This window comes from Caretta caretta, chromosome 2, assembly GCF_965140235.1.
Source record: "Caretta caretta isolate rCarCar2 chromosome 2, rCarCar1.hap1, whole genome shotgun sequence".
Lineage (NCBI taxonomy): Eukaryota > Metazoa > Chordata > Testudines > Cheloniidae > Caretta > Caretta caretta.
This window is the reverse complement of record NC_134207.1, coordinates 56336840-56481018: the sequence shown is the minus strand read 5'-3', so window position 1 is coordinate 56481018 and position 144179 is coordinate 56336840. Positions and strand designations below refer to the sequence as shown.

At 41.8% G+C, this 144179-nt stretch overlaps 1 protein-coding gene across 1 annotated transcript; it reads left to right on the top strand.

The window, feature by feature from the left end:
- Positions 1 to 49958: 49958 nt before the first annotated feature.
- Positions 49959 to 116101, top strand: CRISPLD1 (cysteine rich secretory protein LCCL domain containing 1). The gene is made up of 15 exons (XM_048840991.2): positions 49959 to 50301; positions 51666 to 51988; positions 85934 to 86052; positions 86202 to 86334; positions 88549 to 88664; positions 89369 to 89469; positions 90916 to 91095; positions 91195 to 91255; positions 91385 to 91451; positions 92449 to 92579; positions 97714 to 97757; positions 97846 to 97918; positions 100163 to 100238; positions 112291 to 112421; positions 114626 to 116101. Exons 2-15 carry the CDS (start codon positions 51731 to 51733, stop codon positions 114675 to 114677), a joined length of 1542 nt encoding a protein of 513 aa, XP_048696948.1. The 5' UTR covers positions 49959 to 50301; positions 51666 to 51730; the 3' UTR covers positions 114678 to 116101.
- The last annotated feature ends 28078 nt before the right edge of the window (positions 116102 to 144179 follow it).

Genomic DNA, 144179 nt, shown 5'->3' with positions numbered 1-144179 from the left:
TCTTAATATCTGTACAAGATACTATACAGACATTAACTAGTTATAAGGAAACAAGGATTTTAATAACAGAAAAGTGTGGCATAGAAGACCTGATTTGTGCAGGACTGAGCTTAATGGATTTCTCTCTTTTAAAAACAGGAGGAGAGAGCGGCATACCAATCCATTGAAGATATATTGGAAGCAGCAGCTTTACTGGCCATCACCTCGAAGACCCTGCAGAGGGCACACTCATCTAATGTGTGAACTGGAAAGGGCAGCTGGCCAGAGGGCTTTATTCCCAAAATACCAGCCTCCAAACAAGAAGATGCCATGGTCTTTGTGTGAAGGAAAACTGCACAAAGTGAAGAAGGGGAGGGGTAGGAGAGGGAAAGCAGCCTCAAAATTTCACAAAATTTAGATAGGCTTCTAATATGTATCAAAACATCTGGATGTGTATGGAATGCTAGCCCAAACTCTGGAGAGTTTGAAGTTTGCCTATCACTAAATATATGAAGTAATGGGCCATTTTTGCTGCAAAATGCAATAAAATAAAAACAAAAAGAGTCAGTGAATTGTCAGTGTTTCACTGCCATCTATTGGATTTAAAGTGAATGTAATGTATTATCATCTTTAAGTCCAAAAAACAATTAGAGTACTTATTCAACAACATAAAGTAAAGGACATGCTTGCACTAGGAAGAAATACTTTAACGCTATCCATGAAAGTAATTGACCTCTCCAAAGTAAGGGCAGAAGCCATACACCTATCTTGTAGGAAACACAACTTTTCATATCCCCTGATGTGAAATAAACATGTTAGGATGTCAAGGAAAGATGTCAGCTGCTGATAGAATTGAGAATGCTATGCTTGTGGGGCCCTAGGACAGTTGAAAAATGGGATATCCGTTTGGGAAAGAATGACTAACACAGGCTTTCCTTTACTTTCCAAGAAATTAGTGTTTAAAGAGAAGCCTAGAAAAGTTTGGCAGCAATGGCACTTGGATTGTTTTTGATGTCACCCTTGAACTGTAAGTAGTAAAGAAAGTGCTTGAAGAGAAACTTGTGTACCTAAATGACTTTAATGAAAACTTTAGCTTTTCACATGATATGAACAAAACTCCAAATGGAGTTTCCCAAACACTTCAATCCAAACACACTGGTTTAGATAAAACAATACAAGTTTATTAACTACAGAAAGATAGATTTTAAGTGACTACTACTAATGAGGCATAAAACTCAGAATTGGTTACAAGAAAATAAAACTAAAACATAACTAATGCTAACAAACTATCACAAGTTTATATAATATAGCATAATATAAATAATATTTGTAGTATTATATAATATATAAGATGGATTATATAGTGGTAGTCATGCTATAGTTGCAGAAAGATTTCAGCCCATTGCTGGGACACAGGATTCAAAATGACAGAATTACATGCCCTTAAAGCCCGAGGGGAAACAACATATGTGTTAAGTCCCATGCATCGAGCAAGAGACTCATACAAAAACTTCATGCACCAAGAAGCAAACAAATGTTTTCTCATGGAGTACTTATTCGAACCTGATGCCCCATCCCTACATGCTCCACTGAAGTCAACAGACTCATTCCAACAGAAATACAAGCCTTCAAATGTATCACATACATAGATGTATCTACACTGCTAAATAGAACTTAATTTAAGAATAAATATTTACTTTGGATAATATATTTTGAACATACCCAAAGAACACTGAAAAATAATGTTTTGCACAGACAACATTCAGATCTGGAAAAGAAAGTTCTTTAAACATTTTAGCCTTTAGATCCAGAACAAAAACAAGCAGTATGTGATAATAGAGAGATGAAAGGTTTCCCCTGGCCTTCCCCATATTACTGGTTCTTCTATTGAAGGAACAAACAGCTTTTAATTTTTTTTAAACTATACTTTGGCCCTCTCTAAATGGTTTATTCAAAAAAGATTAAACATTACAGCCTGTATTACTTATGTCCTCCTTAGCAGCAACACTATGTCTGTTTACATCTCCGGGAGCCTGGAATACATCCAGCACAGGTTTTTCAAATGTAATCCATTTGATTCCTATAATTTTCTGCTGGAGTCTGTTCATTGGTCAGACCAGCATTCTTGTAGTCCATGCTCTCAGCATCCTCAGAGATCATTCACGACCCACATGTGTGCCTAGTTCTCACCATTGTCAAAGTCACTGTAAGACTTAATACCTTTCTATCCAGATTCTGTCATGCTTGCAATAAGTCTTGCACTCACTGAGTAAGAGACTGCTCACTGCGAGTCAGGATAGCAGAATCTGTCCCTTAAGGAGTAATAGCTAGTGCTCAGGAGAAGCAATGCGTAGAAATATGTGCATAAATATTTGTTTCAATAAATCCAGCAGTGGCCTTTTCCTCAGTTATATAAGCATTGTGCTGTCTATGAGCTTTGAAATGGTGCTTTTTTCTAATGATGTCAAGATTGTAAAAACACATTCTTGATTTTATGCATGTATGCAAGTTTGAGAAAAAAAATCTACATTTTACAAATAGTGAGTTTAACCATTATTTCTGAGCAAATAATGAAATCTGACATATCCCTCTGTCATAAATATAAAGGGAAGGGTAACCACCTTTCTGTGTACAGTGCTATAAAATCCCTCCTGGTCAGAGGCAAAGTCCTTTTGCCTGTAAGGGTTAAGAAACTCAGGTAACCTGGCTGGCACCTGACCCAAAACGACCGATGAGGGGACAAGATACTTTCAAATCTGGAGTGGGGGAAAAAGGCTTTTGTCTGTCTGTGTGATACCTTTGCTGGGAACAGATCAAGGATGCAAGCCCTCCAACTCCTGTAAAGCTAGAAAATGCATTAGGTTTTCTTTGTTTTGGCTTGTGAAATTTGCTGTGCTGGAGGAAATGTGTATTCCTGTTTTTGTGTCTTTTTGTAACTTAAGGTTTTGCCTAGAGAGATTCTCTAGGTTTTGAAACTGACTGCCTGTAAGATTATCTTCCATCCTAATCTTACAGAGTTATTCTCTTATCTTTTTTTTTTTTTGTTGTTCTTCTAATAAAGTTCTGTTTTTTAAGAATCTGATTGGATTTTTAACACCCAAAAAACCCAAGGCTGGTCTGTGCTCATCTTGTTTATTCTCAAGCCTCCCCAGGAAAGGAGGGGTAAGGGCTTAGTGGGATATTTTGGGGAAACAGGAACTCCAAGTGGTCCCTTCCCTGTTCTTTGTCTAAATCACTAGGTGGTGGCGGCGGCATACTGTTCAAAGACAAGGCAAAGTTTGTGCCTTCGGAAAGTTTTTAACCTAAGCTGGTGAAAATAAGCTTGGGGGTCTTTCATACAGGTCCCCACATCTGTACGCTAGAGTTCAGAGTGGGGAAGGAACCCTGACACCCTCTCTCTAGATATATTGTACAGACCAGATTCTCTTTGTCCATGAGGTCCTCTTTGCACTGTTGAGGTGAGGTGTAGGGGTTATAAAGCTGTATTTACTGGACAGATGAGGATACTTCTGACTTGGGAGAATTCTTAGGTGGCATGGAGCAGGCTACTAAGGCACTGCAACATGCCCCATACAGCCTCCAAGAGGAAGGAGTGGGTAGGGGGCAGGAAAAGTGCTGCTGCACTGTGCCTTTAGGAGTGGCTGAGCTGCTGGGCAGGGAGCTACTCCTTTCACTGAAGCAGCCACTGCTTTATATTCTGATATTAGTCCACAAAACTTCACCGAATAAGGAAGCTAGGTGCTGCTGTTGCTCCCCCAGTCCAAGAAGCGAACACTGTCCCTGCTCCCTGTCCCTGTCCCTTCCATGCAGCTGTCTGCATCTCCTGTCTGGGGGCATGCACGCTGCTTGAACACAGGAGCCAGACCAGGGGCAGCTGCCAGTGAGCCTGGTGCTCACCCCCGTGGGCAAGGCTGGGGGTGATACAGCAGCACAGGAGGAGCTGCCAGCATGGAGTGCTGGCTCCTGGGAGCCATGGCCCCCCATTCTGCTCCTTTTGCCACGGCGGTTCCCAGGAGAGCCTGTGGTTCCACGGATACTGATTTATATTTGCAGATATCTGCATCTGTGGATATTAATTTGTATCCGTGCAGGGCTCTACCAGTCAGCTTAACTTCAGTACCTGGAAAGATAATGGAGCAAATAATTAAGCAATTTGCAGACACCTAGAAGACAATAAGGTAATAAGTAATAGTCAGCATGGATTTGACAAGAACAAATCATGTCAAACCAACCAGTAGCTTTCTTTGACAGGGTATCAAGCCTTGTGGATAGGGGGAAGTGCTAGACAGGGTATCTCATGACTTATAGTAAAGATTTTGGTACTGACCTTCTCATAAACAAACTAGGGAAATACAATCTAGATAGATGTACTATAAGGTTGGTGCAAAACTGTTTGGAAAACAGTTCCCAGAGAGTAATTATCAGTGGTTCACAGTCAAGCTGGAAGGACATACCAAGGGATGTCCCATAGTGATCTGTTGTGGGTCCATTTCTGTTAAATATCTTCATCAGTGATTTAGATATGGCATACAGAGTACACTTATAAAGTTTGTGGATGATACCAAGTTGGGAAGATTGCAAGTGCTTTGGAGGATAGGATTAAAATTCAAAGTGATCTGAACAAACTAGAGAAATGGACTGAAGTAAATAGGAAGAAATTCAATAAGGACAAATGCAAAGTAATCCACCTAGGAAGGAACAATCAGTTGCACACATACAAAATGGGAAATGACTGCTTAGGAAGGAGTACTGCAGAAATGGATCTGGGAGTCATAGTGGATCACAAGCTAAATATGAGTCTCTGTAACACTGTTGAAAGAAAAAGCAAACATCATTCTGAAATCTATTAGCAGAAGTGTTGTAAGCAAGACATGAGAAGTAATTCTTCTGTTCTACACCATGATGATTAGGCCTCAGCTGGAATACTGTGTCCAGTTCTGGGTGCCACATTTCAGGAAAGATGTGAACAAGTTGGAGAAAGTTCAGAGAAGAGCAACAAAAATGATTAAAGATCTAGAAAACATGATCTACGAGGGAAGATTGATAAAATTGGGTTTGTTTAATCTGAAGAGAAGATGGAAGGGGGAATAGGATAGCAGTTTGCAAGGTCATAAAAGGTTGTTATAAGGAGGAAGAAGAAAAATTGTTCTCTTTAACCTCTGAGGATAGGACAAGAAGCAATGTGCTTAAATTGCAGCAAGTGATGTTTAGGTTGGCCATTAGGAAAAACTGCTTAAGAGTGGTTAAGGTTTAAATTGCCCAGGGAGATAGTGGAATCTCTGTCACTGGAGATTTTGTAAGAGCAGATTAGACAAACATCTGTTAGGGATGGTCTAGAATAATACTTATTTCTCCCTTGAGTGCAGGGGACTAGACTAGACGACCTTGTGAGGTCCCTTCAAGTCCTATGATTCTACCCTCTGCTAACAAAAGCCAAAGTGCTGAAATGCCACAAAAAGTTCTGAGCGTATTTTTCAGCCTGATCTGATCAAAAGTAAAAAATACTTCTTCTTGCAAGAATTTCAGCACAGCTTTTCAGACTTAAGAGATTCAGATAATTTTTATAAGGCTCAGATAAATATCCAAACTTTTGTTCATCTGAAAAAAATGGAACCTCAGGACCCTCTGAGATCCAGCTCTTAACAGTGAAGAGCTATTGGAGTTTAATGGATAGTTGCAAAATCAGATGGTATATTGAAAAATTGAGAGCCACTGGAAAAGTACTTCATTTCTTTTCCAGAACTCAGCCCTATGTTAGTAACATTATTGTTGCTGGGGAAAAAAAATAGACCACAGTAATATCAACATGAGTGGAAAAATTTGTCTCATATTCTCATGAGGTCAAATGAGGTTTTCAAGTGACCTAAATATCAGGGTCATAAGACATAAAAAAATATTCACATACCCTAGAAAAAAGTTAAACATTGAATGTCACTTGATCCCCAAATTTCAGTGTGAGTCAATTTTTGCCCGGAGGAGGAAGAGAATCCATTTTGTCTGTGTTCTTTCCAGATGTTATCTGTCGGGTGGCTTCAGCATGATGCAGGGGGCCTCAAAGGGCCTGGGAGCATGAAAAGTGAAAATAAAATATTCAGAAAATTAGAGCGAGATTCTTGCAAGTTCTCCTGTGCTTGTAGAAATGGCAGTTTTCTCTGCCTCAATTTGACCAAATCTGAGAGTCTTTTCAGTCTGATGCCCAGACTATTCTCTGCCAAGTTTCAAGTTTCTAAGTGCTAGATTAAAAAAAAAAATTAAGGAAGATTGCTAGAATTATACTTCTAGCCTCATTTTCAAAAACAGCTGAATTGTTGGGTTTTTGGGAAACTTTCCCAAAAACATTTACCCTGAGGCAGCAAAAAGGGATCTCAAACAATTACAGTTGGACATTGTTATAAACAATTGAAACTATGGGGTTATACAGGGAAGTATTAGGCAAAGTTAATAGCCGAGGCTGCTACCACTGACCCCTTTTAATGATTAGGATCACCTCCATGTTAAAAGATAATCACTTCTTCCAAAGATCTAGAATCTTTATCCATGGAGATTCTTGTAACCAAGCCAGTTCATATATCTGACCTTCAAGTACCACAAAGTTTTCCATACAGTGGGTATACTAGGGCCCCTCCAGCAATGTAAAATAATGTGTTTAGTACAGGAAATGTCTATTGTCCATTTTCAGTAGCTGATGATCACCTTCTTGAAAGGCAGGTGTCATGTAACAGAACCATTTCAGCAAAGTGCATGGTGGTAGTGTCTAGGATGGGGAGGATGAAGCCTTGACCCTATTGAAATTAAAGGCAGTCTTGCCATTGACTTCAATGGGGCCGAGACTTCATGATAAACATATATTAAAATTCTAGCACATAGGCTGTATTGTGTAAGATACACTTCACAAGTACTAGTAAAGTGGACTAGTTAAGGAGGAAAACACTTGAGGAAGCAACAAAGCTATCTGGAGAACAACTTGTGCTTCATTCAGATTTTGTTGCCTGGTTAAGCATGGCTCATGGGGATGTAGGTCTAACTCAGAGCATCCACAACTGGTCCCGGTGAGTGCTGCAGGAACCAAGTAAATATTGGGAAAGCTAGGGAGGTGCATTGTCATGTTCATCAAGCAACTAAATATATTTCACTAACCTTTAAGAAGAGCCTTCCAAATATAGCATCAATGTGGGCTACAATGTTCAAAGTACTGTGATACTCCCATGTATGTTGTGCTTCCTCCTCAGCTTTGTCTGTTTCTCTGCCTCCCCTTATCTGTGTTCCCTTTTGAAGGAGGCCAAGATATGAAGAAACCCAAAACTCTCCTCTTCACCTAGGTTTCCCTCTGGGAATTGAGATTAAAAGTATCTTATTTTGGAATCTGGGAGTGGTGGGTTCACCTTTGATGAAAAAGATGGAGCCCTAACATGGTCTCCCTACAATGCTGCTTTGCAACTGAACTGTCTCCAACAGAGCACAATCCTTTGGGGGTGTTGAGTGACCTTAACTTTCAGTTGTAGTCAATGGAAGTTGAAGGTGTGAAGCACATGTCAGGTGGCACTCAGCACCTTGCAGGATCAGGATCAGATGAATGAACCTTCTTCTGAAGCAGTGAAGCCTCCTTGTAGGTGATGGGAGTGCAAGCTCTCAGGGTACTCCTCTGTTCTTGCAACACCCATTAGTCTGCTCCTCAATGGATCAAATATATAGCTAAGAAAACTGAACAGCTGAGTGGGACACCACAATTAACTCCTGCTCAGGTCATCTAAAGGGTCTTCTCCTAAACATGCCTTTTAAGAGACTGCCACTATTTGATCCAGTCATGGGTTGGAGTGCCTCTTGTAGGTCATCTGACATGTGCTGCAAAATGCAGATCATTTGGGAAATGAAGGTCATCTGGGAGTTGTTCAGGGCCTCAGCTACCTGTTTCTCCCCTAAATACCTCCTTCCTTGATGCTAGCTGCAACTGAAGGGCATTCTCTTGTATCCTTTTATTTTATTTAAAGTGAATTTTGTAACGTGGTATTACACCATGGCTTTGGCTCTGGTGGCTACAGTTTCAAGCTTAACAGAGTGAAAGTCACCTCTGCTACTTCCTTCAGAGTTAGAGTCTCTAGGAATGAAAAGTAGTGACCACGCATACATTCACAAGTACAAAGTCTAGTTTATTTTACATGTTTTATTAAAGTTACAATTAAAGTTATAACTCAAGCATATAGAAATTCTATACAGACCTATGCACAAGTTACATATATAGTCATACTCACTTCCTTAAGAATAGGGTTAGGGTCTGATGGGTGTCTCATGGCTTGATCATCAGTAGAGGTATGGTCCTGCTGGAGTATCCCATAGGGAGCATCCCCCTCTTACAATGTGGATTCTGTCTATAGCTACATTCTGCACATGTCCATAAAAGTGTCAACCCTCTTTTCTCTTATTGGTCTGTGTCCCCGGGAAACTTAAGGGACCCCAATTTTCTCTAGGCTATGTAAGTTCCCTTTATTTTCATTAGCATTGACTCACAACCTGTACCCTGTGGTTCAGGCAAGTCAGACAGATGCACTTTACAGTATTTTTATGATCTAATATTAATCTGAGTAATTTTTTGCAATCTTACCAGCTGATACCGCTTTTCCTATAATCAGGTTATTTTCTGGTCACTTATGTATTCATTTCTTGTCTCCAAGGCCTAAAATAGCTAAGCTAAAAAGTGTTGCAGACCTCAAACCTACAGGTTCCTGCATTTCAACTTGTCTTACTCATGTCTAATATGTGGTTCCTCTAAATACTGATCAATGGTATGCTTTTATAATCCTACAATTAACTCTAATTAACATACAATGAATATATGTTATATAACATATTGATTAAACATATCACACAATAACACAATAAATGGATAATAAACTAAAATCATTGGCTACACTCTGGAGTGAAGAAAAATGAAGTCTCCAGGGCTTCTCTTTTGAACTCCATAAGAAAAAGCAATCTAAACTCACAGGCACATCAAAAATGCTGGTGGCATTGATTTCACTGTGTCCTCCAGAATACAACACATTACTAGCTGTTTTGATTTTAATATTTGTTGCTCCTCTTCTTGTGTTCAGGGGACAAAGGATTCAGCTATTGCCAGTCTGGAAAGAAACACCACCACCCACAGAGGTGTGAAATTCCATCCTTTCATCTTAATTGGTGTTAACTTCAAAGTCCATTTTGATGCTAACTAATTTTAAACAACCTGTACAGCATAAACACCCAGCTAAAGTTATTTAACTTTAAATATAAAAGAGGACAAGGTCTGTGTTTCGTTTTGATTCAGAAGACCCCCTGGAGAACAAGTAAGAGGAAAAAAACAAACAAAAACCACAAAACCAAAATAAACTTGGACCCAGCTGTCTCATGGCAACTTAGACTCAGGCAGAAGAAAAAAAGATTGGTTATCTGAACTACTGGTGCTTTTAACATTTCATTTAGTCTTAAAAGATAATACTTTGATATGCTCTTTAGCCAATGTGCATCACATGAAAACTTCTCCCTTTGGGGATTTCTTTCCCTGCACAATAGAAAGTATATGGGCCTGATGCTGCACACTACTGAATCTCTTCAGTTGGGAAGGGGAAGGGAGGACTGTGGGGAGGGGGGTATAAAACACTAAAGGACAAAGAAATGCCTGTCCCTGACCGTCGCACAACCTCACTCCTTACCCCTCCTATGAGATACAAAAAAGAGGTAGGATGAAGACCCCAGACTCATGACCCCCCAGAACAGAACATGACCATAAATTGTATGGGGTGCGGCAGAGGATGTGCATTTCAGATATAATTATGCCTGCTAAGGGTGGAGAAGGGGGGAGGGGGAGAAACAAGACTGTGCAGCGTCAGGGTTATGGACATGCTTGCTTGAAACTGACCCCAACAAACATTGCATTGCTTGCACTTGGACGTCTGGTCTTTTGCTTTCTGTCTGTGTGACAAGAACCAGGAGAGGGGGTGAAGGGAAAACCCCCTAATAGAAGCCAATGGGAGATGAGGATTCGTAGCCTTTTGCAGAAAGTACTCCGTTATTTTGCAGGCATAATCTCTAACTTCGAAACATTTTTCGTGTTATTTTTGAAACAAAGGAAGGAGCTGTGTCAAATAGTATTGCTCTACTGTGGCAGCAGCACCTGTAAACTAGTAAACAGAGCTAGTATCACAGTGACAGTTGGAAGTGTTCCCTCCCCTCCACTACCACTTTCCTCCTTGATGCCAGCTGATACCCTGCTAACTGCCTGCCTCCTCTTGGAGAAAGGCCAAAACACTGTGGGATGGAGTAGGATTAAAGTGGCATGACTTAGCTTCACTAAGATGGGCCTAGGCTCTAGCCAGGAGAAGGGAGATGACCTTTTACTGCTGTGACATTATCTAATTAAAATAGACTCATGCAAATTATTTCTACCACTGTTATGTAATTGCAACAAATCTTATACAAAAGTATAACTCATGGCCAGAAAGGGTTTCACAGCTTGCAGGCTGAATGACCCAAAGCCAACCTTTAAAGTCATGTTAGAAAGGTATGCGAATAGTGATTAGGGCCATTCATGGTAGGTAGGCTAGAACTTTAAAATGCAAACCTGTATTGTTAGAAGTTAGGTGTCACTATAGCTAATTCAGAGATCAAAAGGGAATATTAACATTTAGATGAATCTTGGGTGAAATGAGGTCATTGTCCACACAGACTTTGTCTCCTGAACCTCAACTGAACTATAAGAAGGAAGAGTAGATGCCCCAAAGTATCTCTCCCTTTCTCTCTATTCAGCCAGTAAGACTGCTGGAACATGTGGCGAGACAGACTTTGCTTTGAATTCACTTAGCTTGCTAAGTTAGGCATTAGTTGCATTTTAGTTTTATTTTCTTGTAACTAATTCTGAGTCTTATGCCCCACTATTGATAGTCACTTAATCTATTTTTCTGTAGTTAATAAACTTGTTGTACTGTTTTTATCTAAACCATTGTATTTGTTTGGGGAAACTCCCCATTTGGGATAACAGGATTTGTGCATATGATTTTCTATTAAGAAATGATGGACTTTATATGAGCTTGAATTGTCCAGGAGAGCGCTGGGCAGTACAAGACATTTCTGGGGGAAAGTTTGGACTGGGAATTTGTTGGTGTTATCCTGCAGTGTAATTCAAGGATGGCTGGCTATAGCACTCATACAGCGTAACTGGGAGTAACTTGCATGTTTTGAGGCTGTGTGAGAGCAGACTAGGAGTGGCTGCTCTCACAGTGAAGCAGTGTAAAAGGCACTCCAGTTTGGAGAAATGAGGGGACACTGCTATTCATCCATCCAGATTGTACCCTGGGTACAGTACTTAATTTGTTATGAAAGAGGTACTGGGGCTTAAGCAATTTTAAAACTTTCAGACATGGCAAGCCCAGAGGCATGGGGACTATGAACTGCCAAGCCTAGCGATACTGGGGCACAGCCCTAGCAAGTCCTGGCACAAATTAAGCCCTGCCGGGGTAATGTCAGTGTCTGGTGGAGCAAAACAATGTTTATAAAATTGTTTGTCTTAACAGGTAAATAGAACCCTGAAGAAACAGTTCCCCCTTGTAACTCAGCCCTATGGACCTCATATTTCTAGGAGTTCATTTTGGTAGGCAGTTGTGACTGGGGTCCCAGTGGGGGCCAGCTGAGGTTACCCAGTTATGGTGAACTGCAAAGAATGGAGCAGACAAACCCCAAAGCTGGTGGATAATTCAATACTCAAGAGACTTAACAAGCCAGCATTAAACAGCTTCTGTTATACCTTACTGGTTACTCAGAAGTCCAAACACAATTCCCTTGAAGTAACCCAGCCTCAGGCCTCCATCCAGGTGACCAAGTCAAATATGATGATTTCTGAAAAATCCTATTTCATCATATAAAGAAAAGGTTCTACCAATCCCAAAGGATCAGACACATTACCTCCCAGGTTATTGAATATTCCAGATATTACCCAAATACACACATACTGCCAAGTCTTATTAACTAAACTAAAATTCTTTAAAGAAAGAATATAGGTTAAAAGATCAATATACATACAGACATGAGTTCAATTCTTGAGGTTCAGATTCATAGCAGAGATGGTGAGCTTTGTAGTTGCAAAGAGTTCCTTTAGAATTTAGTTCATAGGTTATAGTCCAATGTCCAATATTATTTCAGGGTGGTCCAGTCAGCAGTGGGTTCTCAGTCCTTGTGGCTTAGGCTTCCCCTGCATGAAACCGCAAGCAGATCTGAGATAAATAGGATCAGGACCCAAGCGTCTTTTTATACAGTGTTCTAGCATCCACTTGACCATACAGTCCTGGGTAAACAATAGGCTTTTGATGTAACCTTCTGTTTTCTAAACACCACCAGTAATTAGTTACACAAATTAACATAGGGCAATTTATCCATTAGGCAGTCTATCACAAACTTCAAAGAGACATATAGACAGGAACCTGCAGCTGTTTCTTTGGCAGGAAGTAGATTTTTGCCCACATCCTCTTTTTTCCTGCTGAAGAATGGCCACTTACCCAGATGGTCCATTTGATTTTGTTGACACCTGGCTGAGGCATTGGCTAGCCTTTTGTCTCTGGGGAAACTGGTTTGTGGCTGCTCCCCCAGACTTGAAACATATCTTGGTAATACCATGCAGAGGAAACTTACAACTTTACATACAATATTGTCTCACATATTTTACCAGGACAATAATGATCAGCAAATTATGAGTTATCAAATGATAACTGACAAAGCATACTTTGTACAAAAATCATAGTCCTGTAAAAGGGGAGAACATAGGGGTGCAGAATTCAGATGCCATTTTCCATTTAAATTAACAGAAAACATTTTGTTTTCCTATCCTTAGGAATCTGACCCTTCTTCCTGATTTATTTTAGAACACTGTTTTAGATATTGCAAAAGTCTTAAGAATGGCAAGATATACTTAAACCTATTTTTGCTAGTTGTTACAATGTAATATTGCCAAAACCCAAAATGTTCAAAAATCAGGAGTCACACCCCAAATGTATGGAATTGGGTTGCAAACAGGATTCTTTAAAATACTACTTTTTGGGGTCTGTTTTTTTGCCTTCTGGTTGTTGAGTCTTTAGAGTTCACATTTTAATTTCCCCACTCTGAAACATAAGGACTAGAAACATACTTCTCTTTTTTCCCCTCTCTCATGAAAGCTGAGATTTTCATGTGATCACAACACTCCAGGGATTGGGCTCTTTAGTAAACACACCCAGTATAATGAGATTTGGGATTACAAGTTCAGCATGCACATAAAGGAACCAGGCATAGAGGAAAAAAATAGTTTAACCATTGATATTTGTTCTTTGAATTTATATCCTTTCCACTGAGCTTTCTTAAAAGAGATCCAGATCATGTCAACATCCCACCATCCTGATTATGGAAATTGGATAATTCCACAAAATGTATTAAATTGAGCCTCCTTTAGTAATTTGAGAATTTGTGCATAGAGAATTATCTGGTCAAAGCTCCACAATTGTGTCACACAGATCTTAAATCTCATCTGTGGTTAAAAAGAAAGTTGCCATTAATACTCCAAGAAATCTCAGCAGGGGGTTAGACTAGATGACCCTGGCAAGTCCCTTCTAACCCTATGATTCTATAGGTGACAATTTGTTGGTAGATATTAAACAGTCTTGCGATACATTGATTTACCAGAAGAGGGAGCAATTTACCTACAGACTCACCTGCCATTACTTCAGCAAGAGTTCATTGCTTCAAATTTTTAAAATTATATTTTTAAAGAAATGAGGGGAAAAAGAGTTCTGCTCTTTCACAGTGATGCTTTTAAGTGTCTGACAGTTATGACAATATCTTTTGCTGTATGTTCCAGCGCATTTAAGTGTAACACTAGCAGGGAAGAGAAAGGAAAGAAGCATTTACGCAGGTGAAGAAAGCACTTTATGAGAACCTGTGAGTTTTAACTGCATTTTTGGAGAAAGTAAACATTTTTGATGTCCTTAAAGGATACAGGGCCTAATTTTGTGAGCTGAAGTTAGTGGGAGCTGAGGGTACATGGCACTTTATAGAAAAGTCAGGACCTTGCAGGATCCAGGCTATGAGAATGTTCTAAAAGTGACAGAAGGGAAGAGAATGTTAAAACCTGATCCCTGTAATCCTCATTCATGTGAGTAATCCCTAGTCATATTGGTAGTTCTTACTGACAAGAGTAGTCCAATTGGCTTCATGTGGGTAGGGCATGAAAATATTTATGCAGGATTTTTATTTAGCATTTTAATCACACTAACTATAAAAAAGGCTATTTAAAAGGGAAAGATTCTTAAATATCTTCACTGCAACAGACAGTCTGACTGCATATCACTCATTCAGATGGAAGAACGTGTAAAAAAAGTGAAGTATTAAAATGCCTTGGTGAAATGCTTTCAACAATGTTAGTTTTTTCTTTGTAATTTTGTATTATGATAAACTATTTTCTCTCTCTTCGGTGAAAATCCTACTGTATATAAAAAGACTTTAAAAGGACAAAGTACATTGCCTTGAGTGACCCCTGTATTGAGGTAATATTCACAATTTTTCCACTTGTTTTAGGCAAAAATTCTTCCAGCACTAGTCTGAAGGGTTTCATGAAACACATTTGCTGGCAGGGCTCAAATATTAGTAAGCTTTTAAAAAATATAACTACTTCACAGCATTAAGTATATGCCTATGTACTTCTGTGCAGTGTTGTAGCTGTGTTCATCCCAGGATATTAGCGAGACAAGGTGGGTGATGTAATCGCTCAGGTGTGGCCAAACTGTGGCTCACGAGCCACATGCAGCTCTTTTGTAGTTAAAGTGCTGTTTGTAGAGCCCCCACACTACCCCCCTCCCATTCTCTGCCTAACAGACTGGGGGGAGGGGAGCTTGAGGCTTCTGCCCTATGGCAGGGTGGTGGAGCTAGAGGCATCTGCCAGAGATGACTGGTGCCTGCTGACAGTGGGAGAACACAATTTAAAGGTTCACCCCTGTCATAAATATAAAGGGAAGGGTAAACCCCTTTGAAATCCCTCCTGGCCAGGGGAAAGCTCCTCTCACCTGTAAAGGGTTAAGAAGCTAAAGGTAACCTCGCTGGCACCTGACCAAAATGACCAATGAGGAGACAAGATACTTTCAAAAGCTGGGAGGAGGGAGAGAAACAGAGGGTCTGTGTCTGTCTGTATGCTGCTCTTGCCAGGGACAGAACAGGAATGGAGTCTTAGAACTTTTAGTAAGTAATCTAGCTAGGGATGTGTTAGATTATGATTTCTTTAAATGGCTGAGAAAAGCATTGTGCTGAATAGAATAACTATTTCTGTCTGTGTATCTTTTTTGTAACTTAAGGTTTTGCCTAGAGGGGTTCTCTATGTTTTTGAATCTAATTACCCTGTAAGATATCTACCATCCTGATTTTACAGGGGGGATTTCTTTATTTCTATTTACTTCTATTTTTTTATTAAAAGTCTTCTTGTAAAAAACTGAATGCTTTTTCATTGTTCTCAGATCCAAGGGTTTGGGTCTGTGGTCACCTATGCAAATTGGTGAGGCTTTTTATCCAACATTTCCCAGGAAAGGGGGGGTGCAAGTGTTGGGAGGATTGTTCATTGTTCTTAAGATCCAAGGGTCTGGGTCTGTAGTCACCTAGGCAAATTGGTGAGGCTTTTTACCAAAGCTTGTCCAGGAAGTGGGGTGCAGGGTTTTGGGAAGTATTTTGGGGGGAAAGACGCGTCCAAACAGCTCTTCCCCAGTAACCAGTATTAGTTTGGTGGTGGTAGCGGCCAGTCCAAGGACAACGGGGGGAATATTTTGTACCTTGGGGAAGTTTTGACCTAAGCTGGTAAAGATAAGCTTAGGAGGTTTTTTTCATGCAGGTCCCCACATCTGTACCCTAGAGTTCAGAGTGGGGGAGGAACCTTGACAACCCATCCCAACAGCTTGAGGCAAGCCCCCCTGGCACACACACAACCCTCTTACCCTCAGTAGTCCCTCCCTGCAGCTCCCAAGTGTTAGCATGGAGAGGCAGCGGCAAACAACTGGGAGCTGCCACTTTAGCTCCACAGGGAGAGGCAACAGCAAAAGCAGTGGCTCACCTGGTGGCTACCAGCTGTTTGCCACAGCATCTCCCCAGGGCTGCAGCTTCCAGCTTGCTGGCTCCAGCAGCTGCTGTGCAGGGAGGGGGCCTTGTGGCACTGTGTGACCAAGTGGGGCCAGCAAACCCTAGAACAAATTGGGGTGGTATGGGGGGAAAAGAACGTGACCTTATGCGACTCCCCACATGTTGCCCTTGGCTTCTGACTACTGTGGGGGGGGGGGGGTCCTCAGGGCTCAGCCCCATAGGGCGCACCTGCCAGGGCTTCAGCAGGAGTGGGACTTCAGCCCCAAAACTCCCCTGTGCACAGGGCTGAAGCCCCGAGCCCTGGCAGGTGTGCCCCATGGTGCTGAAGCTCTGACAGGTATGCCCCAGCTCTCGAACTTCTGAAGATTTTTATAGGTGGTTCAGAGGGTCTGTAAGTTTGGCCACCCCTGTAATATATGTTAGGCCAATTTCTGTTGGTGAGAGACAAACTTTCAAGCTAGAAGAGCTCTGTATAAATTTGAAAGCTTGTCTCTCACCAACAGAAGTCGGTCCAATACAAAATTGTGCCTCACCCACCTTTATTTATTTATTGATGTTTTTTTCCTAGCTAATGGCCTGTCATCCTTACTCATGGCAGTAGTGCTCAGTAAATATGTTCACATAAGAAAGAATTATTCACTTGAGTAAATGTTGCATTTAAATACTAACAGCCCAATTTTACCAACCCTTACTCGTGTGAGTAATCTCCACCTGAATCAGGTATTCATTGAATGCAATGGTAGCTAAGTGTTGGCAGGATGTGGCCCTCCTTTGATTTTTTTAAAGCAAGTTAAATAGCTGGTGCTATTATGAGGAGGTGCTGAGAACTCCAACTTCTGTGGGAAGAGAGGGCTCTCAGCACCTTGCAGGATTGGGCTTTTAACCTTAAATTTATTGAAAGTGATCAAATGTTGCCCCTTCTAAAAGAAGAGCTAATATCCGTTACCTCGCAGCCATAAAGGACTATCATCAAATGTGGAGGGCATCCTAAGAACTAGTTCATGAGCTCTGGTCCAAGTCTGAACCAGGAACACTTCTACTCCCTCAAGAGACTTCAAAAGCTCAGAAGTTAGTTCCGCAGCATTAACGGAGGTAGTCAGTCATTAAGGGCCAACAGGTCTAAGCCTCAGCCAAAATGTCAAAACTGGAGTACTGCAGGGTGCAGTGCCATCTACTTCCACTGGGGGACTTCCAGCCCAGAAGCACATAGACTGCAAGCAGCCAGGAATACTAATTTCTGTGTGGGATTTTTGGTCAGCCTCACCGCGTGTAGAGATGTGAGCACATGGTCCCTGAAGCCTCAGACCTAGCAATAAGTGTGTGTCAGGAGGGGATTTGAAGGGCATAAAAAGGGGTCTGAAATGGAAGAAGGGGTGTGGCTCCCCTTTAGCTTGGTAGTGGTGCATGTCAGGTAAAAGGAGAAAGGGTCCTTGTGATATGGTGTTCAGGTGGCACACTGCTGAGCAAAAGGTTAAGGAGCAGCTGTAGGCCCAGAAAGCCATACCCAGCCAACCCTGCCAGGTATGCTCACAATGGAGGCTGAGCTCAAACGGGAGCAGTTCAGCTCAGTGGTTCCCAAACTGGGGTTCACCAAATGTTACAGGGGGTTTGCCAGAAAAATTTCACTAATGGTGGCCAGAGGACCTTGGGTATTGGAAGCAGCAGGTGGGACCTGGTTGCAGGGCAGACAGCGTGAGCCCCAGGGAGAGTGGGCAGGGCAGTTGGGGCTGGCTGCCTGAGCCCTCCCTCCATCAGCAGGGGAGCTGGCCCCCTGAACTCCAGCGCTCCGCTTGGGGCTGGCAGCCTGAGCCCCAGTGGTCAGCGGGACCTGTACCCCAAGCTCAGTGCAGCTCAGTTGACCAGGGTGGTCAATGGGGTCCAGCAGCAGGAGCCCTACGGAGTGCAGAGGAAATTTAAACTTAAATCCCTGGAAATATTCATTTTTTTAGGAGGGGGTTCACGAGATTTCACAATTTAGTGAAAGGGGTTTGTGGACTGCTAAAGTTTGGGAATGACTGGTTTAGGCGGACTGAGTAGGAGAGCAGCTGTGTGATGCAGGCTGCTGCCAAGAAGCAGCCAGGAACCCAGGTGGCCAGGACCAGGTCCCACTCCCAAGTCACTGGGACTTCAGCCTCAGAGGGATCAGACAACAATGACAAGTCCTGACTGCCTGAGGGAGGAAGACCCTCCAGACCATGACCAGAATGGACTCCGGGGGAACTGAGAAGTGAACCAGTGGCACCTGCAGAGGAGCCAAAGCAGGGATAGGAGGCGGGCCAGGGAGCAGGTGTTGGGGTGCTTGCCTCCTAGGCTGCATATTTTAAATTATTGTCCCATGGAGCCCTGGGTTGGAACCTGAGCCCTGGTTTCTCCTACCCCTGGCTACCAACCCTTGCCACTGGGTGATGTGGCCACTGACCCTCACTGCTGGGCAGCACTGCCAGGCATGGCCACCAACCCCTCTTCCCCCGGACTGTCCTGAGCCCAGAGAGAAAGGGTCACTTGGTGAATGATATTGGGATTGTGTTGTCAGTGGGAGATTAGCCACTGGGCTAACTGGGCCCATGCCCAGTGGCCCGAGCCAATGGGGGGCCCTGGAACAATATGTGTCTCTGCACCCTGACTTGTTCTGTCCACCTGGCGCTCCTGTTGGGGAGTGGGGTTGAGGCACAGGGGCTTGCCCCACTCTACCTGGCACTCTTTAGGGAGTGGGGTCAAAGTGCTGGACAGGTGGGTGGAGCAGGGCAACCCCTGTGCCCTGACCCTGCTCCCCAGCAGGAATGGGGGGAGCTGAAGGCAGAAGGGGTGGGGAGGGGCCCCCCCACTTGCCCTGGCCCAGGGCCTCACAAAACCATAATCCACCTCTGTGTTGGAAGGGGAAAGCTAGAGATGGGAAAGAACAGTGTCAGGGTTCCCTCCCCATTATGAACTCTAGGGTACAGATGTAGGGACCTGCATGAAAGACCCCCTAAGTTTATTTCTACCAGCTTAGGTTAAAAACTTCCCCAAGGCACAAATTCTTCCTTGTCCTTGGAACGGTATTGCTGCCACCACCAAGTGACAGGTTTCAGAGTAACAGCTGTGTTAGTCTGTATTTGCAAAAAGAAAAGGAGGAGTATTTGTAGCACCTTAGAGACTAACCAATTTATTTGAGCATGAGCTTTCGTGAGCTACAGCTCACTTCATTGGATGCATACTGTGGAAACTACAGAAGACATTATATACACAGACCATGAAACAATACCTCCTCCCACCCCACTCTCCTGCTGGTAATAGCTTATCTAAAGTGATCATCAAGTTGGGCCATTTCCAGCACAAATCCAGGTTCTCACCCTCCGCCTCCCCCCCCACAAACTCACTCTCCTGCTGGTAATAGCCCATCCAAAGTGACCACACAGCCAAGCTCTGCGATACAACCACATTTGCTCCAACACCTCAGACAGAGACAAACACCTACAAGACCTCTATCAAGCATTCTTACAACTACAATACCCACCTGCGGAAGTGAAGAAACAGATGGATAGAGCCAGAAGAGTTCCCAGAAGTCACCTACTACAGGACAGGTCTAACAAAGAAAATAACAGAACGCCACTAGCCATCACCTTCAGCCCCCAACTAAAACCCCTCCAATGCATTAAGGATCTACAACCTATCCTGAAGGATAACCCAACACTCTCACAAATCTTGGGAGACAGGCCAGTCCTTGCCTACAGGCAGCCCCCCAACCTGAAGCAAATACTCACCAACAACCACATACCACACAACAGAACCACTAACCCAAGAACCTATCCTTGCAACAAAGCCCGTTGCCAACTGTGCCCACATATCTATTCAGGGGACACCATCAAAGGGCCTAATAACATCAGCCACACTATCAGAGGCTCGTTCACCTGCACATCCACCAATGTGATATATGCCATCATGTGCCAGCAATGCCCCTCTGCCATGTACATTGGTCAAACTGGACAGTCTCTACGTAAAAGACTAAATGGACACAAATCAGATGTCAAGAATTATAACATTCATAAACCAGTTGGAGAACACTTCAATCTCTCTGGTCACACAATCACAGACATGAAGGTCGCTATCTTACAACAAAAAAACTTCAAATCCAGACTCCAGCGAGAAATTGCTGAATTGGAGTTCATTTGCAAATTGGATACTATTAATTTAGGCTTAAATAGAGACTGGGAGTGGCTAAGTCATTATGCAAGGTAGCCTATTTCCCCTTGTTTTTTTCTACCCCCCTCCCCGAGTGCCTTTCCCCCCCATAATGTACTTTACAGAAAGGGGAAGAGCATTGGAGGAGGGAAGAGGGCACACTTTCTTCCCAGTTTCCCACAAATCACTCTTATTCCCTTTGGAAAATGCTTCCCTATGACACCCCGGACTACAGTGTCCCAGCTTTTCCCACTGAAAATATGATCAACACGTGGGGTAGGATGCCAGGATTGCAGACTGCTACATGTAGCCTTATCATTTATTTTGGGCACCAGCTGCTACTGATTGTCTATTATTGCAGAAACTTGCATCAGTAAAACTTCAAAGTACTTAAAATTATAATTGGCAAAGGTAAATATTTTATCTGTCCAATTCAAAAAAGGTAGCCATAAAATACAACATATTCCTGAAAAGAGCTTTCTATTCTTATGAACCTCTGTGCTATCTGAAACGTTTCAGAAAGGAGTCACCTTTTGAGCCTGAGAAGATTTGGATTAACTAGGTCTGCTTATGTAGTACTTTATATAGTCAACATGTGGTTGGAAAATTGATCAAAAGAAGCTATTCTTTGGGTGGAGGAAGCATGAGGGCTAGGAAGAGTGTCGTAATTGGCATTTTTGTTTGCAGTCTCAGAGATACTAAGTAGTAAATGAACAAGGAGAGTTGAACTAAAAATAAGTTACTCTTGGAGGAATGTACTCAGCTATGGCAGATGCCCCCTTTCAGAGAGTATGACCATGCCAACAGCAGACCTTAAAAAAAGAATCTGTCAGAACTGGGAATATGGTGACCCAAAGACACCAAAGCCAAAAAATGAGGAAAAGGAACCCAGCATAGTGCCCTATGCTCTTTGTTCTTGTTTCTGACAAGTTTGGTTATGCATGGGTGGGGGCAAAAGGCCCTTTTTGGGGGGCATGACCTCAAGAATGGAACCTTTAGCTGATTCAAGGTGTTTATGTAACACTGAGAGACCCTGGTCATTGGTGGGTGGGGTTAAATGTGGGACCTCTGGAGTTTAGTGCATGAACCTCTACTGCATGAGCTAAAAGTCCTATGGCCTTTAGCTAAGGCTCTAGAGCAGACTCATTAATCTCTGTTCTCTGTGCCACTAGATGGGACAGAACACCACACCCAGGAGGTGTGTGGGTTCCACTTAAACACATGCTTCACTTAATCAGAACCTTACTGCATATTCATACAAACCCAGATGTTCCCACACTGGCTGGGGTAATTAGATCAGTTACAGTAGCCTCAAGCTCCTGAGTGCACGATGAATTAAAAATAAACCCCAGGTGTATAAGACTTTGGATGGAGCACCTGATCTGGCATGCATCACCACAACCTGACTTGATGACTCCCATTGTCCCCTTCTGTCACAGCTCATGTCAGCAGGATACACAGCATGCTGTGAGTCCAGAGTTAGCAAGGAAGCTGGATTGGCTACCATATATCTTTCCAACCTCAAAAACAGAAGAGGCCCTTTCTGCCAAAAAAAGCCAAGATCTTCAAATGCATCTGTCATCATGCAACTTTATGGAGTACAATCCCTCTGAAGATATAATCCCACTAGGATGTTGCAGATTTATTGTTGCATAGATAACCATGGTAACCAGCACACTAAAATATGCATATCAGAAGGCAGAGGGAACTACCCTCAGTGCAAATTAGGGTAGAGAAAACTGTTAGAGGTAGGGAAGTTTGAACCATGGCTACCTTGGCTTTACTATTCTGTAGCTAAAGGGCTTTACTCTCCAGGCCCTCTAGTCCAGCAGCTTCCAGGAGCACTACACATTTTAAAAGCAGGGAAAAAAGCTTCCTTGAAAGAAAGACATTGAGGTGCTGTAAATAGCTATCTTTGAGCAGTTGTCATATAATTATTTTGGGTTGATGCTGTTGCCTGCAACTCAGCTATGGTAGATCAAGAATTAACCAGTTATCAGCAATCCTGCAGCATTTTATGCAGCTGGATTTGCTACTCCAACAACTAATGATAGAGTTTAATTCTGTCTGACAATGGGAGGTAGTGAAGTGTCCTCGACTTTCATAGAAGGCAATGAGTTGATGGCACTCACAGCTTCCCAGGAGATGCTCAGTCTCTCACATGATGGTCTCTAAAAAGTCAATGGTTCCTTTTATCAATTGTTTGTTACATGGTGTCATGGTTCTCAGGGTACTCAGGACTGAGAGTCACCTTGCTACCCCCTGCCCTCCAGAGAGAGGGAGACTTGTTTGTACTTAACTGGATATCAGCTCCCTGATACCACCAGCCTGTGATCCACCCACACAATCTTCTCTGGGCTATACCAGCCCTTATTTTGCCTGGCAGGTTAACAATAGGTGCACTCCAGTCCCCAAATCCCTTTGAAGCATTCCTCTGTGGTGTCCTGCTCCTTAGCCACTAACATGCACAGTAATACCAGGTCTGCTGTCCCAAAGGAACAGTGGACTCACCTGCTTGGACAGGTCAACTCAGGACCAGCTCCATGTGTACTTTCACAGCATGGAGATATATTTATAGTGAAAACAACAAGTTTATTACCACAGGTTCTAGATCTGAGAAATAGGGTGAGACACAATAATGGAAACAAAGTCATAACATGATCCCCAGAGACTAACCTTTTCTAAAGCAGTTTATCTTTGTAACACTTCAACCAGCGTAGATTGGGATCCTGTTTTCATGAATGTAATTACACTGCCTGGTTACTTCCAAGGTGCAGGATAAAAAAAGATGTCTCCTTGCCTTCTCCTTATATTCCCCACCACCCCAAAGTTCATAGTCTGTCCCCCAAAAAAATCACGATACCCCCCCCATTGCTTATTCTCCAGTGTGCTGCCTCCTTGTTGATTTCACATCCCCCTGTTGACTTAGTATGTTAATCTCTCCATTTTGTGTTCATTTATAATGCTTAATTTACATGCCAGAGAGACAGGTGAACAAACAAGGATTTTCTGTCAGACAAAAGATTGTCATATTTTCAGTATACAAACATAACTCCCATACATTGGATCTGTACATACATTGCACAATGATATTATGACCAGCATGACCCTGGTTTTCATTTAAGTCCTTACATGATATTCTTTGGTGAACCTGAATACACCAGAACTGGGATATTCTTGTAACCCCCTTCTCAGTTGGCACCAAGGGATTCTTAGGGTCACACATTACTGCATTTGAAAAACTCATTCTTATTTGAATGTTTTCAGCATTTTACTTACTTGCCTTTGATCCTCTAATTTTTTGATTTTTTTATAACTTTCAGTCATTACATTTGTAGTTTAAATGCCCTCTTATGTTATTCTTTATAATCCCTCTTAACTATGTTAATTTCTATTGTCCCTTTTGCTTTCTTGGATTTTACTGCAGAGAAATTTGATTTTTATCTCCTTTACTGTACACTCTTTCCATTGTGGATTTCCCCATGCATTTTTGAAAGCCAGCTAATTTTATTTAAATTTTAAATTCTGTCAAGGCTTCCTTTTTAAAGTTCAATAGTATTAAATTACTCCCCCTTCCACAGACTTCAAATCAGTATATTAAATTCACAATTACTAGATTTTAGTTTTAGATTTAGATTCCAACATTGTTAGGTCAAAACTGACCTGTAAATTTGGCTGTTTAACATAGCACTGATTAAGAAAGCAATTCTACACTTGCTCTGTGTACATACTTCCTTCCTTAGTTTTTCCTGCTATTGTTTTACAAGTCAATATTTAGGAAATTTTAATCCTATATTAACCATGCTCTGGCATTTTCACAAATCTCATTGATCTGCAGAATTATTTCCTGGTCTACCTTCTTATGCTGTCCATGTGATCTATAGTAATATCCAAAGATCACCTTTTGTCCCTTTTACCTCAATCACAGTAGATACAGATGCAACAGCCAAAACTAATAGTTATTTCATATGAAATAACACTAACAAATAAACTGCCATACTAGATCAGACCAATGGTCCATCTATTCCAGTACCTTTTGTTGAATAAATATCAGCCCCAGATTCTTCAGAGGAAGGTGTAAAATCCACATAATGGAATGCAACATGCCATTGGGTAGTTTAACATAGAAAGTTAATGGCTGGTTAATGTTCTGAAACATGATGGATTATGTCCCTGAGAAATATGTATTTTCTTGAATGAATTGCAGATATTATTCATATAAATGTCTAATCTTTCTTGGAGTCCTAGTAGGCTCTGCCTCAAAAAAATTAATCGTGACCATGAGTTCCACAGGTTAAGAATTCAGCGTGTAAACACTTTCCTTTCCTTTTAAATGTGCTATTCTTAAAAATCTAATCGCTGTTCCTTTGTCTTTGTATTACGAGAAAAGATAATTAAGAGTGTAACTAATCTTCTCTAACACATTCACTTTTTAATATATACCTCTGTCCTATTGCCTCCTCATAGAAATATTTCCATGCCTCAAATCATTTTAATGGGCCTCCTGTAAACTGGTTTTATTTCTATATTCTTTGAGATGAAGGGACAAGAAACACCACAATATTCAAGGCAAGTATATAGCTGTAATTTATATAATGGCATTATGGTTGCATAACTATTCTTGAAACCTTTTGTTAGTGAGCTGTGACATCTTGTCTACTTGGAGACCACCACTACAAAATGAGCAGGTACTCTTATTGAGTTGCTCAGAATGACACAGAATTTTATCCGAGTTGTTAAATTTAATTTAGAATCCATCAGTGTGTAAGTACTTCAGTCATCTGTCCCAATGCATATGACCCCATACTTGTCTATATTGTATTTTACCTGTATTGTGTCACCTTGCTACTTAGATTTGTTAGGTTCTCTGGAGTTCCTCACACTTCCCTACAGAATCTGTACAAATTTTGCCACCTCACTTAATATTCTCTCTTCACTGAATTTTAGACATTCTGGGGGCAGATCCAATTAGTTCAGCAGGAAAGCATGCTTCTTGTGAGTTCCACTACAAATAAGCAAAACCGCCTCATAGCTTCTCTAGTCTGGAAGCTCTGTAGGAACTGCAACTCAGGGGCATTACGTCAATGCAATGGCATGTCTTCAAAGTTTGGCAGTGAAACGGCCATTTTGATCTTCTCTGTGCCAGGCAGGATCTGTATAAGCGCTCTTCAAATCACTTCATACCAAATGGCCTTCTTCAAATGAAGAATCTGAAACATTTACAAAACTGAAACCTCTCTTCTAGGAAAGACTGAAAACAGCACAAGTGCTGAATCTGTAGGTCACGTGACTGATCAAAATTCCACTGCAAGCCATTCCAGAGTGCTAATAGGCTGGCATGGCATTTAGCTAGTACTCTGAACAATATGGAAAGAGGTGTGAATATTTTTGAAATTAAAAAAGTGGAGTGTCTGTTTCATTCTTATTTGAGATCACAGTGTGATGGATCTGTTAAGCAGGGGACTACAACTCCCATCAGCCTCCTCCCCATTGCATATCCCCTTCTTCCTTGCCAGTTAAGGGGGAAGTCCTGAAACAGGAAGTGGCTGGGCTCTGTTTGCCACATGGCAAGCAGGGTGCTAGAGAGAAGCTGAATTCAGAGATGAACCACCAGGAACTAAACACAGGGCCACATATGGAACAGGATGTGAGTGATGGACATTACAAATGGGTGCTGGTCTGGGTGGGACATATGGGGGAGCAGCAGTGGCTGGGCACTGAGCAAGTGAAGAGGGGTCTGAATGAGAGACACTAATTGAGGTTGTGTTGGAAACCTGCAAGTGCTAACTTGCTCAGAATAGAGTGAGAACTAGAGAGGGTACCCCAGGCACTAAGCCTGAAGAGCCTCACTTTTGATTAGACTGCCCCAGGGGCCCAGACAAGAACCACTGTTGCTCACTTTAAACTAATTGTTTATGCCACTTTAAGTAGATGTCTGCCACCTTTCCCTGTCCTGCTGGTCCTAATAAAATACCTTTTTACTTAATCACATGTCCAAATAGGTATTGGGATCTACCAGGCCTAGCTGCTGAAGCCCTTACAGTGCTTATCTTTGAGTCATGGTATACCCGGCATGCTACTGGCACCTTAGCTGGATGTACTGAGTAGTCTTAATTACAATATTATCCCTTGTTTGTGCGTGTTTGGAAGGCTAGCTAGTAAGGTTAAAGAATAGTTAAGTAAGTTAAATGTATTCAAGTCAGCAAGGCCCGATGAAATGCACCTGAGGACATTTAAGGAACTAGCTGAAAACAATCTTGGAGTCATTAGCAAATAGCTTTGAGAACTCATGGAGGACAGGTGAGGTCCCAGAGGACTGGAGAAGGGTGAACATAGTGCCTATCTTTACAGGGGGTGGTGGGGGTGGAAAGAATTATAGAGCAGTAATTATAGACCACTGGCCTAGTGGTTAAGGGAGGAAGCAGTTGATGTGATCTATCTTGATTTTAATAAAGCTTTTAACACTGTCCCTGTGATGGGGTGTTCAACCCACACTAGGCTTGGGAGGGTTAAAATGGTTAAGTGGGCCTATTAATTGCCCAGACTGCACATGGAGAAGGAGACAGGGAGCAGGCATTTAAGTAGAAGAGGTTCAGCTGGGCAGGAGCAGGTGGGGCCTAGATAAGCCAGGAAGCTGGCAACAGAGTTGAGGGAAGGTGTCTTCAGTCACACCCTGGGACAAGCTGGGAGAAGGGCGAGAGCCAGAGAGGTAGGCAAGGCTTGGCTCAGGGGAAAGGCAGTGAGGTATGGGATAGGTCAAACCTTGGCTGCTGTTGAGGGGGCTCCTGAGCTGGACGCAGAGTAGAGGGTGGGCTCAGGTCCTTCTACCAGCCACTGATGAAGTGGCACCGGAGGGCAGTGAGCAGGAAAATTGTCTGAGCCAAGAGTGACTGATACCCCAAAGCGGGGGAACATGTATGGTGACCCAGCCAGAGAGCTGAGTGAGAGGGGCCACAGGATAAGGCAGGATGGGTGAAGACAACCACAAAAGGAGGGTGCAATGCCTGGTAGAGCTAATTCCCAGGATGGCCACAAAGAGGTGCCACCAGCGGTGAGTGGACCCCATGACAGTCCCACAAGCTGTTTTCATAAGCAAGCTACAGAAATGTGGGCTAGAGGAAACTACTATAAAGTGGATACATAACTGATTTAAAAAAAAGTCCCTCAAAGAGTAGTTATCAATGGTTCACTGTCAAAATGGGAGGATATATTGAGTGGGGTCTTGCAGTGGTCAGTCTTTTATATGGCACTATAATAATGCAGCCTAATCTATAATTTGGAAGTTCACTTTAAGATTCAGTGGCCTCAGAGGGTTTGTCCCCCAGATCAACTACAGCAATGAGGTTGGCATTAAAGTGAAGACCCAAGAAGCACATGAGAAACAATCCAAAACCTTTACTACTTCTACCAATTTTATTTAACAAGGCAAACAGGATCACAGACCCTGCAATATACCAAATGAGAGACAAATACAAAATGCCCAGCCCTTGCATCACTCACATTATCTCTTGCAGGGAAACCCAGAATGTGAGTCATTATCCTAAACCTCCTCATTTCCACTATCATAGTCACCAGTGGTTGTCATCCTAGTATCTCCCACAGCACACAGACTGGGTAATAATCTTTTATAATGTGTTAGGCTGAAGTGCTGTGTATTCTGCATATTTGATAGTTTGTCCTTTTCCCTTTTAAACTTCTGCACTCCACATCTTTGGGGGTATACTCTATTAATTGGTTACTTACCCATTTACCTCATCATTTAGGTCAATTAGTTGACCACAAATACCATGGCAACATGTGTTAAGTTTCATTTATACTTATTTCTTAAATGTATCCTAAACTATCAATAACCTTCATATTGCCAGTCTCACTTCCCAGTGTGCTCAATCTCCTGTTCATTCCTTATATCAAGCTAGACTTTAGTTATATTAAACAACCTATCATACAGGCTCTGGCCCTGCTATTTGTCACTTCCATCACTGCATCAATCAATACTTCTCACTGCATATATATATATATATATATATATATATATATATATATATATATGCTACATTTGTGACATTGCACTCCATGCTTTTCCATTTAGAAGGAGGAGTGGGACCTAGGAAGACAAGATTCTCACCTGGGCCAAAGCTATAAAAGGGTGGAACAGAACAAAGTGGGCTGCCAGTCATGAGACAACTCAGTTACCATCTGAACTGGAACGAACAAGAACTGTACCAGGGGAAAGGACTGGACCCAGACTACAAAGGAGTCTAGTCTGGGAAAGCAGCTTATTGAAACATCTGAGGGTGAGATTTATCTGTATCTAGTTTCTTAAATGTATTAGGCTCAGACTTGTATTTTGTTTTATTTTGCTTGGTAACTTTGTTCTGTCTATTACTTGAAACCACTTGAATCCTACTTTATACTTAATAAAATCACTTGTTTATTAAGAAACCCAGAGTAAGTGATTAATACCTGGGGGAGCAAACAGCTGTGCATATCTCTATCAGTGTTAGAGGGCAGACCATTCAGGAGTTTACCCTGTATATGCTTTATAGAGAGTAAAATGGATTTGAGGTTTGGATCCCATTGGGAACTGTGGGTTGAGACAGGAGTACTTGCTGAGCTGTTTTCAGTTAAGTCTGCAGCTTTGGGGGCATGGTTCAGACCCTGGGTCTGTGTTGCAGACCCTGGGTCTTGTCTGGCTGGATAAGACAGGGTTCTAGAGTCCCAAGCCATCAGAGAAAACAGGCTCAGAGGTAGTTTCACATCAGATGACAGTCCCAAGGGGTCTGACTGAACCTGTCACAACAATATTTTCATTAGTGACGTGTTAAAAAAGCATGTGGATGACACCAAGCCAGGAGGGGTAGCACTTTGGAGGACAGGATTAAAATTTAAAAACAACCTTGACAAATTGGTCTGAAGTCAACAAGAGGAAAATCAATAAGTGTAAAGTACTTCATTTAGGAAGGAAAAAAATAAATTGAATGCACAGCTTCAAAATGGGGAATAACTGGCTAGGTAGTACTTCTGAAAAGGATCTGGGGGTTAGTGGTTCACAAATTTAATATAAAACAATGTGATGCAGTTACAAAAGGCTAATGTCACTCTGGGGTGTTTTTACAGGAGTTTTGTACGTAAGACATTCAAAGTAATTGTTCCTATCACTCAGCATTGATGGAGGCCTCACCAGGAGTAGTGTATGCAGTTTTGGGTGCCACACTAAGAAAGATGTGGCCAAATCGGAGAGAGTCCAAATAAGAGCAACAATAAAATTTTTGGAAAACCTGACTTGAGGAAAGGTTAAATAAACACCACATGTTTAGTTGTGAGAAAAGAAAGAGAGGGGACCTGATAACAGTCTTCAAATGTTAAGGGCTGATTTAAAGAGGACAATGATCAACTGTTCTCCATGTCCACTGAAGATAGGACAAGATGTAATGGGCTTAATTTGCAGCAGGGGAGATTTAGGCAAGATATTAGGGAAAGTTCTCACTATAGGGATATTTAAGCTCTGGAATAGGCTTCCAAGGTAGGTTGTTGAATCCCTGTCATAGGTGTTTGTTCTTTAAAATATTCAATCAGGGATGGTATAAGTATACCAGGGTGGTGGGCTGGACTAGATGACCTTCCAGTCCTACATTTCTATTATTTAATTAGAAAATTGTTCACAAATTACAAGAGTTTCATGAACTTCTCCATGACTGATTATTCCTACCAGAAGGGCATTATTGCTTATTTGACATTCATTGTTCACCATTCGTTTAAAATGTTTTCTATCTAATGATATACCACTTTGGATACAGAATGTAGATTCCCAATGTTGCTAGAAGCCAAGGAGACCATTAGCTGTTTGAGGACTGTAGTTGCTGCTGGCTGTAAGGATCTTGTCTGTTTGCTGAGGAGGTTCTGGGGTGTTTGGAGAGGAGAATGTAGGAGACTCAGGAGAATCCAGGTGACATACTCATATGCATTCTGAGGCCATTCTATAGATACTGAGAAGTCATCTCTGAGAACAGAGGGTGGTATGTCTGTTTGTACCATAATACAACAGTTTAAATGTTTTCTCCAAACTCACACTGAAATATATATAACAGCAGTGTGACAGGTGGCTTGTCCTTAAAGGGCTAGAGTCCTGGGAGCAGCCAACCTTGATTGAACAAGAAGGATGTGAAAAAATTGGAGAGAGTCCAGTGAAGGGTAACAAAAATGATTAGGGGTCTGGAACACATGACTTAGGAGAGGCGGAGGGAACTGGGATTGTTTAGTCTACGGAAGAGAAGAATGAGGGGGGATTTGATAGCTGCTTTTAACTACCTGAAAGGTGGATCCAAAGGATGGATCTAGACTATTCTCAGTGATAGCAGATGATAGGACAAGGAGTAATAGTCTCAAGTTGCAGTGGGGGAGATTTAGGTTGGATATTAGGAAAAACTTTCACTAGGAGAGTGGTGAAACACGGGAATGCGTTACCTAGGGAGGTGGTGGAATCCCCTTCCTTAGAAGTTTAAGGACAGGCTTGACAAAGCCCTGGCTGGGATGATTTAGTTGGGGATTGGTCCTGCTCTGGGTAGGGGTTGGACTAGATGACCTCTAGAGGTCCCTTCCAACTCTGATATTCTATGATTATTAAGGAGGCACACCTGAACAGGGATCACCTGATTCCCCTGTAAAGTGCAGCAGGAAGGGGAATGCAGAACTTGCACAGGCAGATCAAGGCTGCTAGGACTAGGATCCAGCAGAGAGCCTGGGGACTTGGGGGTGAGACTATAAGCAGAAGAGCCTGGGAGGAGCCATGATAAGAGGATAAATGCATGATTTAAGGAGACTTAAAAACTGTTGTGGATAAAATCAGACCACAAAGAGGGGTGATTTTGGATGAAAAGAAAGCATGCTCCACAGGAATAAGACTCCGGCCAGGTCTGCCTGAGACTGGTCTGCCAAGGCAGGGAAGAGTGACAGAGCAGATAGGCAGAGGGGGAGAGACAAAAGAAATCCTGACACTGAGCTGTGTGTCAAGTTAGATCCTGGGAGAAAGGATATTAATGGACCAAAAAGCCTGGGTAGAGTTGATTTGAGGAACATTAAGGGGAAACTGAGATAAGGGGCTGCTGCCTTGAAGGACATGAAGGGGTGCTTGGGAGGAGGCCACTTGTTGACAAGCAGCAAAGTGGGAAAAATCTGTATAAAGAACACCTGTAGGTATAGTGCCTAAAAAAAGTTTTGATTTGGAAAGTTATTCAAAAGTATGCCTAATACTGCTTGCAAATGTTGTTTGCAGCCAATATTTTATGAAATTGTGGGGTGTTTTTTCTGAGGCTGACTGGCAACTGTCATGACTTCTTACATTCAGGGTTTTGTATATCATAGCTCAGATTTAACTCTAAATTAGTTTCTCTAAAAAGTACTGAGAGGATAGAACTCTGGCCTGCACTTCAGAGTGGTAAGTTGCGGTGCAGGAAAAAGAGTATAATAGTTATGTTATTAGCTCAGCACTCTCCCCAATTCATTACAGGTGTTCAGCATCTCTGCAAAATCAGGCCCAACGTCTCCAAAGTTGAGCACTGTAAGCTGGTGGGCTGACTGAGCAAAATCAAAACACTGCAGCAAGCAGTAAGGCCTACTTGGTACAAGAGACTCTTTATAAACACAAATCAAAATGAAAAGTAGTAATGAACAAAACCTTTTGCAGGCTGTCAGAATACTTTTATAGTCATTTTCTGTGTTTTGCTCTGTCCAGAAGTTCTTCTCTTGAACACCTGTGCAAGAGAAGTAGAAAGGTGGCTTTACAAAACCCAGTGACATTTATAATGTGCCAGCCAAGTAAAGTTCAATCAATCAATATAAATACTTGGTGCTTTAACAGGGCCAATTTCACAAGTTGGAAAACAATTATGAGCCAAATCAGCCGAGAGGAAAAATTTAATCAGACAAATGTGAATGATAATTGGGAATCACTGAAGAACACCTTACCAGATACCCCAAAAGTCACAAGTCACAATCCCACAATTGAGGAAGAAGGTTGTGCTAGTTAAAACTAATCTGGTTTGGAGGGGAAGTGAAAGAAGCTGTAAAAAACAAAAATATAACAAATGAGGAAAAGGGAAGTTGTTAGTAATTAATATAAACCAGAAGTTAGGAATTGTAGAAAATTGATAAGGGAAGCCAAGGGACACAAGGTGAACTCTATAGCCAGCAGAGTTCAGGACAATAAGGATTTTTAATATATTAGGAAAAAAATCCTGACAATTGTATTGGTCCATTACTAGATGGAAATGGAAGAAACACAGAAAAGTCAGAAGTGTTCAATAAATATTTCTGTCCTGTATTGGGGGAAACAGATGATAAAGTTTTATCAAATGCTGATAACACTTTGCATTCCACTATTATCTCTGGATGATGTTAAACATAAGCTACTAAAGTTAGACATTTTTAAATCAGCAGATCCAAATAACTTGCATAAAAGAATTTAAGAGAATTGATGGAGCTCACTTGACCATTAATGCTAATTTTCAATATGTCTTGGAGCCCTGGAGAAGTTCCAGAAGAAAGCTAATGTTGTGCGACTTTTAAAAAGGATAAACGGGATGACCCTGAAAATTATAGGCCTGTCAAGCCTAACATCAATCCCAGGAAAGATGGATTTATTGATAAAGAACTACAGGAGGGTAATGTAATTAATGCAAATAACATGGGTTTGTGGAAAACAGATCCTATCAAACTAAATTTGTTTTTATTACATTTATAAACCAAAATTGTAATAATGTTGATGTAATATACTTAGACTTCTGTAAGGCATTTGACTTGGTACCATCCAACGTTTTGATTAAAAACTAGAATTTTAAGTGAACATGGACACATAAAATGGATGAAAAACTGGTTAAATGATAGGTCTCAAAATATAACTAAACAGGAGATCATCATCAAGTGGGTTGGTTTCCAATGGGGTTCCACAGAGATCAGTTTTTGGCCCTACACTATGTAACATTTTTATTAATGACCTGGTAGAAAAAAATAAAGTTTGTTGGGGGAGTAGTAAACAATAAAGAGGACAGGTCACTGATTTAGAGTGATCTGGATCACTTGCTAAATTGGGTGCAAGCAAACAATATGTTTTAGTATTGCTAAATGTAAACTTACACATCTAGAAACCAAGAATGTAGGCCATACTTACAGGATGGAGGACTCTATCCTGGGAAGCAAAGACTGAAAAAAATTGGGGATGGAAGCAGATAATCAGCTAAACATGAATTTCTAGCACTGTGGCCAAAAGAGCTAATGTGATCCTGGGACGCACAAACAGGGGAATCTTGAGTAGAGTATAAAGGTCATTTTTCCTCTGTATTTGGCAACGGTGTGACCACTGGTGGAATACTGTGTCCAGTTTGTGGTGCCTACAATTCAAGAAGGATGTTGATAAATTGGAAAGGGTTCAGAAAAGAGGCACAAGAATGATTTAAAGGATTAGAAAACATGTCTTGTAGTAACAAACTTGACAAACTCAATCTTTTTAGCTTAAAGTGAAGGTGAAGGGATGACTTGATTACTTTCTATAAATAGAACAAATATTTAATAGTGGGCTCTTCAATCTAGCAGAGAAAGGTATAACATGATTTAATTATGGAAGTTGACACTAAACAAATTCAGACTGGAAGTAAGGCATGTGTTTTTAACAGTGATAGTAATTAACCATTGGAACAATTTTCAAAGAGGAGGTGGTGGATTCTCCATCACAGATAATTTTTAAATAGAGATTGCATGTTATTCTAAAAAAGCTGCTCTAGGAATTATATTGGGGAAGTTCTATGGCCTGTGTTATACAGGAGGTCAGACTAGATAATCACAATAGTCCCTTCTGCCTTTAGAATCTATGAACCAGTGTTTACTAAAACAATTACTTTGAAAATTAGTGGCGGCTCTGGAAAATAGGCCCCCTGTGGTGTCTTTCCTGTAAAGTGTATCCCAAGACAATTTGGAGAGTTAGATAGTGCAGCATTAAGTAGGAATAACTGCAGGTGAGAAAAAGACAAAAGATGTCATGTTTTCAATTATTCCAGTAGTACCTAAAGGCCTTTTCACAACTGGGCCCCATTGTGCTGGGCATTGTACCCATTTGAAATTAGATGGAGTAATGGATAAAGAAACGAAACAAGGCGGCTGTACTAGATAGAAGCTGATGCAGAGGAGAAGGGTCTCATCAGTAGTGAGATTCTATGGAGGACAATGCAGTTTCTGCTCTCTCATGCTTCAAGTTACTGAAAAGCATTTTTTAGTATGCACTTTTCTTCGTCAGTTCTTGAGATCAACTAAAACTAATGAAAGCCAAGTGTTCTCTTACAGTGTAAGATCAGTTGCTTCATGGCACTTTGTTTATTTAGGTTTCTGGCAAAGCATGCTCGCTTCTGCTTATATTTAATGCATTTTAAAGGTTATGCTTTTTCCATGTGGAAGTTTCTTGTTGAACAGTGAATGTTTTATGAATAGGAGTTGTGGTTGTGCCATTGTGGTTGCAGTGGCAATTACTGTCTCTCTTCACTGCCCAGTGTGCCTCTTTTACCACTTAGACAAGCAGCCTGATGCTGTGGTGGGGCTAGCAGCCAAAAGGGAGTAAGCTAAATCCAAGATACAGAAAGCAATTCTGTGCAACTGCTATTTACCATATTAAGCTATTATTAGGCAAGAGTCAGTAAGCTAGAGATGAAGAGACGCTTGAAACAGAGTTGTGAGTGAAATGAAAAGAACAGTATGAAACTTCAGTAACCTCTCTAAATAGTTCACAGAAAGAAAAGGGGGTACTTGTGGCACCTTAGAGACTAACCAATTTGAGCATAAGCTTTCGTGAGCTGTAGCTCACAAAAGCTTATGCTCAAATTGGTTAGTTTAAGGTGCCACAAGTACCCCTTTTCTTTTTGCAAATACAGACTAACATGGCTGTTACTCTAAATAGTTCACGTTACACTTAACAGGGATTGAAATATTTTATAAATCAATTTGTTCCTTTTGTGCCCATCTATTCATATATTTCAATCATATGCAGCAACTTTTAACAGCTGAGATGCAAATCTATATATTTCACTCCACTGCCTGTTTTGTCCTGCTTTAGAATTTCAAGCCCGCTGATATTACTTGCATTCAGTGCACAACTTGGCCACCCATATACTTCATGGTCTGCATACAGCCTGCAGAGACTTATAATATGGCCTGCCTGGAAGCAGGGTTCTCTTACTTGCAGACTGTCCTGTGCAATTTTTTTCCCCCTTCTGACTAATGTGCTGGTGAGCCAGACTGAGATTAGTTTAACAATAGCCAACGGAATCAATTAATATTAGCCATGTGATAGTGGTATAATCTTTTGTCATGTGATTGAAGCCATGAAAAGATACCAGCACTCCTGTGTGTTACATCCTTATTACATGGTGTCAGAAGTAAGTACTGAGTTTGTCAAAAACGGACCAAATGAAGCCATTCAAATCCCTGTCTGGAAAGAAACCTGCATGTTCATAACCAAGAGGATGTTGCTTATATTTGCATGACAATATGGCTATGTCAATACTTAAATCGCTATAGCAGCGTAGACATTCACTACAGCAACAGGAAGGGTTCTTCTGTTGCTGTAGTTAATCCATTTCCCCAAGAGTTGGTAAACTCTTGGAAGAATTCTTCCGTTAACCTAGCACTGTCTACACTGGGGGTTAGGTCAGCTTTATAACATTGCTCAGAATGCAGGTTATCCACTCAAGACTGCAACTTGGGAAAGGCACTTTTTCTTTACAAGAAACCAGTTGCCAGGTGAGACCATTTACCATGATGTTACATATGTGTCCTAAACCTAAAACATTAATTTGAACTGTTAATACATGGATTATTTTTTATAGAACTGACAGCTAGATCCAAGTACAGTTATTGTAAGCAAAGGGCTTAACTTTCTAAAGAACAGTAGATTTTCAGGGCTCGTGAAAACTGTGCTTCCCAAATGAAAGCAATGATCAAGAGAATAACTAAAGTGTGGAAGAGATGATACTTACAATATTTTGCAATGATGTAGAACCAGTGCACCACCAAAAATACATCCCCCATATTAGAACCAAGAAATAAAGAAAGACTAATTTGATCAGATTATAAAATTAGATGCTATTGAACAAATACAAACACTAAATGATACTGTTAACAGTATGTTTGCTAAAGTAACACCAAATACATTTTGTAAAGATCCAAGAGATTTGAATAAGGCCATCCAATGTAAATGCTACCACATGAAGACAGCTGTTGAGGACAGTCATGTTGTCCCAGGGCAAGTATACCCTATCACCCTGGGGGTGGGGCAAGGGCATGATATCCCTGTAGTTAAGTCAGTATGGCTGCCCTCAGCCTCAGGGCTGCATGGTCTAATAGCCAGAGTCAGTAGGACACCCCTTGGCTGTAGGGAAGCACAGCCTAATGGCCAGAGTCAATAGGTGGAGGTTTGGAGGGCCAGCACCCAAAAGGGGCAGCTGGGGTAGGGGGACCCAGGCCTTCCTTGCTCCACTGGGTCCCAGCCTAGGGCTTTGGTAGTGACAAATGGGTTTGCCACTAAATCAGCAGTGAATCCACCCACAACACATCAACTGCTGCAGGACACTGGTTAATCACTCCCTGGGCTACTTTCTACCATGACTTCTGCAGTTGAAGTCAGGGTATCTTCAGGGCTCCTTGGGCAGCTGCTGCAATCTTCCTGGGGTGTCCACAAGTACCTGGGCCTCAGTGTCTCCTGCAGTCCAGGATCCTGTCTGTTCCTCCACTAGAATCAGTGAGGTGCATCCTTCCTTTTATACTGCAGCCACAGTGGGAGCATGCCCAGCAGGGTCAAGGGGGTGTGGCTTCCACTACTAAGAGTGCTGCTTTAACCCCTTCCGCTCATGTGTGGGAAAATACACCCCGTCACACATGTATACAATTCAAAATGAAAAGATGCTTTTCATCCTTGGATGCCAGAGAAGGGTTTTGTCAGGTCCTACATGATATTGCAAGTACAAAATTCTGCACCCTCAACTCACTGAATGAAGTCTTGAAGGAAATTAGTCACATAGAGCACATACACAGTAACAAGGGATTCAGCTAGGTCCCAGGAAGATGGAATTCTTTGTACAAATGGTCAGGCTTCAAAACAAGGAATTATTATAGAGATTCTTTCAATAGTGCCTATAAATAGTGAAAATAAGGAGACACAAGACAAGGAACTGGTTGAGTCATATTTACTTCTGTTTCAAAATCTGACAAGCTATAATAAGAAACACAAAATGATCCAACATCACAATAGCTTGAGAGCATTTCTAGATGGATGATTTACAGAAAAAGCCCAGGCACCTCAAACCACTGGAAAAATCATTGGAAATACAGCAATGATAGTACTGTACATAATGTAACTCTGTACAAAGGACATTATATCATAACCCACAGTGCTCATCTGGGTATGGAGAAGTACAAGAACAGAGTTTGAGGTGTGCTCTGAGGCATGAATGCTGCCATCCAAGAAAAAGGATCAAGTGTGAAATCTGTAATAAATACACAAAGCAAGATGTAAATGAACTGCTGGAACCTCATGGGATTCCTGTTCACTGTTGGTCTAAGGTTTTTACATAGCTATGAAATGGGGAGGATTTCCTCTTATTAGTGGAATACTAATCAGATTTTTTTTTTTACATTGAGACGTTGCAAAAAAGGAAGTAATAATGCACTAACACAGTTTAACTCAGTTTGCTCACATGGGATTCCAGAAGAGTTAACAACTAGTGTTCCACTAATTCACTAGTGGCTTTTTTAAACAATTCTTTTTGATACAGTATTTTATGCATATCACATCAAGCCCTTCATAGGCACAGTCAGATGGGTTTAAAAGATCACCAGAGATTTGGAAGTGGGACAAAAGAACCTATGTTCCTTAGTGAAAAATCTAAGAGCCTTTGAAACCAAAGACAATTAGCTCTGAAGCAGTTATAAAAGAACCACGCACCAGGAAACTAGAACAGATTAAATGTAACAAGAATGCCACACAGTTACCCCCCATTGCAAGTGGGAGAGATGTTAGTATTCACCCAAAAAGTGGGTGGCCACCTGCCAAGGTAACATCTATAAAATTTCAACCAAAATCATTAGGTATAATGCTACTGACAGTCTTCCTGCACTCACAGAAGTAACACAAGCACATCCAGCCACTGAAAATAAAAACTCAGAGCAGCAAACAGAGGATCTAGGATGGACCCACCTCAGCTGCCAAACAGGCCACTGAAGAAGGAACAAGAGCAAGAAGAGAACAAAAACTGGCATGTGATCAGAAAGCCACTGAGGTTCAGCAAAATGGTAATTATTGTCAGATACTCAATACTCTGCTTCCCATCTTAGACAACTTTATTTCTGTTTTATTAATTAGTTTATTTTGATTGATATTATTGTTTTTGTATTTGACTTTTTTGAAAGGGGAAGACATAACATTAACCACCAAACTCAGCGGATACTGACCCCAGTCCTTTGACAAGGGTCTTAACTTTTTTGTAAACCCTGATCCAGGTCATGTAACTGGGAACAGAAATTACCAGCACTTTTGTGTGTCACACCCTTATTACATTTGCTACGATTCCGAAGAGGAACTCCTCTTAGCTAAGTACAGCTCACTAGCATGTCAGGCAGATGGAGCAAGAAGGAGAATTGTGAGGATATAAAGGCAGAAAAAGGAGAGACATACAGTGAATGGAGATGAGGAAAGAGAACAGCAAATAACTAGGGTTAAGTTATGCAGCGCACCCTGAAAAAAAGACCCAAGGAAAGGAACAACATAGATGAGAAGGAAAATAGAGGAGAGGAATTCAGGAGGAAAAGAGGAAGGGAGAACTAGAGATTTAAAGAGAGAATGAGAAAATTAATTCTGGCAGACAAAGAATCATGGGAACAATTTTGGGGTGGACACATTGTGTAAACTATTTTTTACTAACTGGAGAAAAATCCCTGAATTTGGTACAGTATGTGTCTAATAGCACAAAGTATAGGGTTGAACATTTTATTCTTAAACACAAAGTGCACTACACACCAGTGAAACAGTAGATTCATTATATTCAATAGATGATATGTAATGGTTCATGGGACATTTGAACAAGCATTCTGAAAGTGCTTTAAACTACGTCAACCTTGGTCAGACATTTCTGAGGGCCTACAAAGAGCGTTTGGATGTTCACCAGATCTGCAATATCAGCTTGCTCTCTAGAGAATTCTACTGGAAAACAACCCTTTCTATTTAGACAAAAAACTAAAAATAAACTTCTGCAACATCATAATACCTGCACGACAAAATGTACTAGTAGATTATGGAAATGCTGAATCACCAGTGCTTAAGGCCCAGTTTGAAGAATTTTTTTGGTGCATGGAAAGGTGGAGACTTGGCAAATAGATTCTGGAAGGCCATTCTAGCTACAAGAGGCAGAATGGAAGTAGGCAAAGTAGAGAGGGAAGGGGGAAATAGGAAAAAAAAAAAAAAAAGACTAGGAGGAAAAATGCCAGATCTGAAGGTAGTACACAGACAAGAACAGAATAATATTCATAAGGGACTGGCGACATGTGCAGTTCTTCCCAGAACATAAAAATGGGCCTCAACAATTAACAGTTCCAGACTCAAAGTTGCCAGCAGAAATGGAGAAATAGTCTGCTACTCAGAAAACATTCAGAAACAATAAAGCAACAATTTTGCCAAATTGTCTAGATCATCAGAAAGAGTCAACGATTGATTCTTTTTCAAGCCCAGTGTTCAAAATTCCCACAGGTTGAGTAATTATGCAACCTGAGCATTACAGGGGCTAATTGGGCAGAATAATCTCCAGATAACTCTGGGGTAACGGATAGTCTATTCCTCAAGTCAGATAATTTATTGTGATTTTGTAAATACTGCATTAAGTGAGTTGTACATTGAAAAGTATAGCTTAGAGGAAATAAAGTCAAGTCATTCATAAGACAAACAACGGGAAAAATAACAAGTGGTAATGTTACAGGAAATGTTGGGGAAACTAAAATTCCTACGTGAGTTGTAGTGGGAAATGTTTTCAATCAACACACATAAGAGTGTGGGAGGATCGGGCTCTCTTGTAATGGGGCTAAATATGGGGTTAAGTATAGCAGAAAGAATTTCATTCAGATGTCCTACAGTACAGTACATAGAAATATTAGTTATAGCTTGAAATTCTTATTTTAAAAAAGTAACTTTAAAAAAACAGAGATTCTGACCTTTGCTCCCATTTAACATAACCACTGCAGCTCTCTGCCAAACTATCCTCTCTTCTTTAATGGTGTTTCCTTCATGTACCATTGTTATGTAAACTGGCTTACATGTTGGAAGAAATGGCTTTTCTAGTATTTTTAAAAGAAACATACCATTTATTGTCCATCTGGAAATAATGCATTATATAGCTTTCTTGCAGCATTTGTTTTCTAATGACTATTTTGGGAACCTAACACATTTCAAAAACTTTTATCATGATTAGTTAGGTATATATGCAAGTCTTGCTGACAAGTCATTTTTCAAAACCTTATCCTATGTCACTGGGTGGGTGGTCCCCCAGTCAGAAAGAGAATTTGGAGAGGCCTGGGGTTGAGGGGAAGAAGTACATAGAGTTGATAGATTTGTCCAATATCAGGTAGGTTACTACACAAATCCTATGGGGCTTTTTACTGTGTTGTTGTCATTGTGTGTGTGTGTGAGTGAGAGAGAGAGAGAAGTAATAATTCAGTTACAATTCAGACGATAGGAAATATTTAGCAGAAACCCTCCCCCCCACCCCACATGAATAACATCCAATAATTTTCACAAAAACTATAAGGGTCACTTTACACTGTATATGTTCAACAACTTCTAACCTCAGTGAAATACCCTCTTGGGCTACCATTTCCACCAAGTATATACACACACAATACAGCAAAACCTCACTAATATGCATACTTTGCCATTTTTTGTGAAAATTTGAATCTCTCCCACTTCTCACTACCTATTCCCCAGAGTGCTGCAGTGAGTTTTATTTAAGACTCGATTATTTTTACACGTTATATTACATCCCGTTTACTAATACATCATTAAATGTTCTCATAAATCATTAAAACCAAGCTATAGGCTCTGATTCTGCAGACGTAAGCATGTGTGTAGCTATATGCACATGTGTAGTTCCAATGACTTCAGTGGCGCTAATCAAGAACCTGGTTCGGTGCCTACTGAAGGCAATCATATTCTTTCCATTGACTTCCATGGGTGCAGGATCAAGCCTCATCTGAGCAAAGTATGCACAGGCTTAAATATTTAGAGGATCAGGGCTCATTACAGAATAAAATGAATAAAGTAACTTTTCTGATGCAGCATCCTTGCTTTTTTGTTGTTCCTTTAAGTGAGTCACAAAATTCAGTAATTCACAGTGGAGCTCTGGTTTATTAGTGAGTGCGTGAGGTTCTAGTGTAGGACATGTAGACAGCCGCATGCCTCTGATTTCTATTAAAGGCTCAGCCTGCAATACATGATGTGGGCAAACAGCACACACACTCTCCCTCTGCTCCAGGAGACACTGTTGCCAGTTGCCTAAACCACACTGAGGGCCTGACTAGCATAGCTGAAACCTGAAATGTTCCTCAACTGGAAATAATGCAGTAAGGACTCCATGCTATGGTGAGAGATGTGGTATAAGAACCTGAATCGAATCAAAATAACACCTTTGAAATACATTATTAAACATGAAAAAACATCACATTGTATGAAGAAAATGAACAACCCAGCATTAAAACATGAATGTCTCAAACGATCAGACTAGGTAATATTTTAACCGACCAAAAACTACATGCAGCTTCATTTACAGCAGCAGAGAAATAAATAACAGCATTACTTTCAATTCTCAGTGTTTAGAAAACATGAGTAACACTTGTGGGAGAGATTCTTGGATCCTGCAGAAAGCAGTTTTTGAAAATCTGAGTATTCTAAATAGATTTTGAGCTCGGGAACAAAGATGATTGTAGGGGAATAAAATTCTCCCCCTTCCAACCAGGAGCCAGGATATAGGGTAACAGTGCAGCTAGTCCACAAGTACCACTATAAGCTGCTGTAGAAGAAACAGGCAGCTGCGCCTCTCCATCCCTATGTAGAATTAATGGCTGGTAAGTCTGTCTAGGCTGCTGACTCCACTGGCCATGTCCCCACCATTCTCCTCTGGGGTCCACAAGTTCCCCTCCATCCTCCTGCAGAGTGTGCTGCCATGGAGCCTGGATTCAAGATGCACAAGAAGCTGAGCAGTCCTTCTTAACTGGACTCTCCAAAGTCTGGGCTCCAGTGCAGCTACCGTAGTTCTGCTGCATTCGGACCTTTCACACCTCCTGTCTAGCAAGGCGGATTTCTCCCATGGTTCATAATGATTAAAATAAATCTGCTTCAATCTCTTTCTCAAAGGCGGCTTAAGTAAACTTCGTAGCCTCCACTTTCTTGGCTTCAGTAAGTTTCATAACATCCTCAGGAGAACTGATCACAAAACTATGTATGTCCCACAAAATTTACTTTCAACTTGGCCAGGTACCATACTGCTGTAGCGATGCCAAGGTACCAAAGCTCTTTTTGACATCATCAAAGGCGTCTTTGTCTGTATGGTGTCTGCAGATTTGAAAACCTTTAGGAAAAGAGAGACATTGGGCCCAATGGGTTTGTGAATGTATATAGTCTAACAGTTCTGCAAATACAGGTGTTAGTCTGTTTAAAGTATGAGTGTTCAAGAGCGTGTACCAAAGATTCCCCCAAAAGGGAAACTGACTTTGAATATTTACCCATAAGGTTTTTTTACCCTCCTAGCTGATATTGGTGACACATTTTCAGAAAATCTTTATAGGCTTTGTAACTCTTACAACTATTTTGCAAAATATTTAATATATAACTTGCTTGATTCCACTTCTTCTGGGGCCTCAACAATCTACCAATTTATTAATTCTCACTTTTAGTTTTCATAAGATGGTGTTCAGAGAACAGTATTTTAATCTAATTGTCCTGTACAGAAATTAGTATACATCTATTCTGTTATTAAAGGATCAAAACTATTCCTTACCCTCATTTTAGGCTGCTTTCTGAGTTGCAGCAGACTCAGTAATTTATTGTTATTACCTTTATAATTTTATATATTTGTAACAGGGTCATCACCATCCTCTTGTGAGCGCCCCCTCTGGTTGGGTGTGTCAGCATTCTTTCAGTAAGTAGTCCCGGCCCTGGTATTGGGCCATATCCCCAGGGCTTCCTCCCTGGAGATACTATCTTCCTGCGGCTCTCCCCAGGCTCAGTCCCCACAGCCAGCCATGAGCTTCCTCAATGCTCTCCCAGTCCCTGCTAGCAAACTGTCTTAGGCACAGTCCTAGCAGCAGCCTCTTACTCCCCCAGTCCCTGCCAGCAGACTGTCTTTGGTCCTGCTGCTCTTCCAGCCAAGCACACAGTCCTTTCTTCTCCAGCTCCAAGCAGCAACTAATTGCTGCTCTGTTCTGCAGTTCCTTTTATATGGCCTTCCTGGCCCCTAATTGGTCGTTCCTCGCAACCACTCTAGGCCACTTGGGGGACCTCTCCACTGCTCCTTTCCTGGGATGGGTGTGGCAGAACCCTGAAGCCTCCTGCCTATGGGCCTAGTCCACCCCATCACAATATTTTTTATTTATATAGAACTAATGATGTCCTAAAATATCTTCAGGAGGAATGTGGCTGAACTGTTTCATGCCTTGAGCTGTATAAAGCTTTATAATGGAATTGTGCTCTGAAGATAGCTGAATTCTTGTGCTATTGTAATTATTCTTTTTTTTTTTCACAGAAAGTAGGGATTGGGGCTCCATTGTGGTACACACTGTACACACACTTCTTTAAAAGACAGTTTCTGCCCCAAAGAGTTTGCAATCTAAATTATACCAGGACACAACAAGTGAACAAAGCAATGAGTGGGTAGGATGGAGGAGGGATAGAAGTGGAGAATGAGATAACAGTTAAACAAGTGTATGTGAGCACAATGAGCATTAGTTCAGCACCTGCCTTGCCATTGTTGTCTCTCAATGTCTCGAAAACGTATGATGGATAAGGTAATGCCTAAGTGGATTTTGTTGGAGAGTTTTTCCTATAGTTATGAAGGGACATTGCTGAAAGAATGGAAGCATTTGTGGAAAAGCTGAAAAACATCAGTGGAAGCTGAGATTGTTGGTGGAGTTTGGATAGTGATTGATGTCACAATGAGTTAATGAACAAGCTGGACAGCTTGGGGCAAGTTATAAGATCACTTCATGTTGAATCACCAGCTGAAGTTTTGGTATGGTCTTCCTAGCCTGGAGGTAATCAAGCCTTACAGTACTGTGACTAGGTCAGCATTTAAGATGAAAGAGTCATGGAGTTCAGTGCCAGAAAGGACCACCAGATCATCTTGTCTGACTTCCTGTATCTCACAGGCCACCAACACAACCCGGACCTGAACACTAACCCCAACAACTGAAAAGGCACAATCTCTTAGCTATCCAAAAAGTGAGAAAAGACCTCTTACTGGCCTGTATCTTCAGACACAGCCTCGGACAAATAAGACTTAACAAATGGAATTTTTTTTTTAAAAAAAAACCCTATTAACAACAACAACAGCAAAAACATCTGTGTGAGGTTACAGTGTGTATTAATGCTACAAACTATTTTCAGTCTCATCTTTCTATAACCATATTCTTGTCCACTTGATTCAACAAGAAAAGTCACAAGGCAAGATACACAGAGCCTGTAACACATCAAGAATGGGTCCTCACCTGACACTGCTAAGACAATTTGCCCAGTACAAGGAAGCAGTTAAGTAGTGTTAACAGTCCAGACTATATGCTGAATTGTAAATGACTAGCAAATAAGCTATTAATTAAAATAGAAATTGAATCCATCTTATGGGATTTAAGGAGAAATAGGATTCTCAAAACGTATTGTTGGAGTGCTCCTGTAATATAGCTAGAGGCAGTATTTTAATTTTCAAATAATCTAACTCTATAATTAAAGTTACATTTTGCTGTAAATTTTAAAATATTAATAAAACTTGAATAAATCTGGCCAAAGTGCTGATAGGCAAAAACAGAAATATGCTAATGGCCACCTTTTTCAAAGAGGTATGTATGAAAGAGCCACATTCCAACTGACAAAGTTCACTGGTCTAGTTTAGTTGTGCTTTGTAATTCTAATTAAGTTTTCTTTATCAATCAGTTTTTTAAACAGGTTTTTCCTTTCATGAGTCTGAATCAGACATTTAATTAAATTTATCTAGCAAATGTAGTAACAAATCTTAGGCCATCTTTGTTTTACATGCTTTGTTGTTTTTTGCCACCCAGGATGCCATTTTGAGAAAAATTCATAGGCGACGTATAAAGCGGTGTACATTAATTGTTAATATGTGTGTGCTTGGAGAATTTCCAGGAGTCTAGCTAAAAACTGTCTCCAGGCCGGAACACGGCATTTCACAAAGTTTCTACTTTTTAACATATTTTGTGCTCTATGGCTGATATCAAGTGATATCTACAGGCAATCACAGACCTTGAGAAAGCTGATGGCCATGCCAGCTATTTTGTAACATATGGAATAAAATAGCTGGAGACAGTGGAAGCCTTAGGCAAAGACACTAGGCCACATGCAAAGCCCAGCAGCTGTGAAGCCATGTGGGCTGAGGGGTTTCCTTGGGGACTGAATGCAGATGCAGGAGCTGGGGCATTGATTGGCCGGAACTGAGCGTGAAGAGCTCTGTGTGACTTGAAAGCTTCTCTTTTTCACCAACAGAAGTTGGTCCAATAAAAGGTATTACCTCACCCACCTTGTATGTGTCAGATGCAGAAAACAACCAGCATGCCAACAAGAATGCCAGGAGAAAGTGAGCAGAAAGCCAGAGAAACAGTCGACAGCGTGGACCAGCCACAGGGTTTTAACTGCAATGTAGACATACTCTAAGAGGCTATTTTGAGAGATAGTGAGATGTCATGTGCTCCACTGGGAGCAGCAGGCTGAGAAACACCCAGCTGTATATCTCATTATCACAATGCCCAGAGAAAATCAGTTCCAGGAGCAGCTAGCATAAACTCCACCTGGGTAAGGTCTAAGTGATACTTGTCGGTAGGATGGCCATATTTTCCTATGCTGAATACAGGACACCTGGTAAAATTACTCGTAGTCAAGCGAGTTCAACGGCAATCAATCGTACAAACATTCAAATGAACATCAAGTTGACTGAGCTGCTGTTAAAAAGAAATACTGCGTAGTTGGATTATTTTTATTTACCTTGTTATTGTTAAGGCTTTAGGGTTCACACGAGGAGAGGTGACACACACACACACACTCCCATACACCTCTCTCACACAGAGAGGGGTGACTGATTGACTTGATCCTCCCTGCCAGTGCTCTCCACCCTCCATGCCTGGCTGGGCCCCTGGGATGGACCCGTCTGTTCTTGTACCTGGTGCTGCATCTTCGTGAGGCAACACATGGGGGAGCACGCAGGGTCACATGCCTCCCTGCCCCCCGCAGATTTCTGCCTGGGTTCACACCAGAATGTGGCCAGCAGTAGCCTTTCGTCATGGTGCGGGAGGGAAGGGATGGGAATTGCTTCCAGCCGCAGGAGAGGAGTGGGGAAGGGATGACCTGGGTCTATGCAGAGCTCATCTCTCCCCCCCTCGCTCCCCACTCCTGTGTGGCTGGAAGCAGCTTGTCCCTTCCTGCCTGCACAGTGTCGAAAGGCAACTAACACCTCCAGACTGCTGCTGGCCACGGACATAACCCAGCCGACTCCTGTCCCCTGACTAAAGCGCAGGCAGGAAGGGGTTAAGCCCTAAGGATGCATTGTGTACCAGGACCCAGGGAACCTGACTGCAGGGGCTTCAGCGAACCTGGCCAGAGAGGTGGCTCAGCAGCAGAGGGTGTCTAGGGGACGGAGCAGCCCCATGCTTCGTGGGGGCAGGACCCAGGATAGGGGCGGAGGGTGAAGAGGGTGCTAAGCCCCTGCCTGGGGGGCTGCTGTGGAGCCTGCGGGCTTGGGGTGTGAACAGATTGGAAATTGTTCCCCTTTCCCCGCCCTGCCCTTCCTCTCCCCACTCTAGAGCTTAGCTGAGGGGCAGAGAGGCTTCCCTGTGCCAGGGCTGTGTAGGGCTTTGGCACACATGGGGATTGGCTTCTCCAGGCCAGCACCCCAGGCCAGAGGGTGTTGGGCTTTCCCAGGGCACCAGCCGAGCCTGAGGCAGTGGGAGAAAGAAGGAGCCTGCTGGCCAGGCTGCTGGCCAGCTGAGTGCTCCGACCAGGAACTGATTCTCTGCCCCACTGGGGGCGGGATGTGGAGGAGCAGCGGGGATGAAGGGACAAAGCAGGGAGAGAACAGAGAGAAGGGGAGCACGTAAAGGGCCACTGGGCGGGTAGAAGAGATGACATGTAACTGGCCGCTGCCTAGCGCTTGCATGCACTTACCAGCGGCTGTGGAATACAGCCAGCACCAGCCGGAAACAGGACAGGGGGCAAGGCCCTGCTGACCGCGAGCCGGCATGCAGTGGGGACTGCACTGACAGACCAACAGGGGAAGCAGCCGGCCCCACATGCTGCAGCTTTGCCCCGCCACCAGCTTTGCACACCCACCCCCATCATCAGCCACTGTCTTATAGTGAGAGTCTCAAGGAGCTCCATCTATTTAGCTTAACAAAGAGAAGGCTAAGGGATGACTTGAAAGTACCTACATGGGAAACAAATATGTGATAAGGGGCTCTTCAGTGTAGCAGAGAAAGTATAACAAGATCAAATGGCTGGAATCTGAAGCTAGTCAAATTTAGACTGGAAATAAAGCATATATTTTTAAAGTGATTAACCCTTGGAACAATTTACCGGGGTTTACTGGATGTTTTTTTCTAAAAGATCTGCTCTAGGAATTATTTTGGAGAAGGTCTATGGCCTGTGTTATACAGGAGTTCAGATGAAATGATCACCTTGGTCCCTTCTGGACTTGAAATCTATGAGTGGACACCTAAATACCTTTGACCCCTCTCCAATTTACCAACATCCTTCCTGATTTGTGGACACCAGAGCTGGAGACCAGTATTCCAGCAGCAGTTGCACCAGTGACTCTCTATTTTTCCTACTTGGGATTCGCCTGTTTATGCAAAAAGATTGCATTAGCCCTTTTGCCACAACATTGCACTGGGAGCTCATGTTCAACTGATCTGCCCCGCAACCAAATCTTTTTTAGAGTCACTGCTTCCCAGGATACAGTCCCCCATCCTTTAAGTATGGCATACATTCTCTGTTCCTAGGTGTACACATTCCTGATGCTATTATATGATGGAAACACATATTTAGGTGTGTACACAAGAAAAACACCTATGTACAGAGAGACAAACAGAAGCACACACAGCATGCAAACTGAGATGCGAGCATCACAAAAACCCAGATCTGGCATATGGATCAGGCCAGATCCAACTAATTTTTGGCCTCCACTCAAATTCCATAGCATCAACAGAGAATAAGTATAGCCACTCCTACGACACCCCAAAATTCCAGACTGTGATGCAGCCTGGTGCATAACCCTTGCAATGACCTGACTCTAGCACCTGGATCCAGATGGATCTTGGCAATTTTTTGCCTCAAACCCCAAACTGTACAGTCTAAACAGATAACAAGTTTAGCTGCTCCTATTTCAGTAGAGAAATCTGTATGTACTCTGATGGATTCCAGATCAACAGCACTGAAAAAACTCACATAGCTGGTGGATCCTTCTGGATTCTGCCAATTTTTAACCTCAGTCCTTTAATTTGTGTTGTCTATGGTGTGTGTGAGTGTCCAAAAACCCCAGACTGCTGCAAACTGGGGCAGCAGTACCCCTGGATGAATGTATCCAGCATGCAGAGTCAGCCTCATCCTACCATTTTTTAGACCCAAGCACCTAATTCATCAAAATAGTCAACATATGTTACCTTTCCCGATTTGGCTAGAAAAATCCAGGCTCTGACAAAGATCCGTGTAAGAACAATTCAAAACCATCTATTTAACAGCTAAATCTTGCTGCATTCAACACCTTTTTTGGGATAAACTTCTAAATTCTACTGCAGGGAGATCAAGTGCAGCTGCTCCTACTCCAGCTGGGGCCCCGGTAATTGGATGGATCCAGCGGGTTGCATGTGTTGGGCCTGAGTTTTTGCAGTGCTGCTGGGCCCTGGGCCAGTTTTGCAGTTGGACCCCTCACCCGTTTAGCTGTTAGGTTAGACTGTAGGGACAGATGGGGCAAACTCTGGCTGGATGCAGGGGTCTGGCCTGGGTTTTCCCAGTACGCATGTGCTAGGATCCAGAATGTTTTGCTGCAGTTGGAGCCGCGTTTGTCTTGCCCTGATTTTGGATTTTTAAGATTTGGAGCTTCGGGGCCAAAACTTGGCTGGATGCAGCTGCAGGATGCGGGCTTTTAACGCGCCCTGGCTCCGGCTCTGGATTTGCTTGGTTCAGTGAGGACCCTTGTTCTCTTGGTAGAATTTGGGGCTGAAAAATCTGCAGGACGGAGGCAGGTAGCTGAAGCTCAGAGGGAGCCAGCTTTTCCCACTCCAGGCAGGGGCTGAGTGGCGCTAAACAGAGCCCCTTCCCGAGTCTCCTGGCGGTGCCGGCCGGGCGGGCGGGATGCTGGTGGGGCGGGGTGGCCAGGGCACGTCACTGGGGGCGCGCTCTAGGCCCGGGATAAATGGCTGGGAGCAAAGCGCTGAGCTTCTGGTACCGGCAGCTGCAGGGAGCAGGAGGGGGCCCCCGAGAGGCCGGAACGAGCGGGGGAAGGGGACTCCCACGTCCAGAGCCGGGGGCCAGGGAAAGTGTCTGCGCGGAGGGGCTGGGACTGGTGCACAAACTTCTCGCCGAGTTTGCAGGCGCAGCCTCCAGCGCGCCCCGGCTCCTGCTCTGCTCTGCTCTGCTGCCCGGGCAAACCCGGCGCGTCTCCCGGCTCTGCGAGGCGGGGAGGAGACGCGGGCGGGCGGCGGACCGAACTCGGCCGCGGCTGGGTGGCTGCAGCCTGGACCGTGGTGTCCGAAAGGCCGGGAGAGGTAAGGGCTTGGCTCGGCATCGTTTGGGAACGGCTCCGCGCCTTGCAGCCCTAACTCCCGCAACGAGCAGCAGCGCCCGGAGCTGCGCTTCTTCCCACGCACCAGTTGAGGACTTCCCGGGGAGACCCGGCTCCTCGCCTGGTTTTCTGTCCAGTTCTCCTCGCCTTCCCAGCCGGGGCCGTGTAACAAAGGGCCTGAGGAGGGAGGGAAGAGGGGAGAGCTCCCAGGTCTGACTTGCTGGAAGACTTAACTCTCCGCGGGGTTGTTGCTCCATCGCGCGCTCTCTGGATGCGTGCTGCTGAGATGAGGAGCAGCCTTGGGGCAGCAGCAGCAGTTGATTTGTCCTTAGAAGCCGGGCGGGTGTGTGATTGAAATGCAGTGGAGGCAGATTGGGGTTTTTTTTTTTCCCCCATAGGAACAGGAGCCAAAAAGCCAGACTTTCTCATTTCAGCATCTTTATTTAATGCCTAATGTGGAGAGTGCAAATTGGCCCAGTAGTATAAGATATCTTCCCTTTTGGAACACTGAGTATACTGGGCACCAGTTCCGCCTCTCTGTGCATTTTCTTCAAGATGCCAGATGTTCCTTTCCCCGCCACTGCTAGGTCCATAACTGGAGCGCTAGGGCATCGGTGTTACAGTGTTAATATACTTAGGACTGGGATGAGGGAGCTACTGTAGATAGCGCACTGCTGCTTTCCAAATTGTAAACCTTCCAAAGTGCAGTAGCGGGCATCAGAAGAACATTCTTGAGGGTAGAACTCCATCTTAAAAACTTCTTTTAAAAGAAGTCATCATTTTTGGTTCTGCAAGCATAATAAATAAACCCTGCTTGACTAACAGGTTTTAATAATCTAAGTTCTGTTGTTAAGTTTGGAGACTCAAAATGTTTTTAAATCTTAAAACAAAAGCTTCTGATCAAGATCAGATTTGAGAGTTCTGATTTTTTTAAAGCTTACTTCATATTCTTTTGGGGGGTTGTTTTCATTTTGGGGTTGGCTGCAAGCCCCTTTAGCTTGAAAACAGCTATATTTATACACTGGGATATTATGAGGACCTAATTAATTTATTCATCTAATTTAGATTGCTTAGTACCTCCCTTTATCAGGTGAAGGCAGTTTATGAAAAAATTGCTTTTATTTATGCAGACGCTTAAGTGTGCTTTACATAACGACCTGAATGATCTTCAATTCATGAGGTCAAAGCCACAGTGTAAAGGATGGGTGTCTGTGTTCTCTGGCATCCCTAGAAACCACACTGGCACACTCTCCTCCCAACTACAGTTTGACTTTTGTTATTTAACAGATTAATTCAGGCCAACACTTTAACCTCAGAATCACTTTACTCTCTCTTATGCCTTCGCAGCCAACAGACCTGGAAGAAAGACTTTGTCCTGGAATTAACCCTGGGGAGTTTTGAGATCGTTCATCATGAAGTGTGTAGCAGAGGAATGGGTCCGAGTAACTGCCTTGCTATTCATAGCTCAAACAGTTTCTGCAATGGTTCTTACCAATGGTACATTATTAGAGGAACTTTTGGAAAAGTACATGGATGAAGATGGTGAGTGGTGGATTGCCAAGCAAAGAGGGAAAAGGGCTATCACAGACAGTGATATGCAAAGTATCTTGGATCTTCATAATAAATTACGGAGTCAGGTGTATCCACCAGCATCCAATATGGAATATATGGTAAGGACAAATTGATAGTGGTGTCCAGAAAGAAATCTTAATGCAGTAGTTGCTGTCATTGTGTAAAATAGCATACTTGCAGTCATTGTTTCTTGATGTTTGTCTTTTTAAAACAGTGTTATAAAATGATGAAATGCAACGGAATATATTTGGGAGCTAAAAGATAAGCAGGGTGCTAAACTGGAAACATTGCATTGCAAAGTAGCACAGGTTCTTCCTAGCTCCTAAACTGGTATATTTCTCTGTTTAATATATTAGTATGTGATAATTTCCCTTTGTTTTTGGCCTTTTTTTTCCCCTCAGTGTGTATTTAGTGTTTGTTGAACCTAAAGCTTTCACTTTTCTCAACTTCTGTTGTTTTTTATAATTTAGGTTTCATTATGACTGGGGCCCTACCAAATTCAGGGTCCATTTTGGTCAATTTCAAGGTCGTAGGATTTAAAAAGTAGTCAATTTCACAGTTTCAGATGTTTATATCTGAAATTTCAGGATGTTGTAATCGTGTGGGTCCTGACCCAAAGGAAGGCCATGGAGAGGTGGGGGGGGCAGTTGCAAGGCTATTGTAGGGGGGTGGGTTGTGGGATTGCCACCCTTGTTTCTGCGATGCTGCTGGTAGGTATGCTGCCATCAGAGCTGGGCAGCTGGAGAGCAGCAGCGGCTGCTGGCTGGATGTGCAGCTCTAAAGCTAGCATCACCGCCAGCAGCATTGCAGAAGTGAGGGTCACAGGGTATGGGGAGCTGGTTACCATATGTTCCTGTTTTCCTGACAGCCTCCTGCCCGGGTCCGGGGCTGACAGCCACCCTCACTTCTGTGCTGCCTTCAGAGCTGGGCTCCCAGCCAGCAGCCACTGAGATTCCTGCAGCTGGGGGAGGTTCCCAGAGGTGGGTGTGACGGGGCTTCATGAGTGGCCCCTGCATGGGAAGAGGAAGTCCCATCACTAGTCAGCCTGGGCTGGGATTAGCAGCTGGAATCTGGTGCACAGTAGGAGCCCGCGGCTGGGGCACTCCCAGTCCTGCCCCTGCCCTCAATAGCCAGATTTCATGGTCCATGAAAGGTTTTTCACAGCCAGGAATTTGGTAGGGCCCTATTTATGATCCTACTTACTTATTAGAGCATATTGGGAATACTAAAATTCTATCCTTGGAACTCCTCAAAAGGCCAGTGGCCTGACAAGAATGGGACGATTGTTTTATTACTCTTACATCTGCAGAAAAATTCAAACTTTGTCACAATGTTCATATATTTTATATTTTTTACTATACAAATAACAAGGAGATTGCATTATTATAGGCAGGGCTGATCGCACCCCTTTTACTAAGGTTGCCCAGCAGTTCCCATCATAAGATCCTGTTTCAGTGGCTTATAATTTAGCCAAACGTGAACTGTTCAGGCTGAAAATTTCCATGCAAGGTATGTGCCACAGGCTGGTTGTTCTTTGTTTTGTTTCGTTTTGCTTTTAAATTTCAGCTACAGCAGTTCAGCCATATGCAAAGATGAGGCTAGGAAAAAATATGTTTTATTCTTGCTAAAAAATTCTGATGACCATTGAAAACTATGCTTTGGAACAGGAAATTTAAATTTGTCAAGCAGGCAGTCTTTGTGTTAGAGCAGTGCTTTTGTTATCCACGTGAAATCCACTCAAGTTTAAGACAAGTTAGAAGCCTTTTAAAAATCTCAGTTTGCACATGCTCAGTAGAGACTTATTAGATTTTAGCAGCTAAAGTTCCTGACAATTCTATTTGTGCCGAACATTCTCCAGCGTGGGGCTGAGCAGGACTTTCTTTGCAATTGCAGCTGTAGGGCTGCTGTGGGCCAGGTTTGGGCATCTGAATTGAAAGCAGGAAGACAATTTCTTCTCTGCTGTTAATGACCCCCGTGCTGGGTTCAGGCATGGAGGAGGAGGCTGCCTTATTTGAATGCAGTGGAAACAATAGGTGGACCTGTGCAGGGTGGGGTGAGGTAGATGGAACAAGGAGCCAGGAGAGGGGTTCAGACTCGGACTAGAGACTGGTTGGTGATGGGGCAGGAGGGACTGGGACTTGACAAGAAGACTGGAACTCAGAGTTGACTGGGACTCTGACTGGGACTCAGAGTGGGGACTGACTTACTGGGCAAAGAGATTGGAAGGTAGGAAGGGAAACAGGTGAGGGAAGATACTGGATGAGGAACCTGGGTGGGAGACTGGAACTGGTTGGACAAATAGACTGGGACAGTGAAGTGGTGGGATAGATGTAGGGGGAAACTGTGGTTGGTTGAAGAGCCCAAGGAAGGTGTTTGGGACAGGGAGGCATTGAGGATAGAGAATGTGGATGGGAGGCAACCGGAGGCCAGAGTGGGGGAGAGAAACAAATTGGATGAGGAGCCAGGAAATGGGGACCTGAAACTTACTCAACAAGGAGACTTGGGACATGGTGCTGGGGGTGGGAGGGAACTAGGAATGGCTAGTCAAGAAGACAGACTAGGAATTGGGGGGATGGGGACACTGGAACTGGGATAGAGAGTCAGGAGTGCTGAGACTAGGACTGGGTGGGTCAGGAGGCTAGGACTGGGATGAGAAATTTTGAGATGTGGAGACTGGATCAAGGAGAACGGGACTGGGATGTGTCGCCAGGGATGGGGAAGATGTAGGAATGGGTCAGGAACAGGTTGGGAAGGAAGTGGTGGACGAGGTTATGCTGGAGTGAAATGGACAGAAGAGTCTGTGCCCACTAGAACACACTTTTCCCCAGAGCCTGGAATGGAACCCAAGTTTCCTGAATCTCATCTAGCCTTTCTGTGCTATCAGCAAATATCTGTGAAACCCACTGGCAAAGCGCCTCATCCTCCTCTAGTGTTGGCCCACATAGAGGGTAACAACTTACTACTGCTATCACTCTGTTAGCTCAAGTGCCAGAGGTGTGTGTAGTGGATCTAAAGGTTCCAACCCTGCTGATGACCCACATGGGTGTCAATATGATGCTACATAGTGGGGTTTCTTATTTTTCAGTTTGTTTTTTTCATAACCTAGGAAATTACAAAAAAAAATCTATGTTAAAAAAAAATAATTAAGGTTGGAAAGTGAAGTAAGCACTCAAAAGTTAGGAAATGCTATAATTAAGGTTGCCTGTGCAACCTTATTGCCACCCCCTTGTGTGTTTGTGTTATGATACAGTCTTTTGTTATATGATCAAATACTAATTTTTTTACAGGACCACTACCTCATTCACTGCCCAGGATGGATTTGCTCTGGGGATTTATAGATTACAAGGCCACAAGGGACCACTGTGATCATCTAGTTTGACCTCCTGTGTAGTGCCAAGGCCATAGGTCTTCCCCGAATTAATTCCTATTTGAACTAGAGCATCTTTTTTAAGAAAAACATCTTAATCAGGGTTGTTTAGTGTGAGACACTGTTGTTTATAGGCATCCCTGCTTTATGTGTTGTCCAAGTTGGAAAGTGTGTAATGAAAGAGGCAGGGGATTGCAGGAAGAGAAAGGATGGTCTCAGGGTTAGGGGAGTTGAATACAGTACTATCCAGGCAAACTGAATTCTGTCCCTGCCCTTGAGACAGGTTTCCTGTATGAGTCTGATGAAGACATTTACACCAAACTCTTACAGTGGTCCCTAATTGTGCTTTCCTCATTTTCTGGGTGCCTGACTTGAGACCATGGCGTCTGATTTGTGGAAGGGTTGAGTACTCACAGCTGCAACGGAAGTCCATGGGATCTGTGCTTTGAACAAACATAATGCTATATAATGTTAAGTAGTCTGAAAAATCAGAGCCTGGGTATCTCAGATTGGGCACCTGAAATTAGTGAACGCTTCTGAGCTTAGTCTTTATGTGCCTCCAATTCCCATCTGTACAATGGAGAAAATACTAGGGCTGTCAAGCGATTTAAAAAAAATTAATCACGATTACTCGTGCAGTTAAACAATAGAATACCATTTATTTTAGATATTTTGGGGTGTTTACTACATTTTCAAATATATTAATTTTAATTACAACACAGAATACAATGTGTACAGTACTCACTTTATATTTTTTATGACAAATATTTGCACAGTAAAAAAATGTATTTTTCAGTTCACCTCATACAAATACTGTAGTGCAATCTCTTTATCATGAAAGTTGAACTTACAAATGTAGAATTATGTGCAAAAATAATTGCATTCAAAAACAAAAGAATGTAAAACTTTAGAGCCTACAAGTCCACTCAGTCCTACTCCTTGGTCAGCCAATCACTCAAACAAACAAGATTGGTTACAATTTGCAAGAGATAATACTGCCTGCTTCTTGTTTACAATGTCACCTGAAAGTGAGAACAGGCATTCACATGGCACTGTTGTAGCTGGCATTGCAAGATATTTATGTGCCAGATGCGCTAAAAATTCATATGTCCCTTCAAGCTTCAACCACCATACCAGAGGTATGCTGATGATGGGTTCTGCTTGATAATGATCCAAAGCAGTGCAGACGGACGCATGTTCATTTTCCTCATCTGAGTCAGATGCCACCAGTAGAAGGTTGATTTTCTTTTTTGGTGGTTTGGGTTCTCTAGTTTCTGCATCAGAGTGTTACTCTTTTAAGATTTATAAAAGCATGCTCCACACCTCATCCCTCTCAGATTTTGAATGGCACTTCAGATTCTTAATCCTTGAGTAGTGTAGCTATTTTTAGAAATCTCACATTGGTACCTTCTTTGCATTTTTTCAAATCTGCTGTGAAAGTGTTCTTATAACGAACATTTGCTGGGTCATCATCCGAGACTGCTATAACGTGAATTGCAGATTGCATAAATGCAGATTGCAGGTAAAACAGAGCAGGAGACATACAGTTCTCCCCCCAAGGAGTACAGTCACAAATTTAATTGACGCATTATATTTTTAACGAGCATCATGAGCATGGAAGCATGTCCTCTGGAATGGTGGCCGAAGCATGAAGGGGCATATGAATGTTTAGCGTCTCTGGCATGTAATTACCTTGCAACGCTGGCTACAAAAGTGACATGCGAACACCTCTTTTCACTTTCAGGTGACAGTGTAAAAAAGAAGCAGGCAGCAATATCTCTCGTCAGTGTAAACAAACTTTTCAGAAAGATTGGCAAAATAAGAAGTAGGACTGAGTGGACTTGTAGGCTCTAAAGTTTTATACTGTTTTGTTTTTGAGTGCAGTTATGTAACCAAAAAAAAAATCTGCACTTGTAAGTTACACTTTTGCGATAAAGAGATTGCACTTCAGTACTTGTATGAGGTGAACTGAAAAATACTATTTCTTTTGTTTATCATTTTTACAGTGCATATATTTATAATAAAATATAATAATTGTGATGGGGCAAGGCCAGATGGCTATAGAAAAGTAATGGGAGATAGATATATTAGCTCCAGGCTAAACAAATCCCTGGTACCAGGATAAGTGAAATGGCAGCTGCTCCAGGTGAATTAAGACACCTGGAGCCAATTAAGAACTTTCCAGAAGGCAGGGAGAATGCTAGGTCGATTGGGACACCTGAAGCCAATCAGGGGCTGGCTGAAACTAGTTAAAAGCCTCCAAGTTAGTCAAGTGGGTGTGCATGTCAGGAGCTGTGGGAGGAAGTTGCGCTGTTGGAGAGGCTGAGTAGTACACACCATATCAGGCACAAGGAAGGAGGCCCTGAGGAAAGGGTGAAGTGGAGCTTGAGGAAGTGAGGGCTACTGTTGGGGAAGTAGCCCAGGGAATTGTACATGTCATGTTTTTAAAAGGTCAGCTACTATAGCTGATACTATTAGGGTCCCTGGGCTGGAGCCCAGAGTAGAGGGTGTGGGAGGGAGCCCACCTTTGCTCCCTGATTAATCACTGAGACTGGGAGACAACAGAGACGGTGCAAGGAAGGATAACTTCTCCTCACCTCCCTCGCTGGCTTATGATGAAAATGGTTCAGTAGACTGTGACCCTTGTCTCTAGAGAGAGAGGTTACGTGGAGGGTCACAGTGAACCTCTGAGGCTAGCAAAATCCGCCAGGAAACGCAGGACCCACGGAGGCAAGGACAGAGCTTTGTCACATAATATAAAGTGAGCACTGTGCACTTTGTATTCTGTGTTGTAATTGAAATCAATATTGAAAATGTAGAAAAACATCCAAAAATATTCAATTTTCAATTGGTATTCTATTGTTATAAGTGTGATTAATCACGATTAGTTTTTTTAATGGCGATTAACTTTTTTGAGTTAATCAGAGGAGTTAACTGTGATTAATTGACATCCCTAGAAAATGCCACCCCTCAACTCTCAGGGGTGTTGTGACAATAAATGCTCAAAATGAGTTAGGCTCCTAAATTCTACTCTGGCTTCTCACTTCCACTGATTTCAGTAAAAGTAAGGAGCCGAAATAGATGTCAGAGCATTTAGCCCTTAGATAGTATAGTGATGAGCAAAGTGGCTGTCCCTAGGGCTATTCGGGGCCTGGGACAACCTCCCCACTCCAGCTGAGGCCCTGCCCCCAATCCACCCCTTCCCCCAAACCCTCACCCCCGCCCCACCTCTTTCCAGCTCCACCCCTTCCCCCAGGTGTTGCTTGGAGCCAGCAGAGCGGAGCGGGGCAGTCTGGGGCCAGGTCGCTCGCTGCTGCTGGTGCCAGGCCCCCCACCAGGATGGATTTGATTTAAATCAAATTGATTTAAATCATGATTTAAATCACTAGTCAGGAAGGCTCAATTTAATCATGGATTTCTACATAAAAGTGCATTCTTGTTGGTTGTTATAACCTTAATACATATTCTTCACAACTCAGAGATAGATGTAGGTTTCATTTTTAGAAGGTACACACTATACATTTTTAAACTGTGATTTATTTTGAAAACTTTTCTGATTAGTTTTACAGCTATATCAGAAAATGAATGATTGGTTATTTCATTTACCAACGGTAATTGAAGCAGATATTTATGAAGTCATTGGAACGTGAACTATCTCCAATTCAACAGGTTAATCATTAATATTTGGAGGGTTTTCTTGCCATGCTGTATTAGGAGGAGAACATCACCAGACAGACATTTAAATTGTTTTATTTAACTAAAACAACGTTCAGTATTCTGGATTTTTTTCTTCAACAGCAAACATACAAGCATTTGAATTTTTGAATCTAATTAAACATTCAAGTTTTTTAAAATCAGGTTTGTTTTTGTTAAAATTGTTTTTTATCTAAAATAGTTAAATGAAATATTAAAAAACCCCACCCAAAAATTAAATTGACTGTCAGCCAGGTCAACATGAGAAACTTAAAATATTGGCTTCTGCAGCTAACTCAGTTGTCTTCACCTTCATTTTCCTGTTTGTTCATAATCTGGAAAAGAAAAACGAGCTTTCCTGCTTTTTCAGGTCCCAAACAATTTCTCAATTTGGAATTAATTAGTCCAAAGGAAGAAAATATTCTTTCTGCACCGGCAGAAGAAGCTACTGCTGTTAAAAGTGAGATTATCACTTCAACAGTCTCTGAATCCAAGTGCTTAAGTGACTTCCACCAGTTCACTGGTGTGTCTTTCTTTAAAACATCATTAGCAAACATATATTTCTTGAATGGTTCACTTTAGCTCTGAAGTTTATTATAGTTGGTATTATGGAGGGAGGATTGCTGGACGTCCATGTCATAGCCAACTCTTCTTCAGCTGTTAAAGTTTGACCCTGGTACCTAGTATTGAGAATATTTGCAAGAAAATGAGCTGGAGATAGTGCTTGTCCCATTCATTTTTTTTTTTAGTGCTTGTAATTTAACTCTGTCATTGCATATTTCTCTTTTTAAGATCTCACTTGGTTCCTTCCAAATTTCAACAGCGTCAGCAATAAAACAGCTATTTCCCTGCGTTTTGTTCAAGGCTACAGAAATAGGCTTCAGGGTACTCAGCATATGTTCAGTTTTTCTCTTAAGCCCAATGTTGAGAACTTTGGCTGTCACAGTGCCATCTATTTCTTCACAATTTTGTTCACAAACTGTCATCAGATTAGGCCAGTTCTTGATATAGTGCTCAAAACAGTCCACTCCTGAGTTCCATTGTATGTCTTGGGGGAGCGTTAGTTGGTTCCTCCCACTTTTTTCAGAGCAGCTGCTGCAAAGTGATTGTTACGGAAGTATTTTGCAATTTTAACATTAACCTTTTTGTCTGGAACACTGAAGTCTTTGGCTAGGAGGTGCATCAAATGAGTACTGCAACCATATATTATTAGCCTGGGACTCTCTTCACTCTCTTCTAAATTTCTTCTCGTCTTGCATACATTTGCAGCATTGTCTGTGACCAAGCTGCATACTAGGCATTTGAATTTTTTTTCACAGTTATAGCTTTTACTGCTACTTCTTGTAAGTATTCTGCTGTGTGTGCATTTCCTGATGTATCAATTGTTTCTGTAAGGAAGACATTCCCTTCTTCTGTTGTCACACAAGCACATACAACATGATCATTGGGGACATTTCTCCACCCATCAAGACTCAGGTTAACAATTTCACCCTCTAGACCTTTTGCACGACACTCAATTTCTCTTTCATACACTTTATCCAGAATTTGCCTGCAACATCTGCTCTGTTGGGTGGACTGTATCCTGGTCTTAATGGCTGAACCATATAAATAAAGTGTGGGTTCTCAATCATATAGAAAGGAGAGTTTGTTGCATAAACAAACTGGGCAATTTTTTTCATCAATTACCTCTTTTTGTAACACAGTTATTTAATTATTATTACCATACTGCTCATCTAGTATTACTCATTGCATTCACTGACACTCAGTACTACTTCAAAGGTGAAATGGTAAAAGGAAGATCTGCCTATTTCAGCTATTTATTGTTTATCACAACTGCATCTAAAATGATAGTACCATAGAGTAACAACTATATATTTTTTTTGCTCAAACATGAGAATTCAAGAATAGTCCAGAAGGAAGACAGGCAGTCCTTAAGAAAGAAGTATGAAATAAAAAAGTTTACCAACCTGAAGATCCTGCATGTTTAGACATGTTCCCTTCATCATCTTCAACGCAGCTTCCTCCTGAGAAGGAACACTTCTCATGATGTTGTTTCATTAGGACAACCAGGCCTTGCATTTCTTTGTTACACTGTTTGCATTTTGCACGCATGCCTGTCTTACCCACAGGTAGAGGAACTTCATTAAAATATTCCCAAACTGGGTCTCTTTTATGGCCTGCTGCCATTATATGTTTTCCCTTCTAGTGAGAGAATGGTATGGTACATCTCAAATCAATGAAGGCTACACTCAGAAAGACCTCAAGACTTCCGGAATATGCTGCTCAAATAGTTTCACTTTTGTTTCTACTGCCTGTCCCTCCCTTCTCACATTTATCTCTAGACTTCTTGTCCTTGTCCAGATCTATTCTGCCCCCAATAATCTTCTATTCATTGAACTTTTTGAAACTTTGCACTTTTAGAGAGAGGTAAGGGATTGACTCTGTGTACACAAATTTGCAGAGGGACAATAGGATTGAGGTCTGTTATTTCTCACCTCTAGATATTTATTTATTTTAAAACATTTTTGCTGTTAACAAGCATGTTATCTCTGGAGACACAAATCCACAGTTTGAGAACTGCAAAACTAAGCATCTCTGATGGTATCTTCTAGAGTGAGCACTGAGTCCTATTGGATAGATAGAAAGATTAACCTAAATAATCTATACAGAAGCCCCTGGAACCCCATTAGATTGGATCCCTGATCCATGAACTATTGGAATTCCTTTACAAAACTTTTCTTAAACATTACATAAATATATTGTCTCATACTATAGAATTAGAATTTATAATCCGTATTCCATGATGAGATACATTATAGCTCAAAGATATCTTAATTAAAACTATCTTTAGATTTTTTATTTAAATCGGATTTTTTTTTAAATAATTTATTTTTGTCCACCCTGCCCCCCACTAGCCCTCCAGGCCGCCCTGGACCCCATGTCCTGAAGCGCAGGGCCCCCCAAAGCACAGTGATGAGCACCATAGAAAAGCTTATGAGGAAATTAATAATGCCATCTCCAGAGCAGAGTTGAATTGAGTGTGTTAAGTAAAGCATGGGGCCACATACTGAAGAAAAATAGGAATACAAGGACTTGGACAGCTGCTCATTATTTGAATTCCATCCATTCTGTGCACTGAATGAGGCCAGGGCTCTGTAGAAAAAATAGTATGTGATCATGTAATTAAAGACTGTATGATAAGGCATACACATCTAGTGTTGCACAGACAACCTTAATTCTGGTATTTCGTAACTTTTGAGTGCTTGACTTTGCAACTTTAACTTTTTTTTTTTTTTGGTAGGTAATATGGTATATAGAGAACTAAATGCTGAGACAGTCAGTGCACATTTTCATGTTCCAAGAGACACTTTAGTAATAGAAAAGAGCAATTTTTCTTAAAGAAATATTGCCCTCCAAAATAAATTATAGCCACTTGCAGAATGTCTGGTTTTAGTAATTATAGGGTCCTATGTTTTCTGGATCTGGGTTTTGAAACTAAGATTAAAGTAGGCAAGATTTGTTAGGTGCCTTTAGCTATTGATAGCCCTACAGTTGGGTCCTAGTTCATGACTCGGCTCCTAGATGTACCTATAATACAAATAATAAATGATGATAATAGAATTGAGCCTTGGCTGCTAATTGAAAAATAAAGGTGGGGGACCAAATTTTATACTCCGATTTGAAGCACAAGCAACAATAAAAAATGAATTATGGAGACCCCCTGGAGATTTTATTCCCGTACATTTTTTTTTTGTCTGCTTGTATTTTACATTAGGAACATCAGGTCTTATTGAAAGTTGAGCTGCACCGTTCCTTAGCAGCCCTCAGCTGTGGAGGAGGAAAAGTTCAGTCTTTAAGAGAGAAAGCTTTTATCCTAAAAGTTTGTCAGAGTTTGAGTTGAGCAGGATTTAACAAAAACAAAAGGAAAAAAATCAAAGTTTAAAAGGTTCTCCTATTCTCTTGTGTGTTCCCTGAGTGAAGTGGGGTAGGGAGAATAATCTTGCACTGCCCTACCCCCTTTGATATACCCAAAGGGAGTGTACCCAGGGTGCTGGGACTACAAAGTATAGCTGACCCTTACTTGGGATGTGCATGGGAGAAAGATTTCTTACACTCTCTGTTCTTTGGCAGTAGCCAATGTAAAGATTCATCAGGCAGACAGCGGTAAAGAATAATATTAATAAGATAAACATACAATCATGCATGATTTTCTGATGACATTAGAATGACTGGATTTTGATTTTGCCTCATCCTGTGATGTTGATTTGCAATGATGCAATGTCAACTGTATATGATGATGTTACAGTGTAATGCTCCTGGGGGAATTCTGTGCCACAGCGCAATGCGGAATTATGCAGAAATATTTGGTGTGCAGAATATTCTCCCCGCCAATAGGCTGCAGAGATGTTGGCTGCCACTAGGAGTCGCTGGACCCAGCAGAGCCCTGGACGAGGCCAGGGAAAGACGAGGCCAGGGAGGTGGGAGAGGGAGGGATCTGGAGGATTCCCAGGGCTCCCTGAAGGAAGGAGGCAGCAGTGTGCAGGAAACCTGGGACCCAGCATCAAGCTGTTTCTCCCTCTGGATCCTTGTGCTCTAGTAGGGTAGGGTCTGTGAGTGTCTGGGCCAGGGGGGCCCTGCAGCTGGTCTCTGGGGGGCTAGAGGGTGTGAGTATCTGGCCCCCTGGCTGGGCTCTGTGGGGGAACGGGCAGAGAAGCAGGAAGAAGTAGGGGTTTCTTTAATGTTCTACTCCTGGGGGAATTTTTGTGTCTTATTGTTACAGACATACTTGCTGACAGGTATTTTGAAATACATTTCCAAAATAATTGAAACTGGTGTGATTATATAATGTTATATTGACAAATAAAATTTGCAGAATTTTATAGAATTTTAAAATATTAGGCACAGAATTCTTTAATTTTTTCGCACAGAATTCCCCCCAGGAGTAACTGTAAGTATGGTGAAAAGAAAAGGAGGACTTGTGGCACCTTAGAGATTTGTTAGTCTCTAAGGTGCCACAAGTCCTCCTTTTCTTTTTGTGGATACAGACTAACACGGCTGCTACTCTGAAACCTGTAAGTATAGTGTGGCTCTTGGAGATTCCACTGGGTCTCTTGGGGTTTATGGCTGACAGCTAATTATTTAGACCCTGATTTTATAAAATAAGCTTTCACTTTAAATCCTAGCTTTCTTTTTCATCACGAACCTTACTTTTCTGTACATGACAGGAAATATTTCGGCCTATTTTAGTCTAGAAATGTATCAAATCACAAGCTACAATAAGATCTACATTAGTGCTAGCTGTGTATAGTCACATTGCATCTTTTTTCACAGGCCACTCTCTTGAACGGTAAGGCAGTTTTCAAACCCACCCTCAAATAGGTATTCACATGAACCCCTCCCACAATGTGACATGAGTAGAATCAGCACATCTCTTTGGGTTATGAGTGATGAGTCATAACATGCATTATGAAAATGCTACATACAATGGAAATGTGCATATGTTATGTAAATGTAGGCCCACATTCTGTTTTGCATTGTATAAGTATGCTACGGAGAAAAGACTGAATAAGGAGCTTATCCTTTCCTTGTTCCTCATTGCCCCCTTGTGCACCTGTGCAGAGGAGCAACTCAGGTCTAACTAAAAAGAAAAGGAGTACTTGTGGCACCTTAAAGACTAACAAATTTATTTGCGCATAAGCTTTCGTGAGCTACAGCTCACTTCATGAATGCATCCAATGAAGTGAGCTGTAGCTCACGAAAGCTTATGCTCAAATAAATTTGTTAGTCTCTAAGGTGCCACAAGTCTTCCTTTTCTTTTTGCAGATACAGACTAACACGGTTGCTACTCTGAAATCAGGTCTAACTAGCACTCAAGAGAGCACAAAGAGGCAACAACTCTGCTTTCTGACTGTCCACAGCCTCTGAGGAGCAGTGTGCGTTGTCTAATGTGCTCCATTCAGCCTTTAGCAGTTACTCTGGTGTGCAGCATATACTAATCTAAGGTTTTGCTAATCTGTTTTAAAAACATGCAGATTTTTAAAACTGTGCCATTTCCGATCTTGTGCCCTTGATTGTGGTGGTGTTTGCACTCCAGTCTCTGCATTGCTTCAGTGGATAAATGATATACTCTGCAGTGAGTGTGGTTGTGTATAATTGTTTGATGTTTTTAAATATCTTGTTGAAGTTCATAGTGCAGGAGTACATGAGGCAATATGCTGTGTTTGTGGCTATATTCTTCATTTGCCATTTCACCGTTCTTGAAAACCATTCATGGCCTTATAAACTCGGCTGCCATGAATGTTATCCTTTAAATAATTCAGTAAGTTGCATCAAAAAGACACTTCATCAAATGAACCATGGAAATATTATAAATCAGAAAGGCTGGGTAGCCATATTTACATCTGTACTGTTTGGAAAATACAAGGAACTCTTTCTACAAACTATTTACTCCCGTATTCCTAATAGGGTTGCCAGGTGTCCAGTTTTTGCACGGTTCCCAGGCAGTGGCCAGCATGTCCCTCCAGCTCCTAGGCGTAGAGGTGGTCAGGGGGGCTCTGCGTGCTGCCCCCACCCTCGAGCGCTGGTTCTGTGGCTCCCATTGGTCCGGAGCCCGCACCCCGCTCTCACACCCCAGCTCCTGTCCCACCCGTGAGCCCCCTCCTGCACCCAAACTCCCTACCAGAGCCTGCACCCCCTCCTGCACCCGAACCCTCTGCCCCAGCCCTGAGCCCCCTCCTGCACCCAAACTCCCTTCTTGAACCTGCACTCCACCCCCTCTTCCGCACACCCACCCCCTGCCGCAACTCTGAGCCCCCTCCCGCACTCAGAACCCCTCAGCCCCAGCCCAGAGACCCGTCCTGCATCCCCAGCTGGAGCCCTCACCCCTTCTGCCTCCCAACCTCTGGGCCCCAGCCCGGTGAAAATGAGTGAGTGAGGGTAGGGGAGAGCGAGCGGGGTGGTGGTGGTGGAGTGAGGTAGGGCAGAACCTCAGAGAAGGGGCAGGGCAGGGGGTGGGGCAAAGGCATTTGATTTTGTGCTACTAAAAAGTTGCCAACCCTAATTCCTAAACACTGTGTAAGGCCACAAAAATGGTTTCCACAAATAAAACCTCCAAAGGCATCTTTAACATGAGTTAGCCATGAATTCTGTTTTTAAACTTACCTCCTCCCATGTATTCCTGCATTTGCCAGAAGTAGGTGTCTTTTCTGGAACAAAAAGAACAAGTGAATTAAGTATAGTTCCCATAAGTATAGTTCCCTCATTCCAATATTGTACTGCTGCATAATTAAGTTCGCAACACTATTTAATTCTATTATAAGTAGCTCCTTTAATGCAATTTTGAATTTTTTGGCACTTTGCCATTTAGTGAGAGTACTATGTTTTGTATTTACTGTAACTGTTGAAGGTAGGTCTTATTTATTTATTTTGTCTTCCTGTGGCCTGATTCTCTTTATAAGTTACCATAAGTCTATAACTTACGAATTTTTAAAATATGTTTTATTTCACAAACCTGGTGGAAGGAGATAAAAACCGACGACACTTTTTTACCTCAGACCCAGTTCTATTTTCAGATGTAACCATATGACAACTATGCATGTGTATATGAAGGCAGCATTTGATCCCGATTTTGTTTATTTGTCACAGAAAATGAAAAGAGAAATAACTAACATCCACAGAATTATACTCTTTTCTGCCCACACAGGGTATAAAAGAAGTATGCACATTTATTTTTAATTTGTATCGTAGTAGTGCCTATTTGTTCCTCTGTGGGTCATGTCATTCTGGTGTCTTTTCATAATGGTAAGTTATTACGCTGACAATGCTGACACAATGCTGTCCCTTTCAAGACTGTGGCTGACCCATGGCTTTCATGGAGCCTCACGTTTCAGAGCCATGAAGCCTTATCACACCATCCAATAGTTTACCAGATAAGGATTGGCCCTTTTAGAAGAAGAAAATTGAAAGATGGCCATTTGATGATATTTTGTGGTTCTTGAAAGTCCCAAATTTGGGGCAAATGCTTGCTCAAGTTTTTTTCTGTTTTTACTTAATCCTTGCTCAGGCAAATTCTCCTTGAAGTTAAGAATACAGCATAATACAAAACTTTGGGTGACACTGACTCATTGCTACATAAAGCCATTCTGTGAATGTGACGATAAGGTGTTATTCAGCCCACCAACCTGTTGGCAGGCTGGGATCATGGCTAAAGAACTTATTCAGACATTGCAAGGTTCTTTTGGGCCACAGGATCTATATAAGTCAGGATCCAGTAGCCCCATCCTCCCCACCCATTCCTGTCAGCCTCTCTGTGGTGAGAGACACTATTTATCAGTCCCATTTTACAGCACACTTAGGTTACAGAGTCAGTATGTGTTGTGGAGCCAGTCTCTGTACCCCGGTGTAGTGTGAAGAACTGAAAAGGGGCTTAGAAAGTTTACAGGGACTTTCACTGGCCTTCCGCACTTTGGTGAATTTCTCCATTCTGTGTATCAATGCCCATATTTAAGTTCTTAGGCCTTTCTGAAACATCTCTGTCATGTCTGTTTTGTTTGTTGTCAGTTTTTCCAAAGCTTCACAGGGACACTTGAAAAAACACAATTCCCATTCCTTTAGAGCTGAGAACTGTGGTCTGTGGAATCCTTTAAGTGGCTGGAGGGCACTTAAAAAAACAACTTAGCTCCCTTTTCAGAGAAAACTTGTCTGCTTCCTTCCTGGCTTTCCACTTTTCTGCTTCACTTCAAAGGCTGGTGGAAGTGCTTCAGCTTCTTTGCCCAGTGCTGAGAGGCTACTGACGCTGCATCAAAGAATACTGTGACGTTGACTTATCCTCTTATTCTGTCTGGCATTTTTCAGCAAAGGATTCTGCAGCTTAAAAGTGGCTCAATGAACAAGTGGGTAAGTCCATGTTATGACTTTGATGTAATGCCAGTAGCAACTAACAGGTTTCAGAGTAGCAGCCGTGTTAGTCTGTATTCGCAAAAAGCAAAGGAGTACTAGTGGCACCTTAGAGACTAACAAGTTTATTTGAGCATAAGCTTTTGTGAGCTACAGCTCACTTCATAGGATGCATTCAGTGGACAAATGCATCCGATGAAGTGAGCTGTAGCTCACGAAAGCTTATGCTCAAATAAATTGGTTAGTCTCTATAGTAGCAACTGAGTGGCTCTAAGCACAGAAGCTGGAAATGGGAAAGACTGGTTTACTGTTTCAAAGTTTAAGAGAGCTTTACCAAAATAAAAATAAAAATTACAAAAGTAGGAGGGATGCAATTCATCTATCGTTTTTATTTTGCTGTCAGAGAATTTCTTCACCACTGTTAGCAAAATTATTAATTTGCAGCAGCAGAACATAGAGCTCAAGCAGTAAAATCTATATTAAAGACAGAAAGAATAGTTGATTTACACAGAGTAAATCTAACATGTCTTCTTCATGTTACCCAACCAGGAATCTGATTTAATTTAAGATTTGTTTATTGAGAAACACTGACTGAAACTCCCCTGAATACTATGGGTGAATTTGGCCTGTCCTCTACAGAAAGAGGTGCCATCCACCCTTGATTTTACTTGAAGCAAAGTGGCTTGTGAGACCAGGAAAAGTGACTCTTAAAAGAAAGCCATTTTCGTCCATAATGAGAACCTTTTTTTCATATTTTGTGAAAACAATACCTTTTTGTAACATAAAATGAGTTTACTTCAGTCATTAAATCCAATGTTTTGGGCTGCATTTACAAGAAAGACAAGTGTTCGTTAAATAGCTCACCACATTTGCCCTGGGTCCCATGCTGGCCCTCAAAATCAAATGGCAAGCAACTCTTATTTGAAGACAGTTGCTCAACTCTGGTTTTTGTGGAACATTTTTAAGCAGATCTCTTACAGGGGTGCTAAATCATGTCTAATTACTGTGTCGTCCTTTCCAATATTCCATTTCTACTGTATTAAAATCAGATTCACAGGAGTCACCATTAAAAAGCCAATATTCATCAGATCATAGTATCTGAGACACTGCAATTACTTCCTGAAGCACCTCTTGATATATTATATGGTAACAGTTGTTAAAAATTGGCTTGTAATGGTGGTGGGAGGTGATTAAAGAAATATTTAAAGCTCTGGTCTTCTCACAATAGGATATACATGTATATAGATATGAATAAGTTGTAATAGAAGTGGAGTTAAATGACTCTTTATCAACAGAAGGTGTTGGAAAATTAAGGTCAGTTATCACAGTTCTTTTGCTACTCCAGAACACTATTGCTCTTAGAATATACAGTCAGTAAGATGATTTTAAAATATTGTGGAATTTGTTATCTATTTTGCAGTTTTAAAACCGCAACATTGACATTGCAGGCAAGTCACCTTAGACATCTTAATATTTCAGCAAGATCTTAATATGTTTAGATTACACTGAAAATGAAATGTGATTTGTCATTTGTGCCGTTGCTATTTTTGTTTTTGACTCTTCTAACACCAAAACTGCAAACACATGAAACTGTAATACAGGGTTGCTTCAGAAATTGGTGCAGTTTACTCAGTGTTCAGGAACAATATTTTTGGCTTCAGACTACTCTGCTGCTTCTAGGGAAAAGCCACATTTTTTCCTGCTTTCTTTTCTTTTCCAGAAGAGTAGTTGAAGCCTCTGGGTCTGTGTAGGGATCTCTTTAAGAAGTTTTATAAACATCAGACTTTCAAAACTGAAATATAAAAAAGTTCTTGCCACTTTCCTTCCAGTTAGTTTTCCTTCCAGTGCTATAGCAGAAAATGGCAAAGGGGAAAAATATAATAATGTCAACTATTCCCTCTTTTTTACTATCCTAAATATGATTAGTAATGGAACTGCTAGTCTTTAGGGTAGTATAGTTATTTTCATATTTGGAAGGAGGGTTATGTAAAGGTTGGAGCAGAAATGGAGCATTTGATCCCAACTTCTGTCACTGACTATCTGTGTGGCCTTAAATAAGACACGAAGTCCAAAGTTGTCAGACTTGGATGGCTAAATTCAAGACCTAGATCCATATTTAACTATTTAAATAAGTGATCTAATTTTCAGAGTTACTGAGCATCACCAGTTTCTACTGATTTCTTTCAGGTGCCTAAATATGAATTTAGATGTCTAACTTCAGTCATCTGCATTGGAGAATTTGACCTTAACCACTCACTGTGTCAGTGTACTCCTCTATATTAAACAATACAATAATTTTTACCTATATTGAAATGATATTGAGAGGATTAAGTGTCTGTAAAGTGCTTTGAGATCTTTGGATGGGATGTGCAATGAAATTCAACTTATTATTATTACATGGAACATATAGGTATCATAAAGTGAGGCTCTGGACACCTTGTCTTTCTTACTAGCATAATATGTTGGTGCCAGGCTGCTGATTTGTACTTATTTTTGGCTTATTCGACCATGGTATTTTTCATCCAATATTTCATTCTTCCTTTTTTCCCTTCGCAATGTAATTAGTCTTAAAGAACACAGTGGAAGCTATTAAAACTTAAATACCATACTGTACCATGGTATTTATATTACAACTCTACGACCAATATTTAGAATGTATACCGCTGCGAGGTATTTATACCATGCCATGATAAATGTTTACTTTCAGTGGTACTCACTGTACTTATTTCCATCTTTAGCAAGTTTAAATTTCAGCTCTTTTACTTCCATAGAATCATAGACATGTAAGGCTGGAAGGACTTTGAGGTCATCATGTCCAGCCCCCTGCCCTGAGGCAGGACTAAGTATTGTCTAGACCAGTGCTTCTCAAGCTATCTGATATGGGGGTCCGGCAATTTTTTTTTCCAATGTGTGCGCAGACCAGCAGCTGATGGCTTGCGGACCGGCACCAGTCCGCGGACCACCACTTTGAGTAGCACTGATCTAGACTATCCCTGACAGATGTTTGTCCAGTGACAGGGATTCCACAACCTCCTTTGGAAGCCTGCTCCAGTGCTTAACAATTCTTACAGTTAGAAAGTTTTTCCTAATATCTAACTTAAATCTCCCTTGCTGCAGATTTAAGCCCATTACTACTTGTTCTACCTTCAGTGGACATGAAGAACAATTGATAACAATCCTCTTTTAACAGCCCTTAATACAGTTGAGTACTTATCGCATCCTCCCTCAGTCTTCTTTTCTCAAGACTAAATCTCCCCCCCACCCCCCTTTTTTTTTTTTACCTTTCCTCATAGATCAGGTTTTCTAAATCTTTGATCATTTTTGTTGCTTTCCTCTGGCCACTCCCTAGTTTGTCCACATCTTTTCTAAAGTGTGGTGCCCAGAATTAGACACAGTATTCCAGCGGAGGCCTCACCAGTGCTGAGTACAGTAGAAGAAGTATCTCCTGTCTCTGACATATGATGCTCCTGTTAATGCACCCCAGAATGACATTAGCCTTTTTTTGCAACTCTCATGTTGTTGACTCAGATTCAATTTGTGTTATGCTTTAGCCCCCAGATCCTTGTCAGCAGTAGTACTGCCTACCCCGTTATTCCCTATTTTGTAGTTGTACATTTGATTGTTGATCCCTAAGAGAAGTACTTGTCTTTATTGAATTTCATCTGTAATTCCCTGAATTCCCTTTTTTCCCCTATTTAAAGATAGGTATTATGTTTGCCTTTCTGCAGTCCCCTGGGACTTCACCTGTCCTCCATGAGTTCTCAAAGACATTTGCTAATGGTTACTAGGTTGCTTCTGCTAGCTCCTCATTACCCTAGGGTGAATTTAATCAGGTCTTGCAGAGTTTAATACATCTAACTTATCTAAATATTCTTTAACCTATTTTTTCCTTATTTTGGCTTGTGTTCCATCACCCTGGTTGTTAATATTAATTGAATTGAGTATCTGATCACCATCTTTCTTTTTAGTGAAGACTGAAACAAAACAGGCATTAAACAGAGCTTCAACATACTGCTTTATGCCTTTTTTCCTTTCCCTGAATATGTGAATTTCTATCTAGCTGTGTAAAATGTTATTTTGGTATTCTGCATCCCACTAGAAAGTGCTTTGGGATTCTGTTTGAAGGTGTTACAAGGTAAAGAGATGCTGCACAGTTCTCATGCATGAAAGGTTAACTCAGATCCCTGCTTGTCACATGGGTGATCAATGATGAGGGCATGACTGCAGAGGGAAAGTGGCTGTGTAAATGGTTCCTTGGGAAGAAGGGTATGGGGTTTTTTTCTTCTTCTCTCAGCTGACTAAAAAGCTGGAAGGGTCTCTATCAATTAGGACCCATTGTTCTGAGTGTCTTTGTTTGTTTGTAACTTCTTTTTTATAAATCAATAAAAGCAAGCCCTAAGGAAAGGGGTTGAAACTCTGCCACTGGTCAGTGTTATTAATCTTCTTTGGCTGGGGATTCTGCCCATTGACTTACAAAAAGGATGCCCTCAGTGCTAAATTTGTAATGAAAGAGGTGCTGGAGCTCAAGCAATTGGATGCTGGGGCTCAAGCAATTTTTTACTTTCATAACTGATGCAGCGAGCTCAGTTGTGCTGGGGCTCTGAACTGCTGAGCCTGGAGGTGCCAGGGTCAGGCCTGACAAGCCCTGACACAAATTAAGCACTGGCTGCCCTATACAGCTATACGACCACATGGTAGCAACAGGAAGAAATGAAAACAAGTGGCTGCACACACAGCTGCCAGACCTTAGAATAGTTGCTGTGAAGAGAATCATTATTACAGGTCATCGTTGAATATTGAGCCAGGGCTATGTTAGGGGTGTTAGAACTCGAATGTTTGGTCTCCTAGGCTTTAAACCAACAGGTAACTGATTGACTGGGATTGCTGAATGACTCTGTCCCAACTTCTGGAAATTAATTTTTAAAGTCCAATCCTCTTTTAGCACCTGTCCTCTCAGTTATATCAGTTGGTTTTAAAATTCACATCTTGGGTTCTGAATAGTAGTAATGAAAAGGTGTTCCTCTTATCCACCTGGTGCTACTGAAATCAATGGCAAAATTCCCATAGACTTCAACACAACCTGGATTGGCTTCATGTTAGTCATAGACAAAAGCAAAATTTGGCAAGCTATCCATTCACTATTAACAAGCTTTGAAGGTCCAGTTCAAGAGTCTGATTAAATTGATATTCCTAATACCTTAATTTTGAATAGAGAAGTTGCTTCACACGATTGGTTTCCATGGAAACACGCCACTCTGAGGATGAATTCCCATGCATTGCAGTCATATAAGTTTTTGACCTTTGTATTCTCTTTGCAGACCTATTACTAAAGTAGATTTTGCATCAATAGCCACCAGCAACTTTGCAGGCTATGTTTTTCTGCTTAACCCCCAAACCAATATATATATGTATCCGCTTAAAAAGAGTCTTGTCCAGACAGGTGTAAGAACAAGATCCTGTGTGGTCTCTTCAGTGTGTGGATTTTTCACACCCCTGAGAGACATAGCTGTACTGATGTAATTCCTCGTGTAGACCTGGCCTGAGTCAGTATAATGTTTGTCTTCTTCCTGAATGCCATATGAGTTCTGACGTGAACCAGAAAAAGAAAAAATCTGAAGGCTTGTCTACAGGGGGACACCTAAGAAAATTAATTGGAATTAACTAAAGGTGTGAATTTGAAGTGGATTAGTTAAACTGCATTAAAGCCCTGTGTGAAAACCCTCATTCAAAATTAAAGCAGCCTTAATTTAGTTTAGTTTAATTCAATTTCAGGATGAATTAAGCTAAACCAAATTTAGATCAATTTAATTCTCAATAACATCATCTTCACAGGGACCTAATCTACTTCACATTCACACCTTTGGTTAGTTTGGATTAATTTTCCTGGTTGTAACTCTTATTTCTGGCAAATAGGAATGTGGTGGAATAATGAGAGAGAGACTGACAATAGATACTGTTATTAAGAAGCTTAGTTCTTTTGTGTTTTCTGGATAATTTTGTTAACTTCACTGAATGTGTAATAATATGTCCATGTAAGATATAATTTTATGTGAAATTGTTGTAAAGTGCCCAGAGCAAGAATAAATTAAATAAAAAACACCTTCCTATTAATTCTTTTTGTTTTGATGGAGAAGTAGAGGTACTTTTTCAGTGAACTGTAAATGGGTAGCTCTGCCTGATGTCAAGAACACAGTTTCAGCTAGGAAGGGGCCATGGTCTTAATGTATTGGCCACCATTTCTCCACAATTCCTCCCTCTCTCCTTTCCAAAAGAATCCATTAACTGAATGAAACCATCTGATAGACAAGAAAATCACCATACTTTTCTGTCAATGTGCTATGGTAGCTACGTGCACTGTCCTCTTCTACTGGTTGGTCCACACAGAGAATAAGAGTGTGTCAGTTTTTAACTCAGATGGTAGATGGTGCTTTTGGTACTTAGATTCAATCCTCACAGACCACTTATCATGTGGGGGTTATATTATAGTATTTATTTTAAATGGGAGCACTATGGAAGCAGATGGCTGAAGCCTTCCCCCATAAAGAACACAGAGGAGAATTACAGGAACTCCTCACTTAAAGTCATCCCGGTTAACGTTGTTTCATTGTTACGTTGCTGATCAATTAGTGAACATGCTCGTTTAAAGTTGTGCAGTGTCATTCTAGTGTCGTTTGGCAGCCGCCTGCTTTGTCCACTGCTTCCAGGAAGAGCAGCCTGTTGCAGCTAGCTGGTGGGTGGTTGGAGCCAGGGTGGACCGACAGCCCCCCTGGCAGCCCTCCTATCAGCTCCCCACTCCCCTAAGTTCCCTGTGCAGCAGCTGCTCAGCAGGCTACCAATTGCTGCAGTTCAGCTGTCCCTCCCCCCACTGCCATGTGCTGCTCCTGCCCTCTGACTTGGAGCTGCTCCCCGAGACTTCTGCTTGCTGGGGGAGGGAGGGAAGAAGAGAGGGGCTAATGTCAGGGTGTCCCCCTCCCCCCTGCTCCTGCACCCTGCTTACCCCATCTTTCATAGAGCGGGGGGACAGACAGAGGGAGCTGCTGCCTTAGGCAGCAGCTGTGGTCCAGTCTCAGCTTGCTGATCTAATTAACAATGCAGTGTACTTCTGACCCCACTCTTCATACTTAAAGGGGAAATGCACATCTCTATCTCTTAAACACACACAGGGTGTGTGTCTCTGTCTGCCTCCCTCCTTTCCTGCTGCCTTGTAGAGTATGAGAGTTAACCCTTGAGAGCTCAACCAATTGCTAGTTCATCATTTAGCAGTAAGGCATTCCCTGGGAAATATCCCACCCTCTGACTCCCCCACCTCAACCAAGCTTCACAATCATCATCACTGTGTACCAGTATTAAATTGTTTGTTTAAAACTTATACTGTGTGTGTATATATATATATATAATATAGTCTTTTGTCTGGTGAAAAAAATTTCCCTGGAACCTAATCCCCTCATTTACATTAAGTCTTATGGGGAAATCAGATTCACTTAACATGGTTACGCTTAAAGTCGCATTTTTCAGGAACATAACTACAACATTAAGTGAGGAGTTCCTGTACTTGAACTCCTGAATTCTCTGGAGTAACTTCATGAGTGGTGTGTGTATTTGGAAGGGAAAAAGAAAAGGAATTTGGCATTATTTGCTGCAGAAGCAAAGTTTATAACCGTAGGCTCTCTGCTTTCTGGTTGGCTCCAGATCTTTCCTCAGCTCAGTGCCACATACATTTTCTTTATGACCAGGTTTCATTTAAAAAATGATTATCTGCCAAAAAATTGCCTATTTTTAATATAAATTTTAGTCATGATTTTTCCTCAGGACAGCTCATTTAATCTTTTATTGTGTCAATGAATGAATTAAAATCATATTAAATTAATATCAAACATTGATATCATGTGATGTGCCAGATACAGCAGTAAAATGGGCAACTTGATAGAATTTAATGTTATGATATAAAAGGGAAATCAACTGTAAGTGATACAGCTTTGGACAAAATATTGTAAACTTTAATGACCTCACAGGCAAACTGGTGAAGAAAGAAAGAGATTGCGTTTATATTGTGTTTTTTGTTTCGCTTTTTTAGTTTAAGTGATGTTCGCAATCAAGCATGTTTTTGCTATTGAGTTAGTGAAATACATTTGTGCTGAAAGAGGCAGTAAATAAAAGAACTGAAACCAAATAGTGTGTGTATAAAAACACTTGATCACAGAGTGTAATAATCAGAAATTGAACTGTTTTATTAATAGTATATGGACTCAGCTCAGCCATACATACTAAGATTCTACATTGATGTTAAAACAAGGAAAACAAAGGTGGAAGATTTATCCAGCTGTTCTGGCTCACTGGAGAACAACAGTTCTTGAAGTGACTTTGCATTGCATAATGGACTGTTAAAACAAGTTTAAAGAGCATCAAAGAATATGGAGAAATTTATATACATTATATGAATGTTACATTGGACAGTTCATCAGCTAGCATAGTGTCGATGGAGCAACTGCAAGTTGAGCAAGCATAACTGAAAAATTGGCCATGGTATGCTTCACAAACAGGCCCACGGAAAGCAACTTGTGGAGGTAAATTGCTGACCCGAGCAAGCCAGCCGCTGTTCAAGGTATGTCGCAAGATGCTTGTACCAACAGTTATAGCCTAACTGGTTATCTTACACAAGCTGGTGTAACAAGATGTTACTCAGAGAGACTGGAAAATTGCAGTCGCAGTTGCAAGAACTCAAAAGCTGATGTCCTGTTCCCTAATTGGATTGCGCGAGAGGATGACCTTCATTTTCATTGGACATTTCAAATCTTAGCAAGAAGTATGGGACACCATTTGATTGGTCCACACCAGCACTTCCAAGAAGAGAACCAAGTTAGGTAAGAACCAAGAAATAGGATAAAGTGGCTTGTCTCCTTTTACACATTGCTTCCCGAAAGAGAAGACACATGTTAAGACAGAAGACTGAGGTCATGGGCTAGTCACTGGTGGAATCCTCTTAATGAAATCAAGTACCTTTCTTGGATAAGCACCTTCAGCTGTCTCTTTCTATTTTCCAGCAATTCATTTTGACCCCACCACATCGCCAAAAGATTACGATAGTCGTATCCATCCTTCTCTGCACCTGTTTGCATTGTCGACGCCTGCTATGAACAATAACTGAGCTTAAGGTTGGCAGCTGAGTAAAGGTCTGATGATAAATAACATACAGACTTTCTCTTGGGTGATGACCCAAATCAGTGAGTTGACCACTTCCTGAAATGGAGTACCTAATTAGTAAGGAAGTAAACATGCTTTTGTATGTGCTCTAAAGATAGTTACAGAGATATTGGAACAGGTTCTAATTAAGATGGTTGTAAACTAGCTCTAAAACTGAACAAGTTACTGTTAAGTAAGATTGTAAAACTGTAGATTTTGTCTACCATAGGTAAGGGTTTTGTACTGCCTTTCAAGTTCTAGGTGTACCCAGACATAAAATGAATTCCTCATCCTCTCCACCTATATCTAATAAATGTGCCACTTTGTGGCATATACCGTTTGATAACTTCAAAATCCCAATCTGACTACAGAATTGTGATGTTCCCCCTTTATTGTGCAGTTTGTTTGTTTTTCTGGAGATTTCCAGTTGGAGGCACCATCTGCTAATATAAAAACCATGATCCAGGGATCTTTTACCCCAAGGCCACAGCTTTAACCTCTGCAACATAAAAACCGAGAGTTGTTATGTATCAATAGGCCTCAGAATGTGGCCCATTATGAAACTTTGAGACCCCAATCCTATGACACACTCTGGCTGTTCTCAGCTGCTCTGCCACAACAGACCAGCCCTAACCCTGTAGACTCAGGCCTTAGAGGATCTCACATGCATACATGGATCCTCAGTTGGAATAGAGCTCCTGCAATGGCTCTTAAACCACTACTGTCCTGCTGCTGCAGTATGAGCTTTGGCTGGGGGGCATGCCTAAGGCATCCCTGAGCCTCAGTATTCCACTGGTACTTGAATGTTTCCTAGAGTCTGTTGGCAGCTAGTGCAAGTTAGAGCAACCTAATCCAGGAGCCTGGAACAGGAGAGAGCTGTCCTAAGATTGGGAGTCTGCACAGGCCTTCTTTGCGCCCGCTCTATTCAGCCGTGCAGAGTGTTTCTCAACTGCAGCTGAAAATGTAGTCTAAGAGCAGGAAGAATTGTACATTCCTATTTTTGGTGGAATAGAGAGGATATTTTTTAATGTGGACAAAGAAGAGATGAGAAGACTGCACTATACCTTCTGGCCAGAAAGCCTTTTGAAAAATGGAAACATTTCAGAAACTTTTTGAAGACTATCCAATCTCAACAGTGCCCTGGAGTACAGTTGTTCATCTGTCATCAGCGGTGACAATTAATAAAATGTTTTCATCAGAGACTGTTCTTGCAGCTCTCTGGATGGATACATTTTATCATTCTCTGCAGAAAATTCACTTAAAAGTCACTTAAGCCTCAGCTTTAGGTCTTGCTCGCCAACAGACAGACTAACTAGATTAGATCTAGCAGTGAATCAGAATTAGATCTAGCAGTGAATCAGATTTTGGATTAACTGCATAAAGTACTTGAAACTTCTGAAAAGGAAGATGGTAAAATCCTTTTCTTTGTGACTCACTGCTTTTAAAGAAGAAGACATTATGAGGTCTTCAGAATAGAATGTTAATATAGTTTGGGTGGTTCTTTAAAGAATAAAATGAAACTTAGTTTGCCTTCGAGACAGACTATTCTGGAGATTTGCAGGAAAGAAGATTACACTTTATGTTTGTATTAGTGTAAAGCACATCCCTAAGATCCATTTAATAAGACCATCCATATGGGTAATTGTTTTGATGCAGTTTGGATTTAAATTTGGACTGGGCACACAGTTCAGAAAATATACGAAACAGCTTGAACCAGCCATGCTCACGTTCACTGAACTAAATCTAAATATAGCAAAATTCTGAGCAGACTTGAATGTAGTAGCATTGTCACAATGCACTAGCAAAAGCACAGTGTGGTGACTTTCAAGCTGCACCATTACCAAGTCATGCTGCCATCTCAGAATGCTACATAAACTGTACTGCCGTTGAGTTCTTCTTCACTCAGCTCACAGTCTACCTGTGGAACTCCTTGCCCTAGGAGGTTGTGAAGGCTCGGACTATAACAGGGTTTAAAAGAGAGCTGGAAAAATTCATGGAGGTTAAGTCCATTAATGGCTATTAGCCAGGATGCGTAAGGAATGGTGTCCCTAGCCTCTGTTTGTCAGAGGGTGGAGATGGATGGCAGGAGGGAGATCACTTGATCATTACCTGTTAGATTCATTCCCTCTGGGGCACCTGGCATTGGCCACTGTCGGTAGACAGGATACTGGGCTGGATGGACCTTTGGTCTGATCATAGAATCATAGAATATAAGGGTTGGAAGGGACCCCAGAAGGTCATCTAGTCCAACCCCCTGCTCGAAGCAGGACCAATTCCCAGTTAAATCATCCCAGCCAGGGCTTTGTCAAGCCTGACCTTAAAAACCTCTAAGGAAGGAGATTCTACCACCTCCCTAGGTAACGCATTCCAGTGTTTCACCACCCTCTTAGTGAAAAAGTTTTTCCCAATATCCAATCTAAACCTCCCCCACTGCAGCTTGAGACCATTACTCCTCGTTCTGTCATCTGCTACCATTGAGAATAGTCTAGAGCCATCCTCTTTGGAACCCCCTTTCAGGTAGTTGAAAGCAGCTATCAAATCCCCCCTCATTCTTCTCTTCTGCAGGCTAAACAATCCCAGCTCCCTCAGCCTCTCCTCATAACTCATGTGTTCCAGACCCCTAATCATTTTTGTTGCCCTTCGCTGGACTCTCTCCAATTTATCCACATCCTTCTTGAAGTGTGGGGCCCAAAACTGGACACAGTACTCCAGATGAGGCCTCACCAATGTCGAATAGAGGGGAACGATCACGTCCCTCGATCTGCTCGATATGCCCCTACTTATAATCCCAAAATGCCATTGGCCTTCTTGGCAACAAGGGCACACTGCTGACTCATATCCAGCTTCTCGTCCACTGTCACCCCTAGGTCCTTTTCCGCAGAACTGCTGCCTAGCCATTCGGTCCCTAGTCTGTAGCTGTGCATTGGGTTCTTCCATCCTAAGTGCAGGACCCTGCACTTATCCTTATTGAACCTCATCAGATTTCTTTTGGCCCAATCCTCCAATTTGTCTAGGTCCTTCTGTATCCTATCCCTCCCCTCCAGCGTATCTACCACTCCTCCCAGTTTAGTATCATCCGCAAATTTGCTGAGAGTGCAATCCACACCATCCTCCAGATCATTTATGAAGATATTGAACAAAACCGGCCCCAGGACCGACCCTTGGGGCACTCCACTTGATACCGGCTGCCAACTAGACATGGAGCCATTGATAACTACCCGTTGAGCCCGACAATCTAGCCAGCTTTCTACCCACCTTATAGTGCATTCTTCCAGCCCATACTTCCTTAACTTGCTGACAAGAATACTGTGGGAGACCGTGTCAAAAGCTTTGCTAAAGTCAAGAAACAATACATCCACTGCTTTCCCTTCATCCACAGAACCAGTAATCTCATCATAAAAGGCGATTAGATTAGTCAGGCATGACCTTCCCTTGGTGAATCCATGCTGGCTGTTCCTGATCACTTTCCTCTCATACAAGTGCTTCAGGATTGATTCTTTGAGGACCTGCTCCATGATTTTTCCAGGGACTGAGGTGAGGCTGACTGGCCTGTAGTTCCCAGGATCCTCCTTCTTCCCTTTTTTAAAGATTGGCACTACATTAGCCTTTTTCCAGTCATCCGGGACTTCCCCGGTTCGCCACGAGTTTTCAAAGATAATGGCCAATGGCTCTGCAATCACAGCCGCCAATTCCTTCAGCACTCTCGGATGCAACTCGTCCGGCCCCATGGACTTGTGCACGTCCAGCTTTTCTAAATAGTCCCTAACCACCTCTATCTCCACAGAGGGCTGGCCATCTCTTCCCCATTTTGCGATGCCCAGCGCAGCAGTCTGGGAGCTGACCTTGTTAGTGAAAACAGAGGCAAAAAAAGCATTGAGTACATTAGCTTTTTCCACATCCTCTGTCACTAGGTTGCCTCCCTCATTCAGTAAGGGATATAAGATCCATTATGGCCATTCTTATGTTCTTATGATTTAAAAGGCACGATTAAAAGAGCTAACTCTGTGTAGTGGAAAGATGACAGTCTACCCATTTTTGATGGGCAGATACAATAAGAAGGAAAAGAAGATATTTATAGTGGCATACACAGCTGTAACTAGGATCTATAGGTCAAAAAGAAGAGAGAAGATTTAGGCTTAAAGTCAGGTAAAACTTCCTGACTGCAAGGTCTAGTAGATATTTTCTCAAGGACAGGGAAGGAATCCTAGCACTTATGACATTTAAGTTTAGACAGGACCAAATGCATGTACGATAACCCTGCCTTGACAAAGTGGTAGACTAAGGACTTCTGACGCAAATCCCACTGAGTTCAATAGGAAAAAGTATCCTAGTGATTTCAGTGGGTTTTGGGATCTTCCCCTAGATTACTTGAAAGGTCTGTTCCATCATTAGTATCCTGATTCTGTTACAATAAACGCTACAGTTTGGGGGCCCAAATTTACCCTTAAAATGGGCATATGGGTATGTCTTATATCTTATGGGCATATTGATAAGAGTAATGGTTAAAGACAGCAAATGAGGTGGAGGTCGACACTAATATCCTCAATGGCTGTGAAGGCTGCTGTGAAGCAAGATCTCCAATTGTCTTGGTCTCCTTGCCATTTGATTAGGATCTTGTCTCATCAAAAATCTGTGGGGAAACTGGTGTGCAACAGTTCTTCATATTAAAATAATCCATGCACAGGTGTCTTTCATGGAACCACTATCTACCAGGACATACCTCAGGTCCTTTAGTAACCAGCTAATGGCGACGGGAGCAGGATTGTGATGTCTGGGAGCTCCAAGTCATAAACTGACATGGAGGCGGCAGTTACAAGATGGCCTTTAAACACTCGGATGAGGCAGGAGTGCGTTTTTGGCAGCTGTAACTGAATGAGCAGTCCTTTTTAGGATCCGCTCTGCTCACCCCACATGGGGACGGGGCTAGAAAATGTGCTCCAAACATAGCCTGGCTCACACCTCCCATTTGGATTACCATGTCCAGAAGAATCATCCTGTAGCGGTCAAAATCAGCAAAGTAATTTAATCTGACTTGGAATGTCACGACTCTCACGAACCAAAGTAATACTGATCATCCAGAGTGTCGTACCACAATTGTGGCCCAAGAACTAAAGTGATATGACATCAATATCGCTGCCCTGTGTGAAAGCCAACAAGCAGGAGTGGGACAGCTCAAGGAACAAGAAAGTGGATATACCTTCTTTGGGAAAGGAAAACCTGAAGCAGAATATCGAACTCACACAGAGTTGCATTTCGCATCAAAACTGAACTTGTCAACCAACTTAATGAGCTCCCTGTTGGAATCAATGAACATCTTATGATTCTTTGATTGAAACTCACAGTGAACCAATATGCTACTGTTATTAATGCGTATACCCTGGCACTTGATGATGATGCCAAAGAAGAATTCTGCACCAGCCTTGATCAAGTCCTCTCTGGTTTACCAGTGACAGATCGGGTCATCCTTCTTGGAAACTTTAATGCTAGAGTCAGATGGGAGTCGAAACTATGGAACAGAATGATTAGCAAGGAAGGTCAATTCAAATGGTATCCTTCTTCTGACCAAATGTACAGAATATGAACTTGTTGTCACTAACTCTGTGTTCCACCAGCAAAACAAATGCACGACATCATGGCAACATCCACAATCTAAGCACTGGCATTTGGTTGACAATGTCATTGTCTGGGCCCGGGATTGCAAAGATGTCCGTATTACTCAAGCTATGACTGGAGGCAATGACTGATGATTGCCTCATTGCTCGATCATGACCATCAGACTGGCCCCTAAATGATGGCTGCAATGGAAATGATGCAGACAGAAAAATCAACATAGAGGCACTCAAGGATCCAACAAAGTGTGACCTTTTCCGCCAATGCCTCAGTGAAAAACTGACAAATCTCAAAAAAAGACAACTAGAATGTTTCAGCAGCACCTGGGATGCCCTCAAATCTAGCATCCTCGGTGCTTCCAAAGATGTGCTAGGGTTCTCTACTATGAAACCTCTTGTGAACGTTGAAAATGATCGGGAGATAACAAATCTTTGTCAATCGGAAAAACAAGGCCTTTTGTGTCTGGCAGAACAACATCAAGTCTGTGCAAAAGAAGTCAGTTCACCAACAAGCAAAGGCAGAGGTCCAAAAAAGAATTTGCAACATGAAGAACAGTTGGTGGCTGGATAAATCGCATGAGCTTCAACTTCTCACTGAAACTCATGATATGCCTGGCTTCTTTAATGCCGTTAAAACTATATGTGGCCCATGTGTCTGGGAGTCAACCCTTCTGAGATCTAAGGATGAAGGGAAGTTGATCAAAGAAATGGAAGCTGTCAGTGCGTGCAGGAAGGAACACTTTGAAGATCTTCTCAATCAGGACTCTGCTGTTGATGACAGTGTCTTCATCTGCATCACACAACACCCAATCATGAACTCAGAATAAGTGTGGAGCTATTGGAATAAATGTGTGGAGCTATTAAGAAGATGAAGAACAACAAAGCATCTGGAGTCAATGGAATCCCTGCAGAAATTTATAAGCGTGGGGGAGAGGAACTCACCTCACAGCTACACACTCTTGTTCTGAAAATCTGGAACCATGAGAAAATCTCAGATGAATTTAGAGATGCTATGATTGTGATGATTTTCAAGAAAGGAGATTAATCTGACTGTGGAAATTATACAGCTATCTATCTGTTAGCAACTTCATGAAAGGTTCTTTCAAGACTTTTCCTGGAGCGTCGTCTTCCTCTTGCTGCAGACATTCTACCTGAATCTCAGTGTGGGTTTAGACCATCTAGAGGCACTATTGACATGATCTTCACTGCTCACCAGCTGCAGGAAAAATTTAGAGAACAGCACAGACCACTATACCTGGTGTTCATTTTCCTGACAAAAGCCTTTGATGCCCTTAACAGGGAAGCATTGTGGAAAATCTTTCTTAAGTATGGATGTCCACCAAAATTTGCACCATTCTTCATCTCCTTCATGTTGACATGCAAGTGGTGATCCACTGTAATGTATCTATTACATCTCCTTTTAGGGTTAATACAGGCATCAAGCAGGGCTGTGTCACTGCCTAAACACTCTTTTTTCCATCTTCCTTGCTGCAGTGCTTTGTTTGATCACTGATAAGTAGGGCTACGATTTTGTCATGGAAGTCACAGATTCTGTGTCTTCCAGAGATCTCTGTGATTTGAGCCCGCAGTGTCCCCCCATTCCTGTTGTGGCTGGGAACTGCAGGGCCCCAAGCTCCCAGCCAACATGGGTAGGGGAGCTTGGAGCCACCACGGGCAGTCAGGGTGCCCCTGGAGCTTGGAGCTGCTGCGGGCAGCCAGGATGCCCTGGAGGGGCATTGGGGGTGCCCCACAGCTGGGAACCACAGGTGGCGGGGATGCCTTGCAGCTCCCAGCCAGGCCCCCGGGGAACCCACAGCTCCCCATTTTGTCATGCACATTTTTAGTAAAAGTCATGGATAGGTCATGGGCTTCCATGATTTTTTCTTTATTGCCCATGACCTGTCCGTGATTTTTACTAAAAATATGTGTGAACTTAGCCTTACTGATAAGATCCTGGTAGGAGTGCAGCGAATCTACTGAATGGATGGCAGGCTGTTCAACGTTGGCCACTTCCAATCCAGACTCAAAACATCATCGACTTCAGCCGTTGAGCTTCAGCATGCGGATAATGCTGTACTGAGTGCTCACTCAGAAATAGATTTTCATCGATGTTTTTGCTGAAGTATCCCAGAAAATGGGACTGACACAAAACATTCAAAAGACAAAAGGCCTCCATCAGCAAGCTCCTGCTGCACAATTGCCAGCACCAGCAATACAGACCTACGATAACCCTCTAGAGAATGTTGCACACTTCCCGTATCTTGGAAGCAACCTCTCACAGACAGCTGGTATTGATTAAGAAATCCAGTACTGCCTCAAATGTGCTGAGCTTTTGGTTGTCTGAAAAAGAGGATGTTTCTGAAACTACCCGGTCAGAGATAGAAGTCAGGCAGCATTACTATGGTGCTTGAACTAAAAGAGGAGATACCTGCTCAACTTTGAAAAAAGCCTCTTCTAAAATTAATATTGCCTGGTTAGTGCAGTACAGACAGTACAAACATAGTAAGATGGTCTCTACTGGTGATGTGTATCAGAGAAAAGGTGAGTTTTCATATATGGTTGGAAGGAGAGGGAAACTTCCAAGCTTCTGTTTGCCTCTCAGCAATAAGCTTACTCCGACAATTGCTTCTAAAGGACACTGTGATAAACGGACCATAATTCATATATCAGTTTATTTTACTTTCTAAAACACTTTGGAATGGACAGAAATATTTTCCACTTAGTGGCATAGTGAATTGCTTCACATGCTGAACATAACCTATTTTACCAGCCTCATCATACATTTATGTTATTTCATCATACATTTATGTTATTTCTACAAAAGCTGATTATGAAAAAGGAGGAGAAAAACCCTTCATTTCAGATAAACTGTGGGACTCGGGGGGGAAACCCCTTATGCTGAAAGTGTGTTGGATAATACCCTTTTGGCTAAGAATTCTGCCTTCCACTATGCAAGAAATTTCACAAAACAGAAAATATAATTCAGCCAGAAAGTTGAAGTGAGCTTGTCAATTTCGTAGTTTCTCTTTCCTGCACCGCACAATGCTGCTGCAATTGTTTAAATGGGGGGAAAAGACATTTTTTAATACTGTGAAAATATTTCTATTACTTCATGGTTTTATAAGGAAGTTTTTTCTTACATAACCCTAATAGGGGACAAGCTATTTAAAGCTGCCTTTTTAATTGAAAAACAAGAAACTTAAAACAAAAATAGTTTTGGTGAGATTCTTTTCAGATACATGAAATAGCCACAAAATATATCTCAGGTCGTGCCTATCTTTTTTTCTCTTGAATCATAGGTGTGGGATGTAGAGCTGGAGAGATCTGCAGAATCCTGGGCTGAAACTTGTCTATGGGAACATGGACCTGCAAGCCTTCTTCCATCAATTGGGCAGAATTTGGGGGCACATTGGGGAAGGTAGTTTAAAATACCATTTTATCTCAAACAATTTTGAATCATAAGGAAATCTATTTCTTATTTAAAATCAGAGTGATGAAAGATACTTTTTTTTTCAGGGTTGTTCTATAGAGGCTATAATTTTATTAAACATTGTTGGTTTTTTATAGATACAGGCCTCCAACATTTCATGTCCAAGCATGGTATGATGAAGTGAGAGACTTCACCTACCCTTATCCTCAGGAATGCAATCCCTATTGTCCTTACAGATGTTCTGGTCCTGTTTGCACTCATTATACACAGGTATGTGTGTTTGGTTTACCACAAAGTTATTCCTGTTTTTCACAGTTGTAATCCCATGGTGCCTCAGGAGGACAGCATTAGAGAAATACCTGAAGGAAAATGTGGAAGCACTATGTTCCTATCATTCTTGGGAGCCAAAGTCTATGGTCCTTACTAACTTTTCACTCAGTCTCTACTCTTATCCATTCACTTTGGGTAAGGACTTAGAATTTAACTTATTGTTAAGTTTAAGGTTAGCCAAATATGTTCCACTGAAGGAGGTTTGGGTCTACAGAATTCATCACTGGCTGTAAATCAACACAATAGGTGGTATGGAGTGGGGTTATGCTGCATATCTCTGGACTTCCTGCAGCTTGGGGATGTACGGGTGAGAGAGTGAGAATTCCACCCTCTCAACCTATGCGAGGATTCCCCGCAAAGCCCAAGTTCTCTGGGATAATGGGGGCGCAGTTGTGTGAATTTCATCCACTACTTGCAAAATCCTCTTTTCAAGTCCACTTTGCAGATTGCATATTCTGGAGTTAGCCGGTTGACATCAAGGGGAGTTTCATGTGCAGTAGAAATTTATAGTGCAGAAAAGAAAGAAGAGATTTGTCCTATGAATAATCAGGAACAAACATCCTATAGGAAATAAACCACCTGCTTCCTGCAGCTTTCATTGGCTGGGAACACCGAACCGCGGTGACTGGGAACTGCGGGCGGCCGTGCCAGCAGATGGTCAGTGTAAACACTGTCTTGTGGCCCGCCAGTGGATTACTCTGATGGGCCCCGTGCGGCCTGGAGGCCGCAGGTTGCCCACCACTGGTGTAGAGTATGTATGTAGCTACCCACCACAGTGAAAAGCAGGCTGTGTCCACCCTAGTGTGTAGCTACACATGTCAGAGAGAGGCTCTAGCAGGAGAGGCAGAGAGGAAAGATTTTAGCAGCTCCCTGCTGCCAAAGCCCTTTATTGCAGTGATGATAAGAGCTTGTCCTGGCAGTGGGGAGCCTCCAGAGCCTGTCCCTGCTGTTGGAGTCTCTCTACAGCGGGAAAAGGCTCTGGCACTTTCTTGCAGTAGAGAAAGGCTCCAGGGAGCTGTTGGGGTCTTTCCCCATTGCCAGGATCATTCCCTGTGGTGGAGAAAAACTCCTGCAGCAGGGTGGCAGTGGGATGCCATCCTGCTAAAAATAGCAATGTAGATGGGAGAGGCACTGCTTGGGCATGTAGAGAGCCATGTAAGTTATACACCCACAGCATTCAAGCATGTCTTTAGTCACTTTAGCAAAGCCTCACTGTCTACAATGCTGTTTATTGTCTGGAGGGCCAAGGGAGCATGTAGTGTATGTACTCTATACTCCAGTGAAAGGAGTGTGCGGCATAGACATACCTTTAACGTGCTGGTGGTTCTGCACAGAATCGATCTGAGCCTTTAGGCTGGGATGGTGAAAGGGCCTAAGGGAATGAGATTTGCAACTCCTATTTAATTAAATGGGAGTCGGGCACCTAACTCCCTTCAGCACTTTTGAAAATTCCAGCCTTTGTTTTTTAGAATCTTTTAAAAATTCTGTAATGAGCGTTGTTTTAACAGCTGAATGAAGGAAATACAACTTTCCTTTCAACTGCAATGACACGAATTCCCTAATTGTTTAAAATCTGTGGTCTGTAGTAGACATGAGTATTTTCAGTGAATGAAGCCTTTTGTTAATAGTTTAATTACTCGTGTTAATTGCTTGCTTGTTAATTGCTAGCAATTATTGGCTATCATCTATCTACCTACCTAATTCTGAGTTTCTTCTGTGTTCTTACATTGTGTTCATAACTGTGATATGTAAGAGCCCAACTTCTCCCAGTTTAGCTTTTTTTTTGGTAAAGCCTTTATGCATCAACATAAAATTGTTCTTTGTAACAAGGGATATAACTGAATGGCCATATCATCAGCTGGTGAAAATCAGCATTACTCTATTGATGTCATTGGAACAACAGATTCATACTAGCCAGAGATCTGACCAACAGCAACCAATATACATCACCCTTGGTACTGAATGTTCAAATTTTAAATAATAGTTGAACTCCATGCATGAGTGTTTCCCTGTCCAAAAGTAGATGTGTATGAGAGAGAAACATTACTGCTTTTTTGTAATTTGATTTTTTTAGCTCAGTGTTTCATAGATATGTTTGTTTTGTATTAATCACTCATTTAATTTTCACATGTATTCTTGTTTCCTGTCATCTAGGTGGTATGGGCCACAAGTAGCAGGATAGGTTGTGCTATTAACTTGTGTCATAATATGAACATCTGGGGACAGATCTGGCCAAAAGCAGTCTACTTAGTGTGCAATTATTCTCCCAAGTAAGTATATACAGTAGGCTAACACTTAATGTAAAATTTATCCTGAAAGGGCAAAATACTGCATAATCCAGAAAATAATCCCAGAGAAAATCAAGCTAAATTTTCTATTTCTGAACAGCCACAAAAAGATACTTTGTTTCTAATGAAGCCATAACTGAATGAAGCAAAAACAGGCTGTTTGTTTTCTGGCCTTTCTTTTAGTGCTCTGGGGTTAGAGAGCTTTACTGTGGTTTGTTGTATCATTTTGTCTGGAAAATAAAGGTATCTCCCCATTATTATTTTAGCAGATGTATAACATTACCAAATAAGCAATAGATTTCTCATTTAGAGAGCCTACCTTGCTTAGGGTCAAATTGTACCTTCAGGTGACCGAAGTCCAGGACAGTGGGAATCCCGTTCAGTTATGGTGGAGGAATTTAGCTTAGGTAGTATACTAGTAACAGGGTCTCACCTGATCCAACACTGCACCATGCTACTGCCTCAATTTCCTCTTCATGAGTTTCTCAGTGACTGAACCCAGACTCTTGTAAGTCAAACACCCCTTTAGGGGGCTTGATTTATTATAACAACATCACAGTTCAAATGTCAATGTAAATAGAAACAAGTTTTTCCTCATTTTCTTTGACCACATGTTGAAATGATGTTAATATTATCAATGAATACATTTATGCATGTTTTAACTAATTAGCATTTTTCTTTTTAAGGGGCAACTGGTGGGGTCATGCTCCTTACAAACATGGCCGCCCTTGTTCTGCTTGTCCACCTAGTTTTGGAGGGGGCTGCAGAGAAAATCTTTGCTACAGGGGTATGTACCATTTCAACAAATGCAGCTGCAATTGGATTGTGTGGTTGGACATCATAAATATAACATTTTTCTTTCCTCTCTTTATTATGCTTCTAGACAGCGGAGATATAATTTTGTATACTTGTTGTATAATTTTGCTCAGGCAACTATTAAAGGCCTGATGTTGTGACAATCTGAGCCCTTTTTATGAAGAGTTAAGTGTGCTGAGTTTCCATTGACTTCAGTGATGGTTGAAGGTGCAGGATGCAACTGCATATTGTTTACATCACTTACTGATGTGTAAGGCTAAGATTTTTTTCACGGTTATTTTTAGTAAAAGTCACAAATAGGTCACAGGCAATGTACAAACATTCACAGAGCCTATACTTTACTACAAATAACCGGGGTCAGGGCTAGGTCGGGGGGGAGGAATGGAGTCCCATGAGGGGGCGACGGGGGACGACTAACAGGCCAAGCCCTGACTCCAATGGCCGCAGCGGTGGTGCAGCCATGGGGGGCACACAGCCCCTGCTCCAGAGCTGGCCCAGCTGCGGGACAGGGGTGCGCAGCCCCCACTGCAGTCCCTGCCAAGCGCCGTCCGGTGGGGGGGCACAGGGCCCTGGGAAGCTGCAAGAGGGTGTGTGGCCCTAGCTACAGGCCCTGGGAAGCCATGGGGCTGGGGTGCACGGCCTTGGCTGCAGTTCCACCAAGCCCGGGATGGCACAGGGCTGGGGTGCATGGCTCTGGCTGCAGCCCCTGGCCCTGGCTGCAGCCCCCCAGAGGAAGCAGTGCAGCTGGGGCTGCAGGGTCCTGGTTCCTACCAGCCCCAGTTCTGTGGGGCACACAGAAAGTCACTTATATTAATACTTTTGAAAAGTAAGATTACTGAATACAGTTCTTCAGCTGTTCATCTGGGTCACAGTTGAGTACCTAAATAAGGTACTTACGCTCAGATGTAAACACCTCTGAAATTTAGGATCCTGATTAACTTACCTAGAAAAGGGCCTAATTTCAGGTGGATATAGATTTAGAAGCCCAATTTCTTTAATCATAGCAAACTGCACTTAAAAGGTTTGTTAGGTAGCATTATGTGAAGAAATACCACTATTGGTCTATGGATTCCCTCATGACAGAGGGAAGTTACCGCAGTAGAAATATTGCCAGCACATTCACACGTAAAACTATGCTGTCAGTGCTACAAAGTGAGCCAAACATCTAAGTGAGACACCAATAAAGTATGTGGTATATGTTACCAAACATCAGCTATTCATCTAGCTGATGAATCCCATGAGTCAATGGAAGGATCAAGTTTTTCATTTTGTTCATCTTTTTAAAGTGTTCCATGAAAACAAAATATTAAAAGTATGAATATTCACAAAAGTTTCCACATTCATGTCAGTGCCGTTTACAAAAATGGACTAAAATCTGTTCTGAGAAGTTATTTGTCTCTATCATTCACTAAAACAGAGGGTTCAGACAGGCATTACTCCCCTCATGAGCCAGAGGAGGAAACCAACGAGATTGAACGGCAGCAATCCAAAGCACAGGATACGACATCACAAAGTCGGTCAAGGACCCATTCACCTGCAGGCTCTACAAGGAGCGATGATAGTGAGAGAAATGAAGTAATAAGCACACAACAAATGTGTAAGGAGTTTGCATTTTTTTATGTGCCATCTAATTTGAACCAAGTAGTACAAAAAGCATTCTAAGACATTTTAATGGAACTGGCTTTTTGTTATTTAGCTCAGATTGTTTCTTGTGAAGTAAGGCTAAGAGACCAGTGCAAAGGGACAACTTGCAATAGGTATGATACATTCTACAGTTTGCCTATCTCAGATTATTCTAAACTGTTGTTATAACAGTTGAAATAACTAAAATATTTCCCCTGTTGCAATCATAGGATCTCAAACTAATTTGTATTTTAAATCTCCAGGTATGAATGTCCTGCTGGCTGCTTGGATAGTAAGGGCAAAGTGATTGGAAGTGTTCATTATGAAATGGTAAACATATATACATATATATATATATTTTAAATTGAGTTTAGTATAGATATAATTAATGAAATTCTGTCTTTTTAATTTGGAATATTAGCTAAAATGTGTTATCAGCAAGAATGCATTCTGAAGAAGTCTATGCTCAGAAAAGTAAAAAGCCTACTGCAAATTGTTAAGGTAGCCTCAACCTGGTCTAGATTTGTTCCTGCACTTCTGAACATGTAATTTTTGGGTATATAATACCTCACATTTTTCCACACAAGCAGGATTTGTGTGTACAGATCATTTAGACAGCTGTAAATCTGTACAAACGCTGTTTAGGATTTTGTGGGTGCATATTTATAGGCTGCTTTTTGGAATATGGGTCTAGATGTATAAATTTAACCCTTAGTTTTAAATATCTGGTCCTCCAGCTTTATCCTGTTGCATATCATTGTTGGGCACTAAAACAAAAGGGAGGAAACAAGAGACACTATGAAAATGTCTGCTTTCATTCTCAGTAATGGGAAAATGACATTTTCTTCATGTGGGGTGGTGGCTGTCCCAACTACATTAAGCATAATAGGCATGCCTGTGGAGGCTCCAGCCCCCACCGGTAATACTACCTATGCCAAGTTTGGTAAGGGCTGGATTCAGGATCATGCTCCCACTGCTTTGCCTCACTTTGAGGGCACAAGCAGCCAAAAAGTGGTTTCACTGGCTACCTCTGTGTAGGGGAATCCCCAAGTGGTGAAGGCCTCATGTAGTGACTCACCACTCAACCTCCTAATCCCCAGAATAGGGAGTGTGGGCAGGAAAAAATGGTGGAGTGGCTGATCCCTGGCTTTTGGAATAGTTTGATGGGAATGAGAACTGCAAGGCTTAAGGCTGAGTAGCTTTAACAAATGCAAATATTGCATATTGGACACAATTGTAATGAAGAACTGCCTTTTCAAATTTAAAATACAATGGAAAATAATTGTTTCACCTGACACGGAAATGATTTTCTTGCTCCATTTTTTAGCAATCCAGCATTTGTAGAGCTGCCATACATTATGGTATCCTAGACAATGATGGTGGTTGGGTTGATATCACTAGGCAAGGAAGGAAAAACTATTTCATCAAATCTTATAGAAATGGCATTCAGTCAATTGGGTAAGTGTAAGATTACTGATACTTTGTGTGCTTACAACTAAAATGTGTGATGTTTCCAATATATTGCATTTTTTTTAACCTGAAATAAGTCACAATAATAGTTTTCCCATATAATTGTTTTAAACCTGAAGGATCTGAAAGCACTGTAAAAACGACACATACTGGAATACAGGTATCATTTCACCTACCCTGAAAGTGTAGCCATTCTTAAGAGCATACTGCAAAATGACAGAACAGATATGGGATAGGAAGTGACAAAAATGCTATATCAAATAGAAGAGGCAGGGAAAATGTATAATGGTTGTCCTTCGCAATTATGTCAGATAGTCAGACCTGAAGAAGAGCTCTGTGTAAATGCAAAGCTTGTCTCTCTTACCAACAGAAGCTGGCCCAATAAAATATATTACCTCACCCTCCCTTGTCTCTCAGATAGCTAAATTAGTATTTATGATTAAATTACCTCAATATTTGCAGCATTCATCTATTTCCGATACAAATGTAAAGATGTACCTACAAAGGAACAGTGCATACTGAAACTGAGTTAAGGCAGGTCTACACTACAGCCGGGATCTGAGATTGATCAACCGGTGGTCGATTTAGCGGGTCTAGTAAAGACCCACCAGATTGACTGCAGATAGCTCTTCAGTTGACCCCTGTACTCTACCTCTGATGAGAAGAATACAGTAAGTCGACGGGAGATTTTCTCCTGTCGACCACCCGCAGCGTAGACCCCGCGGTAACTCGACCTGATGTATGTCCACTCCAGCTAAGTTATTCACATAGCTGGAGTTGCGTAGCGTAGGTCAGCTTACCGTGGTAGTGTAGGCATAGCCTGAGTTAAAATGATCTGCTCATCCTGTGTAACACTGGTAATGTTTCTAAGGACTAACCATGGCAGTGTTGCCTAATTTTAGGAGATTAATAATATTGTTTATACAATGTGGGTTATAGGCTCACCAAATAATCTGATCAAAAGATAATAAGGTTCTTGTCCCTGAATCAGGCTACACAGCGTTTTCAAGGACCCTCGAGATGTATAACAAGGACACTCACACTGAGAACAAAATACATCCTTAAAGACTTTTATTGAGATAAAAGTAATCAAATAGTAATCAAATGGAAAATCATCAGAATTGCAAAGGCAATAATATTGTTTTAGAAGTACATGTGGTATTATATACCAGAAAGGTTTCTAGATTAATATACTCACACCCTTCCTTGATAACCTGGTGGTAAGAAACAAAGGACCAGCCTTGCCTCTTGCATGCTAAGAGAGTCCGATGGTTCAGGTTCCTCAATTCTCAAGTGTGTGGTGAATAACTTAGGAGAACCTAGAACTAAAAAGCTATAGAAAGACTATAGAAGCTAACTTAGAGTTTGACTCCACTAAGTAACTTAAGAACAAGAATTAAGAACTAACAATTAGGAATTAAGGAACAACTACGAACTAATGAACTAACTGAACAATGATGAAAAGCCCTTTAACATGGTGGGTTACCCTTCTTATAGAGCCTGAGCACTATGTGTCCTCCTTCCATGTCCAAACTGAATTTCCTCACCCACAAAGTATCAGGGTACATGTACGCTGTAGGCTGGCATGTTTGTACATATTATTGACATAAGCATACCTATTAATCACCATTAGCTCATTCTCACATCTGTTATTTCTGGCCGAACCAGTTATTTCAATGTTCTTTGGGTTGTACCTGCAAAGTTTGAAGAGGGTATGAACTTAGGTAGCCTCTAGCTATACCAGCTTGCTTGAGCAACCTCACTTATCTATATAAAAGGTCACAAACATATAAATCCTTTCTGCTTTAGCTCATCATCACCTAACTAGGCTAAAGGTCTCAAACATATGTATGCTAACTTGCCTTAACTCAACATACAGGATGTGGCCTGTAGTTTCTTTGAGCTACGGCCAAAAATACTCTAGTACAAATCTGTATAATAAAACAAATAATCAAACCCATAAGAAAACCTATATAAGCAAGCAAACAGGCTAGCCCTATAGGGCGACAGTAGGCAGAATATTGTATAATAATTAGCTAAACTGGAATTTTCCCGGGATACTGGAGCACATCCCTCTCTGCTCTTCTGAATAGTGCTATGGGATCTTTAATAACCATAAGAAATTGTATTTAGAAGTGAATCACACCTAGTACGTGCTCACATAAAACATGAAAGTACATCTATTTAAGTAAATGTTTAACCGTTTCCTTACGAGGCTAAGTATCTGCATGTGAAACTTCATGCAAATTTACAATTCTGTACTTGGCACAACTTTTTACATTTGCTAATGATGGGATAACTTAAAACACTCTGGAGGTTTGAGTCAGAAATGTGTGGCAAAGTTTGGATCCTTATCTGAAATCTTGCTGGAGTTATTGTATAGGAAAGCAGGTGCAAATACTTCTCAACTCGTATAAGAAAACAAACAAAAAATGTGGTCGGTGGGAATGGAGGGTATAGTCTGACAGGGCTCAGCTAGGGCGCAGCATCAGTACTAACTCTTTAGACTACCAAGAGGTTAGTGTTACTCCAGTGTTAGTATTAACAAAGTAAGGTTCATCCTAACATACGATAATTGTCGGTTGCTGTTTTTGTTCATGCCTATCTTGTATAAACGGGGATGTGGAGTGGATGGAGCCTGGGCTCTGACCCCAAAACAGGCCAGTGCGGTGCACACAGGCTGGTGCAGCTGAACCAGCACCCAGGCGAAATCGCAGTTTACTTTCCACTTAGTGCAAGGAGAAGCAGGGGTGAGACTGGGTCTGAGTTCTCATCCTGCTCTTGTGTGCTGCTCCTTACTCAGGCTGGATTGCCACGTGCAAATCTAATCATTTGTTTCTCAATGATGCAAACCTCAATGAAGATAAAACAGCATGTGATTAGCCAGAGGACATTACTTGCAGTGTGGACATTTGTAATACTGACCTCGCTCCCAATACTGGTATTTTTAACCATAAAAGATATTGAAAAGAAAAACCTGCAAACCATGACTGACTTTATGTAGCATGTGGGAATGTAATTTAATACTACTTTTACTACCTTGGTAAGGGAAAATGCAATAATGTCCAGCTATAATTCACATGCTTCTGTGTGTATAGAATAATGTGCAGTATTGATCACCACACTTGTTAAAAAGTACATCCAGGAATTAGAAAAGTCCAGAGGAGGGTTACAAATCTAAATTAGGGATTGGACAGAATGTCATGTGAGGAAAGGTTTTCTGAGGTAACTCCCGTTTGTGTGGCTCACTCTGTACTTTGCATCAGCCACACAGCATAAAGAGGACAGAAACTGGCTTCATCTTCCCAGGTGGAGATTATCCCAGTATGGAGGAACCTGCAGCAAGCATAGAGCCAACACAGCTGACTGTTACCACAATTTCCTTCAGCCTTGGGTGTGCAGGGAGGTGGCATGGTTGCAATTCACTTTGCCCAGGCAGTCTCCAGCTGGCCGAAGTCCCCTTGCATGCCATAGCCACATGGTATAAATTAGAGCAGACTCCAGGTCTGTCAATCTATGTTGGGGCTGGGGCCATTGGGGCTCGGGCCATAGCCATAGGAGCAATGAACAGCCCCCTTGTTGCTCTCTCTCTGCCATGCCCAGTGGTGATCAAGCTAGCATGTCAAAAAAAGAAGTGTTGCTGAGGCAGCAAGAGGAGTTCGCTGCCCCATGTCTGTATCTAGGGTCTTGGACAGGACCATACTTAGGGCAGGCAGCCCCTTCTGCCACTTCCACCACTACAGCTACACTTCTATTTTTAGTTCTCTAGCTCAATCAAAGCACCAGTGTGTCTATTTGAGCTGAAAATTATACCGTCCAGCTTGAATGTAGACACATCCTGAGTGTGTTAGATGGTCAAGATGAAGCTAGACTTGAAATCAGGACTATATTTTTCCATTTTTTTCCTCTATTAGCGTTCACCTTGACCAGCTAACACATGTTAAAACACAACTTGCCCTCTCTATGCCACCACCTTTATCCTAGTCTAGGTGTACCCTAAGGGAGCAAGGACCCACACCATTTAAAACTTTATATAATAGGTTAAAACCAACATCTTGTATTGCAACTGGAAGCAAATTGGAAGACAGTGGTGACTTCCGAGCCTCAGTTTCCTCCTCTGTAAATAGATATCATGAAAGGGTCTAACACATCCCTGTGTCTTAGGTTTGGTTGGGGTTTTTTGGAGAATAGTAGGTCAGAAAAATATTTGTTTGCAAAGAAATATTAATAGATTGGTAAAGTAGGCCATAGTGAGAATCTTGTGTATAAGATGTGCAATTAGCATCCAATAGGAATAAATAAATAAGCAGGAAAGCCATTCCAAGTACAGCATGTAGCCCAACTAGAACACATCACAGTAATCCATTCTGGAGCTGACTAAGAATTCATCTCCTCCTTTAGTAATTAAACTTACCAAAGTCAAACAAGGTCATTTACTTCTTGGTTAAGGGTGTTGTAAAAAACCCAAAGATTTTAGGACTTAGTAGCACACCTCTTGAGATGAAGAAGTAATGAAGAAAAGTACTGACCAGTTATTAGATAAAGGTTCAGAGACAGGAAAAGGAATTGACATTGCTGGTGACCATGTAATTATTAATAAAAAGAAAATTTGTATCCTTTTTGCTGCCCTGATTATGATACCAGTAACAATGTGAATGTAGAAACTGAATCTAAAAGCAGAAATGAATCTGAAAATGCACGTTCCAGATTCTGACACTGGTTTTGACTGAACAGCATCCTATGCCTGCATGATGTTAATGTTGTGGTTAGGTCCTTAGTGAGGAAACGGACAATGAATGCTCCTGCTGATTGGCACTCCTGACTAAAACAGAATCATGGAACCCGATTACATTAGCTGTTATTGTACTGTTAAATGAAGTCATTGACAATGTGGGAAATCCAATGCTTAACACATGTTTGTGCTAATCCTTGATTTCATGCTGAATTTCACTGTGAATGTAAACTAAATGCAGTAATTGCAGTGAACATGCAGGAATTCCATACTTGGGGTCTGAACTAGTGGATTCCAATTAAGCATAATCAGTGTAGGGCCTATGTCTGGAAATCAATGAAATAAATTGTTTGATTGTTGACTTTTTCTTTTATTTCTTCTTTCTGTTAGCAAATATCAGTCTGCTAATTCCTTCACAGTCTCCAAAGTAACAGGTTAGCATTTATTTATATATTATCTTCATCATACACTGGACTGTATTTTGACTGCATATATCTATTAGTTTCTGTTTTATTTCTTCAGTTCAAGCTATCACCTGTGAAACAACAGTGGAACAGCTATGCCCATTTCAAAAACCAGCCTCGCATTGCCCAAGGTAAGGGTCTTGAATCTTTCTGTCAGATCAAAGCACAAAGAAATAGTCTTTTTTATCAGTGGTGTTGAGCACCCACAATTGATGTTAGTGAGATCTGTAGGTACTCAGCATCTTTGAAAATCTCATCACAAATGTTTTGCTTGTCTTTCAGGCTCTGGTTTAAGAACATTGTCAGCTAGTAAATACATTCTGAGGAGAGGAGGATCTGTATACTTTTATTTATTCTTAATAAAGGGTCTTTTACACTTTCTATAGAGCATGAGTTTTTTTGCACTTTTCAGAAGTGTGGTCTAGTGGTTAGACCAAGAGGCTGCAATATATATATTCCATTCTATATTCCTGACTTGCTGTGTGCCTTGGGCAATGGACTTCTGAGCCTCAGTTTCCTCCTCTGTAAATAGATATCATGAAAGGGTCTGACACATCCCTGTGTCTTAGGTGTTGTTTGGTTGGTTGGGTTTTTTTGGAGAATAGTAGGTCAGGAAACTGTTTATGTTTGCAAAGAAATATTAATAGATTGGTAAAGTAGGCCATAGTGAGAATCTTGTGTATAAGCCAATTTATAGCTTTCAGCAAAATGTGTGAGGTGTGTATTTGAAACCAACATTTTCACTCTTCGAAAGAAGACTGTGCCTCAATAGTTTGAGGAAGGAAACCTGTAACCATTCTTAAAACCATAGATGGGTCAGAGGTAAATACAGTGTAGCATGATTGACCGCGAGGGTGGAGATATGCACAAGAGTAGTTTTGTAGCTGTCCTACAGCCAATAGAGTCAGCAAACACAAAGCCAGAACTGCTAAGAAAACATCCCATAATGTAGCATTTGGTTCCTTGGACTCATGTGGTGTTTGGATATAGCTGCATAGTCTTTCTGGATAAGGTGCAGAAATAAGTAAATGAGTGAAATGCAGGAATGGATGGAGCAAATCCCATCCTTATACCCATCTTTCTTCTCTCTTGTTACTACACAATATAATACATTCTAAAGTGAAAAAATAGAAGCCGTTTTTAGGAAAACATTTAAAAATAAAAACCTGAAGTCAAAGAATGACAAAGAGATCAGTTTTAAAAACTCCAAAGCAAAGTCCTATCCAACACTGTCTGGGTGCCCTGGACATACATCTAAAAAACACAACCCAGCAAGTTACAAGCAGCAATAAATCATGGCAACAGCACTTCTCCTCCACAGTCTCCCAACCACACCTCAAATACTAATCACAGGTAACAGAGGCATTTATCACAATGACAAGGTCTGTCTTTAAGAGGAAAGGCTGCAGAGGAATAGCCAGGCACAGGCTGGAGAGAGGTCGTCTTGATCACTGTTGCTATTTGATCATCCAGAAGCAGCTGGGAGTCTAACCACACCCCCAAATTACAACCTTTGGTCACAGATGTTGGAGGAACTAATATAACTTCCAGTTTTTGTGCTTCCTTCCTCCAACCCCCATATCACCTCAGTATTCTCAGGACAAAGTTTCATCCAACTTACTCTTACCCATGCCCCAGAGGTGCCTCGGCACCAGGAAAGGCATTTGATGGTTCTGTCTGGATCGGATGCAGTAGAGATGGCTGTCATCAGCACAGTGAAAATAATTTAGCCCGTGATTTTTTTACCTACTTTCCTAACGGTCTTGCACACACATTGAATAATAAGAGGGTTCCAAGAAAATCCTTGTGGTACTCCAAATAGATATCATAAAAGGGTCTGAAACTGCTCTGTGTTGTTTCATTAGGGGGTTGGAGGATAGGAGGTCAGGGAAATATTTGTTTGCAAAGAAATATTAATAGATTGGTAAAGTAGGGCATGGTGAGTATCTTGTTTATAAGTCAATTTATAGCTTTCAGCAAAATGTGTAAGCTGTTTTTTTTGAAGCCAACATTCTCACTCATCAAAAGAAGCTTATGCCTCAATATTTTGAGGAAAGAAACCTGTAACTGTTCCTCAGGGCAGAGGCAGCAATTGCCCAGCACTGCCCTTGCGTCTTCTTTGCCAGAAAAGCCGAGAGCTACTGAAGTCCTCCACCACCCACTCTTGCCAGGAACCAGAAGTGCATCAATAACACCTCTTAGTCCATAGCATCAATGCTAGCTGATCGATCTAATATCATCATTATGGACACCTTATCATTATCTATCATTGAATTTATTGATTGTCAAATCCTGAAGCCCAGTTTCATGAAATATCATGGTATTGTAATATTGTAGTTACATTATTAAAATGTATGTTTGTGTTCAATTTTCAGAGTGTATTGTCCTCGCAACTGTATGCAGGCAAACCCACACTATGCGCGTGTAATTGGAACTCGAATTTATTCTGATGTAAGTAGCATAATTTATTCAAGCATATTCATGAATGTGGATGATGAAACTGTATACAATGAGAGGATATTGCATAGTGTGACAATTGAGGCCTAATCCTATGTACCTCATGCACTCAAAGACCAAAGTTTTCAAACTTGGATGCCTGATTTGAGCACACACAGCTCCCACAGAATTCAGTGGTACTCAGTTCCTCTAAAAATCAGGACAGTTATTTGGTGCCTAAGTATAGATTTACATGCCTTACTATAGGCACCCAAACTTGAAAATTTTGGTCAAAATTGCCACTGACTTGTATGACATGAGCAACGAATGAAGGGTTAGACCCTTAATGACCCTCTCCAGATACAAATGTATTTTCTAGAATCCAGTGAAATGAAATACCATGTTATTCTAAAAATAAATATACGTAATCCTATTATTTTGGACATATCTCAGTTATGGACAGTCACATATTTGTAGCAGTCTTCAAAATTATAAATAAGACTTTCTGATGGAAAGCAAAAGAATACCATAAAGCTATTTTTGGAAATCTGAAAAATGAAATCTATTTCTCTATCATCTCTTTTTCTCCAGTGGGAGTACAGTACCCATTCATTGTTATTAGAGAAGTGCTCCTGAGCACTGAAATGCTGACAGTTATTCATGTTTAATTCCTTTTAAAGAATCTTTGAAGCATGTTTTCAAACATACAGCATGAAAGTCATGCCCCAGCTCCCCCCAATCACTCATACCCTCACTCTAGTACACACACACACACACACATACACACATGCTTGTCTTGGGTGGAGTTCACCCACCAGAAGCAGAGCACAGCTCCATTTCCCCTTTTTGAATACTATTTCAGCCCTTGCCACTGTAGGGTTCCTGCTCACAAAATCTGTATATGGTGACTGCTCTTCCAATCCCCCAAAAAGCTTTCCTTATGGCAACATATCTGGAACTGGCAAAGATCCTACTCCTCTCTGTTCACAACATGCTTATATGGCTGTACCCCCGCACTCATATGCATTCCCCTTGGGGGTTCAGATCATGTCTCACTGGGCTCACGAGAGGGTTAGGGTGAGGATCTCTCCTACTTTATGTAGAAAGGGGGGATTGGATTTCTGTATGATACTTTTCCTCCTGGACTTGGTGATGGGATGTCTGAATGGGTTAGGGCCCACACAGTGAATGGGCTAGGGGTTGAATCGGAGGATGGGACACACATGATACTCCCTCTGGTCCTGCAGAAAATAGTCAAAAAAGTTAACACAGTCTCATGTCTGAACTTTCTCCTGATTCTTTTCAGGGTCACTTGGTGCCACCTTGGCACAGAAGGGTCCCTGGTAATGCAACTCTGTTTGAGCCATGATTATTCAATCTTTATTTTATGGGAGAGTCCAAGGTCCCCAGGGAGAGCCCAAGGTCCCCAGGCAGGACCACATTGTGCTAGGTGCTGTAGAAACATGAAAAAGAGACAGTCCTTGCCCTGAAGTACTTATAGTCTAAGATACAGACAATGGATAGGGCCAGAACATACAACATACAAACAAATGGACCTGGTGAAGATTGGCCTGGCTTTATTATACACATGTATAGTATTTTTTTGAATTGAGATTAGAGGTACTGAAAAATGGTGTGGGGAAGGAAAGAGCCATGATGGCAAGCAGTCAGCAGAGCTTCAAGGAGCCAGTATGAGTGCAGGCCCTTCCACAAGATCAGCTGTGTTTTGGAGTGGCATTGCTGTGGGGGAAAACACCACCTTGCTGATTGGACAATGCAGGGGGATCTCCTCAAGAAAATCCTAATGAAAAGTCCCCTTCCATGGCTTTGAATATAAGGGAAAATCTGGGCCCAGGATACTGGATAGAGAGGTTTTGTGGCATGAATGTCAGTTAAAAAGAATTGCATGAATCTTCTACAAAAAGTGGAAACTAGGTCAAATTACAAAGGATGAATATAAAAAAAAACTACACAAGCATGTAGGGACAAAATTAGAAAGGCCAGGGCACAAAATGATATTAAACTAGCTAGAGACCTAAAGGTAACAAGAAAACAATCTGCAAATACATTAGAAGCAAGAGGAAGACCGAGGATGGGTAGGCCCATTACTCAACTAAGAAGGAAAGACAATAACAGAAAATGTGAAAATGGAAAAGGTGCTAAATGACTTTTTTCTTTCATTTTTCACCAAAAAAGTTACTAGCGATCAGATGTCTAACATAGTGAACGCCAGTGAACATGAGAGAGGATCTGAGGCTAAAATAGGGAAAGAACAAGTTAAAAATTACTTAGGCAACTTAGATATCTTCAAGTTGGCAGGGCCTAGAATACTCACAGAGCTGGCTGAAGAGTTATCTGAGCCATGCAAAATTCATGGAAGGCTGGAGGAGGGCAAATATAATGCCAATCTGTAAAAAGGGAAATAAGGACAACTCCGGGAATTACAGAGCAGTCAGCTTAACTTCAGTACCCAGAAAGATAATGGAGCAAATAATCAAACAATCAATTTGCAAACACCTTGGAGATAATAAGGTAATAAGTAACAGTCAACGTGGATTTGTCAAGAACAAATCATGTCAAACCAATCTAATAGCTTTCTTTGACAGGGTAACAGCTTCATGGATGGGGGGAAGCAGTAGATATGGTATATCTTGACTTTAGTAAGGCTTTTGATACTGTCTCACATTATCTTCTCATAAATAAACCAGGGAAAAATAGCCTAGGTGGAGCCACTATAAGGTGGGTGCTTAACTAGTTGGAAAATTATTCCAAGAGAAACAACAATGTGATCAATGAATGTGAACAAGGTAGATCAAGTTTTAGACCAATTGACTTTGACAAAGTTCCTCTTTATCGAGTCCAATCTTGTGCAGTTAATCACTTAGATTACACTCATTAAGCATTAAAATAGTGTACATTTTTGCCATTATGATACCTGGCAACACTCTTTGCTAGTTTTACCTTCAGTTTAATTGTTAATTGTTTAAAAGTAGGTGGGAACTCTTCTTCACCTTAGTCTATGATCCTTTAAACTGAATTGCTTTTTGACTTTCTAACAAACCAAATCCATTTTCAAAACATCCATTTTTCAGTCAGAAAACCAATGGATTTTCCTGTATTTATTTATCTGTTTTGTGGTAAGGAGAAAGTTGTTGCAGCTGAGCAGTGGTGCTACTAGGAGGTGCGTTGTCTTGCTACAATATGCAGGGGACTTTAGATACAGACTGCACGCTGTTTCTAACCTGCATAGGATTTTTACATAGGAGGAGATATGCTTAGTCTTGGAGCAGGCAGCAGCGGGAAGTAGGAAGGATGCAGTCCTTTGCGCTGTGTTCCTCTGTCATCTCTCCAGGGAGCAGCAGTGGGTTAGCTGCAGAGGAAGCAGTTCACCGTTTTCCCAGTAAGCCGCATTAGCCTGCGTATTTAATCAGTCCTCAGTAGTGTGATGACAAATAGCTGGCCAAGGTGATGATACTCAAACACTTTAAAGTACTTTGAAATCTATGGATGAAAAGCACTATATATGTACTACTCATTATTATGAGAAAGAAGTAATAATAAATAACTTGGGCTCCCACCTTGCAAACACTGATGTACACTGAATGCATCCGATGAAGTGAGCTGTAGCTCACGAAAGCTTATGCTCAAATAAATTTGTTAGTCTTTAAGGTGCCACAAGTACTCCTTTTCTTTTTGCGGATACAGACTAACACGGCTGCTACTCTGAAACCTCATGTACATGAGTAACTTTACATATGGGAGTAGTCCCTTATGTAGTTCAGTACATCTCACTGAGTTACTCATGTGCATGTTTGTTAGTTTGTATGTCAACAGGGGAAATGGAAAAGCGTGTGCCTTTTGAGGAAGGAATTACTTTCAGCTCCCCAGTAGCAGTCTGAAGTCAGCGCCCTGGAGTCAAGATGAGTTACAGCAGACTATCTTGTTAGAGGATAAACACTAATTTCTACTCACCTTCTTCAAGCAAGAAGTCCCATTGATCTCAAAAGGCCAAATCCTGTGCGCTTTGCTGAGAAATAGTCCCAAATAGCCTCTAATTAGTCTCCTAAGAGTTTTGCTTTTAAACAATTTACTTTTTCAACATTCATCCATGTTATACAGAAATATTTGAAGCCATGTTGCTTGGAAAAAATGCATCCATTGTGCAAAGGAAATAAAAGTTTTGCAAACCTATTTTTGCAGCATTTGTGAAGCTCTAGTTAAGACTTTTTTTTTTTTCACTAGCTAGGCTAGAAGGTTGAAAATACTGCTACATAGCAGGCTGACCAAAGTGTTTTATTTGTAAATTGATTTAGAAAATTTTGGTTCTGCTTCCGTTCTCCCTGCATCTAAGCAGGGACGACTCTGAATCCTCCATGGCGCCCCACAACATTTTTGCTATTTTCTTCTCATACCATTTGTCCCAAGCTCTGAGGTTACAGTGACTGCCCCTAATCTTGATGAGATTGCTAGATATCGCATTACCCTCTGCTCTGTCAGCACTACCAGTCTATTTGTCAACTTTTCCCACAGATTAACCCAGAACCATGTACTTGTGCACAGTGTGTAAGTAACCACATGCGTGTTTCTGTCACTGTTACTCATCCTCCCTTCCCCTGTACCCTCCATTTGTTTTTTGCACCCTCTTGTTTTGTCTTATCTTAAAGTAGATTGTGAGTGCTTTGAGGCAGGTAGTGACTCTTACTCTGTGTACGTACAGTGCTAGGACAATGAAGTTAAATATGTGTGTGTGTGTGTGTCCCTGGAAAAAAAAAGGGGGGGGGGGTGAGAGAGCCTGGATTTGTGCTGGACATGGCCCACCTTGATTACCATGCACATTGTAGGGAGAGTGGTCACTTTGGCTGAGCTGTTACCAGCAGGAGAGTGAGTTTGTGTGTGTGGTTTTTGGGAGGGGGGTGAGGAAGTGAGAGAACCTGGATTTGTGCAGGAAATGGCCCAACTTGATTATCATGCACATTGTGTAGAGAGTTGTCACTTTGGATGGGCTATTAGCAGCAGGAGAGTGAATTTGTGTGTGGGGGGGTGGAGGGTGAGAAAACCTGGATTTGTGCTGGAAATGGCCCAACTTGATGATCACTTTAGATCAGCTATTACCAGCAGGACAGTGGGGTGGGAGGAGGTATTGTTTCATATTCTCTGTGTGTATATAAAGTCTGCTGCAGTTTCCACGGTATGCATCCGATGAAGTGAGCTGTAGCTCACGAAAGCTCATGCTCAAATAAATTGGTTAGTCTCTAAGGTGCCACAAGTACTCCTTTTCTTTTTGCGAATACAGACTAACACAGCTGTTACTCTGAAATAGGACCTCTAGGCACTCTCATAATGTAGATAATAAATAACTATAGTATATGCCACTCTCACAACAGACTGTACAAATTACTCACTCTACTAGGGGCCTGCACACACAACCAGATCCCTGTTGGCCCAGCGATGCAGACTGTCCACCTGGCAATTTTTTGTCCTATTGGTAGACCACCCTACAGCTTCCTGTCTTCCACTCATGAAAGCAGGAAGTCCACGCTTTCAGCTTCCCCTATTCCAATTATCTAATGCTTATTTCTGGCATTTCGATATTATGCCTTATGCCACAGAACTTTTGAACAGTATTTACACCTCAAAAAACAGTTTTCAAAGTTTACTTTGGTGTTTGCAAAAGGTATAAGATTTGCAGGAAACTGAATCAGATGATGACTGAGGTGAATTGTCAAAGCTTTCTGGGGATGCTTTTGAAGCACCTACTTGTACAGTGACTGGCTTTTGCCACTGCTATTAGTCCCTGATTCCGAGCACCAAATACACCTACAGAATAAAGAGAGGCTTTTGAAGTTGCCAAGTTATCACTTGTTTCACACTTAGAATTTGTTTTGATAAAAGATTTGATGGGCCCAGTTCATTCCTGGTATGATTCCATTGACAGTGATGAATCAGTGTGTTCTTAGCTATATCCCACGTATCTTCTCTCCAAAATAAACTCTTAGCAAATTCCTGTTTCATCATCTTATTTTCATACCAGGCATCACTGCCCTGAGAACAATCTTTTATGATAGAGAATCCTGTGGTAATATTTTTGAGTCAATCACAAATGTAAAAAAGTGGGCCAGATCCTCAGCTGATGTAAATCAGCCCAGCTCCATTGACTACAGAAGTTAATGGAGCTATGCCGATTTACACTAGCTCAGGATCTGGCTCATATTTATAAATGCTTTTGCTTCAATTAACTACATGGAAATCCTTTTCCTAATATCTTCTAATAATTGTCCATAACATTCTGCTGTGGAACAGGGTAAAGTACTGAGAGAAAGACAGAACTATTAGCAATCCTATCTGTTATGAATAACATTGGGAACAAATGCTATTTGTGAAAGGGAGGCTTGTGGTTAAGATGCCTTTGCACAGTAATGCTATGCTATGGTAGCTATTGGATATTTTGCTGAGTAGCAAAAGAAGGAAAATGATTAAGCAGCTTGGTATTCAGATTCTATGACCTGTTAAATACTGACGAATATCAGAGCGTTCACTGCACACTGATAAAGCAAGGTCATGCAATGCTGTGTGAAATGTTTGTTACCTTAAAAGTGCATTATGTTGCCTTATATATGTTTGGGACTGAGATAATATCTGAATTAAAGCAACAGCTCAAAGCTACTGATGGAGACTTCCAGGGAGAGTATGCCTTTAAGGCTGCTAATAAAATGACTTGCTAAGTAATATGTAGAAACAGAAGATAATCCTGTGGGGGTGAAATCCTGGCTGCTCTGAAATCAATGGGAATATTGCCATTGACTTCAATATCGTCAGGAATTCACCCAAAATGTTTACCCAAGAAAGGTTGGATAGGATGCTAGATGGTCTGACCCTTCAAAATAGGAAACATCCCCCTATTTAAAATAAATTACTTCAATACAAAAATTATTTAAGGGCTAAGAATGAAGGTCCAGTTAACACCCAGAATTAAATGACACTTCCTTTAGAAAACTCTATACATTTGTCCCATATCCTCACCTCTTGCATCAGCCCACAGAGCAGGCTGGGACATCAGGGTCACAAATCTCCTCATCCAAGCCTTCATCTCATGACTTCACTAGTGCAACCTTGTATTTTCTGGCCTTAACTACTGCATATTTGCATCCCTCATGTTTTTTCAGAATGCCATCTCGGTTTCAAAAACCATAGAATCATAGAATATCAGGGTTGGAAGGGACCCCTGAAGGTCATCTAGTCCAACCCCCTGCTCGAAGCAGGACCAATTCCCAGTTAAATCATCCCAGCCAGGGCTTTGTCAAGCCTGACCTTAAAAACCTCTAAGGAAGGAGATTCTACCACCTCCCTAGGTAACGCATTCCAGTGTTTCACCACCCTCTTAGTGAAAAAGTTTTTCCTAATATCCAATCTAAACCTCCCCCACTGCAACTTGAGACCATTACTCCTCGTTCTGTCATCTGCTACCATTGAGAACAGTCTAGAGTCATCCTCTTTAGAACCCCCTTTCGGGTAGTTGAAAGCAGCTATCAAATCCCCCCTCATTCTTCTCTTCTGCAGGCTAAACAATCCCAGCTCCCTCAGCCTCTCCTCATAAGTCATGTGTTCTAGACCCCTAATCATTTTTGTTGCCCTTCGCTGGACTCTCTCCAATTTATCCACATCCTTCTTGTAGTGTGGGGCCCAAAACTGGACACAGTACTCCAGATGAGGCCTCACCAATGTCGAATAGAGGGGAACGATCACGTCCCTCGATCTGCTCGCTATGCCCCTACTTACACATCCCAAAATGCCATTGGCCTTCTTGGCAACAAGGGCACACTGCTGACTCATATCCAGCTTCTCATCCACTGTCACCCCTAGGTCCTTTTCCGCAGAACTGCTGCCTAGCCATTCGGTCCCTAGTCTGTAGCGGTGCATTGGATTCTTCCATCCTAAGTGCAGGACCCTGCACTTATCCTTATTGAACCTCATCAGATTTCTTTTGGCCCAATCCTCCAATTTGTCTAGGTCCTTCTGTATCCTATCCCTCCCTTCCAGCGTATCTACCACTCCTCCCAGTTTAGTATCTTCCGCAAATTTGCTGAGAGTGCAATCCACACCATCCTCCAGATCATTTATGAAGATATTGAACAAAACTGGCCCCAGGACCGACCCTTGGGGCACTCCACTTGATACCGGCTGCCAACTAGACATGGAGCCATTGATCACTACCCGTTGAGCCCGACAATCTAGCCAGCTTTCTACCCACCTTATAGTGCATTCATCCAGCCCATACTTCCTTAACTTGCTGACAAGAATACTGTGGGAGACCGTGTCAAAAGCTTTGCTAAAGTCAAGAAACAATACATCCACTGCTTTCCCTTCATCCACAGAACCAGTAATCTCATCATAAAAGGCGATTAGATTAGTCAGGCATGACCTTCCCTTGGTGAATCCATGCTGGCTGTTCCTGATCACTTTCCTCTCATGCAAGTGCTTCAGGATTGATTCTTTGAGGACCTGCTCCATGATTTTTCCAGGGACTGAGGTGAGGCTGACTGGCCTGTAGTTCCCAGGATCCTCCTTCTTCCCTTTTTTAAAGATTGGCACTACATTAGCCTTTTTCCAGTCATCCGGGACTTCCCCGGTTCGCCACGAGTTTTCAAAGATAATGGCCAATGGCTCTGCAATCACAGCCGCCAGTTCCTTGAGCACTCTCGGATGCAACTCGTCCGGCCCCATGGACTTGTGCACGTCCAGCTTTTCTAAATAGTCCCTAACCACCTCTGTCTCCACAGAGGGCTGGCCATCTCTTCTCCATTTTGTGATGCCCAGCGCAGCAGTCTGGGAGCTGACCTTGTTAGTGAAAACAGAGGCAAAAAAAGCATTGAGTACATTAGCTTTTTCCACATCCTCTGTCACTAGGTTGCCTCCCTCATTCAGTAAGGGGCCCACACTTTCCTTGGCTTTCTTCTTGTTGCCAACATACCTGAAGAAACCCTTCTTGTTACTCTTAACATCTCTCGCTAGCTGCAGCTCCAGGTGCGATTTGGCCCTCCTGATATCATTCCTACATGCCCGAGCAATATTTTTATACTCTTCCCTGGTCATATGTCCAACCTTCCACTTCTTGTAAGCTTCTTTTTTATGTTTAAGATCCGCTAGGATTTCACCATTAAGCCAAGCTGGTCGCCTGCCATATTTACTATTCTTTCGACTCATTGGGATGGTTTGTCCCTGTAACCTCAACAGGGATTCCTTACAGCCAGCTCTCCTGGACTCCTTTCCCCTTCAAGTTAGTCCCCCAGGGGATCCTGGCCATCCGTTCCCTGAGGGAGTCGAAGTCTGCTTTCCTGAAGTCCAGGGTCCGTATCCTGCTGCTTACCTTTCTTCCCTGCGTCAGGATCCTGAACTCAACCAACTCATGGTCACTGCCTCCCAGATTCCCATCCACTTTTGCTTCCCCCACTAATTCTACCCGGTTTGTGAGCAGCAGGTCAAGAAAAGTGCCCCCCCCCAGTTGGCTCCTCTAGCACTTGCGCCAGGAAATTGTCCCCTACGCTTTCCAAAAACTTCCTGGATTGTCTATGCACCGCTGTATTGCTCTCCCAGCAGATATCAGGAAAATTAAAGTCACCATCTTCTTGGCTCATTATTCTTACCACATAAACCCCTCCTTTGAGTCTCCCACTGGCTTCCTCTTCCCACTATATAAATATAAGCTTCTTGTCTATATTTTTAACATCCCAAATATCATATCCCCATTCCACTTTACTGATTTAGTAACCTGTTGTGATGTCAGCTCTGCCAATGTTCCTAACCTTTACCATGCACCCATCAGCTTCTCCCTTAAACACCTCCAAGCTTTCTCCCACACTGTCCCTTTTGCTTAGGGAAAAACACACTAATAAAATCCAAGCAGCCATTATCTTCCTTCAGATCCTTCTGGAGCATTCACCTCTGCCATGATGCCTACAAAATCCAGCCTGCTTGTCATGTTTAGACAGGTGACAAGCTGTGGCCTTTCCTCTTCCTCTTCTTTCCTTTTCCTACTCCCTTCCTCACTTCCTCTAATGGCAATTAAAAACAAACAAGCAAATAACCCCCCTAAAATACATGTAACTACCCGGGCCAATTCTTCACCGTACTCATTTGCATCATATTCATTGTGGTACATTGCATTCACGTCCCCCACCCTTCATTTGTATCTTTAGACTGTAAATCCTTCAGTACAAGGATTGTCTCTCTTCTGTGTTTGTATGACACCCAGCACAATAGGACCCCAATCCTAACTGGGCCCTTTGGGCACTACCATAATATTAATATTTAGGAGCAGCAGTAGCCCTAAATAATTTAAATTAGTCTCGTGATCACTGGCTGCCAGGTTGGGAATACAGCAAAATCCTAAGGCTGTTAAAGGAGGAAGGAAAGAAAGGTACTGAATAGTATGAACTCTATCTCCTCTGGCTTGTTTAAGAGCTCCAGTCAATTATTCTGAGGTGGAAAGCTTAAAAGGGCCTTTGGATAAACTTTGTCAAAGTTATATTCTCAGAAATTTTGTGACATTCATGGACTGACTATATAACAGTGAAACTGGCAACTTCAATGGTTGGAATAGGAGTTGGTAAATAATTGCTATTTTGAATTCCTGTATTTTATGTAGCATTTCGATTACCAAATAACGACAGTTACAGATGTATGTTTTCCAGTTCCAGCTGAAAGGTAACGCAGGCCTTGTTTAAACTGGTCTTTCCATATTGATATTTATACTGGTTACGTTTTTAATGTTGATTCTGTGGAATCCTCTTACAGTGAAGACTTTTTTTTTCTTCTTCACAAAACAGCTTGGTTATAAAGGGGGATTCCCTGTACCTGGAATTGAAAATTGCACAGTGCTGGGCATTGAAACAAACAAGGGCTTATCTTCTGCAGTATAGATGGAGTTTTACTATATCTGCAGTTCGCTGAAAATAGCATTACGTTATTAAAAATTTTAAGTAATTAAGCAGAGAGATTACCAGTTCTCTGAGTAATGGATTACTCTTCTATGCACTTTATTTAAAATAAATATGTATGTAAATCATCAGAGTTGGGCAGTTTCATTAGAGCACATTAAGGACCCTGTTTTGCAGATATTACTGAGACAGAATTCCCATTGACTTCACTAAGAACTTTGCCTGTGTAAGGTTTGCAGGTTTGGTCCCCACATGATGCAACGTTCTTTAGGAATATACTGTCAGAACTTTCTTTGCAGTAAGAGGACATGCAGTTCAGGTCCAGCTACAGATTAATATTATGAGCAAGTTCTTTTATAAAGCAGTATGGGGAATTAGGAGCTCAAGATAGGAATAACCGCAAACAAGATTGCAACAACTGAGTAAAAACTGAAGACTCAAGCCAAACGGTATTGCAACATGCTCTACATAGGACTACCCATTAAAAACATTTGGAGACTGAAGCTGGCATTTATTGAATGGGGAATCTTGCTGGGAGACTTGTTGTCCATTGGTCTCTGGGTGGAGTTTATGGTATTGGTTATGAACTTCAAAGCCCTGGAACTGGCCTACCTGAGGGACTACCTCTTGTTGTTTTTTATGGCACAACCGTTAATTCTTATTGAAGACGGACTATCTGAGTGACGATGTTGCCACAGCTGCAGTCAGCAAGGGCACTTGAGCTGGATCCCCCTCATTACAAAAGTGAAGGGGAGGCTGACAGGACATCCCTGTGAGGGCTCCAGGACTTTGGAACTTGTTTTCCCCTCCTTGCACACCTTGGTCGTAAATATCCTGAATTTGGTGATTTTCCAGACATGCGGCAAAAGATACCTTGTTCTCTGGACAAAACTAATGGGGCTTGCTTCCAGTTGATGGAGGGGGCTGGTGTCCTGCTGGCCAGCCAGCTGAGTTCCTGTAGAATGTATTTCAGTGCTGCTGAGGATTAATTTAATTGCATTTATTATATGACTAATTATGATAAGGTATCTAGAGCCATGGATATGCTTCTTTATTATTATTTTTAAATCTAAAAGTTAATGAAAAACATAATAGAACTAATGCAAACAAAAACTCTTCTGCTCTTTTTTCAGGTGTCTAGTATCTGCCGGGCAGCAGTACATGCTGGAGTAGTTCCCAACCAAGGAGGCTATGTTGATGTTATGCCAGTAGATAAAAGGAAGGTGTACATCGCCTCCTTTCAAAATGGAATCTTTTCAGAAAGGTAAAAAGCTCAGTTTAAAAGACTGTTGTTTTCCCTTCTCCTAGTAATGCATGCCATCATTTTCACATTCTTGCACTAAGTCTCTGTGTGTGGTGAGGTTAAGGGGGGTGTGTGTGTGTGCTTGAAAGCTAAATAAATAGGATAACATGGGTGACTTACAGGGTTGTGTAAGAGTCACAATGACTGGAGAAGCTGCGGTACCAGAAATGCCTGTCTCCTCTAAGCTCATAAATCATAACCCTAAAAAGCCACTTATAAATCAAAATGACTCTCTTGTTTATTGATCCTGTGGCAAATAATGCAATGTTTGCAAAGAAAATTACCTTTGCCTCCTTTTGCATTTTTTAGATTAGTAATTCATTCAGTTGAGAGGGGTTTGGAATGGTCCAGTACTTGCTGTTTACATGGCACCCTCTTACTGAGGGTGGATTATATGAATGACCATTAACTTTTTGCATATCTTTGTATCAATGAGCATAGTCTACAAATGATACGGGCAACAGATTAACATATAAAATGATTTCCTAAGACATACAGATGTGTATCTGAGTCTTTTAAAATCACTTACCATTATATAGTACCTTCTGTGATGACAGGTGCCTGCATATTTCCCGTTAAATTGAAGTTCTGAAATATTTTTCCGGTTTTTAGCAGAACAAAATTTTGACTTTACAATATTCTTGGTACATCCCATTCACAATCATGAAGCTAATTGTGAACTCTGGAGATGCAAACTATGTGCCAGATCATCCCTTACACAAGAATTACATGCATGTGGAAAAGAGGAAAAAGCGAGAATGATTGTGTAGTCTGGTGGTAAGGGTACTCAATTGGGAGGCCCAAATTCATGTCCCTGCTTCAAGCACTAATTATTTATACATAGTGGATCAGCTTCACTAGGTGAGATTCAGACAGCCTTTCCCCGACAATACTCTTCCATAGCCCAGGGATTACAGCACTCAGCTACTCCACTCACTTGGAATGTGGGAGACCCAAGTTCAAATCCCTTCTTCACAGCGGGAGGATTGAATTCAGGTCTCCGACAGCCCAGCTAAGTGCTCTAACCATTGGGTTCTAAGGTGGGTACTGCCTCCCTTCCAATTTTATGAATGGCACCTAAGTCTCCCACAAAAATAAGTTTGTCCAAAACTATTGTGTGAATTTGTCAAATTAGTGACAATTTTTGGGTCAACCAAAACTTCTTTTTATGGTAAATAAACAATATGTCTGAAAATTTTTGCCCCAGGCTAACTGTGATTTGTATCTGATTAGTTGCCTGGATTTTATGTGTGCAGAAAAAGTACTATTTGGACACTATTAACCCATTGCAGCCTTTTAACAGTTTATTTAAGTAAATAGATATCAGTTGTGTGGTCCATGTAAATGACGCAGCAGGTATTGAACAGCATAGAAGAACCTGCATTGCTAATCCATATCCCCAGCGAGAGGCATTTATAAACTAAAAACTTAAGATTTCAAAGCATGTATAGCAGTTGCACAGCTGCTAGTTTCAAATGGAAAGAAGCCAAGATGATGGCTCCAATGTGCCATCTGCCTCGGGACTGTTTGTCCTACAGAACCTGCAGTTTGTCCTACAGAACCATGACACTGTTCAGCTGTGTGGCTGAAAGACCAGCAAAACTAAGCAGTTCTGCTATCACTAATGTTTACAAAACAGCATTCATTCCATAAGTTGTACCCTCAGGCTCTGTAATAATTGACGAGAAATCATACACATTCAAGGCTTTCCCCTAAATATTAGTATTCGCTTTATTTGTTTTGGTAATAAGCATTTCTTTTGAAGTAAAGCGCATCAGTGGTAGAACTGTTAGTATAGATTACTGTAGTTCTGGCAGAAAGTTCTATTGTTCTGATAAATTAACCCAATCCTGCTCCCATTGAAATGAATGGCAGGGTTATATAGCAACTTTGCCATTGACTTCAAGAAGAACAGAGGTAGGCCCTTACTCAGGATTCTCTAAAACCTACTTGTAATATGTCATATAGAGAAATATGGCCTGAATGTGCCACGGCATCAGCGGCACAGGTACCAGCATTCCTCCTGCACAAAATAATTTGCAGGCTCAGAGCCTAAGAGCCCAGTCAATGAGAGTTTTGGACTCAGAAGGCTTGCACCAATTCCTAAGAGTGCATTGGAGTGTTGTAGTCTTATAAATAACCACTGGGATTGTTTTATTTTGCAGTTTACAGAATCCTCCAGGAGGCAAGGCTTTCAGAATATTTGCCGTTGTCTGAGTCCAGTTACTAAAGTGTAAAACAAAATAAACTGCAACCAGAGCACTTGGAAGAGGATAATAAAGATCACTTAGTATACTTCCTGAAGTTTGTATAAAGCTGTAACATTATTGTACAGAAGATATCAACTATTTTCCACCAAAAGACTTTCAGCTGCATGAAAATCTTAATGGAGAAAAATCTGTAAAATTAAACATGGGAGAAAATGCATTTGAAAAACTACGATATATAACAATTTTTTGAATCCTGTGTTAAATATTGCTATATTTTCTTAGCAGTTATTCCTATACAGTTAATTCAAATCTCATAAATGTTCTACATTTTTTATCTGAATACATTATTGTACGGTGCTTTATGTATGCCACTAACAATAACTTAAAAATGACACCATGGATAGACCAGAGATTTTATATCCAATTTACATTAAAAAATTGACACAATAAATCATGCCTGTAAGTCAATAGTATAACATTTTTTATGATTTACTCTAGCATTAACCAACCTAAAAGAAGAGGTGAGTGTTTTATACTTTACACTAATTATTAGACAAATATCAGATTTTTTAAAAAATTGGAAATGGAGATGACCATTAAAATGTGTTCCTTTAAAGAAACATGTTTTGTTAAGAATGGTCAATTTACATTTTTTTAATTTTCCAAATTAAATTTGATGATAAACATACTGTTATTGGACGTGGGTAACTCAGTCAGTTCAAATAACCAGACACTAAAAAATCATTTTCACACTGAGAGGAGGAATAAACTGAAAGGATTAAGTTCCCGATTCTGCAAACTCACACAAGCTTTACTTTAAGCCTGTGACTAGTTTCATTGAGTTCAGTGGGCTTCCTCATGGGAATAAAGTTAACCTCACATGCATAAGTAATTGCAAGTTTCAGGCCTTAACCTGTACATGGTATCTGTGTGCTACACATAGATTTGAGGATCAACAGTCAACACAATCTCTACACTGTTAAGAAAATGGTAACAAGGCCAATCCCCCTTACTTCTCACAACCTGGCGGATACTCCTGCAGGCCAGGACGTATAGCGGTATGGAACCTAATGAAGATTAACTCATTTATTGCTTCACCATTTCCTTTTAATTCATTTATGGTGAATAGCCGTGTGCATTAATTTTACCATATTATGGTATATGAAGAAAATATAATGGTGATACTATGTTTCTTTCTATGAAAAGTGTATTGTGCTTTAAGACTGAAAAGCTGTTGAACTTTATTTTTGGTATTTTTGTTTCTGCTGATGAATTTATTATTTCTTTCTAACTTGTAAACTTATTGGTATTCTTCATATTTCAGAGTATTATTTTCTGTCCTTTGTTTTGCTACATGTACTACCTCATGTAGTTAGGCAAGCCTTGTTAGTTTTTTTAATCAGTTTTGAATAAAATTAATTTACATAGTAACTGTAAAATTGGCAATCTCTATTTTTTTTTCCCCACAGAAAATATATGTTTGTCCTAGCTCAAGAAGAAAAATACCAGCTACATAAAGTTTACTTTTGTTGCTGACCAAAACATTGCAAGTGGTTTGTAGGACATGGCTATAGAAAGAGGTTGAGGTTTTAAAAGCTGACTAGGCGAGTTAGGTGCATAGCTCCCATCAATTATGCTGGAAGTTGTAAGGATAATTCCTCTAGTTGGTTTGAAAGTCGCCATCAGGATATATGGGATTAGGCTTCTTTATAGTACATTCTGTATCAGGAAACTGACTATGTATAAAATGCCATCACCTTACTCAGCCCATCTACTTCCTTTATATGTGGTTAATCTTTTACTAATGGAATTTCACTAATGCAAAGAGGCCCAAACAAGAAATTTCCTGGTAATATGTGCTTATAGTTCTTAGAAACTTAAGGTTTTCATACTTTTTTATTCTCATAAACCCTACAGAACCCGTACAGCTATGGAAGAATGAAATGGAGTATTTTCTGGCTTGCATGTAGTCAGCCACAAAGAACTCAGCTTGACTTTCAGACTCGAGGTTCTGGTTTGAAGAACTGACAGTTAGAAAAAGTTGTTATTTGTAATAATGTTGGTGGGATTTTTGTTAGAGCCCCTCCTTTGGATGGATTGTGAGGTAAATTCTTCCAACCCCCACAGTTGCTGTCCCCCCTCCTTTTTGTCTATCTGTTCTTTCTGTTGCTTTCCTTCTGGTCAACTTTTTGCTCTTCTGTGTGATTTTGCTGACTCTTCTCTCCCCTCTCTGTTTTCTCTAATCCCCCTCCCCATTCACCAGAAGGCTGCATGAGGCAGGGCACCACTGATGCCACCCAAGCCTGAGCTGAATACCAAGGAAGCAGAAAGGAGAAGCTTGGGCTGCAGGGGTGGGGGGGGAGGTTTGGGGGAGCTGCAATCCTGTACATGTGAGTGGCTCCTGTAACCAGCCTTACGAGTAGCTCTATAACAGGGAAGTTGGCTCCCAAGCTCCCCTTGCAGCCTCGGATGGCTCTGCAGAACTCTGCCTCTTTTTCCCTTCTCTCCTGGGGGCTTAGTAATTCACCATCACAATCCAATGATAGTTAAAACACTCCCCTTCTGGGATCCAATTTATTTAGTTCTAACACACATTAATATTCCACACCCACTCTACCCAGCTGGCCACTGATTCCACAGTTCTCTCCTTGAAACTGAAGCCCCCAGCCCTCCTTCCTGGAGTTGGGTTCAGTTCAAACTGGTCCAGCCACTCTGTGACAGGCCACTAAGGAGAGCAGGGAAGGAGGTGAGTGGATGACCTATCTTTACGACACAACTCTCATCATAGCTGCCTGCAACTTTTCCAGTAGATGAGGCAGCATGTTTGCAGCACATACCCTGGTGGATCTGGGCTGCTACAGCTTTCTCCACCCATCCTCTGAGTCGGTCTGGCCAGCCCCCCTATGTTGTGAAATTCTGCTATAAATGAACTGTAAGTTAAGCCGGAAGAGCTGACAAGGAAGGTGTCTGCAGGCAGTTACAAACCTTGGACCAGTTCGTCAGTAGTTGAAGTCAACAGCACTACATCAGTTTACACTAGCTAAGGCCCTGTGCCCAGAATGTGATGACGGGGTGTGGGGGGTATTACCGCAGACAATCATTAGTAATCAGGAAAAGCCCAACCACGACATCTTTGCTAGTATCAAATGTGAAAATATACAAAAGGAAAACCCTCTGTTTGCTCCACCAGCTAGCACACGCCACTATCCCACAGGGAACGCTGCCAAGGAAAACTGCAAGCTGGGGAGCCCGGTGGAGTTTCCAGTCCTTTAGGTGGGTACTTTCTGCAGAGGAGACAATTTGGCCAGTGAATTCTATGTACAGTATATGGGGTAGCTGAGCCAGGGAGGCAACCCATATACCCTCAGGTAAGAATAACTTTGTCTAGAAGTGTGTCATTTCTTGAACTGGCAAAGTGCTAAATTTCAAGATAGGTAAACATCATACACATTTGGGTGGAGAATATCAGCTGATTTTAAAGCATGAAAAAGCCTAGTTTATTTGGCTTTATTGATACATATGCATAAAAACTTGAATGCTGTGTAGCTTGAGATGGCTGAGACATACTCATGTCCTTACACACAATGTCTTCTGGGAGGCTATCGCTTTTGAAGTATCTTTTGAATTTGGCAAAGACATAAGATAACCCAGATTCATGGGAACACACTAGAGGATATTTACTTCCTGCATTTTCTCTATTCATAAAAAGGAACAGACTTAGAAATATCAATATTTAGAAATGATAAAGATTATGCATATAGTACAATACTGCTTTTGCAAGATTATGTAATAGCTTAGACTGAAATATTGTGCTGTCATATTCCTGTCCTTTCTAACTATCTTAGGGCTTTCTATAGCACTTAGGAAAATATACAGAGAATGAAGAGCCTGAAGAGCTTTATCTCATTGCCTGTTTACTGTGCAAGAAGCACCTTTTACAATTTTTCTAAAATACTGTGATATAGTCTATTAACTGGGAAATAGCATGGGATTATGTACTTCAGGACCATATTACAATGTATATATTATGCTTACGAAGGTACTTAAAACCCTCACCAAAGTCAGGCCCTGTGTTGGCATGATTATTTCAATTTTTCAAATGAATATAATGGGAATATAATATAAAGCCATACATTCAACCTTAGCATTAGTATATTCCTGCTGCTAGGCAACAGTGATGGTCAACAACATTTCACCTTAGATGATTGGTTTAAATCTGGCCCAGGTTGAGAGTGAGAGCATCTGAAAGTTGTCACCAACTATTCAATAGTCTATGTTTAATGATTTGGTTGTGTTAGTCTGGGTGCTAAAAGACTGGTGTCTATGTCACAAAATACCACCATTATTGTTTGCACTAAGATTTTATATTCATTCATAGATTAGAAGGTCAGAAGAACCACTCTGATCATCTAGTCTGACATTGGCCACTTGCATAACATTGACCACTGGACTTCCCTGAATTAATTCCTGTTTGAACTACTGCATATCTTTTAGAATAATATCTAATCTTGAACTAAATGTTTCCAGTGATGGAGAATCCATCATACCCATTGGTAAGTTGTTCAGTGTTGAAAATGTGCACCCTATTTCCAGTCTGAAGGCGTCCAGCTTCAGCTTCCAGCCATTTAGTAAATATTATTTAATGTATGTATTGTAGCAGTGCCCAAAGGCCCCAATAAGACATGGGACCCTGTCAGACAAGGCAGTGTACAAACATATAGGAAGAGAGAGTATCAAGAGTGTACAATATGATCAGACACAAAAAATCTGAAGGGTCAGGAGTGGAAGGAGAAAGAACACACAAACAAAAAAGTCAGAGTCATGATAGGCATGAGTCTTATTACTTCCAATATTTTTCTTTGATAATAAAATTGACTTATGTCACATTCCCACTTTAGTTACTAGATTCCATATCTAGCCAACACTGACTCTATTACTTTTGTTCATGACCTTTCTCTTTATCTGCCAAGAGGCCAAATATTGAAGGATGTTTAGAAGTGTTGTGAATGGGTCAGAGTTGAGGTGCATTGACAAAAGCAACATGGGAAAATTTGCATTGCAGTTGTACTCATTTAATGGATGTAGAAAGGACTTCAGTTTCCTCAATAAATCTATAGAGGTCTTTTCAAACCCATTATATTCATTTGAAAAATTAAAATAATCATGCCAGCACATGGCCTGACTTTGGTCAGGGTTTTAAGTACCCCTGACATACAAGTTTTATTGTTGTTATGACTAGAAATACCAGAAATTCTTTGTTGATAAGAGATAACAAGTAGTTTGCTGAAACTAGGAGAATTGGTGACCCCATAGGAGTCATTGTGAGTTATGTGCTTTGTTTAAGTTATCTATAAAAGATTAAACAAAAGGATACACTTTGGAGTAGTCCAGGGAAGCTTTTCTTTGTGCAAGGAGCTGACACATGAATGCCCAAGGGGGGGCCCAGAAGGTCCCAAAAGGCTGGTTGCTGATCACTTGAACCCAATTCAGACTTGGCGTAAATATAAATGTTCGTAATGTTCTAAACCTATTGCTACAGCATATGTGTGTGTGGGCTTAAGACCTAATAAAAATAATTTTAGGTAAAAGCACTCTGGTTTGTATCAATCATTTATCAGACAGAAGGATTGTGTCCCCTTTGATTTATTCCTGAGAGTGATTGTAGAGAAACAGTTAAATTAACAAATTCAGAAAACTCTGGGTTTTCTCCAAGCCAGCCAGGAGTGGTGGAGAGGAGTGGACGATTGGTATAAAACTGATTTATTTGTTTGCTGTCCAAGACAGGAGGATTATGGGAAGGGTAGAAACCTGTAATTTCTTGTGACGTAGTCCCTGAGTCAATTTATGGATACATTTTGTTACTGGGACTCAAGGCTCAGGCTGGTAGTCCGGTTGAGTGAGGAAACGAGAGAGAGAGAGAGAGAGAGAGAGAGAAATGGTTTTGGGAACCAGCCTGATTGATTTTGTAAAGGAGCATGGTAATGGTCTTTGTAAGCCTGGAGCCTTCACTGGCCCCAGAGCATTTCTGCAGCTCTGTAATAAAATGGTAGTAGATAAAGAGATAGACCAGTTAAAGGCAAAAGTGGAGGACTCAGAGAAGGATAGGGTCAAGAAAGAAAAGGAAATAAAGGAGTTAAAGAAAGATAAAATTGAGAAAGAGCAAAAGATATCCAGCTTGAAGGCAGAGTCAGACACCCTCTAGGTGACAAACCTGACTCAAACAGAGAGAGTGACAGGCTGGAACAGGTGGTATTTGGTTTGAAACAGCAGACAATAGAGAATGAAGGAACTGTTACAGCCTTACTGAAGGATTCCCAGGGTAAGACACAGTCAGATCATGGAGAATGTAAGAGACAAAGTTGTGCTCTCAGAGCCAGGTTGAGAGAGCGGAAGGGAATAGTGGCTATGATTCAAGGGAGTTGTAGTCTGGGAAGGGGGGATGGGTCAGAGAAGGACCCCGACTTTTATCCTTCTTATTTTGATAATGAGAGGGATAATCCCCGTGAGTTTCCCTTTCAGCTTGGGCCCTTTGGGGCAGTCCCCATATGGTCCCTTGCTTGAAACGCTGGAAGAGTTGCAAAAGCCCCCACCGATAGCTTCCATAGTAAACACCACAGTAGAGAAGATTGGTCCCCAAGGGTCTAACCAAAGTGGGGAAGAATGAGTAGAGGTCAGGCCCTTCTCTCCTGACCAGGTCAGAGTTGCAGGGAAATCGGTTGGCCTGTTAAATTGGAGCACAGCCTTGGGGTGGCTGGTGAGGATAGCTGGCACCCCCGGTCTCACTTCGGCAGATGTGTCAGCATCCCCCACTCTCCTCTCAGAGCCAGGTTAGGGGCCAGGAGTATGGGTTCCCAGATGCTTTGGCCAAGGGAACTCCACTTCTAGATTTGTTGTTGCTGTCTGTACTTTTTTTTGGCTTAGGTTTCCCTTGCTTCCTAAGTCATTCTTCACACCCCACTCCCTCTTCCCCCTTCTCTTCCACTTCTTCTTTCTTCACATGCCCCCTTTCATTCCCCCTCCCAATCCCCCCCCCTTCTTTTTTTCTTTTGTGTTTTTTGTTTTAAAACTTAAGGGTTAATGCCACAGCTGGAAGTATTTTACTGTCTTTGAAGATATGGTTGCCAAGCAATAGGAATGTTAACTCTGCTACTGATCCTAATTAAGGCCTTGAAAACAGTTTTGAGAAAAGTAGTAAATTAACAAAAGACGAATCAGGCCCAAAGATTGCCTTTTATTTTTATGGACATAAGGGGATGTGTGTCTCCACATGAAGCAACCCCGTTTAAACCAATAGCCTTCCCAGATAAGACTCTAAAGGAAGATGAGAGCTAAAGGGCAGAAAGGAAAGAGAAGGGAGACAGGCTCTGCAAAAGTTAGGGGAGAGCCCCTCATCCCTGGTAGGTAGAAATTTGGAGACAGCTCCTAAGATATGAGCTGAAGGAAAAGATGGATAGCTTGCCCACCGCGGAACGTTTGTTAAAGCTAGCTGAGCACAAAGGGAAGACCTTGAGTGCGCCTCCTGCCAGCTCTCCTTAGGGAGGTCAGATGCCCCTAGCTCTCCCATGGTTGCACATTTGAACACTGATGCACACAGAAGGTTCATGGTTTATGTGGAATTTGAAGGAGGGGTGTTCAGACTCAGAATTTGTTCTTAGATACAGTTGCCACTTATTCCTTGATGAGTACCTAGAATAAGAACCCAGTTTGAATCTCCGGCTGGAGTTAAGACCTTACAGGGATTTAATGAAGCAGGGATTTTGAATTGGGTGGGGCAAAGGAAAATAAAAGGGCAATTTGGTTTAAGGGATTTGGGAGGAGAAGGGATCCTGGGAATTGATGGTTTAAGGGAATTGAGAATGCTGGTTCATTTTGCTAACAAAGTCCTGGGGAAAATGCTTCCTAGCACACCCTGGAAGCCAGTGGAGATTTCAGCAAGTTACCAGCTAGCAGCCCTTAAGGCATCTGAAGAACTGGAGTGACAAGTGACCTCCAGAAGTTTTAGCAATTGCAGAGAAAACACCAGGGGTGTGGACCAAGAATAAAATAGAATTTGTTAGAATAAAATTGATGCAGAAATCCCAGTTACAAGCCCCAATCCCGCACCCCAGAAGCAGTATAGGTATTCAAAAGAGGCAGAAGCCAGCCTGAAAGAAACAATTGGTGGGTGCTTTCGCCAAGGGCTTTCTGTGGAACAATCAATTCCCAATAATGCTGCCCTGTGGCCGGTCCTTAAAGGTGACAACAGGACTTGGAGGCTGGTAATTGATTTCCACACCCTTAATTGGGTAAGCCTGTTGATGGGCTCCATCATTGGAGGGTCCCTGTAGTTTTTAAGTTGAGATTTGACCAATGTTTTTTGGTATCACCTTGCATTGGCACAGCTACTATAAGTGTGCATTCACCTTTCAAAGAAGCATTTGTTTTGCCAGGGTCCCCATGGGCTGGAGCAAGGCCTCTATTATTGGTCATTCCCATGTAGTCAAGATATGGGATGGGTTGCCAGAAAGAGACGGTGTGATTTCTTATATGCATGATATCCTTAGACCAGGGAAGAGAATCTGGAGGTGTTGGACAGGGTATTACAAAAGATTCGGGAAATTGGATTTAAAGTAAGCCCAAAGAAAGCCCAGTTGTGCTCCCAACAAGTAAATTATCTTGGAGTGACTCTGGGACGGGAGGGGTGTTCCCCTGACCAACAGGAACTCAGACCCTAATGGCTCGGAATAAAATTTAGTAAGTTTAGCTTAAATGTCTAGTGATACCTCCTGCTATATAAGGAGGGGAAAGGTTTGTTTCACTTTGCGTTTTAGATTGTTAACTGTGTGGATGGCTGGAAGACTCTGGAGATGATCCACTCCTGTATGCTGCTTTTGCTGGTGTTTTGATTTCAGATCTGCTCCCTTGGTGGTGTGAATCCGGAACCTGTTTTGTTCGAGGCATGGGGAAACTTCCCATGGATAACAGTGGAATGTAAAGTGAACAATACCCTCAACATCACGACTGATCTCAACATCCCAGAAAAACAAATCACTCTTTTAGGCCCCTTGGAGGGATAAGATCTCACTTCAGTAAAATTGAAAGGCCTGGACTTAATAAATATTAGTGTGGGAACGTGTGCGAGAACTGGCAATGTATTATGATTTGGGTTGTAAATGGTCTATGCTGGCAGCTATAGAATCCCTGGCACTTTGGTGGCAACAGCACCATCCTCATGTATACACAAGGGGCTAGTGGCGGGAGCAGATTTGTAAGTGGAGTGGATTGAAAGCTACCCAGATCATATGGTTTTTGCTAGGTGTCATCGTGCCTCAGTGGATCACAACTGAGACTATCAGATTCAGGAAAAACTGCTAAGAAATAGGGCAGACATACTCCAAAACTGGTGGTTATTCTTCCATAAAATATACCATACCAGTAACAAAAGTAAACTTCTGTCTCACCACATTGGCTAAAGACACTAGACAATGATGAGTGATTATTTAAAACCAGTTCCATCAACTAAAGGGTTCTTCTGGTCCCAAAGGACCAGCCACATACCCAGGTCAATATATAACTCAGATCTTACCCAATAATCACACTGTTGCCAATCCTTTAGAATCTAATATCTAAAGGTTTATTTGTAAGAGAAAAGAGAGAGGAGAATTAAAATGGTCAAAGGAATCAAACACATACAATAATTGCAAAGTTTTTGTATCAGGCTTGAAGAAGTGATGAAATAAACTGCTGGCTTGTTAAGTCTCTGGTTGCTTCCAAAAGGTTGGAAGATCCTCAGTCCTTGATTAGAATGCTCTCATTAGTATAAGCAGGGCTGTCCCCAGGGGGGTGAGGGGCCCGGGACAACCCCTTCCCTCCACCCCAGGCCCTGCCCCTCTCCACCCCTTCCCCCAAGCCTCTGCCCTGCCTCTTCTCGCCCATGCTCCGCCTCCTCCCCACCCCCATTCCACCCCCATTCCACCCCTTCCCCCACCCTGCCTCTTTCTGGCTTCCACCCTTGCCCGAGCGATGCTGGGAGCCGGCAGAGTGGAGCAGAGCAGGACGGGCTGCGGCAGGTCTCTTTCTGCTGCCGGTGCCAGGCCCACCACTAAATCCCCAGGATGCCCTGGACCCCACATCACCCTGGAGCATGGGGCCCCCCAAACACGGGGCCCAGGGCTGTTGCCCTGGACTGTCCTATGGATGGGACAGCTCTGAGTATAAGTCCATGGTCCAGAGATCAGATCAGGAAAGAGAAAAAATGGAGATGTTTCCAAAGCCTTTTATTGCTTCTGCCACATGGAGGAAACTTAATTGGCTGAAACAAAGCCCACAGCACAGTTAGTGGAAAAGTACAGGCACAAGATGGAGTTTAGTGTCACATGAGCTGGTCACATGCCCTTGCATGCTTTGATGAATCATAGCAGTGGCCATTACCCATATTCTGGCTAAAATGTCCACAGGAAAGTCCATTAGGTGGGGCTAAACTTCTTCCATGGCCCAATGTGTTAGTTGATGGGCCATCAGCTTGAATAGTCCGTTCATAATGTGCTGGCTAGACTGTATGTAAACTACCTTGTAGGTGATACCTAGGAGCAAATGCATTTGAAATACAGGTATACAGATATGAAATATGATACATGCATACAAATAGGATAATCATATTCAGCAAATCATAACTTTTCCATTGGCACCTTACATGATATACTTTGTACAAGATGACAGGTTTCAGAGTAGCAGCCGTGTTAGTCTGTAGTCACAAAAAGAAAAGGAGTACTTGTGGCATCTTATAGACTAACCAATTTATTTGAGCATAAGCTTTCATGAGCTACAGCTCACTTCATCGGATGCATAAAGTGGAAAGTACAGTGAGGAGATTTTATATACACACAGACCATGAAAACATATACATTGTAAGGAGAGTGATCACTTAAGATGAGCTATTACCAGCAGGAGAGTAGGGTGGGGGGAGAGAAAACCTTTTGAAGTGATAATCAAGGTGGGCCATTTCCAGCACATTGCCAGGAGTTAACAAGAATGTCTGAGGAACAGTGTGTGTGTGTGTGGGGAGGGGGGGGGGAGGAATAAACAAGGGGAAATAGTTTCACTTCGTATAATGACTCAACCACTCCCAGTCTCTATTCAAGCCTAAGTTAATTGTATCAAATTTGCAAATGAATTCCAATTCAACAGTTTCTCGCTGGAGTCTGGATTTGAAGTTTTTTTATTGAAGGATAGTCACTTTGAGGTCAGAAATCGAGTGACCAGAGATATTGAAGTGTTCTCCGACTGGTTTATGAATGTTATAATTCTTGACATCTGATTTGTGTCCATTTATTCTTTTACGTAGAGACTGTCCAGTTTGGCCAATGTACATGGCAGAGGGGCATTGCTGGCACATGATGGCATATATCACATTGGTAGATGTGCAGGTGAATGAGCCTCTGATAGTGTGGCTGATGTGATTAGGCCCTATGATGGTGTCCCCTGAATAGATATGTGGGCACAGTTGGCAACGGGCTTTATTGCAAGGATAGGTTCCTGGGTTAGTGGTTCTGTTGTGTGGTGTGTGGTTGCTGGTGAGTATTTGCTTCAGGCTGGGGGGCTGTCTGCAGGCAAGGAGTGGCCTGTCTCCCAAGATTTGTGAGAGTGATGGGTCGTCCTTTAGGATAGGTTGTAGAATTTTGATAATGCGTTGAAGAGGTTTTAGTTGGGGGCTGAAGGTGACGGCTAGTGGCGTTCTGTTATTTTCAAACAAAGAAAGAGACCCCATGGAGTGAAAGGTATAGAAGTGTGTAATTTGGACCATCTGTAATTAATTTGGTTGAGGCATATGTAGTTCAAACTAATGTAAAGAAGCAACTGGTAATTAATCGAACCCACACCCTGAAAAAGGTTATTGTAGATTTTACCTTAGCAAACAGCTTGGCAATAAAAACCCACTTTGAAAAGTTATATGAGGGTTAGAAAAATTGAATTAATCTTCATGATGCCCCCAGATCCCACAAGGACTAATCAAAAAGGGACATATTGGGAACATTTGGCACAGGCATAGGAGTTTTTAATAGTGTCAATGAGGAGGTGGTTGAGAATAAAATGAATGCAGTGTGGCAACACCTAAAGGTATCGTTAGATCAGCTGAGCTTCATACAGGATGGGGTGGAATAGGAGCAATCCCAAGAAAAGGACCACCTCTACCTCTTGAAGGCTATTGGTGCCCTCAAGAGTAATGTTTCCTTGGCTCTGGCATGCATGCAAATGCAGGTGTGAATTACTGATGTGGTAAAGGATCTGATTCGAGATAGTAGGAGTGAGATACTCCCGTTGGAAATTAGGAGCATTATTTGGAAAAATTCCACCCAGACAGAAAGAGATTTGCAATCCTGATGGAAAATGGTAAATTTTACCAGAGTCTGGAGAAATCACTTGTTAATGTCAGAAGGAGAAATAAAGTGGTTTCCCCCATTGTAGCATTGGGCCTTTATGTTAATCAAATGGTGATGGAGCCCATAGACCACAGGGTATGGGTAACAAAAGAGGTTCAGGGGTGGAAGAGAGTAGAATTGGGAGTTACCTGCTTAGAAGAACCTGGGATTGGAAATGAATGCACCAAAAATACCTTGCAGCCACAGGATGTGTGTTTAGAAATAATAGAGGGAAAATGTCATTATGCCATTAATCCATTTGCAAATAAATTTGTGATTGTGTATGTGGGTGATAACTGCATATGTCTTAAAAGCTGACGCCCAGTGCTCACTATTAAGTATATCATGTACCTCATAATCCACATGAACACAAATGTTTTTGCCATATTGTAGCTACTGAAGGATGCAAGTTTAAATTTCAAGTGCCTGAGTTGAAATATAGCCGATTAAAAGTGAAATACACATTGTATTCAAATCTCACGCCTGTACCCATTGTAATAAATGTAATTGTTTTACAGTTACTGCTTCAGCATTCCCTTTTAAGGAATTGTTTACATGCTGCTAAACAGAAAGCATGTAAAATCATGATCACTGTCCATCACTCTACGAATAAAATTAAACAAGTAATTGAGAGAGTAAAAAAGATTTGGAACACAAATGGTGGGAGACATGTTGGGATGGTCCCCCACAGCAAAATGGATTTTTAATCTGGCTTTACATCCAATTATGGTAGTTTTGGCCTTTCAGATATTGGTGGTTGTTTTGTTCCTGGCACTGACGTGTTGGATCTGGAGGAAGATCAACCAGTTGTGGGAGCAATTTATCAGTTACAAGGGAATTTACATGAGGTCTGGTCTCTAACAAGGCAGAATGAAAACTGAGAGTGCCAGTGAGAAGATTATTTCTTGGTCGAGAACCTTGAACCCACGCTAGGCCTCACTAGCAACCTGCCAAACTGGTTGTGTACGTGTGTGCAGATCTTAATATTTAAAATATGTGATCTGCAAGGAGGGGAGTGTAACCCCACAATTTAATATTACTGCCTGTAACCCCAGGTCTTGATATTACTGCAGTCAGCCATTGTTGTGTGTATAGCCACTGCTAGCTGGAAACCAAATACCACATAGCTAGGAATAATCTTAGGCCCTGAGAGGCAAGGCCAAGCAGCTGTATGTTTGCAGTTCTGCTAATCAGAATGGGAGGCTGGGTCAGAGAAATAATGCACCATTATAATGGAAGGTATATTTGGACAGTCTGTGACATTGCACTCCATATGCTTTATGAAAATATGCTTGGAATGTGAATATAATGTAACTGGAATATGCTTTATGCAAAAGGTTTCTTGTAAGGTGTCATTACAAAACTTATAATCTACTGAGTGTAGTCATCTTATTTGTATGAATATATCATTCTTGTATCGGAAGCTAGAAATATTAAGTTAACTCTGAGGACCTATTGTAATTATGCCAAGTGTGGCCCATTAATGGTGGCTTAGGATCTTGATGGCTCCCATTAACTAGAACAATTGGTTGTAAATGGCTCTGTTTACTTGTAAGCCTTCCTGTGTTCCTGTGAGTCAGGATGGAAAGAATGGAGGCTTGGGGTCTCACAGGACATGTGACCATGTCACCTGGTACTGGAATCCATCTTAAACCTGGAGCTTTTCCATTTAGAAGGAGGGGCGGGGACCCAGAGAGACGAAAGATTCCTGCCTTGTGCCAAAGCTATAAGAGGGGGTGGAACAGACCAAAGGGGCTGCAGTCATGAGAAAACCCCTAGTTACCACCTGAGCTGGAACTAACAAGAACTGTACTGGGGAAAGGATTGGGCCCAGACTAAGAAGGAGTCTAATCTGTGAAAGAAGCTTATTGGAACATCTCTGAGGTGAGGATTTACCTGTATTCTGTTTCTTAAATATATTAGGCTTAGATTTGCGTGTTTTGTTTTATTTTGCTTGGTAACTGACTTTTTTCTATTTTTCTATATTTTTCTATATTAACTATTTTACATTTGGGGACAATGTGTACCTTCAGATCAGCGGCACTGCTATGGGTACCCGCATGGCCCCACAGTATGCCAACATTTTTATGGCTGACATAGAACAACGCTTCCTCAGCTCTCGTCCCCTAACGCCCCTACTCTACTTGCGCTATATTGATGACATCTTCGTCATCTTTTCCATCTGGATGGAAAAGAAGCCCTTGAGGAATTCCACCATGATTTCAACAATTTCCATCCCACCATCAACCTCAGCCTGGTCCAGTCCACACAAGAGATCCACTTCCTGGACACTACAGTGCTAATAAACGATGGTCACATAAACACCACCCTATAGCGGAAACCTACTGACTGCTATTCCTACCTACATGCCTCCAGCTTGTGTGCTTAAGACCTAATCAGAAGTAGTTTTAGGTAAGGCACTCTAGTTTGTATCAATCATTTATCAGACAGAGAAGCTGTGTCCTCATTGATTTAATCCTATAACCACCTGGAGAGAAACAGTTATGCTACCACTGTTTTGGGTGCAGAAAACCCTGGATAATAATTATGTGTGGATTGGTTTCTAGACAATACCTAACAAAGCTGGTATTCATGAAACACTACAAATGACGTTGTTTGGAGGGGGTTTGGAGGGCCAGGCAGCCTAATGGTTGGTGTTTGGGCGTGGCCTGCATAGTTCAAGTTCCTGTGGTGGCTTGTCTGCATCCTGCTACAGTCTCAGGTTCCTTCAGGCAGGGCAGCCATAAGTTTGGCAGTGTTGGAACCTCACAAGTTCTCTGAGCTTCAGTCACCTGAGTTCCTCCTAGGCTGGGTGCTCCTAGGCATCTTTCTCAGGCTCCTTTGATCAGGAAGATGCTGCTTGGTTCCTGGTCGCTGACCTGGTGATCCTTCCTCTGAGGTAGGGAGGCAGCTAGCTCCTGCCTCTTTGCCAGTCAGCCCTGAACTGAGCCAGGCTTCTTCCTTTTCTCTCACCTCCAGCTCTGGCATTGGCTGCAGATATGACAGGGCAGGGCTAGCTGGGCCCAAAGGCTCACTTAAACTCCTTCTGTGCTGGTGAGTGGCTTATCTACTTCACCACAGATGTCATAATAATTTATACTATACTGTTCTACAGGCTTTGTTTATGAAACGATGTAATCAAAAAGGGTCCAGAATTAGATGGATTTCAGGGAAAATATCTTAAATACTCATGCAAATTGTATTAAATTAACTTGTATCTATATATTATATAGCATTTGCAAGGATTGAAAGATTCTGCAAGGTTTTTAGCAATATTAGGCTTGTCTACATGGTGCAATAGTACATATCAGTGGGGTATGAATTTTAATACTCACTAATGTGTCGCACACTAAGTGGTCCATGTAGACCCTGCTGATGTGCACAAAATGTTCCCTAGTGCACTTCACCACAGTACCATTTCAAGCAGAACTATGTTAATATGCACAAGGGAACTTCTCATGCATGCCAGCAGGGTCTACATGGGCCAGCTGGTGTTTGACACATTGGTGTGTATTAGAATCCACACCCCACTGACGTGCAGTACTGTATTGTATAGACAACCCTTACTTAATTTTAAGTTTTGGTATTATATTTTGCAAACATTAGCAAAGAAACAAAAACTGCTGCAGAGACTTCTAGCCTTTCAAATTTAACCTAGAGTTTGAAAAGCTAGTACTTCAGTTGTTTAATTATTTACTTAAGGGTTACTTCCCCCTCACAACACTGTAAATAGCAAGTTGTTTCTGATTTTTCATGAATCGCTACTACTGTACAGCATCTCAAAGATAAATCAAAAGCATTCACTAAATAAATCTCCCTTTAGTCCTCAGTCTTCATTCCTTGTTTATCTGTTAAAATCCATCTGTTTCTGGGTTTTTGAGTTTTTGTTTTCTTTTGAAAGATCATGTCTTCTGAAAAAACATTTCTATTATTGTGTCAGAACAGCTCCAAAACCTTTTTGGGCAGCAGGCTGCTCTAAGCACAGAAACAGAGCAATCATTTTATGCAGAAGGACTTAATCTCAGATTTTTGGATTTAGCACAATTCAGTGCACAAAGATTTGTATTGTATGAGTTGATTTAGTGCTTGCTGCACTGGAGGTGATATTCCTACCCTGGCACAGCTATAATTGATCCCACAGCTAAAGAAATGGCTTAGTGAAATACTCTGATCTCCTCTCATTCATCTAGTAAGAATTATGGGCTAAATTAGATCACTCTGCATTTTTTATAAAGCAGTCACTTGACAGTGGGGTTAGGATAAAGCCTTGCCCTGTCATCAGGGTTCAAGTATCGTACGTAAAATATATTCTGTGGTTTACGGATTATCCGCCACTGATTTTCATAGGTTTGGCATTACGGCTAAACACTGATGGAAGATCAATTGGCACTGGTCATTGGAAGCTTCAGATGCAGCTATGTAGGAGACCCGGGACAACGTGAACATGGTTTAGGGGCAATTTCCCATTAGTTTCAAATCAGTTGTTTCAGCAATGTGGAAAGACCTGTGCTAGGAATGATGAAATCATACCTAGAGTATGATGAGCATAAGATCTGAGGATATGCTATTTGACACCTAGTAAACAATAAGGACTATTAAAATCTTCATCTTAATTTAGCACTAGCAAAACTTCAATTTTAATTTGTAGTTTTCATGAGGATCATAATCAGCCCCCTCCTCCCCCCAAAATATGCTGTCATGATCTAACGAAGGAAAACCATAATCTCCACCCCATTGTCTTGGAAGGCATTCAGCTGCAGATTTGCATTAGATTTCATCAACACTATGGTGAAGCTGCAACTGAGAACCAGTCCTGTAAACTGAGATCTATGATGCCCAGAAAGTCTGTTTTACCCTGACTGCTAATTTGACTCATGTAAGAAACATAAGGCATGTTCCAGTGAAGTACTGAGCACCTCCCGCTGTGTACTAATCATCCTTAATGCCTAGTGCTTGTCATGGGATCAGGCCTTTAATTAGAAGGGCAAGAACACATGCTGAAGGCTAATTTAACTGTGGGCTCTGAGACTATGAAAAATGCCTCTTATCTACTGAGAAGGATGCTATGATGTATTTGAAAACAGTTGTTCTGTGTTGGTACAGAACCTAGTACAATGGGGCCTTGATCCATGATTGAGGCCCCTACGTGTTACTAGAATAGGAGTACTTGTGGCACCTTAGAGACTAATAAATTTATTAGAGCACAAGCTTTCGTGGGCTACAACCCACTTCATCAGATGCATAGAATGGAACATATAGTAAGAAGAAATATATATACATACAGATAACTTGGAAGTTGCCTTACAAACTGTGAGCGGCTAATTAGTTAAGGTGAGCTATTATCAGCAGGAGAAAAAAACTTTTGTAGTGATAATCAAGATGGTCCATTTAGACAGTTGACAAGGAGGTCTGAGGATACTTAACTTTAGGGAAATAGATTCAATATGTGTAATGACCCAGCCACTCCCAGTCTCTATTCAAACCCAAGTTAATGGTATCTAGTTTGCATATTAATTCAAGCTCAGCAGTTTCTCGTTGGAGTCTGTTTTTGAAGCTTTTCTGTTGCAAAATTGCCACCCTTAAATCTTTTACTGAGTGGCCAGAGAGGTTGAAGTGTTCTCCTACCGGTTTTTGAATGTTATGATTCCTGATGTCAGATTTGTGGCCATTTATTCTTTTGCGTAGAGACTGTCCGGTTTTACTGTAATTCAAATAATAAGTAATAAAAGAGATGAATATTACTATGTTAAAAGTTGCTGGCTACTAGTCCAAATCTAATGACCTTCAGGGCATGCTACAATATGCAGGTTTTCTAGGTATTTGAAAACAGGAGAATCAAGTGGGAATTGAATGTTGGAGTAGAAGGGTGGTTTTCAACTGTAATTTTCCGGGTTGACAGATATGAGTTTATTGAAAGATATTGTTGGACTTTAGTTATGTTGGAATGTTATTCTGAGGTGATTTTAACTTTCAGTCAGAGGCACCAATACTCCATATGCAAATCTGATCCAGAAAAATTGTCAGGTTTCAGAGTAACAGCCGTGTTAGTCTATATCCGCAAAAAGAAAAGGAGTACTTGTGGCACCTTAGAGACTAACCAATTTATTTGAGCATAAGCTTTCGTGAGCTACAGCTCACTTCATCGGATGCATACTGTGGAAAGTACAGAAGATCTTTTTATACACACAAACCATGAAAAAATGGGTGTTTACCACTACAAAAGCTTTTTTCTCCCCCCACCCCACTCTCCTGCCATCTGTTTGCATTTGGAGAGGAAGATGATGTCTGTCTATATCTGTACAAGTTTTTTCATGCAGTTGATAGATTTCCACTCCATACAGCTAAATGCAGTGCCTTGCATAATGACAGGTTTCAGAGTAACAGCCGTGTTAGTCTGTATTCGCAAAAAGAAAAGAAGTACTTGTGGCACCATTTGATGCAGGAAAATCAGCTAACTGGATGTCTATTCAATTGCTGTGTGCAAATGTAACCTTTCTACGCACAATGTTAGGAGGTTGGGTCAAGGCTGGTTTGAAAACATGGCTCATAAAATGTATTGGGGATAATCATAGTCTGCAATAACACATACACTTTTGTAAATAATAAGTCAGGACCTTTATGGTTGGCTTGTGTCTCTAAGGGTATGCGTACACTGCAAAGAAAAACATGCAGCTGGCTCATACCAACCAACTCAGGCTTGTGGGGTTCGGGCTGCAGGGCTGTTTCATTGCTCTGTAGACTTTTAGGCTCAGGCTGGAGCCCAAGCTCTGGACCCTCGAGTCCTAGAGCCTGGGCTCCAGCCACAGTCTGGAAATCTACACAACAATGAAACAGCCCCACAGCCTGAGCCCCACCAGCCCGAGTCGGCTGGCACAGGCCAGCCATGGGTGTCTAGTTGCTGTGCACACATACTCATAGGAGCAGCCCTATGTTTGGGAGCTGCCACTGATATAAAACTACACTGCCCAGTACCAGCTCATGCAATTAAAGCCACTGTGGAAGTAGCCAGCTGCATTCTGAACCAGCTGGACTTCTTTCAGCTCCAGGGACAGTGTTACAGTACCCCAGTCTGGAGGCAATGAAAGTGTGGATCAATGTGGACAAATGCTCACGCAGAGGAATGGGCAAAATTCCCTAGTAAACTGAAGGTGGAACAAGGTATGAGTTTTTCCATAGTTGTTACCAGGGTTGTTTAGACCTTTATAAATATAGTTTTTTAATTATTTCATGAGGTTTTCCATACAGGGCCGTCACCTGGATCTGTTTCGGCCTGCAGGACATAAATAGTTCTCCTCATAAGTTTGATAACTATAAAGGTGCCAAGGTAATTTTTATTTTATTCAATTCTCAAGAATTAAAAATGAATTAATTGCCCACTAGTCCACTAAACTCAGCACTGTACCCTTTGTTTGTCCTTTACAAGCCGTGTTCATGAAAAAAGCCGTGCTTACAAGCCACAGATCACTATTTTTTCTATCAGCTCATTAGTTAGCAAAAACCCGTGATATGCCCCACATGTATAAACTCCCAGCTGTGAAGGTTTCAGTAGTGTAAATCAGATTACTTGCTAGCAACAAGAGTTGAGAGATTTTACAGTATGTAAGTTATTGTGAATTTTGCATTCACCACACAACTGGGAAGATAATCTACTGATGGGAAATCAAGTTTGTGCTCCCAGCAAACCCAGGAAGAGGAAATAATTTAATTTCTCTAAATCTACTGGCTACATGGCATCATTCAGCTGACAACAGGACTAAGGTGGTGAAGCAGTATATCTTGTGGGTTTGACCTGGGAGCTACTCAGAGTACCTATACAGTTGAAGTTGCTATCCTACTGTCACTCTCAGACCTCATGTGGACTGACAGATATGACTCTGAAATAGCAGTACTGTCCCTCCTCCCACCTAGCCCATCTGCTTTGAGTCTCAGCAAGAGCATAAATGCCTCTCTTCCTCTTAGTCAGAGGTGGGAGTTACAAAGTGAAAGAAAATCTTGAGAGTTACTACTCAGCTCAGCAGGGCTAGAGGGATGGCAGGGCTCAGTCACATTCATATGACATCAAAAAGAGGGGGGAAAACTCTTCAGTTCCATGATCAGGTATGAAAAAGTGTGATAAAAAGGGGAACCTACAGCAGAGTAGAAAAACTAAAGAAAATGGAAATTTTCATGCACAATGAAGTTTAACAAACCACATATATATTTTAGCTCTGAGAGGGGTGAATTGCCCATTCATCTCAATAGGTATTAACATAGGTGCCCAAATATGTCAATATTGTTAACCATTTCACTGTTTTCAAAGCACATAAGAAAGGACTGGGAGGATCACAGATGTGAACTATCTACCACGAGTGGCATCTCATCTTGGTGCCACAACTGGATGGCATTTGGGAGAAGACAATAATTTTTTCCCCAGGTTTCAGAGTAGCATCTGTGTTAGTCTGTATCCGCAAAAAGAAAAGGAGTACTTGTGGACCTTAGAGACTAACAAATTTATTTTGAGCATTAGCTTTCGTGAGCTACAGCTGAAGTGAGCTGTAGCTCACGAAAGCTTATGCTCAGATAAATTTGTTAGTCTCTAAGGTGCCACAAGTACTCCTTTTATTTTTTCCCCATGGACTCAAAAGGCCTGAGGGGAGGAATGAAGCCAAGAGGATCTTTGAACTCCATGAAGGAGGATCCAATCCCATATTGCCCAGAGGGGCATCCACATCTTATAAGGATATTCTAATCCTGTACAACCCAGTTGGACATCTTAGGGTCATTCCCCTACGTTAGATTAGTCTGCCATGGTGGTCAGTGTGGGGCCTGAGAGTTTCCTCCCTGGAAGTAGTGGTTGCTGCTCTTCTGCTGGAGGCTGCAGGCAGACTCAGAATGCCTATTTCTTCATCAGTAGATCTCAAAGCTCTTCACAATCTTTAATGTATTTATCACCTATGAGGTAGGGAAGCATTGTCATCCCCATCTTAGAGATGGTACAGAGAGGCTAGGGGTGGGATCCACAAAGGGATTTAGGCGTTGAAATGTACCACAAAGGGATTTAAGTATGTGCCGATCATGCCTGTGCCTTATATGGGTATTCACAGCTGGATAATCAGAACCCTGTTGAAGGAGAACCCAGTGAAGCCCAGCAGAGCACATGTAGTGTGGAAACCTTCACTATCTGCTGTAAGTGACATCTCATTTTGATGTTTTAAGTGGCCAGAGCCTCAGAGACTTCCACTACTATTTTCTCCAATTAAAATCCTGCTTAGCTTTATTTATGCCAATTTACATCATTTGCAGATTTGGCTCAATGGCTTTAGGGAGTAAAAGACAGAGTAAAAGTGGGGAGTCTTTGGAGCACCAAGATAGGAGGTGAAAATCCACAGAGAGTGAACCCTTTCTAAACTGGCTCTGTAAACAACCATTTTAGGTACAATGAAAGCGGCAGGAATATGATGAATGAACTGATGAAACAAAATTCCCTTTACTTTGCTTTATTTATTGGATAGCACTTGATGGAGCAAATTACACTAGACAGACACTGTGGTGGAATGATTGGGGAATTGTATCCTTGGCATGGATCAAAGACGTATGAAAAAAACCAGGACATTTTTCTAGGAACACAGTGTGGAATTGGTCTATAAAGTATTTAAAAATACCTTTCTAATGCAGCACATTTGCTTCCATATTGTCTGTATGCTAATAAGGATCCTGGCTTTAGTTTAAATTTAAAAACACTGATTAATTTCTGAAGAACTGACGCAAGATTTTCAGATGGCGTAAACAGGAATGGAGATTGGCTCATTTAGACCAGCTGAGGGTCTGGCCCTTGGTTTCTAAAAATACAACATTCCAAAAGAGAACAAATAACGACAAGATCTCTTTAAAGGAACTGTAACAGGATGGCTTGCCCTTGGGGTGGAGAGACTGGGCCTAAGCCAAATGTGATTACAAGACAAGCCATTCCTGCGAGGAATCAAGTGACTCCTGTAGAAAGGAAGCCAGATTGAAGTGTTGGCAGTGTCCAGCTAGGGAAGAAGTTGCAGGGCCCTGAGTCAGTAGAAGGAATGGGAACGGGAGAGGGAGGCAAGCAAGCAAGCTAGGAGGCAGGTTCTCCAGGCAGGCACCCTGACCATGTAGGGAGACAGTGATGAAAGTTTGCTAGGCAGGGAGGCCTGGTAGAGACTCTGACTAACTGGAGAAGCGTTAGGGAGACCTGGAGGAGAAATAAAATGGCAAGATAGGAAGTGGCCCAGGGAAAACTGATATGTGGTTAAAGGATCTGACCTAGCTGTGCAGTGAAAGACCCTGGGCTGAACCCAGACTTGAGGATGGGACTGGGATCCCTTACTGGCTCCATACAAGGGTAGTTGAGCCCAGCAGACTGAACTGAGGATTAGTTTGAGGAAGAGCCCAGAGAAACAATCTTTTTGTTTCTGTTAAAGGCAGTTTGGGACTTCAGTTTGGACATTTAGGACCTCGGAAGGGGTGGCCTTAAGGTTGGAGGACCAAGTTACCTGAAAGAGAAACCAACATGGTAACTGTCAATAGGAGGTCCTATTCTGTCCCTGGTCATGAGGGGGCACCAAGTGATGAGTGGACTCGGTTACAGGAACTTTCATTGGGCATCATAATCAGTCATCTACAAATGACCGTTTATGTGACTTCTTGTGCCCAGTATCCATGCTTCACTTACTGGTCATGCATAGTGGTTGCAAAATAATCAGGTCTTATTGTCTTGTCCCATTCCCAGTGTGGGGATGCAAACAGTGAATGAGATTTTCTTTAAATAGATTGTGTAAATGGGATGCTGGCAAACCAGTTCAGGTTAAAACTAACAGGCCCACTCACCTGAATATGACTCTTATAGGCATATGGAGAGGCACTGCAATTCCAATGCAATTCTGCGGAAAAGGACCTAGGGGTGACAGTGGACGAGAAGCTGGATATGAGTCAGCAGTGTGCCCTTGTTGCCAAGAAGGCCAATGGCATTTTGGGATGTATAAGTAGGGGCATAGCGAGCAGATCGAGGGACGTGATCGTTCCCCTCTATTCGACATTGGTGAGGCCTCATCTGGAGTACTGTGTCCAGTTTGGGGCCCCACACTTCAAGAAGGATGTGGATAAATTGGAGAGAGTCCAGCGAAGGGCAACAAAAATGATTAGGGGTCTGGAACACATGAGTTATGAGGAGAGGCTGAGGGAGCTGGGATTGTTTAGCCTGCAGAAGAGAAGAATGAGGGGGGATTTGATAGCTGCTTTCAACTACCTGAAAGGGGGTTCCAAAGAGGATGGCTCTAGACTGTTCTCAATGGTAGCAGATGACAGAACGAGGAGTAATGGTCTCAAGCTGCAGTGGGGGAGGTTTAGATTGGATATTAGGAAAAACTTTTTCACTAAGAGGGTGGTGAAACACTGGAATGCGTTACCTAGGGAGGTGGTAGAATCTCCTTCCTTAGAGGTTTTTAAGGTCAGGCTTGACAAAGCCCTGGCTGGGATGATTTAACTGGGAATTGGTCCTGCTTCGAGCAGGGGGTTGGACTAGATGACCTTCTGGGGTCCCTTCCAACCCTTATATTCTATGATCCTATGATTCAATCAGGATAATTTACTGTGTGTTTCAGAGTAACAGCCGTGTTAGTCTGTATTCGCAAAAAGAAAAGGATTACTTGTGGCACCTTAGAGACTAACCAATTTATTTGAGCATGAGCTTTCGTGAGCTACAGCTCACTTCATCGGATGCATACCGTGGAAACTGCAACCACGGTATGCATCCGATGAAGTGAGCTGTAGCTCACGAAAGCTTATGCTCAAATAAATTGGTTAGTCTCTAAGGTGCCACAAGTACTCCTTTTCTTTTTACTGTGTGTTGATATTAAAGAGATGTTAATTGGGCTGACAATTAACACACAAACCCATTCACTTGTGTTGATAAGAAATCAAGGAAAATGTTGTTTGTATGTTGATGTCTGTCTCTATCCTGTACTCAATTAGCATTAAGATCAAAGATGAGTATACACTGCATGAAACTAAAGAATCTTTCCTGTATTGTCCACACCAGTTTTAATGAAGGACTAGCAATTGCCTAATGTAAATCAGTATAAATGAATTATTTGTGTATGCATGGGAAGTAGGTAGTTAGCTTCAAAGCAAGGGTCGTTGGTCTAACAATGGAAGCTCACACACTGTCTGGATTACCTATTCTTCCCCAGAGGAAAACCCATGTTGTGCCAGCAACACTCACCAAGCCTGCTTCAACTATAAAAGGGGCTCTGGGAAGGATTCTTTTTTAAAACTCTAATCTGCTGAACTCTAAACAGGGAGAGTTTCCAGCCATTGGAGTAAGATCCCCAAAAGTTTACTTTGGGAAATGCTTGAAGGATTTAAGAAAAGACTCTAAGAAACTCTACATATGAGTGATCACCTGGACTACAACTTCTAATGTAATATATGTCATTTGCTTCAATCTCTTAACTCTCATTTTCTTAATAAATCTTTACCTTTGTAGATACTAAGGATTGGCTAGCAGTGTTATTTTTGGTGAGATCCTGAAGTATCCAGTGACCTGGGGTGAGTGACTGATTTTTTGGGACTGGAAGAACCTAATGTGTGGTGGTTTTGGTTTTAATAACCTTATGCCACAGAAGTCCAGTTTGTCTGGGTGGTAAGCAGGGGCTGGAATGTCAAGGGGACTGTCTGCACTCTGTGGTAAATTAGTATAGCGATCCAAGAGTACCCTTTTATTACTGGCTTGGTGAAATCTAATGCTAGAACATTCCACCAGTTTGGGATGTCTGCTCTATTTTCTGACAGTCTGTCCCAAGCTTGGGCATTCTCAGCTGTAAACCACTCTTGGCCTCACGACAGTGAGTACTTTTTAAATTTTGTTGTTGGTGAAACGAATGATTTCTGCATAAATGTGTGGGGACACTGAATTCCGTGGAGTACAGCTCTCTGAGAGTTCCATCTGTGGAGATATTTGGGAATGAAGTGGGGGAGAATTGGATTTTCAGCATATGGGACAGGAATTGTAGGCACTACTGCAGTATCAGAGCTGCACAGTGCAGCAATTCTGCTGTCTTTTCTCTGCCTATGGGGAAGAGTTCCTTTTGCTCGTCCCTGCAGTGCCCCTGGCATAGAGCCTGGTTTTTTAGCTCTGATCAGTAGGCCAAGATTTAACCTACAAAGCATAAAAATCATGGATGACGTAGAAGGCCAGTTGTTTAGAGCAGTATGTAACAAGCTAATTGGAACTGTTTTTATCTTTTCACAGACATAAGGGACTTATGTCTGAGTTCCTGATTGTATTCTGCTTGGCCCAATAGCATGCCAGATGCTAGGAGAGTGCTCTGACGTGAATATTTATGAGGAACACAACAGGAAAGTACAGATCAAACTGAGAGCTTTGCTATTTCCATGTCTTAGTGATCAATGGCTCCATGTCTAGTTGACAGCCGGTATCAAGTGGAGTGCCCCAAGGGTCGGTCCTGGGGCAGGTTTTGTTCAATATCTTCATAAATGATCTGGAGGATGGTGTGGATTGCACTCTCAGCAAATTTGCGGATGATACTAAACTGGGAGGAGTGGTAGATACGCTGGAGGGGAGGGATAGGATACAGAAGGACCTAGACAAATTGGAGGATTGGGCCAAAAGAAATCTGATGAGGTTCAATAAGGATAAGTACAGGGTCCTGCACTTAGGATGGAAGAATCCAATGCACCGCTACAGACTAGGGACCGAATGGCTAGGCAGCAGTTCTGCGGAAAAGGACCTTGGGGTGACAGTGGACGAGAAGCTGGATATGAGTCAGCAGTGTGCCCTTGTTGCCAAGAAGGCCAATGGCATTTTGGGATGTGTAAGTAGGGGCATAGCGAGCAGATCGAGGGACGTGATCGTTCCCCTCTATTCGACATTGGTGAGGCCTCATCTGGAGTACTGTGTCCAGTTTTGGGCCCCACACTACAAGAAGGATGTGGATAAATTGGAGAGAGTCCAGCGAAGGGCAACAAAAATGATTAGGGGTCTAGAACACATGAGTTATGAGGAGAGGCTGAGGGAGCTGGGATTGTTTAGCCTGCAGAAGAGAAGAATGAGGGGGGATTTGATAGCTGCTTTCAACTACCTGAAAGGGGGTTCCAAAGAGGATGGCTCTAGACTGTTCTCAATGGTAGCAGATGACAGAACGAGGAGTAATGGTCTCAAGTTGCAGTGGGGGAGGTTTAGGTTGGATATTCGGAAAAACTTTTTCACTAAGAGGGTGGTGAAACACTGGAATGCGTTACCTAGGGAGGTGGTAGAATCTCCTTCCTTAGAGGTTTTTAAGGTCAGGCTTGACAAAGCCCTGGCTGGGATGATTTAACTGGGAAATGGTCCTGCTTCGAGCAGGGGGTTGGACTAGATGACCTTCAGGGGTCCCTTCCAACCCTGATATTCTATGATTCTATGATTCTATTGATATCAGTGCGAGTAGAATCAACCCATGACTTGTTTCCTGATCCTGTTTTAAAAGAGAGATGCCTGTTCTCAATCCTCACACATCTTTCCTCAATCTAGTGAACTTTTAAATAGTGATGAATTCATGGTTTTCCTTATACACTTTCTTTTTAAAATGCAGATGGATATTATCTGGACATGTTTTGCTACTCTGACTGATAGATTTGTGAAAGGCTTAAATGGGTGACATATTTTGAGAGAGATTAATAAATTTATGAGTGGAATTGCATGATGGGGTTGCTTATGACGTGGTGGGCAGGGCTTGGCAGCCCTGAGAGCCCCTTCTGGTTCATGTCTAAAATTCCTCAAATTTCATGCTTCAGCCAGACACGCTGCAGGGGTCAGGAAGGAATTGCCTCCTGCCCCCAATGTCTTCTGTTGTTTGTTTGTTTGTTTGTTTGCCTCCTTCCTCTGAAGCATCAGAGATGGAGACGTCATGGCTGGAGCTGGGACACTGGATGGGTTGGGCTGGCGCTCAGGAGCGGTACTGAGCATTTCCTCTCTCAGGTGCTTGGCTGGCTGGTTCTTGCTCACATGATCAGATCTAACTGATCCCCATATGTGGGGTCAGGAAGGAATTTCCCTGGATCAGATGGGTGTGACATTGAGGGGGCGGGGTTTGCCTTCTTCCTTAGGGTGGAGTGCAGGCTTCTTGCGAGGATTATCTGGGTATATCTCTCATCATCAATTCCCTGCCATTGCAAGGGGGTTAGAGCATTGTTACACCTCGGTCCTTCCTATTGTCTGCCTGTCACCCATGAACAGTTTAGAGCTGTGGTGGGCAACCTGCAGCAGGCTGCGGGCAGCCATACCTGAAGATGGTCAATGTGAACTATCTTGTGGCCCGCCAGCGGATTACCCTGATGGGCTGCATGCGGCCCGCGGGCCACAGGTTGCCCACCACTGGTTTAGAGCAAAGTGTTACAGCCCACAGCAGACTAACTTCAGTTGTTGGGTTTAAGTATGTGGGTGCTAGGTGGTGGCTTGTGATACACAGGAGGTCAAACTACATGATCTGGTGGTCCGTCCTGGCCTTAAACTGTATGACTGTTATTTGTATCAAGGTTCTCTACTGAGTCCCAAGGAGAGACTGGAAAGTAGAAGCTGACTGCAATGTGCGCAGGGTTGATCTCGATTTTCCTCTTTTGAGTTGACCTTGTTTTGAAATGAAGGAGATTTGGGGAACAAACTAGTGAAGTTATCTTGGAGCTAGGGGAGGCTGCAGTGTCGGCTGCTGGAGATGGGATTCTATTTTGAGTCAAGTGAAGAGGGCTGACTGGTGTGGGGCTATGGGACTAGAGCACCTGCTGCTCTAGTCTGGTGGCACTCATTTCAGTTTGGGAGTTCAGCTGAGGCAGAGGCCAGCTCCAGCCTTAAAAGACTCTCTTCAATTTGAGACTTCCGTACATCTTGGAAGCTTTTTATAATCAGAAGATTGCCCCAGGTTAGAAATTTAGTTCAGTTCAGGAGCTTGCTCTAATTTCAGGAGCTAATTCCAGTGCTGACCGTTTGTAGGTTAAGTGTTGCCAGCTCTTGCAATCTGTCTGCAAATCTTCTGGTATTTGGTATTCTCCTTAAGCCCCCGCTTCTTGAGTCAAGTGACTATGTGAATCTCAGCTTTCTTTTTAGGAAAACAAAAGGGATGAGGAGGAGTTCTAGCTGTTTAGAAAAAATATGACCTGGGTGGACTCTCAAGGCTCAAAGAATAATATTAAAATATATAAGACATGCTGACTTCTTAGCTTGCTATGTGATGCACCTGTAGCTATCTAGGGAACCATTCCCCTCTCTCCCCTTTTTCCTGGCCCTCTGCTTCTTGCAGCTTGTTCTCATTATACTGGTTTTACAGTGAAGTAATTCCATTGACTTCACTGATCTTCACTGGTATGAGAGAAATTTAGGTCCCAAACTTCCTATTACAGACTCCTGCTTGATAACAGTGCTTTAAGAATGGTAGGTTTCAGAGTAACAGCCGTGTTAGTCTGTATTCGCAAAAAGAAAAGGAGTACTTGTGGCACCTTAGAGACTAACCAATTTATTTGAGCATGAGCTTTCTTGAGCTACAGCTCACTTCATCGGATGCATACCGTGTGGTATGCATCTGATGAAGTGAGCTGTAGCTCACGAAAGCTCATGCTCAAATAAATTGGTTAGTCTCTAAGGTGCCACAAGTACTCCTTTTCTTTTTAAGAATGGTACTCTCTCTCTCTCTCCTTCTTCATCTGAAAGATCCATCTACCTCCCTTGGAGTCATTTGAGTGCACCTTTGAATGTTAGCACACTGAATAGCTTGGGGCTTTTTTAAGGGTTAGTCTGAATTGTCTGCAATTATTTCTGTCCCTGTAGGCAAGGCTTCCATTTTTTATTTAGATATGTAAGCAATCTAATTTAATTTAGATTTTGTTTTTGGCAGGCTCAATGAAAGCATAATCAAAACTACAAACTTTGTGTACACAGCAAAAATAGCCTTCTTAATGTGAATGGTAAAAGTAAATAAGTATATTCCAATGTAAGCAAAATCATTTGCCAATATGGCAAGATAAATCTCTAAAAAGGTTTCAGGAAACCAAAAATATGGTTGCTTTATTACAAACTGTGTAAAAGCTGAAATCTTTCATAGAAGAAAAAATAAATC

What these genes read in the sequence shown, in the direction of transcription:
- CRISPLD1 (XM_048840991.2), top strand. Translation starts at nt 51,731, where the DNA reads ATGAAGTGTGTAGCAGAGGAATGGGTCCGAGTAACTGCCTTGCTATTC. An exon ending in AAAGGGACAACTTGCAATAG is followed by an intron (nt 91,256 to 91,384) that starts GTATGATACATT and finishes TTAAATCTCCAG; the next exon opens with GTATGAATGTCCTGCTGGCT. An exon ending in CCAGCCTCGCATTGCCCAAG is followed by an intron (nt 97,919 to 100,162) that starts GTAAGGGTCTTG and finishes TTCAATTTTCAG; the next exon opens with AGTGTATTGTCCTCGCAACT.